We start from the raw sequence: 144,179 nt of genomic DNA on the forward strand, positions 1-144,179 counted from the left end.
AGTTTAGCTCCAACCTCAAATAAACACACCTGAACCAGCTAATCAGTGTCTTACAAGGCCCTAGTTATACATTGATTAGCTGGTTCAGGTGTGTTTAATTGGGGTTGGAGCTAAACTCTGCAGGACAGCGGCCCTCAAGGACCGAGTGTGGAGACCCCTGTACAGGCACATGGCTTCTCATATGACTGCTATGCTGATAACACACAGCTCTACCTCTCATTCCAACCAGATGATCCCACAGTAGCTGCACGAATCTCAAGCTGTCTAGCAGACATCTCTGCATGGATGAAAGAATATCACCTGCATCTCAACCTGGCAAAGACTGAGTTTCTCGTCATCCCTGCCAGTCCCACTATACAACGCGACGTCACCATCCGGCTAGGTACATCCTTGATTTCCCCATCAAAGTCAGTCAGAAATCTTGGAGTAATATTTGATGACCAGTTGTCCTTCAAAGAACACATTTCAAAGACAGTTCGGTCACGCAGGTTTGCGCTCCACAACATCAGGAAGATCAGACCATTGCTAACAGAGCACGCAACACAGCTTCTCGTCCAGGCCCTGGTTATTTCTAGGCTCAACTACTGCAATGCGCTTCTGGCTGGACACCCATCTTGTGCAATCCAAATGATCCAGAATGCAGCAGCACGTCTGGTCTTCAACAAGCCCAAAAAGACCCACATCACACCTCTCTTCATCTCTCTGCACTGGCTACCACTCGCTGCTCGCATCAAGTTCAAGGCGCTGACGCTTGCTTACAGAGCCACCACGAGCTCCGCTCCTGCATACTTTGACTCGCTTCTACTAGTCTACACCCCCACCAGAAGCCTTCGCTCAGCTATGGAATGACGGCTTGTGGTACCATCACAGAGAGGCATGAAATCCCTTTCCAGATAATTTTCATTCAACGTTCCCGGCTGGTGGAACGATCTTCCCACTAGCGACGAAGCAATGGGTTTTTGTAAGAAAATTATCGATTTTTAAAACTTTATAAAGTAAAATATCTAGTTTCCGGCAGACCTCCTTCCGTATTCAACGAAGAAAGCGCAATGCCTCTCACAGTTCAAAATGTTTACGCTACATCAGACATCATATGTCGCGTCAGTTATGCTTTCTTCGTAAGTTGAATATGGAGGTGGTCTGGCGGAAGCTAGATATTTTACTTTATGTGTTAAATATGGATAATTTTTCTTACAAAAACACATCGATTCACTTCAGAAGGCCTTTATTAACCCCACGGAGGCGTGTGGATTACTTTTATAATGGATGGATGCACTTTTTGGGCTTAAAATTTTGGGCTCCCATTCACTGCCATTATAAAGCTTGGAGGAGCCAGGACATTTTTTAATATAACTCCGATTGCATTCGTCTGAAAGTAGAATGTCATATACACCTAGGAAGGCTTGAGGGCAAGTAAATCATGGGATAATTTTCATTTTTGAGTGAACTATCCCTTTAAGAACGGAATTACTGTGAACATAAATATGGCAGAATGTTCATTTTTGGGTGAACTGACCTTCGTAAATGACTCTATTTACAGATATCACAGAACACAGCTGATCTTCCCTATTGATGTTCTGCCAGATCTGTACAGATGCCATGAACAGAACCTGCTTGTTTAGGACTTTGTGGTCAATTTTTCTCCTTAGTATGTGAAAGGTCTAAAATGTGCAGTTATTTTCAACCAGCACGTAAAGGTTAACGTGGCCTTAAGTTGCTGACAGTCCACACATAAATTCTGGAGTTATTTTATCCTCTCAGACCCACAGTCTTGTTTACTGAGAAAGATTTTAAATTGCTTTTGGAGGGCAGTGTATGCGTTTTCATAATAACAGCTCAGGCAATGTATTGTCGATTTAATAATTTATTTTGTACAACTCGAGGGTTCTATTGTACCGCAGTAGAATGAAGTTGCATAATTATGATGGTAAGCCTTTGTTATTGTGCAAACAACACACAGGTACGCCTGAGACAAATGGAGCCAAAAACTGTTGAACAATGAGCCAGATGGGAGAACTTGATGCTAAAGCTCATATTAGAGATATTTGTAGTGTAGATATTGGTATAGTGAAAAAAATTGTATGGTACAGAAGAAAGTATTTTTTATATTGAACTTGAGCTGGGGGGAAAAAAAACATTGTTCAGATTTTTACTTTTATAGTTTGACATGCAGAAATATATATATACCGGTCAAAAGTCTTTTATTTTATTTTTTGAACATGCTGAGAATTGTTTTCTAACAATATACACTACCTTTCAAAAGTTGGTAGTGGGGTCAGTAATTGTGTTTTTCTTTTTTTTTTCTTTTTTAGAAATTAATACTTTTATTCAGCAAGGATGTGTGAAATTGATAAAAAAAAGTGATGGCAAAGATTTATATTGTTAGAAAAGATTTCTATTTTGAATAAATGCTGTTCTTTTTAACTTTTTATTCATTAATGAATCCTGAAAAAAAGTTTCACTGGTTCCAACAAAATAAATGTATATAAGCAGCACAACTGTTTCCAACATTGATAATAAATCAACATATTTGTATGATTTCTGAAGGATCATGTGACACTGAAGACTGGAGTAATGGCTGATGAAAATTCAGCTTCGCATCACAGAAATATATTATATTTTAAAGTATATTAAAATAGAAAACCATTATTTAAAATTGTAAAAAAAAACTTAAAAATAGTAATGTTTCCAAACTTTTGACCGGTACTATATATATTAAGTATACTCACACATAATAGATATTTTAATGGTAAATCAGCCCACACTGTATGTGCCTCCATACACATAGAACAGGACATAAGCTAAATCAGTAATAGTAAAGCATAGACAAGGGGTAATGATTTCACTTGTGAAGTCCTGCACGTGTTTATTATGTGTGTGTATATATATATTTGATTAATAGTGGGCCTATACATAATGTAGTCGATCTTTACACTGTGCTAAGCAACGTGCCATTCTTTTATATGTAAAGATATTGCCTTATTGAGAAATATCAAGTATTATACAACTTTGCTGCTGCTGCCTTTGCTGTAAACCAGCATGTTCATGTTTTATTGGAAATGTCTTAAGCTCTCATGATATGTGGTGTACGATGTGCATTTTAGCTTATGTTGCTCCTCTCTCTTTCCTCCTCATGTAGCATTTTCTTATGAATTTCTGTCTTTTGCAAAATTCTTCAAATGCATAGGTCTGTCTGAACACGCAAGTCGACAAATGCACATGATATATAGACATTCTATAGTACATTTAATCTTCTGTACGTTTAGTCCTGTATGTGGCTATATATTTTTGGAGCAGTTTTGTGCCAATTTTTCATCAAATTATGTGTTTGCCTTATGAATGCACACCGCTGAGCATTATTAGAGACATTATAAAGAACTTGATTCAGGTTTGTTATTGAAACATTTGTACAGTTTGCTTTTGGAATTGGTTGAATTTGTCATACCTCAGATGAACGTAATTTGCAGCACTTGCTTTTGTTCTGTTTTCTTCAATTTAATAAAGACAGCTTCAAACTATTTGATTATCTGTAGCCGTATGCTGTCGGTTGTTTCGTGCTTTATTTAATGATATGGACTGTTCATTTGTACTGGCTGAATGTGTGTACTGTGCGTTTGAGTGTTACTGTGAAAATATGTTTCAGCTGTTCGTGCATCATTTCCCTCAAGGTAAGAACAGACTGGTAAAAATGAACTGAAATAGCCCTGAACATAAGATTGATTATGAACAACAAACGAAAAACCCTCCGGCATGTTAACATAATTCATTTTTCACCAAGCAATATAAGGAAAAAGTGTTAGACTTGCATTAGGCACCCGAGAGTCTACATTTATATAGCAATAAACCTTTAAAAATGAGTTCTAAACATATAGTCCATAATATTGTTACAGAAGAGGAAAAGATGGTCTGACTACCTTTGTAGTGAACAGCAGGACAAAAGGTGGGTAAAAATAGTATTAATAAATTTAAATCAGGAAATACTATATATATATATATATATATATGTCATTATGTATATATATATATATATATATATACATAATGACAACATGAAAGAAGTTTGTTTGAAATTTTTGCAAATGTATTAAAAATAAAAACCGAAAAAAATCACATGTACAAAAGTATTCACAGCCTTTGCTCAATACTTTGTTGAAGCACCTTTGGCACCAACTACAGCCTCAAGTCTTTTTGAGTATAATGCCACAAGCTTGGCACACTTATTTTTGGGCAGTTTCTTCCATTTTTCTTTGCAGGACCTCTCAAGCTCCATCAGGTTGGATGGGGACCGTCTGTGCACAGCCATTTTCAGATCTCTCCAGAGATGTTCAATCGGGTTCAAGTCTGGGCTCTGGCTGGGCCACTCAAGGACATTCACAGAGTTGTCCCGTAGCCACTCCTTTATTATCTTGGCTGTGGGCTTAGGGTCATTGTCCTGTTAGAAGATAAACCTTCGTCCCAGTCTTCTCATCAAGGATGTTTCTATACATTCCTGCATTCATCTTTTCCTCGATCCTGACTAGTCTCCCAGTTCCTGCCATTGAAAAACATCCCCACAGCATGATGCTGCCACCACCATGCTTCACTGTAGGGATGGTATTGGCCAGGTGATGAGCGGTACGTGGTTTCCTCCAGACATGACGCTTGCCATTCAGGCCAAAGAGTTCGATCTTTGTTTCATCAGACCAGCAAATTTTGTTTCTTGTGGTCTGAGAGTCCTTCAGGTGCCTTTTGGGAAACTCCAGGCGGGCTGTCATGTGCCATCTGGCCACTCTACCATACAGGCCTGATTGGTGGAGTGCTGCAGGGACGATTGTTCTTCTGGAAGGTTCTCCTCTCTCCTCAGAGTGACCATCGGGTTCTTGGTCACCTCCCTGACTAAGGCCCTTCTCCCCCGAACGCTCCGTTTGGCTGGGCAGCCGGCTCTAGGAAGAGTCCTGGTGGTTCAAAACTTCTTCCATTTACGGATGATGGATATATATATATATATATATATATATATATATATATATATATATATATATATATATATATATATATATATATATATATATATATATATATATATATATATATATATATATATATATTGCCAAATCATTGAATTCAGGTGTTCCAATCACTTCCATAGCCACAGTATTAAATCAAGTACCTAGGCATGCAGACTGCTTCTACAAACAATTGTTGAAGAATGGGTTGCTCTCAGGAGCTCAGTGAATTCAAGCGTGGTACCGTGATAGATTGCCACCTGTGCAATAAGTCCATTCGTGAAATTTCTTCAATACTAAATATTCTACGGTCAACTGTTAGTGGTATAATAACAAAGTGGAAGCAATTGGAAACAACATCAACTCAGGCACGAAGTGCTAGGCCACGTAAAATCACAATGCAAAGCGTCAGATGCAGTGGTGTAGAGCACACCGCCACTGGGCTCTAGAGCAGTGGAGACGTGTTCTCTGGAGTGACGAATCACACTTCTCTGTCTGGCAATCCGTTGGACGAGTCTGGGTTTGGGGATTGCCAGGAGAACGGTACTCGCCTGACTGCATTGTGCCAAGTGTAAAGTTTGGTGGAGAGGGGATTATGGTGTGGGGTTGTTTTTCAGGGGTTGGGCTTGGCCCCTTAGTTCCAGTGAAAGGAACTCTTAATGCTTCAGCATACCCAGACATTTTGGACAATTTCATGCTCCCAACTTTGTGGGAACAGTTTGGGGATGGCACCTTCCTGTTCCAACATGATTGCGCACCAGTGCACAAAGCAATGTCCATAAAGACATGGATGAGCGAGTTTGGTGTGGAGGAACTTGACTGGCCTGCACAGAGTCCAGACCTCAACCCGATATATTACGTCCTGAGACGAATTGTGTATATGTGTTGTTTTGCTGGTCCTGTCTTTCTCTCTTTTGTCCCGCCCTTTCATTCACAGGATTGGATCCTACCAAAGTGAACTCCAGATCTGATTGGTGCTAATGGGACCAAGAGGCAATAAAATGGTCTGCATGGCCTCAACCTGTGCTTTCCTGTTGTTCAATTGCACGTGCTGTTGTGTGTTTGCTACAGTGTGTTGCTACTACTAGCTAGCCTGTTGATCTGCCTGTTGTGTGCAGTGTTCATTTTGGTTTTGAGTTGATAACTGGCTGTAAATCTCATTTCCTTTTTGTATATTTTGCTGTTATAGCTGCAAAGGGTGGGCCAACTCCATATTAAACCCTTCGGATTAAGAATGGGATGTCATTAAAGTTCACGGGCATGTAAAGGCAGGCGTCCCAAAACTTTTGGCAATATAGTGTATATTGTGTAGTTATAGTATATCGAATGTTTGGGGTCCAATTCAGCTTTGCACTACAGGTATAAATGACATTTCCAATTATATTTAAATAAAAAACTGTTATTTTAAAATGTAATCGCTTTGGTGAGCATAAGAGACTTAGAGAAAATCTTACTGACCCCAAACTTTTGAACGGTACTGCATAAACAAAAAATAATGTAGACCAATTATTGCATTATCTGTTCCTACTTCTCAAAAGCATTTAAATTTCCAGGTATTTCTTTGTTAATAACGTCTTCAGAAAATATAAATATTACAGTATATGAAAAATACTTCATTATTACTGTGGTCTGGACATGATGTTTATGAAATGAATAAATGAATCATCTCACTTAGGCATAGGTAATATCCAGTTTATAACACAACAGGAAGCTTTTTTTCCCTTCTTATTTCATTGGGTTGTAATGGAAAACGGGAACAAACCGTAACCTACAGCACAAGGGGTCCATTAGTATGATGTTGGTGTGATGTGTATGACAGACTAGCTTAACTACATCATTGAGAGCCATGCTGTGGAGAAGGCCTGATGCATTATGAAGGCCAGGTCAACACACCGAAGCCTTAATGTACTGGGAAAGAGGGGAAGAGCAGGTGTCCAGCAAGTACAAGATAGAAGCTCTCCGGTCTCCGCTAAGTGGATACAGAAGCAGCAAGACCTCGGCTGATGGGGAAAGCAAATCAGGCAATTTGGCGAGCGGTGCGTACTTAGCAACACTGCGTGAGGCTGATTGAATCTGTGTAGCCCACTCTCACAGTCCGCCTCTCAGGACATTGTAAGTAATTGCCCATGAGTCTCTTCTCCCCAGCACTGGATCTTCAGGCCAATTAGGCCTATCAAAGCCACCCACCCTGACCATTTATTGCCTCTGCTTGCTTGTTGACCTTTTGCATTGCGTACTCTAGACGGGAGGTTTGAGATGTGCTCAAAGGAGTTGGCGTTTACATGGCATCTCGAGAGCTGTTGAAACAAGGAAATGTGATTCTTGATCTTATACAGGGTCAAATGATTGCCTGTCCAGTGTCCACACAACCCAGACCGCACTCGCTGATTTGAAAAAAATGAAATAGATAGATCGGGTTACTATCCTAAATGAATTGAGGCCATCTATTTAGTGCAAATGTTCACCATAGCAAATAAAACAAAGGTAAAGCTGTGGTTACAAGCCCTGCATCCAGGAAGACCCATGGATTTCTTTGCTAAGCAATGATGAAAACCTCACTGATGAATATTACAGTGCAACAGTAGGCATTATACTTTTGGATGTACCGCCTGCTTTATATTTATATGTGGGATCCTGAATAGAAACCCATAGTCTTGAGAAGCTTGTATGCTGTTTTATATGCTGCAATTAATATTGTAAGTAATGTTATTGTAGAAAATCTCTCCTTCACTTTCTCTTTACCTGTGTTTTCTGCCAGGAGACAGTAAAGTTCCATGCACATGGACAGAGACTTCGCTGTGTCTAGAAGGAAACACTGCAGACAGCTCGAGTCCAGGTCTGGGAAAAAAATGTTGGAGAGGCTCTCAAAGGGAGAGCAACGTGGACGAAAGATTAATCAAAGCGCGCGCGCCCTCTGTAGGTGCTTTTCAGAATGACACATTTTACACACGTGTGAACAGATTAACTTCTTCAAATTTCAACAGGTTCTGATGTTATGTTTTCATTCCATTTATTAGGGGCCAAGCACCGAAGGTGCGAAGGCACCTATTGAAACCGTTCCCGTTCTTATTATTATTAGGGGCCAAGCACCGAAGGTGCGAAGGCACCTATTGAAACCGTTCCCGTTCTTATTATTATTATTCATCTTCTTCTTCTTCTTCTTCTTCTTCTTCTTCTTCCGCCACGAAGTCTATGGCAGCCCATAGAACCGTATGGTAAAAAGTTGTGAAATTTGGCACACTAATAGAGGACAGTCTGAAATGTCACCGTAGCAAATTTGGAGTCTCAAACTCAATCCCTCTAGCGCCACCATCAGTCCAAAATTTGACTCATGTTTATGCTAATAACTTTTGAACCATAAGGGCTAGAAACAAAATTCTTTTTTCCTCTGATTCCTTGGCTCAAGACGATTCCATTGCACCCTATGACGTCATTTTCCGTCATAAAAATTTTCCCGCCATTTTTAATTTTCCGAAAAACCTACTTTTACGAACTCGTCCTAGACGGTTCATCCGATTTGCACGAAAATTGAACCAGATCATCTTCAGACCATGCTGACAAAAAATCTTGCAAATCAAGTTGATTCGTCAAATCATTTGCGATAAACGCGCAAACAAATTTTACGTAGCGGTTGCAAAAACACTCTTAAGGCAATATCTCCGCAACGCTTTATCGTATTCAAACCAAACTTGGTACATGTCATCACAAGCATGACTGGAGGCAACATACAGCGTTTCGGCGCAGCGCCACCTACTGGTCCGGAGATACGAAAAATTGCAATTTTTGCTTATAACTTCTGAACTGTTTGTCCAAAAATCATAAAAGTGGTCTCGTTACATTCAGGACGGCATGCCGAGTCGTCTGATATTCAATTTTACCATATCGGCCATTTTGGCTGTCGGCCATTTTGAATTTTGTCAAAAAATGCTATATTTTACAAATGCATTAGTATATTGTTACTAAACTCGGTATGTGACTTCCTTGCTATGCCCTGAAGGTACTCAAAAAGTTTTAGGGCAGTGCCACCTTGTGGTCAAAAGATATAACAAACTTGACAAAAATGCTAATAACTTTTGATTAAATTAGCCTAGTATATTGAAACTGGTCATAATAGAGTCATTGGCTCATGCCGATTCAATTGCAACCTATGATGTCATTTTCGGTCATGATAATTTCCCCGCCATTTTTAATCTTCCAAAAAACCTACTTTTACGAACTCGTCCTAGACGGTTTGTCCGATTTGCACGAAAATTGAACCAGATCATCTTCAGACCATGCTGACAAAAAATCTTGCAAATCAAGTTGATTTGTCAAATCGTTTTCGATAAACGCGCACACAAATTTTGCGTAGCGGTTGCAAAAACACTCATAAGCCTATATCTCCACAACGCTTTATCGTATTCAAACCAATCTTGGTATATGTCATCACAAGCATGACCTGAAGCAACATGCAGCGTTTCGGCGCAGCGCCACCTACTGGTCCGGAGATACAAAAAATGGCTATTTTTGCTTATAACTTATGACCTGTTTGTCCAAAATTCATGTCTTCCACACCATGCTTTGAAGGTACTCAAAAAGTTTTGGGGCAGTGCCACCTTGTGGTCAGAGGTTATAACAAAATTTACAAACATGCTAATAACTTTTGATTAAATTAGCCTAGTTTAATGAAACTGGTCATAATACAGTCATTGGCTCATGCCGAGAACATAGATACTAATTTTGCCATATTTGGTCAAACATCCTGTCCTCAATGTTCTTATTTGATCAAAACCTACTTTTTCAAACTCCTCCTAGACCGTTTGTCCAATTTCCACCAAAATCGAATCGTATCATCTTCAGACTGTGTCAACAAAAAGTTAGGAATTTTGCATCAATAGATGAAACCGTTTTTGTAAACCGCAGCGACGAAGTTGAGCCATGATGCCAAAATTACTCTTGAGGCTGTATCTCTGCAATGCTTTGACATATTGGCATCAAACTTTGCATGTGTCATTGTTCCCTTATTCTGACCACACCACATCAATTTCGTAACTGTGCCACCTATTGGTCAAAAGTGATAAACCATCAACTTATATTATCAGTGACTCTATATATGATATTTCAGCCATTTTGCCTAATCTTCTTAAACTGTATAATTGTTCATTGCTGCAGTTGGTCTGACACTGTCAGACTACAATGCATTTTTCAGCCTTTTGCCTAAAATAATCTTAAAACGTGATTAATTTCTCATTGCTGCAGTTGATCTGACACTGCCAGCCATTTTGGCAGGTCTTGTCTTCTTCTTTGCGCTTGGCCCCGGTATTGCTGCTTGCAGCTATATTTATTCATCTTCTTCTTCTTCTTCCGCCACGAAGTCTATGGCAGCCCATAGAACCGTATGGTAAAAAGTTGTGAAATTTGGCACACTAATAGAGGACAGTCTGAAATGTCCCTGTAGCAAATTTGGAGTCTCAAACTCAATCCCTCTAGCGCCACCATCAGTCCAAAATTTGACTCATGTTTATGCTAATAACTTTTGAACCATAAGGGCTAGAAACAAAATTCTTTTTTCCTCTGATTCCTTGGCTCAAGGCGATTCGATTGCACCCTATGACGTCATTTTCCGTCATAAAAATTTTCCCGCCATTTTTAATTTTCCGAAAAACCTACTTTTACGAACTCGTCCTAGACGGTTCATCCGATTTGCACGAAAATTGATCCAGATCATCTTCAGACCATGCTGACAAAAAATCTTGCAAATCAAGTTGATTCGTCAAATCATTTGCGATAAACGCGCAAACAAATTTTACGTAGCGGTTGCAAAAACACTCTTAAGGCAATATCTCCGCAACGCTTTATCGTATTTAAACCAAACTTGGTACATGTCATCACAAGCATGACTTGAGGCAACATACAGCGTTTCGGCGCAGCGCCACCTACTGGTCCGGAGATACGAAAAATTGCTATTTTTGCTTATAACTTCTGAACTGTTTGTCCAAAAATCATAAAAGTTGTCTCGTTACATTCAGGACGGCATGCCGAGTCGTCTGATATTCAATTTTACCATATCGGCCATTTTGGCTGTCGGCCATTTTGAATTTTGTCAAAAAATGCTATATTTTACAAATGCATTAGTATATTGTTACTAAACTCGGTATGTGACTTCCTTGCTATGCCCTGAAGGTACTCAAAAAGTTTTAGGGCAGTGCCACCTTGTGGTCAAAAGATATAACAAACTTGACAAAAATGCTAATAACTTTTGATTAAATTAGCCTAGTATATTGAAACTGGTCATAATAGAGTCATTGGCTCATGCCGATTCAATTGCAACCTATGATGTCATTTTCGGTCATGATAATTTCCCCGCCATTTTTAATTTTCCAAAAAACCTACTTTTACGAACTCGTCCTAGACGGTTTGTCCGATTTGCACGAAAATTGAACCAGATCATCTTCAGACCATGCTGACAAAAAATCTTGCAAATCAAGTTGATTTGTCAAATCGTTTTCGATAAACGCGCACACAAATTTTGCGTAGCGGTTGCAAAAACACTCATAAGCCTATATCTCCTCAACGCTTTATCGTATTCAAACCAATCTTGGTATATGTCATCACAAGCATGACCTGAAGCAACATGCAGCGTTTCGGCGCAGCGCCACCTACTGGTCCGGAGATACAAAAAATGGCTATTTTTGCTTATAACTTTTGAACTGTTTGTCCAAAAATCATGTCTTCCGCACCATGCTTTGAAGGTACTCAAAACGTTTTGGGGCAGTGCCACCTTGTGGTCAGAGGTTATAACAAAATTTACAAACATGCTAATAACTTTTGATTAAATTAGCCTAGTTTAATGAAACTGGTCATAATACAGTCATTGGCTCATGCCGAGAACAGAGATACAAATTTTTCCATATTTGGTCAAACATCCTGTCCTCAATGTTCTTATTTGATCAAAACCTACTTTTTCAAACTCATCCTAGACCGTTTGTCCAATTTCCACCAAAATCGAATTGTATCATCTTCAGACTGTGTCAAAAAAAAGTTAGGGATTTTGCATCAATAGATGAAACTGTTTTTGTAAACCGCAGCGACGAAGTTGAGCCATTATGCCAAAATTACTCTTGAGGCTGTATCTCTGCAATGCTTTGACATATTGGCATCAAACTTTGCATGTGTCATTGTTCCCTTATTCTGACCACACCACATCAATTTCGTGTCTGTGCCACCTATTGGTCAAAAGTGATAAACCATTAACTTACATTATCAGTGACTCAATATATGATATTTCAGCCATTTTGCCTAATCTTCTTAAACTGTATAATTGTTAATTGTTGCAGTTGGTCTGACACTCTCAGACTACAATGCGTTTTTCAGCCTTTTGCCTAAAATCATCTTAAAATGTGATTAATTGCTCATTGCTCCAGTTGATCTGACACTGCCAGCCATTTTGGCATGTCTTGTCTTCTTCTTTGCGCTTGGCCCCGGTATTGCTGCTTGCAGCTATATTTATTATTACATTCCAAATATTTTAGAAATAGTTTATTTAAATTAATTATTTATTTTAATAAAATAAATAAAATATGTATTTAAATGATAAAACACCAATAATTGTATACTATATATATATATATATATATATATATATATATATATATATATATATATATATAATTACATTTATAACAACATGTATTTATAGCTTATTAATCAAATTAAATTAATACATTAATTTATTAATGATTTAAATATTATATTTGTACTTAATATAGTACATATATATAGTATGTAATAGATTATAATATTATATTTAGAGATAGGATAGAGGCCTATATATGTGTGTGTGTGTGTGTGTGTGTGTGTGTGTGTGTGTGTGTGTGTGTGTGTGTGTGTGTGTGTGTGTGTGTGTGTGTGTGTGTGTGTGTGTGTGTGTGTGTGTGTGTGTGTGTGTGTGTGTGTCTATCTATCTATAAATGTACAAATAATTATATATAATAAATTCATTTATAATAATAGATGTATTTATACATCATTAATTACATTAAATTATTTATTTATCTAAATAAAACATTTGATAAAATATCAAATTCATTTTAAAACAATTAAATAACATATTGTTTAATATTGACTATAAAAATATTTAAATAATAACAATAATGATAATTATATTTATATATATATATATATATAACACAATTTGTATAAATTTATAATAATTGTAATAATACAAGTTTAATAATTAATTGTATAAAATAATTTATAATAACATGCATTTATAAGTAATCATACAATTAAAATTAATCAATTCAATTAAAATAAATTATAAAAATATAAATTAATTTATCAAGGTTATATGATTAAAAATTTAGAAGGCATAGTAAAAAAATCAAAGTACAGTGATCAAGTTATACACGAACAGAGAATTTTTTTTTTTTTACTTTATTTGAGTTTATCTGAGTAACATGTTTTTTTTTTCTCTTACATTTCACTTGCTTTTCACATTCATATGTCATTGGCACCATAGCGAACATTGTTTTCATACAATTTCTCGGGTCTTCCAGATGATACTGGATTTTCCAGAAAACCTTAATTTAGTATGTAAAATGTTTTAAACAGTCCTTCCCAAGATAACAATGACCTAACCCTCTTCCAGTTACTCCCTTGGATACAAACTCCTCTCTAATACATGTGTAGTAAAAGTTACGTTTAGTAAATTTCCCTATGATCCATTAACCTTTTTGTAATGCCGAGCATGAAATACATTTTACAATCCCTTACAACATTTGTGCAATAGTAACTAGAAAAAAATAGACATAGATCATAGAGTGGTCCATTACCCTTAAATGAAGTATCTCAACAGTGTTAGAAAATCTCATGATAGGAATCTCCCCACCTACTTTACTATCTCTATCTCCACACAGCAAAACTAAAACTTTTATTTTGAATACCAGATTAATGACTAAATAGATTTGAATATCCCAGACCTTCATATAGTAGCTTCGATTGGGAATAGCAAAGGTTACAGGATGTTACGTGATCTTTGCCCTCTGCTCTGTATGGCCTAACATCAGACAGGCACCACTAGAGCATAGTTTCCGCACCTGCCTTCATAAACGCCACATAAAGCATCTAGAGGTGAAAAGACACTAACATGATGAACCTGACACACACTCAGAAGAAAACAGACACTGGACCCATTCAAATCAAATCGTTTCGTTCCGTTATATTACAGATTTAACCAGAAAAATATCAAAAACTAGTGCGTCATTTAGATGTTCCTAAATTGTTAAGCTTTCTTAACAAGAACGCGAATCGTTCAGAATGGGATGCAAAGGTCCAGTGCTGCCACATGCTGAGGTGTAAATACTAGTTGGTAGATAAATCGAGAGCGCTGACCAGCAGTGCCGGGCTCACTGATGTTGTTTACGTGAAGCTATAAATAAGCAGACAATTTCGTAACAAAGGCAACGGCCCTGTTTACTTCTGTTGTCATACTCAACTAGCGTCCCCTGCTGGTCAGGCTCAGGTTGATTGCGACAGCTCTCATTCAGCTGGGGGGGCGGGACGTCACTGTCAGGTCTCCCTGATGTTGTTGTCCTCCGCCTTCAGGCCCTGTCAGTGTCAGGAGGCTGGAAGAGTCTCCTCACAGTGTCAGAGGCCTGCCACGCGCCCATTGCCCTCCCCGTGAAAGAGCTGTCGTCAGTGTCAGCATCAGCTGGCGACAGGAGAATCTGCCCCCTGCTGTCAGCTGTACTGGACTTTTCACCTAGTGTGCTTAGCTCAAGGCCGTTTCATGACTGGTTGCTCAACGGCTATCTGACCAAAGTCAATCTGGGTCAGGATCTGCTGACCCAAATCAACCTGTTGTTGGCCGTGGTGGTGGTGGTGATGATGGTGATGCCTATGCCTTTCCGCGCTGCCGTGATGATGACCGTGATGACCATGTTCATGATGACCGTGATGCTGTTCTTCCTCTGCTGGTTTATTCACATCTGTGGATTTCTTGCACTCTTCAAGTTGCAGTGAACTCTGTAACGACCAGAGGAAAATGGCAAATTGAAAATACTGTATTGAAGGGTCAGGTCTGATACTCTTGCCTCTTCTCTTACACACATATCCTTCTCAATAATGATTTTTATTACTTCCATTACATGAATAATCAATTTATGTTTCCCTTTCTATACTTTGATATATTTAGTTTAAAAATGATTTGAATTCTGCGTTTGCTGTAGTTTTAATCAACTATCCTCAGGGCCAATTCTGACCTCCGGCTGACCAAACGGACCCTGACAGGAAAAGGGAGTTCACGGGAGGTTCAAAGGTAGGTTCTCAACAGGTGTCTTCCTTCTGCTATTATCTGACCCTAGGGGTCCCCAAGGGGAGAAAGGGGGGTGAAGCAGAACCAAGTGACCCCCCAACCCCCCCCCCCCCCCGTTCAAAGAATGGCACCTCTTTTCCTATTATATTTCTTTAGAGAATAAAGTGAATGTCATGTGTATGTGTACTTGTATTGTGGTATCAATGTTTTGGTAGTGTGTGTTCTGTTGATAAAGTTCAGGCCCCACTGACACTGGATAAGCGGCGATGCCCTAGTGCTTGTGTGTGTGTGCTACATGTTCTGTGCAGGTCTGCTGGAGCTATCTGATTAGGGGTCTTGACACCCCAGACCCCCTAGCGTCGGTTTACGACGTCCGAGGCCAACACCTTATCCTAATCTGGGGGTTTTGCGACAAGCATCCTGGCTAAACGACGCCACTTTTGCACATCACATGTGTGACTAATGTTTAGACTTTTATGTTTCTGTAGCCAATCAGGATTAGTCCCTTTGTCAGTGTTGATGTAATCAATGCCCTTGTAACTAGTATAACTGGGGTGGAAATTTTGTGTAAGGTAGAGTCTGGCCTGCGACCTCCCTGTGAGACTCTGACGCTGGCTCTACCGATGAAACTGCAAACTATTCTTCAATAAAATGTTCTTCATTTGATTGAACATCCTGACTCCTGGTCTTCCTTCAACATATCTGGTCTCTGGGTCTTAAACTGTTATCCATAACGGTATGCACTATTAAAAATAAAGGTTTATTTTCAGAATTTCAGAAAAAGTTATTTTTTTGGGGTTCCCCAAAGATCCCTTTAGTGAACAGTTCTTAAAAGAACCATTTGTCTTAGTGTGAAGAACATTTTAATAATCTGAAGAGCCCTTTTCCACTTAAAGAACCTTTAATAGATATTAAAGGTTCTTCGTGGAGCAGATGCCAGTATCAATACCATTTCAATGCTTTTATGCTTCTATGAAATTGTATCACTTCCATGATATAGAGTGGTGCCGGTCTGACATCACTTTGTAGGCCAAAACGTGGAAGCGAGTTAGCATTTTAGTACTTCTGGTTCCATCGTCCCAAGGTCAATGGGCTTTTTGTATGGTATTTTGGTTAAATTACTGAGATAAGGTTTGTAGTGAACACAAACTCAAGACACTTTCACGTTTTATTCTACGACATAAAATACATCAGTATTATCTCACTCATGATTTTTTTTTAAGCTGTAACGTGTCTTGAAAATGTCGATTGCTAACAAGTGGCTAAATGGGACTACAGAGGGAACCTTAAATGTCATCATGCCGAAAAGGTAAGCTCAGTCTGCTTTTACTACCTTATTATGCTTATATAATTGTGCTCTTATAAAGTAGTCTAACTCAAACATTCTGGGAAAATGTTTTGAGAAAAAAACTGAGAGTTGTCGGAAGCTTTGTGATGGTGACGTTGCGTACCTTTAGCTTTTTACTTCAGGCAATTGCATTTAGGCATCAAAATTTATAAAAGTTGTGTTCATCTGTGAAAATGATCTTGATAGAAAAAAAGTGTAAAAAAAAACTGGTAATGTGTGTGGGGGGGTGTACTTTAATATGGGGGGAGGTCATCACATTTAAAGTTAAATCACTGCTGTTTTACCTCTATGTTGCACTCTCCACAAATACCATCACAATAGGTATTTCTTATAGCCTCCTCCACATGTGGGTGGCTCAGGATGGTGTAGGGAAGAGACAGATGGTAAGTCAGTCGACCACACCTGGTAGAAAAGGGTATTTAGTGGCATATTGATAAAGCAATATATGATGATCATGTTCATTGGGTGAATTAATCTGAATAAGTGGTGAGCTAAACCTGTCATAGACCAAAATGTCATCCTTCTCAGCATTCACTGTCAGCCAAACATCCGGCTGGCTGAGGTCTTGGGCGTAAAGGGTGATATTTAACAGCCTTTCGTTGAGCAAGTGGTGCAGTTGTTGGGAGCGATCTTCTCGGTTGTTGACCACCATGTAGGTTATATTTACGTAACCTTGGTTCTCCAACTTCAGGAGCAAGTCATTAAGCCTTGAAGAACATTCAACAAGTTGGATTAGATAAATACACCTTGTGTAAAGTGTAAAGTTCTCATCAAACTTTTGCCTTTTGAGTATAATCGCTGCAATAAAACGTCTGCACTCACTTTGAGGCTTGCTCCAAGCAGAACAGTCAGCTGGCCTGTAGGTACGCCACCACTGTCACGTGCCCAAGAGCGTTCTTCATGGGCTCATCCTCTCCAACCTTCCATACAGGAGGAAGTTTACAGCGGGCTCCATCCGTCTCGCTCTCTGCGCTGCAGCCCACCAGCAGGCAGAGAGCCAGGGTAAGGCTAAGCGCCTTCCACATGACTCCAAACAACAAGCCCACTAACCTACACACAAAAATCAACAGTTTATGCCTCACATTTATAAAAAAGAAAAAGAAAAATACGATTATTTTGGTGTTCCCTAGAGCAGACGTTTGAACTGTAAAATGCGGATATATTTGAAAATCCGGAATCTGAGGGTGCAAAAAAATCTAAATATTGAGAAAATTGCCTTTAAAGTAGTTCAAATGGAGTCTTTAGCAATGCATATTACTACTACAAATATTTTTTAATTTTTATATATATTTATGGTAGGAAATTTAAAAAATATCTTCATGAAACATGATCTTTGCTTAATATTCTAATGATTTTTGGCATAAAAGAAAAATCTATATCTTTGACACATACAATGTATTGTTGGCTATTGCTATATACTGTGCAACTTATGACTGGTTTTGTGGTCCAGGGTCACATATAATATACAATAACACATTAGTATATATTTGTATTAATGTATATTTTATTATTTATTTTATTTATTATATTAAAATGTTAAAGCTATATAAAATATAAAATAAATATACTGATAAATAATGTATAATATACTGAGAATTTTTCTTATAGTCTCTTTTGGTCCACACATATTAAAATTACTGCACACTCAGCAATTTCATATCCAATCATAATTATTCTTTTAATTAAGAATTCTCTCATATATTAGTCATATACTATTCATGTATATTACCCAAAAAATGTAATTCTGTCCTCATTTACTCACCCTCAAGTTGTTACAAACCTGTATGCATTTCTTTCTTCTGTTGAACACAGAAGAAGATATTTTGAAGAATGTTGATAACCAAACAGTTGATGGCCCCATTGACTTCCATAGTATTTTTTTTTTCTCCATACTATGGACCTCAGTGGGGCTCATCAATTGTTCGGTTACACATATTCTTCAAAATATCTTCTTTTGTGTTCAACAGAAGAAATAAATGTACAGGTTTGTAACAACTTGAGGGTGAGTAAATGAGGACAGAATTTACATTTTTGGGTGAACTATCCCTATGCCCCGAGTTTGGGGCAAGGTTCATAGTCCATCCAGATGCTATTGGAAGACATTGCAAATGTATAACATGTAGATGTCAGAGCCAAACTAACGTGCACAAACTGGTGCGCAAATAATGCATTAATAAATATATAACTAAAACCTCAAGCATCTAATTTTTAAGCATATTTGAATAGTTAAAAAATTGCATAAGTAATTCAAAGACATTGTTTTACAAAAGAACTAAAAAGAACAAAAAGATCTCCTAACTGAGGAGTGCACACTTACTGGTTTTACTTGAGTGTCTTCAGCAGCGATACTTTCTGAGCTGGTTCTAGACAAAAACAACCCTCTCCCACACGGCTCCTCCTATTTATACTCCTCTTGTTTTTCCTGACTAAAAGCGGGGCAAAGGTCACTCTTTCCCTGTTTCGAAAACTTTAATAGCTCACGTATTCATCCCACGGTTCACACGCATCAGCAGTATATCTGTAACCTCCATAATGTGTTTGAAGGAACAAGCCAGAACTTTGAGCTGGAAAAAAAACAGTCTAAGTGCGTTAGTTATTTTGTTAAGTCTTTTTTTTTTTTTTTTTTTTTTTTCTAACTTTTTCATGTCTCTGTTGTGAAAAGAAGAAGAAAAAACGCATGATAGCAAAGTTAACTTCTGTTTTTGCTAAAAATGTCCAGATAGGAAAGAGTTAAAGAACACTGCATTCCAGACTTCTGTTTTCCCCCAAGGCCTGAAGGAGGGGGGCTGGGTGCAACACTGAAAAGAAATGACAACCAATTAAGTATCAGAGGACTGTGGACGACATGGTTATTAAAGCATTCATTTGGAGAGAATCAATGTTCAATGTTCATATGCGTGGTTCTCTTAACATCCTGTCATTTTTGTTTGTGCAGCAGTGCACAGCTGGGTTAGTGTCAGCACTTTTCCTGCTGAGATAAAACTTTGAAACTTCCCATCTCTTTGCTGAGCTTTGATAAACATGCAGCAGAAATTCCGTAAGACAGGAGGAACAATGGTAAAACACATTTCCTTGGAAAAACTTACATTCAAATTCAAAATCTGTTTCAAACATTCAAAGAAAGTCTCAGGTTGACATTGTCTTTGTATCTGGATTGGTTTATAATCTATATCATTTCATTTAGTTAATCGTCATTATCAGATCTCATGATTTGAAGGACAGTTTGACCTCCTAGAGATGCACTTTAGATGCAGTTAACACAGATTTACTGATTACTGACTGTTAAAAGTTAACTTGAAGAAAGTATTATGTCATCATTTATTAAGATTAACTGATTCTCAGACAAAAATACAGTACGTTCTATTGTTAATAAAGAACAGTGGCGTAACTTTGTTAAAAAAGTGGATGGGAGAGGAGCGTGCGTGTGGGTTGAGGGGATGCTAATACAATGCTATATTAGATATGGATAATATAAAAATAACATTATGACATCCAGAAATCAATTTCAAAAGATTGAAGCGCTCGTCTGTGTGGCGACTGCGTGCAAACCAAAAGAGAACGTTACGCAACTGATTACTTTGGCAACGTTTCAAACACAACACTTCAGCGCCAGATCACCTCTTATTTAACACAATCGAACGTCAACTGGATATGTTTCATTTGCTTTAGGTATATCCGTGCAGCAAGATGTTTCAAAAAGGTGGTGGGGACAATATCGAACCTGCCAAAAAGTGGTGGGGACATGTCCCACTCACAAATTACACCTATGATAGGAATAAACCAAATCAATGGATAGTGCAACCACTTAACATTAAATGAATAGCCTCTTCAGAAATTGTCTGATCTATTTGATTTTTGGTATTTTTCTAAACTTATGGCAATCATTTTTAGGTTAGCCTAATGTTTAACTATGAAAACCGGCAATGGTTAATCATATTCAGACTGTGTGCTTGGTTCATATTTTAAAGTGGAAATGAAGCAGTCAGTCAAGTTAACACTATTAAATGGATTTCCACTGTAATCCAAAATTATACAACAAAAATACATATAACCATTTAAAAAACGATGTTGGTAACACTTAAGTATGATAAGTATAGTGTAATAAAGTACTTACAAATAATTAGCAAAATAGTTAATTCATAGTTTATAAATATAGTTAATACATTAATAGTCTATATACAAATAGCAAGTTCTTCATTCGTTTTGTTACTGTAATTAACACATTATTATTGTTTAATTAGCTCATATGTAAAGAGTTAGATAATGCTTTGTTAACAACTTATTAACAGTAAATAGATCTCACTTTAGATTAGGTCCCAGAAAATGGGAAAACTACATTAATTAAGTGCTTTAAACCAACCTTTATTAGACAGTAATTGCATTCATAGTGTTCCATAAAATGTTTTTCAAATACATTAAGCACGCACACGCACACACACACACACACACACACACACACACACACACACACACACACACACACACACACACACACACACACACACACCTTGGGTTTCCATGTTTTTAGGGACTTTCAGAAATAATGAGTAGCTTTCCCATAAACCTAATCCGTACCGATATATTTTAACAACATGATCTTATTAGTATTTGTATGTAATTTATGTATTTATTTATTTATTTATAAGTGGTTATGTTTAGTGGATAGGCCTAATGTATTTGTAAACATTTTAATGATCTTAATAATAATGCAATTAATGTCTAATAAAGGTTGGTTTAAAGCACTTAAATAATGTAATTTTCTCATTTTCCGTGACCTAATCTAAAGTGAGAAATATTTACTGTTAATGCATTGTTAACAAAGCATTATTTAACTCTTTACATATGAGTTAATTAAACAACACTTTGTTAATTACAGTAACAATGAATGAAGAAATCACTATTTGTATATAGACTATTAATGTATTAACTACAGTTTATAAACTATTAATTAACTATTTGTAAATGGTTTACACTTTATTTTAAGGTGTCTTTGTTATACTGTAATTATACATTTAAGTGCTGAGTAATATTAAATTGAGTAAGATTAATATACATGGGTTAGGATTAGTATTTGGTTTGGTTTGGTTTAGGGTTAGTTGCATGTAATTATGCATAATATATTGTTATTACTATAGTAACTGCATGTAACGTGTAACAATGACACTGTAAAATAAAGTGTAACCTGCAAATGATTTGTAAATGCTTTATTACACATTATAAAGTATTACCATAATGTTTTGTTAAAATGTTTGTAGCAAGGGCGCCAACATCTTGCAGTTCTACAATCTGTGACGTCGCAGGGTTGATTGGCTCTGTTGGATTGATGAAGATTATTATAGCTTCGATTCTGGTCTTTGATTTTTATGCTTAATTGCTGTAATTGGTTCTAATAATAGATATAATCAATAGAGGGCTCCAGTGCTATTTGTAAGGCTATTGCTGGCTGATTAAAAATAGGCTAACACATTTTTTTGGGTTTGTGGAAAAGTAAAAAAAAAAAAAAAAATGATGATGATGATGATGGCAAGGAAGAAGTTTGGAGATTATACGTATGGAGTTCCTGATTGGAAAACATGGAATCAAAGTAAGAAATTTTTATTTTGCGGTTTGCCTCATCATTGATCTCCGAATGTTGTGGAATGACAACATTTCTGAGTCAGTCATTTTGCCAACATATTGTATATCCAAGTATATAAATCTTGTGTCTGGATGTGTATCGGGAAGCAGATTTTAACTGAAGAGATACTGTAATAAACATAATAACACAGTAATACTGTGTGTATTTAACAAACCAAATGAATAAGATGATATTAAATCATGTGAATGAACTATGAAATACAAAACATATAATACAGCTTCAATTAAAGCAAACGCAATTGAGTGTTCCTGTTCGACCAGCAGGCGGATATCAAATGTATTTGGTATCAGAACATGAGGATGTGATTCCATCAAAGATCTGGTGAACTCTGTGGAAAAACACAACTCAGACTATGTAGAAAATGCTCACGCTCGCCTCCAGTAGTTTGTTGATAGAGTACCCTTATAAGCTGATAAAAAAACGAAACAAATTTCTATTGTAGCTCTCCTCTCTGAGAAATTTACATTGATCTATTGATGTTTTCAGGGTGTGGGAAAAAAATTGCGATCAGGTGTTTTCAAACTCATCTGAAATGAGCAGTGTTGGGGGTAACATATTAAGTAACATACATTATGTAATCAGATTACTTTGTGATGTAACAGCAAATTACATTCTGATAACACAAACACATTTAGTTACAACCAAAGTTATTGCAGATGAAGTATTTTCAAAAACAATAGTCACAGTAATAGTATGAATTGTAGATGAAATATAGCTAGTGATGCATTATGTCCAATTTAGGGGGATTTCCTCCCACTCTAAAATCAATACTTGGACAATTTTACAGTGACATGACTCCTTAGATGTTACTTGATGTTACAACTTTTTTTATTTACCCGCAAGAGTCTCCTAGGATAGTAGGAATGGATATTCAAGAGCAACTTGGCATTTCTGACCAGACGTTGGCTATCTTGGTTTGGAGAAAAACAATCCACATACAACCACTTGCCACTTGGTGGCAGTGTATGAGGCACTGGTGTCCACTTTAGTGGTTGATGTGCATATGCAAGAAATGGCTTTATGAATAGCTGCCACTGTAGTGACTGCTATGCGTGAAAGGGTTATTAGATATGAATTAAGATAATGTTGAGTTTAATTTGACAGTTTTTATACTGCTTCCAACAATCAAAGCTAGCTTCTTGCTAGACATTTTTCATTTAAAAAAGCATCAGTTTTAGTGTCATTCATTATAGCTGTTATTTCAGCCGTGCCTCAGGAGGGCAGTGGAGAGCTTTGTCTGTCAATCAATAATGCAGAGTGACATATGCATGGGAAAAGAATCTCTCACAAATCACATTACAATATATAGCAACAATTAATTTTCAAAAATAAACTGATCCGAATAAATATATTCTTTTGATTTTAAAAATTATGATTTATTTCTAGTAATTTGTGGATTTGTATTATTAGAATTATTTGTGATTTTGAACAGAAGCAACATTGCTATATTGGATGATAATCACACTCCAAAAAAGTACCTTGTGATAAAGTTTCACTACTAAATAAAAAGGGATATTTCTCCATTAGGCATAGGCCTATGTCTATACTTTCTAGTCATGGCATTAAATGTTGCAAGTATTGCAAAAAATGTATGTCTTTATCTGTATTTTTGTCCTGTTTTCCAAAACAAATATCTAAACATCTTTAAATCAAGATACATTTAATTGTAGATGCAAATGTAAACTAAAGTCTTTTAACTAAAGTTTATGCTTAAAACAAGAACAAATATCTGTCAATGAGTTATGAAATAACTAAATGAGTCCATTGGCAGATATCTGTTCTTGTTTTAATAAACTCACTGGATTTTGATCAGTTACACAGAAAACAAGATTTCATATTTTATGCCATTTTGTATCTGCAGTAAATATAATTTTACTGAATTTAGCGGCATCTAGTGGTGAGGTTGTGAATTGCAATCACCCAACGCTCACCCCTCTCTTTGAAGCACATAGAGAAGCTACGGTGGCCGACACAGGACAAAGATGTCGTCGTCGGAGAGAGCAGACAGTGACTAGCGCTCTGTAGAGAAGTTTGTCCATTTAGGGCTACTGTACAAAGTAACATGACGGCGCAAAATGGCAATTTCACTGTAAGGGGACAGATAGAAATGGCTCAGTTCAAGACCGCTTTAACTCTTATGTGTACGCTTTGTACTCTTAAAATGTACTTTACTGACTATTCTGAACAAGCCTGCAGCACTCCTGTAAATAACTGAAGCATACGCGCCTCGATCGCCCCCAGGTGGTTGGTCCCAGTTATAACCCCCGCCTCTCGTGGATTCTAATCATAGACTGCAAAAAAAATATGGCTGTGACATCACCCATCTGAAGAGCCGTTTTGAAGCGTAAAGTAGGGTCGAGCTGGCCGTTGCCATCTTGGCAGCGCGTCATCGCGCGTCACTCCCGGATAATAGAAAATGGGCAAAGAGGCGGGATGTGGGTAGAGCTGAGGTGATGCGATGACTAACAGACAGCAGATAAATGGCTATCCACCTGTCACTCAAAGTGGCCACGCCCTTAATTATGCGGAACTTTAAGGCATTATATAATGTAAACGAATGAGCTATAAAAAAATTCAGCCCCCTCACAGTTGTCATGAAGGGCAAAATTAGCCGTATAGACCAAAACCACAATTTGTACCAGGCAGTAAACGTATTTTTTATGTTGTAAAGTTGGGCATTTTAACATGGGGCTCAATGAGATTCTGCTCCCTTCTGGAGCCTGTCTCTAGTGGCCAGTCGATGAATTGCAGTTTAAGCCACTTCCGTATTGGCTTCAAGAGAAACTGCGGGAGGTTGCCGCTTGATTCTAATGGACACGAACAATCAAATTACACTTCATATAATTTTTCCCCAAAGTTGGTTTCTGTCATTTTAGGCAGTTTTTATCACAATGATATAATTTCAAGTGTTCGTTTTTTAAATAAGTTTAGTTTTCGGGAGGAGAGTGGAGCTTTAGCTTTAATTTCAACATTTCCATAACTGTTTATTTCACACCGACATAATTAATTGTTCTGCATCTGCGAGAATGTGGGTGTGCTTTTGATATCGCGCCTTTACTTTCTACTCTCTACTGCGCAGACTCTGTCCCAAATGCGCAAGAAGGACCTCCGGAAGCTTAAATTACTTCAGCATAAGAGAATGAAGTTAAGTCAACCATATTTTTTTACGGTCTACAATTCTGAACTAGAAGAACATTACTTTTACTTACTTAATTTAATTATATTATTAACCAAATTTCACATTCATAAGTGTAAATTTACCAATAAGACACCAAATGTTATAATTTTATTGACTGAAATATGTATATATATTGACAGTATCAGAGACTATTTGAATAAGAAAGCTTTAAGAACTTTGAAAGCTTGCAAATTGTATAATACATTTATTTGATGTTTATCCATGGATGTATGTATTTGAATGTAATTTCTGTTTTTGCTCTGAATTGTTCCCAAGCAACTTTTAAAATTGTCACCTCTTTTTTTCTTTTCTTTTTCTTTTTATACTGTTTCCTGATACATTGTTATTGTTCTTTGAATTAATAAAAAAGATAATAATGGCTCATTCTAAGGTAATAAAAACATAACGGTACATTATGTAAGGTCTTTAAACACCACTGAAAACATAGTTATGTAGGCCTATATTATATTTAATTTCTGATCCTCATAAATACTACACACTGACTGCACCTTTAAAAAGTCTTAAATTTACCTTCATAAAACCTGCAGAAACCCTGGTCTTGTGTTGTATGGTTGTAGCCAACAATTAACAATAAATAAATCAATCAATCAATAAAATATGAGGCTGAATAAGTATGTACAACCTTTGATCATCTTTCGAATAATGCTTTGCTGGTTTGTAAAATGTAAATATAGAGCACATTATAGCCTAAATAACTTGGTTGTTAGCATTTGTGTTTTGTTTTAATCCAAATCAAGTTGCCTGCCAAGATTATTTACTTATTTACCTTTTTCATACTTGAAGATGGCAGCGTTGCTTTGGTAACCACCACCTATCAGACTCGCGCGATAAAACTCATCCGCAAGGGCTTATGGGAACTCGAGGCCATAGTAAGAGCGACCGCCCTTTTTCGACGAGCGGAGGAAAAACCGCACATTGATCGCTTCAGGCCTCCAACGCGTATAAACAACCGCAATACACATCAGAGCGTCACCCGGGGTAAGTTATCCGGAGCGTTAGACGCCCTGCGTCACTCATTTTTTAGCCGAAATGGAATTTGTCTGATTAAAATAGCATTTTAATGCGCGATTTGATGACGTAACGACAATGGTCCAGAAAACAAATGGCGAATGCGTTAGCAGCCACAGGCCCAGCGTGAGAGTAACATGAAGCTGACTGCCACACAGGGCTTTTTACCGTTTGAATATTTCTGTGGGATCTTTATACGTTTGGGCCGTTGAAGTACGTTGCTTTTGCAGCAGTATAACCGCTGGGTCTAAAGCTACCAGTCTTGCGCAGAGAAGCTCCCTGTAGAAATGCGCGCTTATTCGGCATGCTGCTTAGATATGCCCGCTACTCTATGGATCTGTTGGCATAGGGGCCATTACAAAGTATGTGCCTAATTTATCTAAATGCATTATCTGTATTAAATGGAACGCATGTTAAAAATGGTAGACAAATAGCCTGGCTGTAAAAATGCTTTGACATTTAACAGTTTATTATTTTAGCTGTCTACCTACTTGGAAAAAGCAATTGTAGCTTACCAAGAGGTCCCATGGATCTTCATTTCTTTATTATTATTATTATATAAATACTATACATCAATATTTTTCTTATTCCGTTATGTTGTTTTCTTGTTCATAGTACTTGCATGCGCAGGGGAAGGGCTGAACCATGTCAGTTGATGGAGATGTTGACTATGGGCATGAGTTTCCAGCCCATTATAAAGTGATGCTTGACAAACTGAATGAGCAGCGTCAGCTGGATCAGTTCACAGACATCACTCTCATTGTGGATGGTAAGGTTTCCAGTCTCTGTACCTCTTAATCTAATGCCTTTCTGAATTATGCAAAATATACCGTTAAATTAAGAGTTGCACATATTCGGTGGTGCTGATGATTGTGGTTATTTAACAGGACATCAGTTTAGGGCCCACAAAGCTGTTTTGGCTGCATGCAGTCAGTTTTTCCACAAATTCTTCCAGGACTTCACTCAAGAGCCTCTAGTGGAGATTGAAGGTACCTAACAATACATACAATTGTATGTAACCAATATGGTTATATATTTTTGTTTAAAGCTGCTGTCCGTAACTTTTTTTGTGTTCAAGATTTACAAAAATTATATAATAAGAATGTATAACATGAATCCATTTTCCAATCCGTGTTTTGGCTTACGCTGAATCATTATGGTACACTTATAATAAGTGTTTATATTGGGACGATTTCAGACCGGTCTGGTAGGAACTGCTGCAGAGAAGCACAGTCCCTGCGTGACTCGCCATAGATATAAACCGAGAGAAGTAGCTCCGGCTGCAATGTTCTTCCGCAAGACGCATGCAGTTCTGTTTATTAACCGCTAGAGCGCAAAAAGTTACGGACTGCAGCTTTAATGAATAGTATATTATGACCTTGTCACCCCCCCCCCCCCCCTCTTTTTTTGTATGGTAGCAGTTATAATCAGCAAAGCTGTCTAAACTGGAAGCTCCTCTCTGCAACCCAGTTAGTATAGTTTTCTGCTTGATGGCAGATTTGTTTGTTTTTTTAAGTAAACCTGAGTCTGACTCCGGACTAGAGATGCACTGGTCGACAGGCCATAAAACTGTCAGAAGGGTTTGGTAATTTACACACAGAAGCACAAAATCAGTCCCTGTGATTTTTCATACCTGTTGCCGAATAGGCCATTCCAGGATGTCACATACGTTTTTAATTTTAGGAGAAGATCCACCAACATTTTCTTTTTGTCAATATCCTCTATCCTTAAAGCATGTTCTGTTATATTGTGCTGGGTTTAATACCTTGAGAACCCTTTTTAATTCAGTTAACACTTTAAAAATATATTTGGTTCAAAAAAATTATTCCAGAGTTTTAGCAAAAATAGAGTTTAACAAACAGCATAGTTTACCACAGATTTTCTTGCCATGAAAATAGCCACAGAAGCTGGGAAGTTGGCATGGTGTTAAAAAACAAACAAATGCATAGAAGCACATATTGACAGAGAAGAAGGGGTATAATAACATATCACACAATTATTGATATTTATTTATTTTGTTGACATTTTGTTAAATGCCTGAAACGAATAATGGAGAGTTGGCATATTTAAAAAAATTGTGTCTATTGATAAAAGCATATTTGTTTAACCAGAAACCAGAGGCTACTAATATCAGAATTGAATCCGCTCGGGTTGGACATCATGTTTTTGGACTAGTTGACACAACATGCACGTGTCTGCTGTTGCACGTTACGTAGCCCCAGCCTTGATAGTGAAATCTACTCCAGAATGTTATATGCCTAATAATAATGATTACTTCAATATTTCTGTTGCAATGAACAGGTGTTGGCAATATTGCCTTCCGCCACCTAATGGAGTTCACTTATACGGCTACATTAGCTGTGAATGGCGAGGAAGAAATTAGTGATGTCTGGAGAGCTGCAGAGTACCTTCAAATGCAGGAGGCAATCAAAGCCTTGAACAACAGGTTACTAACCTATTGTACTTCTCAAAATGTTTTTCTGCCTGATTTTATGTTGTAGTTGATTATCAAACTATTCTTTTTCTCCTCTCACCTAGACGGAATGGTACCACCCCATCAACCCCCTCCCAGGCCGTGGCTGGAAAGAGCAAGGCTAAGAAAAGGAAGATCTCAGAGACCTTCAGTGTGATCACTGAGACTCTTCCTTCAGTGGAGACTGAATCTGTTGAAATCGAGGTGGAGGTTGATGGGGAACAAATAGAGGTGGAGGAAAGCGGTCTGGTGGAGGTAGTGGATGCTGCCAGGAGTTCCACCGAACCGTCTTCGGATGACTCTGCTTTGGCTTTGCTGGCTGACATCACTAGCAAGTACCAACAGGGAGAGCAGACTCTCCATGTGTTGAAAAAGGACGATGAGACGGTAGTCGTGCAGGAAGAGGCTGTGATAGCCTCCAAGACCCTGGAGAATATTGAAGTGGTGGAGGTCCAGATCTCTCAGCTGGACAACCTTTTCCGTTGTGACAAGTGCGACCGCTGCTTCAAACTCTACTACCACCTCAAACAGCACATGAAGAGTCACACCGCTACCCCGGATAGGGGCTTTGTCTGCAGGCACTGCGGCAAAGTATATGCCCGGGAAGGAGCCCTTAAACAGCACCTGAATAATTGTCATTTTGATGCGGAGGAACAGTCCCGACGGCAGAAAAAGAAAGTGCATGTTTGCGAGTACTGTGAAAAGCAGTTTGATCATTTTGGACACTTCAAAGAGCATTTAAGGAAGCACACAGGTGTGTGGGTGAACTATTATGAGGTCAAATGTAAAGTGTATTTAAGTCTAATCGCTAATCAGCTTTTCACTTCTCCATATATTTGTAGGTGAGAAACCCTTTGAGTGTCCAGAATGCCATGAACGTTTCGCCAGGAACAGTACGCTGAAGTGCCACATGTCAGCTTGTCAAAATGGCTCTGGAGCCAAAAAAGGGCGAAAGAAGCTTTATGAATGCCAGGTTGGTTTTTACCAGTAACATTATCCAAATGTGCGTTTTAATATACCAAACTTTCTGGAAAAACTCACTTATGGGGCTAAAAATCTAAAATTTAATCTCCAGGTTTGCTGTGCTTGTTTGTAGAGCTTAAAAACTTTTTTATAATATTACACTGTAAAATATAAGAAAATATAATTTAGTTAATTACAATACTAATATTTATGGCTGTCTTAATATCTTCCGTTTTGAATGTCAAAGCATCAAGCTTTTTTTTTATAGAAAAACACGTTATTAAATCTTAGCTATTGTTGACAACTGATTTATAAGTGCTTATTACAAGTTTGGGAAGATGGTTGGTGCGTGTTTCTTTCCCAAATGCACATAATAAGTTACAAACTCCTAGAGCATGCAGAGATATGTTTGTGTAGAGCAACCCTCTACAATGCGAGTAAAACATTCGCATATGCGAGTAAATCGTCACTCTGGACAATTAAATAATATCTATCATTAGCCATTGGCTAATAAATTCTCAGATTTTACTCGCCAGTGTGTGTGGGATGCTAAGAATAAGTTTAGCATAAATATATTTTTACTGGCTGAACACTCTGAATGAGTGCTTGAGAGTTTCGCTCTCGTCAAGCGATCTAGTTTGAAGAACTCTGTCGCTTTGCTGAGCGCGTTTCTCACACACACACGCGTGCGTGCGATAGAAAGAGAGAGCGCGCGCGCAAGAGTCTTACATACCACGCAAAATCGACACGCTAGATGTTAACTACATTCTTTGTTGTATTTTCCTGTCAAAATAACGGAGTTAATTTTGAATTATTCAGCTTTTAAGAACAAGCAGAAGATATGCCGTTTTTTTCCGGTGGCGGGCGGAACTAATGCGCAAACGGCAATCTCATTGGCTGGCGCTCATCTTTTCCTTGCCCTGTTTTGATTTCAGCAAATCAGTTTGAGCGAATGCTATCAAAGTGATTAATATTCATGAACCCAGCAGCTCATGTATATTTTTTATTAGTAGTAGAATTAGTAGTATTATTATCTTTTAATAGTACAATTACTAGTATCTTTTTTTTTTTTTTACAGAAACAACAAAAATATCTTAAGCACCACCACCAGTCCAAAGTTAAATGACACATGCATTCATACATGTTACCAACAGTTTTAGATTCAAAGACTCATTTACACTAATGCCAGGTTCGCTGTTGAGATTTTAACGTTAGTGTTTGTAACGTTAGGTGTTCGTCGGATAACGTTAAGTATGAATGAGCATTTAACAGACTGGTTTGCAGAACAGCGCTGTCATCTGTTTACTTCCTTGCTACAACCTATTACAGGAAAACACATCGATGAAATATAAATCAGACTTGCAGGTTGTGGCCCGTAAACAGCTTCTGTTTGTAAATCCAGCTTTCAGGACAAGCCGTTGTGCATATCCTGTATTGAACTCGCGAAGTTTGTGGAAGTTGTCCTCCGTGAAATGTGCTGCAGGGAGCCCCGCACGCGCCTGTTCCCCGCTGTCTCATACACACGTGCAACATGTTGTATGTTAAACACTCTGCAACGCACCCCCGCCCCAAGGAAGGCTGAACAGAGCAAGTACCCCAGACCTGCAATCCGGATGAAAATAACAGCATTTCCTTGGCATCGCGGCAACAACACTCCAGCCTAACTATACCACAACAGCGCCGCGATACAAAATGGCCTCACCCCCCCTTATTTAATATTCTCGGAGGAGGGGTTTATGTAAATATTGAGCCTGTTGATGTCACCAACCCTGGAGGAATGCTTGTAGTCGCCTACTGGCCGTTTGCTGTAGTTCTTAGAAACTGATTTCTTTAAAAGCAAATATCTCCCTTTGCTTTTAACTTTGAGCGTTGTAACTTTGCAGATGTTGTTTATGCTCAAGCAGCAACATTACACGCTAGCTAAAGTTAGAATAGTGAAATTGTGGTTTACCACCCCTTTAAGCATGTACGTTCAGATATTTAAAAAGCTGTGCCATTTTACAAATATATTGATACATTTGGTGGAATTTATATATATATATATATATATATATATATATATATATATATATATATATATATATATATATATATATATATATATATATATATATATATATATATATATATATATATATTAGTATAATATAATATAATAAAGTATATCAGTTTGGCGAATTAAAAAAAAAATGTACTTGCCAATGGCGATTCTATTGCCAAGTAGGGATGGGCGATATGGACTAAAAAAATTATCCCGATATTTTCTAGTATTTATTGCGATAACGATATCAATGACGATAAATGTAGTATCATTCCCCATGTTTTTGGATACAAGTGAGAGCTGCATGCATTCTTGAGAGACTCAGAAAAACAAACAATGATCTAGTAAAACGTACCTGTCATCAAATAGGCTCCTATAATACATAATACATTATATATATATATATATATATATATATATATATATATATATATATATATATATATATATATATATATATATATATATATATATATATATATATATATATATATATATATATATATATATATATATATATATATATATATATATATATATATATATATATATATATATATATATATATATATATATATATATATATATATATATATAATATTTTTTTTTTTTTTTTTTTTAAATGTAAAATTCCACACCAGCCTTTTCAGAAATGGAAAAGTTGCAGATATAATTGTCTTCTGTAAAAGTGCAGGTAATGTTTAAATAGTGCAACTGTGCTGAAAAACATCACAATACAAACAATAATAATTAAAAATCAATGACAAGTTTTAAATGTAAACCGATTCTGTATACACTCATGGTGCAAACAGTGGTAAAAATAGCAGAAACAGCTAAAGTAATTATCCCAAAAATGTATTCAGATTACAAAAAAGTTGAAAATAATGATTTAATGATAGAACTTCAGTAATTTGAGTTAATAATACCACAAATTCTTCTACTAATAAAAATAAACTGGACTAAGGAATAATGAGCTTCTGGGTTCATGAATATTAATCATGTTGTCAGCGCTCATTCAAACTGATTTGCTGAAATCAAAACACAGTAATAGGTGCACGCCAGCCAATGAGATTCCCGTTTGTGTATTCGTTTCTTCCTGTTCATGAAAGGCTGAATAATTCCAAATAAACGCCATTATTTTACAGGAAAATACAACAAAGGATATTGTTTACATGTAGCACATCAATTCTGTGTGGTATAAGACTCTCTCGCTCTCTCTTTGAGTGTGTGTGAAACACTGAGCCTCACACTAGTGTTTACTGTGCGTCAAATACACTGCGTATTCATTGAGTTGAACTGAAATAGTATGCTTTACCGATCGATTGAGACAGCGCGAATCTCTTAAGCGCTCAGTCCATCTGTATGGTTCAGATCCTCAGGTAGTCCCTCGTTTAGCTATTAACTCTTCCGCAGCTTCCACCATAGTTGTTTTCGCTCTGCACGTGAGATGCGGATTCAGTGCCGTCCCATCACGCGCTGCGCGTAGGACACCGAGTGCTGCGGGGGGCACCACAAGAAAATTCTCTCTCCAATCCCCGTTCAGCTATACAAAGTGATGAACGCAGCCACCGCGGCCATCATAAAGTAATAACGCTTAAGGCATCAAGAGACGGCCAGCGGCGGCACTGTGCGGATGGGTCGCGCCATCAACTAGGCTTTATCGTTATTATCGCGGGAAGACAAATTCTTATCGTGGGGAGAATTTTTACCGGTATATCGCAAACGATAAGATATCGCCCATCCCTATTGCCAAGGTGTGCGTAGAGGGTTGTAGAGCAGCATTTATTGTGAACTGAGCCTCTATCAGACACTGAAAACACCAGATCATGAGCTATTAGCATGTAAGAACAGTTCAGCACTTCACACAGAAACATGCAACATATGCATTTTATATAATGGCACTAAGCTATGTCACGATTTTGGTTTTATTTTGATTTATCATGCAGCCCTAATCACTTGTATTTCTATTCACTTATCTTTCTTTTTCGCACCTCAGGTCTGTAGCAGTGTTTTCAATAGTTGGGAGCAGTTCAAGGACCATTTGGTGACCCACACGGGTGAGAAACCCAACCATTGCACCATCTGCGATCAGTGGTTCACACAACCCAGTGACCTCCATATTCATCTGCAAGAACACCACGGCTTACAGGAGAAGGTTATCGTCACAGAGGAAGTCATGATTTCAGACCCAACAACAGTCTTGACTATGGCAGAGGTTGAGGAGGGAGAGGAGAGGGTTATACTGGAGGACGGCATGCGGGTGGAGCATGTTACTGTGGAGCCGGTGGATGTTGTTGCTGTTGAGGAGACTCTTGTGGTGGAGGAAGAGACGCCTCAGACGGAAGGTGGGGTGGAAGAGACAGTGGTTTTACAAGTAGATGGTGAGAGATTGAAAGAACAAGCAATGGAAATCCAAATAGCACAGGTGACTGTTGCAGAACCAGCAGACTGTCACGTTAAACAAGAGGCCGAGGACCATTCAAAAGAAGAAAAAATTGCAAATGTATGAAAGACCTCTGCTGTGCATGGACACTTTAGGAATGAAATGGGGAGATTAACCAGGCCTTTTCTCCTTTCCCGCCCCTTAAAATGATACAGTAATGCTCATTCTGGTGTCATCCAATAAAGCTGGATCACCTGCTTAATTTCTTTCAGCTTTGCTTATCACTTATCACTCTGAAAGCAGTGTCTCTATAAATCTGATCACCGGTTCAGTCATGCTTTTAATGTATGTTGTGGATAAGAATAGTAAGAGATGTAATTGATTTCAAGAATAGTGCACGTCACCAAGACTGTTTCTGGGGTGGAAGAGGGTTTTTTTTGGTTGTATGTTTATAGTGTGTGTAAGAAACTTATTTTCATAAAATAAAAAAATGTGCGAAATGTGTCCCCAAATAATCCAGAGAAACATAAATTGACCGCCGGGAAAGCTCAAGATCTGTGGCTTTCAACCATGGGGTCATCGGCAAACTTCTAAGAGGGCTGCAGGAAGACTTTTTTAGTAAATATGTTTAATGCATTAATGTTATTATTTTTTAAGCCATGCTAATTTCAGAACCCAGCATGGAAGCAGTTTTTTTTAGGAATGCTACATAAAATATTTAATACACGCTGTCACAAGTATTGTTTTTTCTCACATAGTTGAAATGTGTTTATAGATAAATAAATAAATAAATATATAGCTGTCTTTATATTTTGCATGGGGATGGTTACATTTACCTGCAAGTAAATGCAACATTACCACTGGTTATAGGATCACCATCACTGATACTTCAACGTTGATAGGTTCCTGGATGGTGCCATGTTGTACTAAAAGGTAAGTGACACTTTTTTTAAGATAACCATAGCCTTTTAACCTATCAAATTTTACGTATTGTATACTTTTTTTAGCAAAAGCCATCCACATTTTTTTGCTCTAATCATTGTCTTAATAGCCTATTGGTTTAAGAAACCCCTTAATCCCGCCCCAAGATGTGATTGGTTAACAGAGCTGTCCGTCACTTGGCCTCCCTGTTGCTGTGATGGTGCTTGGAGTGAATCCTCGCGCTGTCGCGCATCACATTCAGGCCAATGACATGCACCGAGTTAAAACTGAATGACCTCGCAACGAATAATGAACGCTTAAGAAAGGTAAGGATATTTACCCTTATCTATTCTCACTATATGACAGATTAGTACAATCATAAAAGCATGATAAATTCATGGATGCTTTCAAATTGTTTACAAGGCTTCTAGATATCATGTTGTTATCAATCGAAAAATCTTGATGTGCCTGGTGTTACTCTCCAGCTGCAGTTATGGAAGCGTGTATACTACAATTAATCTTTGGCTAGCATCATCTCATAATTTTTTTAAATTATTAATCATATTTTATGATAGAGTTCAAAGTCACCAAAATCTGACATTAATATCCGTGGTATCACCGTGTCTTGAAAAACGTATCAAAATATTCACCCTTTCAGGGTAATTTTGTTGCCACTAATATTATTATATATTTAATTAATTAATGTCATTATTATTAGTAGTAGCTAATAGTAGTGTTAAAAAAGTGTCATTATATTTTACATTTTACCAACCCATATGCCTGAACATTTACAAAGCTTGGCAAACTGGTTTAAAATCCTCTAATCAAATGCCATTTGTGATTTAACATGATTTTAGTCTTGCTTTTGGGAATTTGTGGGGGTATACAAAGGGTCTCAGGTGTAAATTATAAAGCCGCATTAGTGTTTGAACAGTACAGGTGTGTGAATCTCCAGGCCTGAATGAACAAAGCTGATCCCATATAGCTATTGAATAGAAGTATTAATTGACTGAGAATATTGTAATTTATGATATCGAATGCTTTCTAGTTTCTCACGGATTGATGTCAACTTTTGTTCAGGCGCCTTTGATGACTCCTTAGTTGGATGACATGAAACATGGTTTTAGGTCTGAGATTAAAGCTGCTTTGATGGGTTGGGAATACATTAGCAGAGCACAATGCAACGGAAACAGCCTTGTGGTTTCATCGCATAATCTGCATGTTTTTCCCTCAAAGGTCCAAACATCAATTGAACTCCTTAATTATGTTCCTTATTTAAGGACTCATTAAAATGGACATATTCAGACATGTATCAAAATCTGAATACATGTTCTGAAGCATGTGTTGCTTGTGGTTTTATGCATTTTAATGCAGAAAGAGACGTAACCAGTTAATTTCATCATGTATAGTAGTGCTAAAGTATGTTGTTTATGACATATAACAATTGATGCATGTCATCCACATATTTTTTTTATTTTATATATATATATATATATATATATCTCTATCACTCTAAAAAAAAAAAGGTTCTATATGGCACCAAAAATGGTTCTTGGCTCGTAATCATAGGGGAACCTTTTTTAGTGCTATATAGCACCAATTTTGGTGCTTCAGTGGTTCTTCAGCGGTTCTTCAGTGGTTCTTCAGCGGTTCTTCACCGGTTCTTTGACTAAGGTGCTATATAGCACCGCTGAAGAACCACTGAAGCACCAAAATTGGTTCTATATAGCGCTAAAAAAGGTTCCCCTATGATTACGAGCCTTTTTTTTTAGAGTGTATATATATATATATATATATATATATTACACATATATACATTTATTTGCTGCTGTGATGTCTAAGTAAAGGCCTGTTCACAAAAATATATAGCCCTAAAAATTACTTTTAAATATAAAAGAATAGTCAACCCGACAAAACTAACCCTTTTTACATTTCCGGGTTTCTCAGAAGCGGAAGTGTTAACACTTCACAGTAGCATTAACTAGTTTTTTTTGTCATTTGATGCAAAGGTAATATAATACTAAGTATAGTGTTATAAATGTACATTAAAATATATATATATATATATATATATATATAAATAATGAAAATTTGCAGGATTCACGTAATCACAGTCTGTGAAAAAGGTCCACTATAACGTTAACAGCACCGATAAACGATATTGTTGGAATCTCTTTCAGGAAGATTTTTTTTTCAGCTGATGAACGATAAAAACATTGACAGCCAATCAGAATCCATCCTGCTTTAACGAGCTTGAGCATTTAAAGCGGCAGACGACAAACCTGCAGTGCACGTTTGGAATAAACAGAACGATATCGTCCCCTGATGTGGAAGCTTATATATAGCTATCGTTATAGTTATTGTTCTTAGTGTGAACAGGCCTTAAATGCCCTCTTATGTCAAATGACATTCAAGTGTTTGGCTTTGGCTTTGATGTCAGGTCCAATATAGGTTTTAAGTGTTTCATTCCTCAATAAATGATCTGCCATTCGGTAGTTGTAGCTACGTGATGGAAATTCCAGATTGGCACCTCTGGCCCCCTATTGTCCCTGATCTTTTCACTACTGAGCTCTTTTTTTCCCCTCTCTGGCCATGTGTCTCAATCAAAACACACACAGGGGGGCTTTGTGTAGCAGTGTGTACACGAAAGCTGCTAATGAAATCGCATACTGAGTAGGCATTTGATTTAGAACGTACTTCTCGACAGTTTAAAAGGATGAATGTACTGCGTTTGCTATATTTTAATGCGAATCACGGTGTCAGTTGCATCGCTTCACTGCCATTCCCAAAACCTGCCCCATAGCCTGTGGGATAGTAACGTATCAAAACGATGTGCACTTCAGAATCGACTTTTTGAATCAACAAACAGACAAATTTGCCTACTGTTTTATGAATCCTGTGAATTTGGTATATTCAGATGCAGTGAGGAAAGTCATAGAGTGAATCGCAGTTGAGTAAGCATGTTACTCTCTGTAGAATAAGTGCCTGCATTTGAGCCAAAGATTTTACTAGAGCCCTGTACATGTAACAAGTCTCAGGGGCTAATGATATCCCATGTGGGGAGTGTTTATCTTGTGTATAGATCAGGGCCGGATCAGTAGAAATGGCCCCTGTGGACAATGCTTCACGCTTAGTCAGTGCAAATGGAGTCACACAGTTGATGTAAGTACCACATTCTAAATCCTGCCTGTGAGACTCATGCTAATGGTGCCGTCTAATAGAGAGGAGCTACATGATGAGGTTTTTGACTAATTGATATTGAATTTAGGTTATAATTATAGTGACTATAGATTATTGCACATCCATGCACTTGAAAGGGTCGTTTTAGGATTCCTGCTTGCTTTACACTTTAAAAGAGAATTCTGTCAGCAGTTGAATCTTTGCAGCTCCTTCAGCAACCAGCAGCAGCAGCAGCACACACACACATGTACAGCAAGGTGTTTGAAGCCTGAGGATTTGAGTATTCATGAGAAACATCACTTTGATGTTGTGTGCTTCTTGGTAAATAGAAGCACACTATTTGCCAAGTGTTTGTAGAAGGGCAATCAGAATTATATAAAATGTAAGGAAGTTCAAATATCTACATCAGATAGAGATGTAGACTTACAGCCCTCTGTTTGCCTGTGCTACCATCCCACTGTTTATATAATCATCAGTTTGCCAATCACTATTGAGGTACACTACTGTTAAAAAATGTGGGGTTATATATGCTGTTGTGAGAAAATGGGATGCTGCTGCTGGTTGCTGAAGGGGCTGCAAAGATTCAACTGCTGACAGAATTCAGAATTCTCTTTTAAAGTGTAAAGCAGGAATCCTAAAAGGATTCATGGATGTGCATGTCTGCATTATGATGACAGACATCACAGCCGCAACTTGCTGTCACTTTAAGACCTGCCACACATGACACGGATCTGACACGCAACCCATTTTCTCACAACTTCATTTAAGACTTTATTTAACTCATTTAAGACAGTGCTTAAAAGGGTAACCAACAAAATGTAAATTTGTGCACTGTTGTATGTTTTCGTCGGTTCAAGCACTGCCTAATGGCTTTCTGTACGTGTTTCATGTGTCACAGACAGCATGTGCCAGTACCGTACTGAGCTCTTTTGTTTTATCATGCTTGAATGGTTTGAAAGCATTTGCATGAATAAGAGCTTGATCATATAATGTAATACTAGCCACAGGATGATGAAAAAAACAGATGGTGCGTTAATTGCGTTAACACATTAAACTGATTACATGCGTGCCGTGAACGAGTTAATTTTGACAGCCCTAGTTTCAAATAAGTGCTGTGAACTTTCGATTCATCAAAGATTCCTGAAAAAATAACCAGTTTAAGCTGTTTTGAGTGCATGAATCTGTTTTGAGTGCATGAATAAAGGGGGGTTAAATCTACTTCTCAGAAAGACCTGCTGGTTAGACTGTTTGGGTTCTTATTCAATTGTCAAATCACTAATCATTAATGGCAGTAACGCAAACAAGTTAGAGAGATGTACATTACACACAGATGTAAAAATGCATGACACTAACGCCTGATCAGCTTCAAAGTACTTTCTACAGATCTGGTTGGTTTAGCTATAACTCTAAAATGCTGATGCTCAGGGAGTTAGAACAAAAGAATAGTTTGGGTCTATTGCGTCAAAGAACCCTGTTGAAAACCAAGCTCAGCAGCTTGTATCAGCATCGCTGCTCATCTCCACCTGCAAAAAACACATTGGCACACCTTAAGGTGTCTGTGCAGGTGCAATGCTCAATAGTCCTGTGAGGAGATACTGCCTCAATTCAAACGCACCTGGTGTTCTTTGATCAAAGAGCATGTGCAAAAAAATTTCCATGAAAGTATTATGTTATGAACTACATTTGATATAGAACTACACTTTCAGAAAATGGATACATATGCTCCCTCCATCATTTATCAAGTGAAAATAATATGTCCAATCGCATATCAACATTCTGAATTATTCAATTCTTAAATTACAATTCAAATATGGTGCCCATCCTCTATTTTCTATTTTAAAATGTTTCAAAATATTATTTATTCCTGTGATGAGTAATTTTTGGCATCATTACTTTAGGGCTGTGCGATATTGAAGAAAAATGTGATATGCAGTACCTTGTTAAATAATGCGATATTCGATATGCGATACGATATTGCTTAAAGTATGTAAAATCTATTTAAATTATATTTTTTAAAAAATATTTAAAAACTCAGAATAATACAATTTGTGTGTCTGGGAAAAGCATTTAATTGATCTTTGTTATTAAAAATAAGAACTAAAAACAGTAGTCTTCACATGAATTAAATATACACTGATAAATAATAAAGCTACAAAGGTTATTCAGCCAAGAGTGATTTTTCTCCTTTTCTTTTGTTGTTTGACAGACAGTGGCAGGTTTACTGTATTAGCAGGCTGTCACTTTAAGACCTAATGCACAGATCCTATTGACACACATTCGGTTTCTTTCCGCAACTGATATCGTTCACTTAAAGCATAACCGACTGTGTTTATATGAATACTCATCAAGACAGCCATTTTGACATAAGTGTGTGTGTATTTGACAGTTTGAGTATGTAAGAAGGCACGAAACCGAACTGAAGGGATCACACGCTTTCAGAGAGGCGGCTTGTGCGCATGTTTCAGTGTGTGTCAGACAGCAGACAGCGTGAGACTGCAAGGAGGTGTTTTTCGCAAGTTATTGCGTTTAATAACTCTTAAGTAACAGCCGTGTGCCCAGTCTATTCTCTGCTATATGCCGTCGACCTAAAACGTACAATTTTCACAATTTTGAAGTAGCCTATTAAAATCATTCAGATATGCATATCTCTATGTACATTTGCGATATTTCGAAATATTGTGCAGCCCTACTTCAGTGTCACATGAGTCTTCTTCTTTTTTTTTTTGCTTAGCAATGTGACATTTATTATTTTTATTTTTTAACCTATAACAGGTTGTATATACATACAGAGATTGTACAAAATACACATATTGACTAGCATTAAAACAAATCACAATAGACCAACAACAAACGGGGAAAAAAAATAATCTGAACTCATTCTACTATGCTGATTTGCTGCTCAACAAACATTTATTATTATTATCATCGATTTTGAACAGTTGTGCCCTGCTTAATATTTTTGTGGAAACTGTGATACATTTTTTCAGGATCCTTTAAGTGGAAAGTTCAAAAGGAAAGCATTTATCTGAAATATACATTTGATCAATTTAATGCTGAATCTTTACTTTATTTAAAAAAATAAATAATAGTGGTATTTAATTTTCGGTGTAACTTTGGTGAAATTATTTTGCTGCTAAGTGTAATCTGATTTGAAATTCTGTTTATTGCCTCATACATCATATTATCTGTGGCGTAACAGGTGTGTAGGGCTTGTGTTATGTGTGCTGTTAGTGCTTATTGGCTCTAGGGCACTCTGTGTACTTCTGTTTTGCTCTTTAGGGACTTTGTTAAAGGAACTACATCAGCAAACTCACACTAATTGCATCCTGAAACTCACAAAACACACACACTGATCTCAGTCATATTTAATGTATTTAAAATGAAATGTATAGATATGCGTTTCTTTTTTTATTTTTGTCATGTTCTTTAAATTATAAATAATTGAATTATAAAAAATTTGAATTATTTAGTAAATAATATAAAAGCTTCAAACAAATCCACAAAGGTTTAGACAACTAAATGTAAAAAAAAAAAAAAACGGAAAAAAAGAACAAATAAGCTAAGGGTTTAGTTTAAGGAAAGGTGATTTAAGGACAGGTTAAGGCAGTGTCATGGTCTTAATGTATTCTTTGTCTCTCTCTCTCTCTTCCCAGGTAAACAGGAATACTTTAGTTTAGTCCCTACAGTTTAAATAGGAGATTTAAGTACCACTAAAAAGGCACGGATTAGGATCTCTGAACACACTAATCCCAGAAAGAAGACTGTAGAGTGAGTCATAAGCACAGAAAAAACACACCGAGGTGAACAAATGAGAGGGAGTGTCTGTTTTCCATGTGGTGCCCCCATTTCTGAACGACCAACCAGCCAAAGATGTTAAATGAGAGGAAGCGCCATACAAGAAACCAGGACCACTGAGAGCAGCGTGGAGCCTTGTTATAGCAGCCAGGCAACAATCACAGCCCTCATCGTTCTCAACGCTGATCCCCAGTCTATTTTTATCCTTGAGACAAGGCACCAATTAAATCGGCCATATCTGATGAGGTTCGGGGAGACACAGGACTGAGGAGAAGGAACAGCATTGTGCACCTGGCCGCTTGGGTGACGCAGGCGACCCTAAACATCTACTCCTTTATATTTGGATATGTGTATAACCTTGAGCTGAGATGCGGCGATAATGAGCTGATTTTGGAAATTGACACACACGTTCAGGACAACATGTGAAGGTGAGAGAGGACTATTCATTAATGTGTAATGATGAAATGGATGATGAAATCATGATATAAAATCGGTAAATTAATTTGTATTTAAAAAAATATATATTTCATATACATGTATTATTAGTGTGTGAACATTTTAAATATGTATTCATTATTTATTATTTATATATTTTTTATATATTTATTATTGTTATACATAATATTTTATGTATAACAATAATATAATAAAACATTATAATATATATATTATTATTATTATTATTTTTTTATTATTATTTTATTTTTTATAAAAAATATTATGTATAACGATAATAAATATATATAAATATATAGTAGTGGCTAAAATATATATTAGTGGCCAAAAGTGATGTCTGGCCTAGGAAAATTGGCATATTCACCCTTTATTTAAATTATTAAATGGTAAATTAATTATTATGTTTTGTCAGCATATTGCATAGTTGTGCTTGGAGTAAATTGACTTCTTTGTGATAGCGCAATGAAATATGCCTAATTGTGCCGACATAATTTGTGGCAAGGCTGTCATAGAAATAAATTATGAACATGCCAAAACAAGAGAGAACCAGCGAAATATGATTAACTGCTTATGTTGTAGTCTGTGTATGTTTTTTCATTTTTTCATTTGAGCTTATTGTTTTTCTGTGCATTTTTTGCATAGTAAAATGAAACGTTTTGCTGTAGTTTACCCCTTTTTTGCCATAATTTTGTCAGATAAATACCTTAACCAAGTTTAGTGTTTTGTTCTTCTCTTGTTTTTAAATATAATAATAAAAAAGTCCTCATATTTTGATGGTTTAATTTAACTTGTAGGGTTATAAAAACAAATCCAAATATCAATCCAAAATATATGTATATAATATGTATATACTATAATTCAGTGGTGTCCAATCCTGCTTTTGGAGGGCCACTATCCTGCAAAGTTTAGCTTTAACCCCAGTTAGTCAGACTAGAAACTTCCAGTCAGGTTGTTTAAGGCAAGTTGGAACTAAACTCTGCGGGGACAGTGGCCCTCCAGGACCACCTATGCTACAATAGTTTGGACACCCCTATGGTACAATAATATTTAAAATATTTAAATAATAATTAGAATACATTATATTATGTTATTCGCTCTTTGATAATCTCCTTGAGTTTATAGATAGAGTTTAAGGGGTTAATAAGCAAATTAACTTCCTCGTTATGTATCATTTCATACCTTCAGGAGGTGCTTTAGTTCCAGGTCTCCTGCCATGAGCTAAGCCCCCCAGTGGCCTGTGGCAGGATGACTGCCGTCTATCCATCTGGGGGGGGCTCCGTCGGGGTCTCAGCTGTGGGTCCCCAGCGTTATGCACGATGGAGCCGACAAGACAGCTCCGACATCTGCACGGACGACGAGGGGACCCAGCCGCGCCGCCTCACCCCGCTGGAGAAGCTCAATCTGGATATGTGCCAAGATGAGAAGATGGTGCGAGAGCTCACCGTGGGCCGTCGCATCGGCTTCTACAAGATACGCGGCGAGATCGGCTGCGGAAACTTTTCTCATGTCAAGCTGGGCATCCACGCTCTTACAAAAGGTAAGCAAAAAACTAAAGTTTGTGCAGTGGTACATATGCTTTGACTTTCTTGAGAAATTTTCCCACAAGATACAGTAGGTGGTTGTTCATCTTAGAGCAGCCCACTGACACTACAGTTTCATGTAAAGTACCTGGAAATGCACACTTAGAGCCCTGTTTCGTAATTGCGTTGACTTCTATAAAAGTCTTCCCAGTAAATTATAGAAGGTTGAAACTTCAGATGTTTATTTAAGAACATCTGTATAACATTATATCAAGTTTCATAAGGTATATTTAGACACCAAGTCTTTTTGAATACTAAAATGTTCTGTTTTTAAGTACTAAATATATTTACATTTACATTTATGCATTTGGCAGACGCTTTTATCCAAAGCGACTTACATTGCATTCAAGATACACATTTTACATTTTGTCAGTTCTTGCTTTCCCTGGGAATCGAACCCATGACCTTGGCGTTGCTAGCGCCATGCTCTACTTTTTGAGCTACAGGAAAGCCGATTATATTATATTTTATATAATTAATATTATTCATTTACTTTTTGAGTAACATCACTAAACATGTTAAGAATTGTGCTAAAAATATATATTTTACAAGTCAAATATTTACTACCGTTCAAAGGTTTAGGGTCGTTAAAATGTTTAATCAAGGCTGCATTTATTTGATCAAAAATACAGTAAAAACTGTAATATTGGAAACTATTACAATTTAAAATATCTTTTCTATTTTAATAATTTTTAAAAATTAATTTCTGTGATGACAGCTGAATTTTTATCAGACATTACTCAAGTTCAAATGAATAGCATTTTTGTGAAATAGTAATTTTTTGTAACAATGTAAAAGTTTTTAATTTCACTTTTCATCAATTGAATTCATCCTTGCTAAATAATTCTAAATACAAAATGTTATAAGAATTTTTTTTTAATGAAGGATCTTACTGAGTGACCCCAAACGCTTGATCAGCAGCGTAGCATATACAGAGTATTCTTAGGCTATGATAAATTAGATATAACGTTTTTTTTATATATATATAAAATATATATATATATATATATATATATATATATATATATATATATATATATATATATATATATATATATATATATATATATATATATATATATATATATATATATATATATATATATATATATATATATATATATATATATATATATATATATATATATATATATATATATATTGAAATAAAATAAAATAATTTTTAAATATTTGTATATATTATAATTTATAATCATTATTATTTATTTCCTTTTTTGAATGTTGCAACATCACTAAACATGTTGAAAATCGTGAAAAAGTATACATTATATGCAACTCAAATATTTAGAAGATTGCTACATTTGATCCAAAACAGGAAGTCAAGTTTATCTATATAGTGCTTTATACAATACAGATTTGTTTCAAAGCAGCTTTACAGTGATAAGAGTCATGCCATTATTCAGCTGAAGTCAATTCAATGTTAATTCAGTTCCATTGTAAAGATCATCAATTATTCAATTATTAATTTCATCTATAAAGCAGTTCTGCAGAAAAACAGTTATCATCCAATAGTGTCAGTGCAGTCAAATCAGTAATATTGTTGTATGTGTCCCCAACTAAGGTAGTAATAGTTTATATAATATATGAATACAATATATACATTGAAATAAAAATGTCCTGCCAAACCTCTTGCTGTGATACAGTGCTGTTATATGTAGTTTTAACCCATATTTAGTGACAAATATGTATTATTTATTTATTATTTAAGTGTTTTTGCTCTGACACGAGTAAGTGTGCTTTATAGTCAGTGTTATAGTATGGGTGAAAATGTGTCTTGACAGTCAGGTTTACATTGATAATGTGGGAAGCATGTCCTCGGTCAAAGTCAAGCTGAGACAAGTTGTCTGGTCCAGACACAGATGGATCGATTTGTGGTCTCACATTTCTGTCGAGACCTTTAGAATTGCTGAAGGCCTCATTAAGATTGGTGTGTGTAAGGGATAGGAGGTTGTGGTGTGCTGTTACAAGGCGATGTGAATTACATGCAGTGTATTTGTAGTGTCGCAGCAGATCTTGAGGAAAGGGTGTAGAATGACATTTCATATCGCATGGCACACCATATCTGATATCAAAACTGCTCAAAGGTCTTTCCTTTATGGCTGTAGACGTTTACTGCTGTTTTGACTAAACGGTTCATATATACAAATTGAATTCGAATTCATTAAGTACCAACGACAAAAGAATATGAATATGTTTGGAATGAGAACTTTATGTTGTCATCCACAGACAAAGTAGCCATCAAGATTTTGGACAAGACCAAGCTCGATCAAAAAACCCAAAGGCTGCTCTCCCGGGAGATATCAAGCATGGAAAAGCTGCACCATCCAAACATCATCCGTCTGTACGAGGTGGTGGAGACGCTGACACGCCTGCACCTGGTCATGGAGTACGCAAGCGGAGGAGAGCTCTACACGAAGATCAGCACCGAGGGAAAGCTCTCCGACATCGACAGCAAGATTGTCTTCTCTCAAGTTCTCTCAGCCGTGAAGCATATGGTGAGATGTACAGGAAGCAAAGGAATAGAATTCAAATTTCATGGGAATTGTGGGCTGAATGTTCAAATGATGACGCTCTTTTGCAAGCTTTGTTTTTATTGCAAAAAGTTTTTAACTAGTTAACTTTTTCAGTTTTGCTGCCAGATTTGAGGGTCCATGGTGCCCCTTTTTTGTCAGAACCTATTAATTTATTCAAAAATACAATAAAATAAAAATGCAATTAATACAGAAACCTGAATACACCTCTTCTATGATAAACATGTTTCCTGAATTTAAATTAATTTTGATATATTCATCTTCTTAATATTGATATGTTCATCTTTGAGCAGCCCACTGACACTCTCTTATATGTCAGATCCTGGGATATTATAACACCTCACTGATACCCTGCACTCTGCCTGGAAATGCATATTTAGAGCTCTGTTTTATAGTTGCCATTGACCTCAGTAAATCTTCCCAGTAAATTTACATTATATAGTATTACATTATTACATTATATAAGATCTTGAATTAAATATAACTCTTTAAATTAAAATGTAAAATTTTTAAGTCTAAAATATTTTTAATATAATTAATAATTAGGGCTGCACGATTAATCGAAATCGAACCGCAATTGCGATTTAGGTTATGTGCTATTATGAAAGCGCAAAGGCTGTGATTTTAATGAAATAAATAAATGCTCAGTGTGTCAGTGAAGAGCGGCTCTGTGATCAGTAGTAAACGCTGCTTCGTCTGAAAGCAATGCGAGTTTGAGTCGCTTATAACGTGCGTTTGAAAAGCAACACGCATCAAACATCTTCACAAACTAGCAGTGTGAAGCGTTCATAAACCTGTTGTCCAACAAAATACGTTTAATAACACGTTTTAACTCCCTTCATATAGTCAGTCAAGCTGATGTGGCTTCTTATCACATGTCAATCAGCACTGCATACTTTATTATTATGAAAATACCAGAAAAACTCAAATACACCATATCTTGTCGCAGAAGAATTATCTTCATGTTTATTATTAATCAGTCAAAGCGTTTCTATCTTCGTTTTATTCAGCCTACAGCGCGAGCTTCACATTAGGGATTTCCATAGACAGTAAAAGAGGGGTTCTCTTTCATCATCTCGTGTTCGAGATCCACCTATGGGAAGGGCATCCGTACCTGACCTCTGCAGAAGCATCCAATTGCACCAAGTCTGACAAGACAGGCAGGAGCGCACAGCCAATGCCCGGTAAGGCCCCGCCCCTTACCTGCGGGCATATATAGCCTGCACGTGCTACTGTACTCCAGTTGACATTCGCTTCTCGCGATCTCTGCACTGATACAGCTCGGTCGAATTTGCACTGCTCACTTATTGTCTGCAGGAGGAAATATCTTCGGATCAGCCTCCGCCGGGCGTGACAGTTCCTATTCTGCCAGTTTCTCTGTGTCTGCTCTCGGAGCCGCCCACGCTCTTCCTCGTCATTCCTGTTCCACGGCTGCCGCCACAGATTTGTTCTGAGTTCTTCGCCGGTATGTCGCTCTCTATTCCTGCTTCTTTCCGGCGCTAGTTTATCACGGGCCTGTCCGGCCGCGTGTGGTGCTCTTGCCACTATGATATTCACCCTTTCTGCGCGGTCTGCTTGGGCCTCAAGCACGCGGAAGAGGCCATAGAGAATCCGGAGAACTGCAGTCACTGCCTGGTGCTGCCTAGTTACTCCTGCGACGCCACCATAAGGTGCTGCTACCCAGTGGGACATAGTGACGACAGCCCGCCACCGGGGACCTCCCGGGGCGTGACTGCTCTTGTCTGGGCTGACCAGCCCAATCCTGAGTTCCCCGAAGAGGACATCTTTGCGGGAAACCCCCCGCTCGCCGACGATCCGGCAGGGTCCGGTGATGACGACGTGCGGGACTTCTCATTCACGCGAATTGCGCTGCAGAATGCCTATTCGTGTCTTTGCATTGACTTAACATGAAATGTAACTTAACATGTAAATCACTCGCGCGAAACGTTTCATTCGCGTCCGGTGTGAACGCACAATCAGAGGACGAGGAGGCCATCCCGCCCTCTGGCATTCCCCAGGCTAGCGCCCCCGCAGCCTTGCCTCAATCCATCTTCCTGGATGTGTGAGCGAGCGGCCGCTTGTCTCAACATCGGCTCCACAGAGCGCCACCGACCAGGAGAGGGATATTTACGACGGTAAAATGCTGGGAGCTCCCCTCGGCCTGAGGTAACAACTTTCACGTTCTCCTAGCGTGCGCTAAGCACACACGGCATTAATGGAGCGACCCGCTCGACCTTAAACACGGTCTCGCGGGTCTGGAGGTTAAAATATGGCGGCTCTCGGCATTGGTTAACCGCCTGCTATCGAGCGATCGCCAGGCACCTCAACCCAGTCCAGGGAGGGCTGCTCGCCCTGATGAACCGTTTTCTGCTTCGGTGCACCAGGCCAATCCTCGGCCTTGGCTGTTAGGGCCCTAAATGTCTCCTCCTCTCCGCTTACCAGGCGGAAATTTTGGACGACCTGGGCCAACAGCTATGGATCTTCCTCTCCTGCATAATGGAAGGAGATCATCACGGTTTACAACCTCGTTTCTCCATAACGCTCGTCAGGCTTTTCAAACCTTTGGGCGCTCCATGGCGCTTTGCTTTGTAGGATGTGACCAGGAGGAGGAGGAGGAGGACGAGGCCTTCAAGTTGTGCCTTCTTAGGAAGGCGGCCCCTAGCCAGGCGCGTTTGCCTAATTCCCCGGCCCCGGGACGTAACTTTCATCAAAACCGTTCTCGAGCGACAAGCTCTTTGAACTCTCTTTCTGCAGTAACCCTGTCTAAAAGACGGAGGGTTTCTTCTGGAGGGTGCCCCCCTCCCGTGGCTGCCCAGCCTATGTGTTTAGTGGATGGGGTGTGTCTCGAGCGACAAGCTCTTTGAACTCTCTTTCTGCAGTAACCCTGTCCAAAAGACAGAGGGTTTCTTCTGGAGGGTGCCCCCCTCCCGTGGCTGCCCAGCCTATGTGTTTAGTGGATGGGGTGTGTCTCCCCCCCCATTCAGGGGGTCTGTTGTGAGGGAAAGTGCAAAAGCAGTGTCACCACACCGCACATACTGTGTCCCCTCACTCAGCTAATAAAGGCTTCGGCCCCAGTTTTCCCAAACCCCAGTGTTTTCCCTAAAACAAAACACACAAAAACACGTTAAATCAGACGAATCCTATTAATTTGTTACAGAGAGATACCCTCTCTCTGCAGGGAAAGCACTTTTCTCTGCAAAGAGTCGACAGCTCTCTGAACCCACGCATGCCGTCCATAGTTTCTCCACTAGAGGGCGTCATTGCATCACAAATAAGCCAGCTGGGCAAACACGAAGCCAGCACGGCGCGAGTGGGCACGCTCGTGAGCCGTGTGTCTGCTTCGCGAGCTGCAGAACCACCCGTATGGGTATTGTGTACAATATCGCAGGGTTATCGTCTGCAGTTTGCAATGAAACCCCCACTTTTCAGCAGCGTTCGTTTTTCTCACACAGAGGAAAACACGGCGCGCGTTCTGAAAGAGGAAATCTCCTCTCTGCTGAGCAAAGGTGCGATTCAGGTGGTACCCCCCAATCTGATAAACCAGGGTTTTCATTCTCGTTATTTCCTGGTTCCAAAGAAGGACGGTTCCCCCCGTCCTATTCTGAACATCAGGGTGTTGAACAAACATTTGAGGAAATACAATATCAGAATGTTAACTCATGGTTCGCTCGCCCTCGCCATAAAACGGAACGACTGGTTAACATCGGTCGATCTGAAAGATGCTTTTTTCCACATAAGCATTTATCCACCTCACAGGAAGTGTCTTTGTTTCGCCTATCAAGGCATTTGTTACGAATTCACGATCCTGCTTTTGATGAGTCTAAGCCCTCGCAGCTCCTGTCTGTGTGCGGAAGCGGGCTTGACTCCCCTGAGAATGTCTGGTCTACGGATCCTGACATACATAGACGATTGGCTCATCATAGCCGATTCGAGGGGAAATGTGTTGCAGGACACCTGCCGCGTGCTTGCGCACATTACATCTCTGGGCTTCAGGGTGAATGTGAACAAAAGCAATTTTACACCCAGCCAGAATGTGATATTCCTGGGCATGGAGCTTAACTCAGTCTCCATGCGAGCGCGTCTCTCACAGGAGCGCGTTCTCTCTCTGATGAACTGTCTGTCGCAGTTCAGAGAAGGGGCGAGGGTGCAATATCGCACATGTCTCAGGCTACAGGGTCTTATGGCTCTATCTATCCAGGTTTTGCCACTAGGACTCCTGAGAATGAGGGCGTTCATGAAGTGGGTTTTGTCACTACATTTCAGCCCTTTACACGATCTTTGCCGTTCTGTGACAGTGACGCGCACCCGCGCTGCAGCTCTGCGCCACTGGAAGAGCGTGGACTTTTACGCACAGGGCGCCCCTCTCGGGACGGTTATGTTGCGGAAAATTGTGACGACGGATGCGTCCTTAACAGGCTGGGGTGCCACCCAAGAGGGCAGAACTGTGAACGGTTTGTGGCCGAGCAAACTACGTTCAGAGCACATAAATTATTTAGAGCTTCTGACTATTTGGAAGGCTCTGAATAATTTTCTGCCCCGTCTGCAGGGACATCATGTGCTCGTACGCTGAGACAATACCACGGCAGTGGCTTATATCAATCGTCAAGGCGGCGTGTGCTCGTCGAAACTCCATGCTCTAGCTTACAAGCTTTTGGTATGGAGCTGTCGATTTTTCCTGTCGTTACCCGCGACTCATGTTCTGGGCATTCTGAACAGAGGCGCGGATCTTCTATCGAGGGGGAACCCGCTCTTCGGAGATTGGCGCCTCCATCCTCAGATAGCAGACATGATTTGGATGAGATTCGGACAGGCGTCCGTAGATCTATTCGCCTCGCGCGAAAACAGCCGTTGTCCTATGTTCTTCTCGCTAAAGGACTTGGACGCGCCCCTCGGGGTAGATGCACTGGCCCACCCGTGGCCCAAAGTGCTGCTGTATGCCGTTCCTCCCCTGTGCTTGATAATTCCAACACTGGCCAGGGTGAAAGAGGGGCACCTGTCTCTCATCCTGATTAGCTCCCAGGTGGCCCAAAGCGCCCTGGCTGGCGGAGATAATTCCTCTGTTACATGCCTAGCGGTGGCGCCTCCCCCTCCGCACAGACCTATTGTCTCAAGCGAACGGGGAGATTTATCACCCACACACGGACAGGGTAGCTCTCTGGGCTTGGCCCGTGAGAGCGCGAACCTGAGCGCGTTAGGGCTTCCCCCGCGCGTGGTGGCTACTATACAGAATGCCCGGGCCATTTCTACACGGTCCTTATATGGCTGTATGTGGCAAGTGTTCGATGAGTGGTGTGATGGGCGGGGTCTCACGTCATATCAGTGCTCAGTTTCTGATATTTTGTGTTTCCTCCAAGACCTCATGGATAAAGGAAGGTCCTTTTCCACTATTAAGGTCTATCTGGCAGCTATTTCTGCTTGTCATGTGGGTTTTGAGGGCTCAACGGTTGGGCAGCATCTTCTAATCCGCAGATTTATGAAGGGTGCCCGTCTTTCCTTGCCAGTCATTAGGGGAACGATCCCTGAATGGGACCTCTCCATGGTGCTGGAAGCCCTGTCTCAATTCCCTTTTGAGCCTCTGGGGAATATTTCCCTAAAGTTGCTGTCCTTCAAGACAGCCTTGCTCTTGGCTTTGGCGTCAGCCAAACGTGTCAGTGAGTTACATGCACTCTCGGTTCACCCCTCGTGCATTAAATTCTCTCTGAGCGGAAATAAGGTTTTCCTTAAGCCTAATCCAGCCTTCATGCCGAAATGTTTTCCTGCGTTCACATCGGAGGTGTTGGAGCTTTCCGCTTTTCACCCTCCGCCCTTTTTCCTCCGCGGAGGATCAAAGGCTGAATGCCCTGTGTCTGGTCCGTGCGTTACAGACGTATTTGGCTAGGACCAGTGCTTTCCGGAAGAGTGACCAACTCTTTGTTTCATGGGCTCCTACCCACAAAGGGGATCCCCTGTCTAAACAATGCCTTTCACATTGGTTTGTGGACGCTATAGTTTTGGCTTACGAATTGAAGGGTGTGCAACCCCCCCAGGGGGCATCAGAGCTCATTCCACGAGGGGCTTAGCTGCCTCTTGGGCTCTGTTCAGGGGAGTACCACTGCAGGATATCTGCTCTGCTGCCAGTTGGGCTTCTCCCCATACGTTTGTGCGTTACTATAGGCTGGATGTCACCAGAACCTCGGTAGCACATTCGGTCTTGGGGGTGGGGTCTTCCTGACCCTGCCTTCTCTTGTGTGTGCCACACACGTTTCATGTCCTGCTTGCACACCGCAGTTACGTGTGTGCGTCCGTTTGGCGGGTTCATGATTATGAGACGTGTCAAGCACCGCCCCCTTGGGGGTGACCGTCTTTTTCTGGCTAACAGGACCTCACTGTGAGTATATTGGGCAATCGGGGAGCTGTCCATGTCTCTCCCATAGGTGGATCTCGAACACGAGATGATGAAAGAGAACAATAGGTTACTGTCGTAACCCCGGTTCTCTGAAACATCGAGTGGAGAGATCCACCAGCCTTGCCCCGCTTGCCGCACGAGAAGCGAATATTCTTACTGGAGTACAGTAGCGCGTGCAGGCTATATATGCCCGCAGGTAAGGGGCGGGGCCTTACCGGGCATTGGCTGCGCGCTCCTGCCTGTCTTGTCAGACTTGGTGCAATTGGATGCTTCTGCAGAGGTCAGGTACGGATGCCCTTCCCATAGGTGGATCTCTCCACTCGATGTTTCAGAGAACCGGGGTTACGACAGTAACCTATTGATTTCCCATAGAGAAGGGATTTCCTGAAAACAAACTCTTCTGAGGCAAATGTGGAGTTTCTGCTCGAGGGCGCCCTCTGGCTTCCAGTATGAACTATACATTTATTTAGAAGTATTTCTTCTTATTATTGTCTACATATAGACATATCTGAATAGTTTGACAATCCATACGTTTTTCTTCAATGTACAGGAGTTTTTATCCCCACAGTGGATGCACAAGAGGCTCATATTTCATTTTAAAGACATAGACTTTAAGAAATTGATATCACAGATAAAAAGCACAGATTTGCATATCTTTTTTTTTTACAATAAATCCTTAGACCTTTCTAATGATTTTTAGTCATAGGCATATTAAAGGAACACTCCACTTTTTTTGAAAATAGGCTTTTTACAAGTCCCCTAGAGTTAAATAGTTGAGTTTTACCGTTTTTGAATCCATTCAGCCGATCTTTGTATCTGGCGGTTGGACTTTTAGCATAGCTTAGCATACATCATTGATTCTGATCAGTCCATTAACTTCTCATTCAAAAAATGACCAAAGACACTTTCAATATTTTTCCTATTTAAAACTTGACTCTTCTACAGTTACATCGTGTGCAAAGACAAACTGAAAATGAAAAGTTGCGATTTTCTACACCTATATGGCTAGGAACTACTTTCTCATTCCTGCGTAATAGTCGCGGATCTTCGCGGCAGTACCATGGCTGCAGCAGCGCAGTGATATTACAGCGCCTGAAAGTAGCCCCCAGCTAGGTAACTTTCAATGTGACCAGCACTAATTCCAACCTTCTACCCGTGAAAGTGGACTGGAACGGCAGTCAAACCCGTGACTTCCCACCCGTGAACTCGTACTAGATCGATGTACTCCCAGTTACGAGTTTTGACGTCACATAGCCCGCGAAGCAACAATGGCAGCCCCCTACGGATGCAGTGTTTATGAAACAAATATACAAATAACGTAAAATAAAAGGTATAACAGCTTTTCTTGCCGTCTGCGCTGTTTTTCTCCTCCGTTTCCCTCAAACAAGGAGTAAGCACCTTTGGCGATAGAAATGATTGTAAATGAGCATACACCCGGTACGGTCCGAAATGCGTTGTTTACATCTAACTACCACACAATTCCTTGCGCTCAGGCAGTTTGGCGTGACTTTGCCTGGAACGCTACAAAGTCGTGAGTCGTGGTCTGAAGTTGTAATTTACGGGCTCAAAAACCTGCCTGGAACGCAGCATAAGTTTGTGTAGTTGCGGAGAAAGTTTCAGGCTTGCAGCCGACAAATTGTGTTGTGGATTTACCTGTGTGATTAGCCATGGTTCTGTGTTATAAAGGGCTGTGACAGTAAGTCGAAGGTGTATATACTACCACCATGTTTCACAGAATACCAACGAATCATTGTGCCGCTGCAGCCATGGTACGGCCGCGAAGATCCACGACTATTACGCAGGAATGAGAAAGTAGTTCCTAGCCTAGTTGAGTCAAATAGTTACTAATATATACTATATAAAGTTTTAATAGGCTGTTTTGAATATTAAAATGTTGTATTTTTTATATTTTATAATAACATTATAATTAATATTTATTATTTATTTACTTTTTTGTAAGTACATGTTGAAAATTGTGAATATATATATATATATATATACATACAACCCCAAATCAGAAAAAGTTGGGACAGTATGGAAGACGCAAATAAAAAAAAAAGTGATTTCTAAATTTACTTTGAGTTGTATTTCATTGCAGACAATATGAACACACAATATTTCATGTTTTGTCTGGTCAACTTCATGTCATTTTTAAATATGCATCCTTTCCTGTCATTCAGACCTGCAACACATTTCAAAAAAAGTTGGGACAGTAAAGCATTTACCACTTTGTAATGTTGCCATTCCTTTTCACAACACTTAAAAGACGTTTAGGGACTGAAGACACCAAGTGATGAAGTGTTTCAGGTGTAATTTTGTCCCATTCTTCCTGCAAACAAGTCTTAAAGTGGGCAACAGTACGGGGTCTTCGTTGTCGCATTTTGCGCTTCATCACACAGAGACAGGAGACAGGTCGGGACTGCAGGCAGGCCAGTCAAGTACCCGTACCCTCTTCCTCCGCAGCCAGGACTTTGTAATGTGTGCAGAATGTGGTTTTGCATTGTCTTGTTGAAATATGCATGGACGTCCCTGGAAAAGATGTCTTCTTGAAGTCAGCATATCATGCTCCAAAATCTCTGTGTACTTTTCAGCATTAATGGTGCCTTCACAGAAGTGCAAGTTACCTTTGCCAAGGGCACTGACACAACCCCATACCATGACAGACCTTTTGGACTTTTGGACAGGAACTTGTTGCTGGTAACAGTCTGGGTGATCCTTTTCTTCTTTGGTCCGGAGCGCACAGCGTCCATTCCTCCCAAAAAAACCTGAAATACTGATTCATCTGACCACAGTACACGTTTCCACTGTGTGATGGTCCATCCCAGATGCCTCCGGGCCCAGAGAAGTCGACGGCGCTTCTGGACACTGTTAACATAGGGCTTCCTTTTGGCACAGTACAGTTTTAACTGGCATTTGTGGATGTAACTACGTATTGTGGTACTTGGCAAAGGTTTGCCAAAGTAGTCCTGAGCCCATGTGGTGATATCGCTTCTAGATGAATGACGATTCTTGATGCAGTGCCGCCTGAGGGATCGGAGATCACGGTTGTTCAGCTTAGGCTTGCGCCCTTGTCCTTTACACACTGAAATTCCTCCAGATTCCTTGAATCTTTTAATTATGTTATGCACTGTTGAATGTGAAATATCCAAATCTCTTCCTATCTTTCTTTGAGGAACATTGTTTTTAAACATTTCAATAATTTTCTCACGTATTTGTTGGCAAACTGGCGATCCTCGGCCCATCTTTGCTCCTAAAGGATTAGACCTTTCTTGGATGCTGCTTTTGTACCAAATCATAATTACAATCACCTGTTGACATCACCTGTTTCAAATCACATCATTATTTAACCATTTTACCTCATTACTAGCCCTAAATTGCTCCTGTCCCAACTTTTTTTGAAATGTGTTGCACATTTGAATGACAGGAAAGGATGCATATTTACAAATGACATGAAGTTGACCAGACAAAACATGAAATATTTTGTGTTCATATTGTCTGCAATGAAATACAAGTCAAAGTAAATTTAGAAATCACTTCTTTCTTTCTTTTTATTTGCGTTTTCCATACTGTCCCAACTTTTTCTGATTTGGGGTTGTATATGATCCAAATATTTGGTCCAAAAATATTAGTAATGGTGTACATCATATATAAATGAAATATTCTAACATAAATTGTATTCTATAATAAACATATTTTTCATTTCTAAATTTAAATTCATTTTTAGATTTATATATCAAATATAAAGTCATAAAATAAAAAAAATCCTGATATTTTTATTCTTTAAAATAATGAAATTCTTGAAAAGAAAACTAAAAGAATTTATTAAAAATAATAATAATTTAAAATGTAAAAAGAAAATATTTAAAAATTAAATAGTGATATTCTCTTTTATTCTTATTTCACACACAACTATATTTAAGTGTGTATATATATGTGTGTGTGTGTGTGTGTGTGTGTATATATGTGTGTATGTATGTATGTATGTATGTATATATGTGTATGTATGTATGTATATTTATATGTGTATATATATGTGTATGTATGTATGTATGTATGTATGTGTATATATATGTGTATGTATGTATGTATGTATGTATGTATGTGTATGTGTATAATCTCCAGTTATATTAATGAATCAACATTGTTATTCAAAATATCTTATATTTAGTAGTTAATAGTATTTTCTCTTTGTCAATTTGCAGCATGACAATAACATCATTCACAGAGACCTGAAAGCAGAGAATGTTTTCTACACCTGTAGCACCTGTGTTAAAGTGGGAGACTTTGGCTTCAGCACCGTAAGCCGTCGCGACGAGACCCTCAACACCTTCTGCGGTTCTCCCCCTTATGCCGCCCCTGAGCTCTTCAGAGACGAACACTACATAGGTGTTTGCGTGGATATCTGGGCACTGGGGGTCATGCTCTTCTTCATGGTGACCGGCACCATGCCCTTCCGTGCCGAAACGGTGGCCAAGCTGAAGCGCTGCATCCTGGATGGGGCGTACACAGTGCCTACCTGGGTGCCGGAACCTTGTCAGAAACTGACCCGGGGCATCCTGCAATCTCAGCCGTCTGACCGCTACAGTGTAGAACAGATGATGGGCTGCGAGTGGCTGCTGCCGGTGGAGTTTCCCAAGGCCATGGAGCCCTTTAAACTGGACCCTCTCCATCTTGCTGAGTCTAAGCCAGGGGACCTTGAAGAGCATGAGATAGAGGTGAGAAACGCCCTGGAGGCTTTTGGCATCACCACAGACCACATTCGTAACAACCAGGGCAAAGACTGCAGGAGTTCCATCACTGGAGTCTATCGAATCCTCTTACACCGCTCACATAAACGACAAGCAGTGGAGAGCATGCCACTAGTTACACATGTAGTAAACGGAACTGATGCTAAAAAGGACCGTCTGAAGACGTACAGGAGCCTGAGGCATACGTCTAAACTCTGCATCATTCTCTGATGCTCAAAAAGCTTATATAGAAATGAGGGACAGCTATAGTTCAGCTAGTTATATTTGATATACCTCTTTTGTTATCTTTTTACATTGAAAATGAGATCAATGAATGTCTCTAATAAAGTAGTCTCAGGGTGTTTTCAGGTGAGTGAAGCAAGACTTTTGTCTTAATGTCATGGATGTCATGTCATAAATGTAATAAAGTGCTTTAGACTGCATTGTTTCGAACATTCTCTTTGCAATATAATAAAGCAAATATATTTCAGAGGCTCAATATTTTACCACAAATGTTGGGATATATTTTATTGTGTAAATTAATGTGTACCAATGAATCGATAATATTTTAATATTTTTTCTGATGCCTTAAAAGAGACCCCCCCCCCCCCCCCCCCCAAAAAATGAACATATAAAATAAGAGTCCCCTGAATAATGAATATCATATATGATTTAAAATACAGAAATTATAGTGAAAACAAAATATTTGTTGTGTGTGCGTCTTTGTGTGTACGTTTTTCTATCCCGTTGGGGACTTCAACCTGAATGCACACTGACTCATGGGGAGTCGTGTAACCGTGAAGGCCTAAATTGAGGTCCCCATGAGGAAACAAGTTTATAAATCATACAGAATTAGCTTTTTTGAAAATGTAAAACTGCAGAAAGTTGTCTGTGATGGGTAGGTTTAGGGGTATAAAAATCATTACATCTATGGAGAGTCCTCACAAAGATAGTAAACCGTGTGTGCGCGCACGTGCCCTACACATACCCATCACAGAAAACTCGTTTGTGTGTGTATACCTTCGTACCTGTACAACGATCTTTGTGAGGACCTGTTTGAGTTTTGGACCATCGAAGTGAGGACAAAGAGAGTAAAGTGAGGATATTTTGGCCGGTCCTCACTTTCTGAGACTCCTTTATAGGCCTGTTTGAGGCTCAAGGCTTATAGGTTATAATAAGGTTATAATTAGGTTAAGGGTAGGTTTAGGGTAAGGATTCGGGCTAGCCACTTAGCTGTGATAGGTAGGGTTAGGGTAAGGAGCTAGAGATTGCACTGGTGTCAATGTCAATGAATGTCAGTCGAACCAACTCTAAACTGGGACTAGTTCTGGCTCTGGACTAGCTCTAGCACTGCCTTGGTGGAAAAGGGGTATGAATGTCCTTACAAAGATAGATGTGTGTGTTAATTGTTTTTGTGTGTATGGTCCAGGTCAGGGGTGTCCAACCCTGCTCCTGAAGAGCTACCGTCCTGCAGATTTCAGTTCCAACCCTGCTCCAACACACCAGTCTGTAATTATCTAGCACCCTGCACACCATGATTAGCTAGTTCAGGTGTTTTTGATTCAGGTTGGAGCTAAAATCTGCAGGGTGGTAGCTCTCCAGGACCAGGGTTGGACAGTAATACCCGGAATTTATGACGTTGTGGGGACTAATGTGGGGAATTTTGGTCCCCATGGCATGAGGAAACATTCCTTTAAGGGTTAGGTTTAGGGCAGTGTTTCCCAACTGGGGTGCCGTGTAAAAGTCCTTCAAATATATATTTTTAAAAAAATTCAAATTTTTCAAATAATTATCTCTTTGTAAACTTTGTTCAATACATGCGAGTGCTGCCGTATGTTCGAATATGACCAGTAATTTTCGCCGTCATCACCCGGGTTTAGTGCCAGAAGACGTGAATGAGAAGACTCGCGCGCTGTGAGAAAATTTGTCTCTGTGCACTCATCCGAGAGCGCGCACGCGTCTCACAGCGCGCAAATATTGAGTTCTCTTTCAAGTCTTGTTCTTGAACGGACAAACTCACACAAAAAGTATGTCAACATGTCCATCTTGATGAGTATTCTAGCAGACATAGTCTGTATATGCCTTAAGTAAACTTTATACAGTCGAGAAAGACGACGCATATCCATGCTTTAGGTCTTAAAGGGGCAGTAGCCTTTACTGCTGTCTGTTAAATGTCAAACAACAAAAGACAAGGACATCACTCACTGCTCTTGATTGAATAGCTTTTGTAAGTGTAATAGGATTAATCTTTAATTTATACACTCAAATATGCAATGCTATTTTACATTCGATCAATTTCTGTATCTGAAAACTAATGTTAGACAAACCTGAAAAACCTGAAAGCATAGTTTATTTTATTAGTATCTTTACTCAATAGTATTTATTTGTGCTGCTGCTTGTATTTAAATTATATGTTCTTATTCGTTTTTTTTATTTTTTATTTGACGTTAGTCCCTTTTTTCCCTGAACATAGCAAATACTGAACCGTACCGAAACCGTGAACCTAAAACCGTGATACAAACCGAACCATGAGCAAACTGTACCGTTACACCCCTAGCGTAAAGGGTGCCATGACCGAAAAAAGGTTGGGAAACACTGGTTTAGGGGATAGAATGCACATTTTGTACATTATGTCAAATATGCAATATACACATGATATGCATCAGTATAGTAGGCTAGAATGTAGGCCTACACTAGAGGTGTGTTTGCACGTATGTTTCTATTTGGGTGTGTATATATATATATATTATATATATAAAATTACATACATACATACACAAAACGTTTTTGAGATTTCTCGATTTAGACTTACAATAACATGTAAAGTTTTACAAAAATACAGACTCATAAGTGGCTTATTCGAGTCATGATATATTACACTACAACTCCCAGGAAGTCTTACGCAGAAGACGTGCATGCGCTGATGTGTGCTTACGTGATGACGCAATTTTTGCCTCGTTGGAGGGTGATTTCATCAGGAACAGCCTTTCAAGACAAAGAGAGAAGGCACTTCCTATTTGTTGTATATGTCAACGTATCTTGTTTCGGTACAAGATCAACAGAGGTAAGAATTTATTTTACAGCCTTTTTAGATGGATATGTCCGCAAAATTCACCTTTCCTCACAATTCAGTTTGTAAAGCTGTCAAATGTCAGACCTGCCAGATGCTTTACTCCAGATGCTTTATTTACGTGATATAATGTATTCCATGAATCATAAATGATTCCATGTATCATTTATCACAGCATTTTATTGTTCTATTTTATCTAGTATTATTCCCAGATAGCAAAAAATATCGGCACGGCTTCTTTTTGCCGCCGGCCCTAAGCTGTCGGCTATAGGTGCGTCCCGCTGGCGGTGTTGAAACGTTTGCCGCCGAATACGTCACTCCCATTTCTTGCGAGATGCCGCGGCCGACTAGCCGGCGGGCCGCCGGCTTCATTTTCTCTGGCGGTTGCCTCCGCCTAATGGACCGCGGCCGGCTGGCGGCAAGCCGCTGTGAAATACAAGGATTTCTACTCTCAAATTCGACCAGCCACGTTGGCTATGTTTGGCTTGTTGGGAAATAGAGTGGAACTGACAGCATTTTAACTAGTTCTCACATTTGAAGCGATTATAAAATCATAATAGCCTATATGTGAATTATATCAAATATTAGTTTTTTTTGCTCCAATTAAAGCCATTAGGGTTTATAACAGATTCTTGACTCTTGATTCCATGATAAGGTTAGGTTTAGGAAATTACATTTAAATTTTCACTTGATTATTTGCATGTCGAGTGTGTTTAAACAGTGTTGGTCAATTTGACCCATAATGGATGTAATACTTTTTTTTTTTTTTTAGCATAATAGGAGGGTTAAGAAAGTTTGAAAGTTCATTTTAGGATAACACTTATTTTTGTATTGCCCTTTTTTCTATTTCTTTTTGGACTGACTTTAAAATAGACATGACAAAAAATTAGAACTAACTTCATGACATTTTACTTTGTTTTCAAAACCCATATTTTTCTGAAAAACAAAAATATATTATTAATTATTTAGGAAAAATTCTACATTCATAAGACAAGAATAACTCAAAAGAAGCCCTCTAATATTACCTCTTATAAAGCTGATTTTTACAATATTTGAAACCCTCTCAAACATGAGGTCGCAAAACAAAAAGCTTACAAAAACAGAAACCTGAAAGCTTTTCAATTTCATGTGACTGCCTTAATATTATAAAGTATTTTCTATCTCAGAATTCTTATTTTTATTATTTATTTTATATACAGTGTTACATTTGTTGTTATTCTTTGTTCTACATATTCGGAACTGTACCACAATGCTTTATTGTTTTTATTTTTCTCTCATTGTACTTTTTGTATTGTACTTGTCTATACATGTACTAATTTAAATAAAAATAAAAAAAATAAAAAAACAGAGAAGTACCTCCACCGGCCGAGAGGGGCAGTATACCTAAAAAAGGCGGAAGACAAACCGGTAAAACATACAGATTTACCAACAGCGGCCGCTCATCACATGGTTTTAGTATTTGAAGAGAGGAGATCAGAAAATATCCTCGACTACGAGCGTTTAAGTAAGTACATGTTTCCTTTTTGTGTCACACAATATTATGTTCATTTTTGATGTATATACCGGTAGGTTGTTTTAATTAGTTTGTTCAGACACGCACGCTGATATAGTGCACAATACACAGTGTTAGCTAACACGTGCTGTTTCGCCTTTTTTTACACACTGAGTTCAAGCATGTTCTACATGTTAAAATGTATCTAGCTACTGTAGGTAAGTTAGCCAAAGCTTTACATCTAGAAAGACTTAAGTTTAACTTTTGGTGTTTTCTAACAAAACAGAATGATGTATATAGGTTATTTAAATTATTTTGTTAGTCCGAACAAGCATGCTGCTAGGTCAGTTTTAGCAAGTGTTAGCTAACATGTGCTTTGTTGCTACTGTTCTTCTAGCATTTAAGGTCATTTATGAGTTATTTCTCTGAACTGCTGTACTTATTATGTTTGAGGACAATGCAGTTTACTTGAATCACTACACTGAATGAATACATTTTACTGTTCCACATTTGGCTGACCAGTTTTTCCCCCCACAGCATAGCTACTGTATATTCTGTATTTAACGTTAACAATGCGGTTTTGTTCACATTTTCTTGCAGATACCTTGACCAGAGCACAATCGGTTATCTTCATCCAAGAGACCTACTATTGGACAATCGTTTCGGCTTTCAAGGTAAATAAATTGTTAGTCACAATGTCTAGTTACTGGGCTATAAGGAGAAGAATATTGAAAGGAGTTGAGATGGACAAACAGGAAATTGCAGATGTTGGAAACTTGAACAGTATGGAAAATTGTGCCTGTAGTTGTTGTTTTATATATATATATATATATATATATATATATATATATATATATATATATATATATATATATATATATATATATATATATATATAAATAATTAAAATAAAATATTTTTTATGTAGATTTCCAGAATGAGAACCAAGCCCTGAGGGAAAGCAATGCACGAGCAGGTGAGAACATGCACTCTTTCTTAAATTTTACTTTTTTGACTGTGATGTAGCTCCAAAATTACCAAATGCCTTTCATTTTGTAGCTTCGGATGACAGCGGCTCACTTCATGAGCAGGTGAAGCAAGTTGGGACAATGTTGACGACGTTTGCTCGTACTGGGCAATCAGGTACAACTTGCAAACAACACCTGTGGTTGTTGGTTTAATTCCCACTGGGGCCACCTGTACATGTAGTAGACCTAGTTGTAAATGTCATAGTTTAGTAGTTGAGGGACCAGGACTGACTGCTTTATTCTTTTATTCTGTGAACCCCTGTAGGTGCAGATCAGACCCTAATGCTGCGACGTCTTGGAGAGTTTGGCGATGTTGTGCGTAGCATGGACAACAAAATGGACACTATGCTGCAACATTTCAGTGCCAATGTGTCTTTTGGAGAGTTATCCCTGCCAGGGGGTCTGTTACTCCCCCTAGACAACCCATTTGGCGTTGCTTGACTACTTGCTTGGCTAGTTTGAGGCAGGATAAAGAGCTCCAGTAAGTGTGCTGATTTTGTTTATAATGCTGTAGGGTAATCTAAAAAGTAAAATTTAAGATTGTACACTGCATATTCTACAGTCTGAATCACAGCCTGTCACATTTTTATATTTATGTATGAGAAGCTTCAGAGAGATGTAATTTGTAACACTTTTTTGTATTTTCAGCTTCGGTTTTTGGCAATCAAATGTGGGAGGGACCTAAAGACAACCGTGTGGCGAATGCTTTAGAGTATCTTCTCTAATCACCTTTCCATTAATACAACCTGGACGGGTGTAGGGGATAAAGCATGTTTTAGAGACATGTTCCTGAAGACCATTGTTCAAAGTAATATATATATAAATATATAAATTTGTTATATATTTAAGTAGATGTGTGTGGCTTTATGACATTCACATGGAATGACAGATCTGTATTTTCTACAGGAGCCATCCGGAAGAACCCGGCAACCCAGGATGCCACTGATGAGGCGGTCCAGGTTAGCGCTATGCGTTACCTGAAAGGAGCATCTGATCGTGAAGGTGGAAAAAGACGCCGCACAGCTGAGAGGGACCCACAGCCGACCTCTTACACCTAGGCTGACTACTGACACCTGGAACCCTTTCTTTATCCTGCAGTCAGTAACATCAAGACCCCTAAAGAAGCCAGAAGTTTCAGTCTACACTCACCCAATCCACACTGTTCACTGTGGAAATTACTTTTTTTTTTATTCCCTGTGACCCTGCCTTGAAGGCAGCTCCTTGGATAGATATGGGATGGCGAGGTTGTTTGTCCTTTATATAGGCGCACAAGAAATCACTGAAGATAAGCCAATTTGCGCTGCCTCATTCTGGAGGTCGGGGAAAACCGGAGAACCCATAGTCAGGCTTGTTATAATGTTCTGTTCTACTACTGTTCTATTCTTCTCCAGAGCTTTACTCTAAATTATTACCATTTATGCTATTGTTAGAAATGGCTTGTTAAATGTGATGTTATACCTCGATTTATTTGGTATCCTGCACATTCTTTGGTACCAAATATCCTCATTATTTGATATAATATTTAATGGTAATTCTTTTCATCCCAGAGCTGACCTATTTGTTATTAACAAATATTGTGTTATAATTTGCTTGTAAGGCTGTTTTTTTTTTTTTTTTTTTAAACCAAAATTTAATTGGAAACATGCAGGTTCTTTAGTAAAAATGTTTTTTGTTATTTATAGGCCTATTTAAGCTTATTTATTGTCTGTTATATTTAATTTATATTATCTTGTATCATTGACAGTTAATGTACTTTGAAATGTGGAATAAAAATGCCAAATGGGAATTTATCTGGTTTGTTCAATTATTATCCATCATAAACTGCATGTTACAAATATATGAATAATAAATAAATATATATATTATTTATTACACAATAAGCGGAGGCAGATCGTTCGAAAAAAGCGTTTGCCTCCGCCGGGCCGCCTTCTGGTATAAAGGCGGCGGAACGGCGGTTTGCCTGCGGGCCGGCGGCGGTAGGAAGGCGGTAGGAAGCCGGCTGCCGCTTTTAAAAAGCGGCTGCCGCCGGCGGTGCGCCGTCAAACGTGTTTGCGATTACGCAATTCTGACGCTTCTACAGCCGCCGGATCACCGCCGGTGGTCCGCCGACTCATTGCTATCTGGGTTAGTGTTAGTATTGTTAGTATCAATACATTTGTCAATTCTGCGTAACATATTGCCACTTTGTTGAACATACAGGAAATCGGTTCATATAACCAAATCAGATTCAAATCATAAATGTATCGTCGTGGCACTAGTAACAGTTGTTATCTGTACCGAGAGCTGTCATCGTGTTACAGTAGTATTTCCGGCAGGTTTTAACTGGAATAAAATTATTTCTCACACACAACCTTTGTATGTTTACGATTGTGACTTATAACACGCACTGGACTAGCAATGGTGTAAAGTTGTTAGTTGTCATATGTGTGGCTTTGTTTAAGACGGAATTACAGTCACATGATGGGTGGGCGGGGTCTGAACTTGATCGAGCTGTCAGTGCGCAGTGTCACTGCGGATCTACCCTGTTTTATATGGTCTCATTTGTATTTATCTAATTCTCTTTTAGATGTCATTAAGCGAGGATATGGAGAATACAGACCTGCTTGGTCTAATCTTCCCATATGGAGACCCAGGATCCGGTGATCTGTTCTTCACAGAGGGGAATAACTTGCTAGATGATTTGCTTTCTGGGCAAGATGTACGTAACCTTCATGTGCAGTGAGCTAAATAAAAACTATTTCTATTTTCATGTTTTTCTCGTGTAGATGCTATCATCTATTCATCATTATCATCTATCTAGTCAATTATATGAAACTGATAAAAAAGACAATTCCATGTATATTTTTTATTTTAAATACATGCTGTCCTTTTTAACTTTATTCATTAATGAATCCTAAAAAAAAGTATCACAGGTTCCAAAAAAATTATATTCAGCAGCACAACTGTTTCCAATATTGAGAATAAATCAACATATTAGAATTATTTCTGAAGGATAATGTGACACTCAAGACTGTAGTAATGGCTGATGAAAATTCAGCTTTGCATCATAGAAATAAATTCTATTATAACCATTATTTTAAATTGTAATAATATTTCACAATATTACTGTTTGTTTCTGTATTTTTGTACACAAACACACACACGTGTATACACAAACACATATATTATATAAATACAAACTTTTATGTTAGATGCGATTAATCGATTTGACAGAACTTTATATATATATATATATTTGAAATATTATTATATAAATTATATTTGTATTGTTACTATAATACTTATTGTAGTTGGTAATGTTTATTAATGCTTTATTACAATTTATTAATAATATTTTATTGCTGCAGATGCTGGATGGAATGGATACAGAGGACTTTCTCAGCAGTCTTCTGGGTGAGGAAGAGTATGGTCTGCCTGTCAGCTGCTTGTCTCAGTCCCCTCATGGCAGTGACAGCGGCATCTCTGAGGATACCACCCCCCAAAGTCCACATGACGGCAGTGAGACAGACACCGTCCCCAGCCCAGGCCTGGAACCCCTGCTTTATTCCGAGTGTGTGACGGAGAGCTACGAGGCCCAGGTGGTGCAGACAGACCACTGTTACACCCTCCCACAGGACACGGACGCCCTGCTGAGTGTCCGCTCGGAGAATCCTGAGTCCGATGTCTTCATAGATGTTGGTAAGGTAATGCTGTGGTGGGCTGTGGTGTGAACGGGTGCATGAAACATTCTCGTTCTGTTTATGTGTTCAAAATGGCTCCCAACTTAAGTTTATTTTCGTCCTGTCAGATGATTTTGATGTCAGCATGGAAGATGACTTCTCCCCTGAGCCGCCCTGCTCACTTACGATTGAAGACTCCACACAGAATAGCAAACCAGAAAACCAGGTACATTTCAAATGATCAGACATAAGGCTGTGTTCACACTGTCAGCAAAAAGTTATTTTTTTATCCGATTGGAATCTGATCAAAATTTTTGACTGTCCACACTGTGTATCACAACTGTTCGGATCTGAATCATGTGTTGCGTGGATTTCTTCTGTTTTCTGGAATATCTGCTTTGGTTTCTGTGGTAATGACGATGCGTTAGTAGGCATATATCGCTGGTATGAACGGCTTTATTCCATGCTGTCGTCTCCACCGGTATCAAAATTCAACATGCCTACATTATACTGTCATTTTCTACTTGAGTGGCAAAAACATAACCTTGTTTCTGCAGCGACTTTCAGCATGTTTCCTGTAACAACGTCTGACATGTTTACGTGGCGTGAGAAAGTGACATAAACCATGCCAAATCCTATTAGAGCGATGGATTTCAAACCACTTATGAATGTAGCTCAAAACGGATTTGTAATATTTACTGTTCACACTTGCTAAATATGATTAGATTTGGATTGACCGTCTGAACGAGGCTATAATGTGCATATTCTGTCTCCAGTTCCAATTCAAGGAGATTGTTTTGACCGATGAGGAGAGGAGACTTCTGGCGAAAGAAGGTGCAAGCCTTCCAACTCAAATGCCTCTTACAAAGGTAAGAGAAATGGTTTCTGATTTATGATGGTTTCATATTGAGGTTTATATGAAATGCAAAGTTTCAAATGCTGTGTTTCTTTAGGCAGAGGAACGGACCCTGAAGAGGGTGAGGAGAAAGATCCGGAACAAGCAGTCTGCTCAGGAGAGTCGCAAGAAGAAGAAAGTTTATGTTGACGGCCTAGAAAACAGGTTAGTGTGGAGACAGACACCATGAAAATGATAATGTCTCTCAAAATACAGGCAGCATTTAACATTTAACTATAAAGGTATTGCACAATATAATGTATATTGAATGTTTATAATTGTTGTAGCTCAGTTATTCATGATCTATAATTAAATCCATTAATACGGTTTCAGGAAATGTTATATATATTGTGCATTTAAAACATTTGATTGTTACATCATTACTTATGCTATTTATTTGATCAAAAATACAGAAAAAAAATGAAATATTGTATTTCTCAAATATTTGAATACATTTCTTTGTTTTGTTTATTTAATAATTGAAATGAATATGTTGTATGTCCACAGGGTGGCGATCTGCACTGCTCACAACCAGGAATTACAAAAGAAAGTTGAGATGCTGCAGAAACAAAACATGTAAGTGTTCATCATGTGTCAGCACAACATTATTTTCTATTTAATTCATCTTTGCGAAGGTTGTAATAATACCTAAATGCTATCAACTATAATTTTTGTTTTTGTATCGTTAGGTCCCTTATTGAACAGCTAAGAAAACTGCAAGCTATGGTGAAAATGTCCACAATGAAAACCACCACGACTAGCACTTGTATCATGGTGAGTATTCACCACTGTGACATTTTAATCTCTCAGCATTGGTCTTGAATGAAATATGATGTACGTGTGTGAACTTTCACCAGCATGTAATCTGAACGTTCTGTCTTGCATGAATACAATGGCAGTGTGGTGCGTTTCTTGACCTTCTTTGTTGTTACTTTTCTAGGTGTTCCTGCTTTCTTTTTGTCTGATCATTTTCCCCTCAGTCAATCCTTTTGGCAGCAGCAATCAGAAAGATCTCTATACGTCATCTACAGGTGAGCACAACGTTTGTCATTGTTCCTATAGGGTTGTGAGGAATGTTGTCCTGCGTGTTGTTCTATGATGTTTTGTTCTACTTATACAATAAGCATATACTTATACAATAGCATTTCAGTGATCAGTGGTGTACCAGTGAAATTTCACAATTCTCAATACCTATTTCAACACCACAGCAATAACATATTTATTTAAAGTCTGCATGAAACAGAAGGTACGATTCGATTTTTCTTCCCTATTGTGCCGTATATCCGAGTGAAACAGCTTTTCGAATGAGAAAAAATGTAGGGCGGGACTTGAATTTGTCCATCAGCAATTGATTGGATGGTTGTGGTTTGCTATTGCTGTGATCTCATGTGAGTGACAGGTTGTCCCGCCCTCACGCCAGGAAACACGTCATCAGAGAAGAGATTAATCTTTGTTTAAATATAATATCAACAAAATAATAAATCGTTATTTTGATGAAAGATTATGAGGGCACATTAATAAAAAAATAATAATGATGGGCACAAAAAAAATTTTTATAAGAAATACTGCAATATTCTATAAAAATAAGAATGATCAATTTTGATTTATGGGTGACTAAAAATATACAAATACATTTTTTTTTCAATAATTAATATAAATATTAACAAATTGCATTAAAATTAATAGCATATACCCATAAAAATAAGCATTGATTTAAGTTTTTAAAAATCAATATTCTAGTAATTCTGAATAATACATGAAAATAAAGATGCAAACTAATTAAACAGCTTTATGTTTCTTAGATATCACTGTAAAAATAAATTAAAAAAAATAAAATAAAAGCAAAATAAAGTTCTAAAATAAAATGTACATTTACATTTATTATATTGTAAAAAGTGCAGAAAGGGATTGGTGTCACAATATTTGGACCCAATTTATATTAGGTGGCCTTAATTTACAATTTGATACAATACACTTATTGTGTACATGCATTGTGTACATGCACGTTTTTACATTGTACTTACATTTAAAAAAATACCTGCATGTAATTACATCTATAATTCATTTCACTTCCCTTATACCTAACCCTACCCTTAAACCTACCCATACCACCACACCTGTCCCTAACTTTACCCGTATCCCACCTCAATATCAGCAAAAGTGTTTCGCAATACAATATGAACACAATAAGTACATATTAGTTAAGACCACCTAAAATAAAGTGGGACCCAATATTTTTTATTTTAGCCTCAATTTTATAACCAAGTAATTTAATAATGTGGTTTTCCACTGCTTTCTAGGGATGTCCAGAGCCCTGCGGTCTTACCCAGCTATCTTGAAAGAGGACATTATATCCACCTCTGCTAAAGAGGTGCCGGATCAGGATGTCCTCCTAGTGGCCACCATAGAGAATAACCAGGTGCTGCTGTCCGGCGGTCAGAACCACACACCTGACTACCAGCGGGTCGAGCAGTCTGACTCCGAGTCTGGTGTCAACAGCAACTCCTCCGCTGACTTCCCCGCTGCTGCCCAGTCCGATCTCAAAGCGGACGGAGCTCTCTCAGAGTCTCACAGGAACTCTGCAGCGCCTCCGGTGATCTACGACGGGCAGAGCAAAACCAAGGAGAGCTGGATGGAGCAGAAACCCACGTCGGTTATAATACAACAGCACCGATCTGATGAAATGTAGGAAAGCATCTAAAACGAACCTTGCTTTGTTTTAGATAAAAGATTCAGTATAGCCATTTCTCTTCATAGTAGCATCACATTCCGACCAATTTTCCTTTATTTTTATCTTTTACATGGATCTACTGTCATGCTATAAAAGCACTTTTTATGATAGCCAGTCATTATTGTTTATTTTCATCTGCACAGATAATTTTTCAATGGAAACATGAAGGAGTTATATTGTATTGAACTCTGCATTGCGTCCCCATTGAGTTAGTACATTTAGAAAATGTGTTCATTTGTCTGTATTACTTGAGAGACATTTTATGACGTTTGGGCATTTAGTAAAATATTATTTTCCCTTTTTTAGTTAGGGAGACACTTGCTTAAAGAGATTCCACTACTGAAAAATGATCAGTGACATGGGAGTGTATTTAGATAAGGGAAAAGCAAATTTTTTTTGTAAAGTTTGTTTTCTGCTTGTGCAATTTTTTGTGGGTTAGAACCCCTTCCGTTGAACCGCTGTAAATTTAGCTTTAAATGTACCTTTTAGAGGGGGTTTAGTGTTGCACATTTCCACACAATAATAATATGGTGTTTATGTCTATATATGTACTGTATATACATACAAAACAAATGTCATGATCTGCTGTGTCAGAAGCATTTTTATGTCATTTTTTATGTTGATATTTTGTTTTGTTTCTTAAAAGACATTTTAGTCTTTTTTTATTGATTTCTTTCAACCTTTGGTCATATGATGCACTGATGTGTCTAGAAACTTGGAATGTTCATGGACTGTTTATTTCTGTCTTGATCATGTAATTATTCATTAAAAATTATCCGTTTACTATAAAGACATGCCTTTTTGTCATTCATCACAATGAAAACTGATACAAAGAACTAAGACAACTAATGAACAATAAAGAATTGTGTATAATTTAGATATGATGCTTATGATCAGGGCCGGATTAGCCATTCTAGGCACGTACCTGGAATTTAGACTAATATTTTTAAGTCATTATTTTACTCTAATAGTAAAACACTGCACATTACTACCAACTTTTAAATATCAGAAACCTCGTATCTCCATACTTTGTCTTTTTTCCTCATACATCATTAATATTGTTCACCCTTCTGTGGGTTTTGCTAATATTTAACCAATGAAACGTTTTTAAAAGAGCTTGTGACTTAACCTCCTATCTCTATTGGATCCTCAAACTGCCAGTCAAACCTAATAACTCCACCTAACTCCACCCTGCCTCTATTGTGAATGAAAGTGCTTCACTCAGGTGTGTCAAGGGTAAATAAAGTACTGGTTCTTTAAATAAGTACAGCGTTTTCTTTACTCAATAAACAATATATATATTAATAGTTTATGCAGGCCTATTTGAGGCACGGAGAAGAGTGTGGTCTGGCATGTGCAAAATTATTATTATTAATTTATTTTTAATTTTTAAATTTTAAGCAATATTGATGTGCACTTGGTAGGACAATCTGACGGGTAGGATGAAATGTCAGGACACCAGCCCTGCATATGATGCTACTAATTTCAAAACACTACTGGGATTCTTAGAAAGTGATCTATAAACGTTGAAACTAGGTCAATATTTTGTACATGTCCAAGCATGTTATTGCAACCAAACATGTCCTCTTTTGGCTGCTAGAAGAAAATGCAAATCAACACAAATTAACCTATAGAAACCATAATTATCATGTCTGAGACTTTAATGCAAATGTGCTGAGATGCAAATCTAGTGTAGGCTACAGTGGGCTTAGGCCTATATACATTTTTGACACACAAAAAGTCATAGCCTCAAAAGAAGCTCATATATTGACAAATTATCATTGAGTACACATTTAAAATGTGAAAACGCTCAGATATTCATGAGCAAGAGTAAATTCGAAGAATTTAAAATTCTTTGGAAAGATGATAAATCGGTGATGTAACTTCCTTGTTGTACCTGCAGATGGCGCCAGAACATCTCGCGTCGTTAGAACATCTGCTATCATTAGTTCTGCACCGGTGGATTTGAGGAGGAGTAGCCTACCAATAAATCTATTGATATTATTCCACGGTCGATCATCAGGTGTACAGTTTTACTGTGGTATCCTGTGTATCATTTCAGATGCATGAATTCGTGGAGTGTTTAACACGAGCAAATACTCATTCCTGCTATTTGAGCTGAGGAGCAAATGTGTCTCTTGCATCTAGGCCACACTGCGCTATATGCACAACCGCTAGATGCCGCCTTACATTCAGTTTACAATGTCTGCAAGAAATACCACTCATACGCCCCAAATCTCAATGGTTTAATGAAAGATATATTAGTAAATACAGCGTTTGGTGTATTATTAGAAAGATGCAAGCAGACACATCAAGGCATGCTCTTCCCTGCTGCAGTTTAAGAGTGGTCTGTACAATCCTGACAATCACAAGTGCCTAAAACCTCTCTAAAACCAGACTGAGACCATAAGACCAGCAAACCAAATGCTTGTTATCAGGGTACTGCATGCAGAATTAAAGAGCTTCCAATAGTCTACACCGGTTTGAAAAGGTTTTGATGTTGTAGTCTGATGTGCAGGATTCAATGTTGTTTGCTGAATGACTGATTAATTGATTAATCTAACAATGTTTACCGTTTTAGAAGTTGTATTAAGAGCTAAACAGGTTAAGGGTGAGGTTATCTGCTATTTGTATTTATTTATGCATGTATGCATTGAACTATAGCTCACGTCCATCAAGTAGGAACAAAAGTTTTGGCTCTTGATCTCATTGGGACACACTTCTGCAGAGTGTAACAAAGCCAGGGGCAGGTGGGACATGGGGCTATTATTCCTGCTTTAAAGCCGGCTAAGCAGTCATTGGCACACGACAAAGACACGTAAATTAGGATGACTCCTTTACAAATGCAAAAGAGTGGCGTGTGCCTCACTCACCAGTCTTTGTGTTTGTGTGTGTGTGTGTGTGTGTGTGTGTGTGTGTGTGTGTGTGTGTGTGTGTGTGTGTGTGTGAGAGAGAGAGAGAGAGAGAGAGAGAGAGAGAGAGAGAGAGAGAGAGAGAGAGAGAGAGAGAGAGAGAGAGAGAGAGAGAGCGTGCGCGCGCGGGGTCATGTTTTGCTTACATGTGGGGGGCAAAATGTACCCATAAGGACAGTAACCCTGCTGAATACATGGAACAAACTAGTTTTTAGCTGGTTTAATCTGGAGTAGCTACTATAACAACAAGGATCAAACACTTGAATTTACATTGCCAGCCATCAAGTAAATAAATATGCTAAATAAAGTCTTCATGAAAATATAAATGTTTGCCTTGAGGCTTATGATTATGGATTATTAAAATATGATTACAAAAAAATAGAAATCAACGTAAAAAACACATGTGCGTGAAGGAGTTCCGTCACAATATGCAGCATATATTCTTATATTCTTCTGAGATGGGCGATTAATCAATAAAATGAAATCAACAACATCAACACAGTTTGTACCTAAGCAGTAAGAAAAAGCACGAGCCGTGCTCTCTTTGTGTTGTTGATGGAGTGATATTTGAACACCCACGTGGGCTGTTTACAGTCAAGTCACTTGCATCAGAGTCATTTACATACCCCCGTGCCGCCAGCCATTCAGAACCGAGTATGAGCGGAATGTCCGCCCACTGCCGAGAAACTCCGCTGATCCCGTATAAAACACAGTCAGCGCTTGATACGGCAACACACGAACTCACAGCTCACAGCAGAGAAAACGCACGCGAAACGCGACTTAACCTGGATTTAAACAATGACTTTTGAAGAATTTAGTGGACAAGATAACGCAGCTACTACTGGCGACAGGTGAGTGTCTTGTTCAGTTGATGTTGTTATCGTTATTTGTGTTTTTATCTATCAAATGGCACGTAAAGTATATGGACTAACAAGCCGGTTGTGTTCTCCAGAATGCAGAGTGCAGGAACAGCACTAGAGGAGCTCCTGGTCTCTGCTAAAAAGCAGGACTGTCTCACCGTTGGGGTATACGAGTCTGCGCAAGTCATGAATGTGTAAGTATCTGATTCCTATTACAGTCTTAGTAAGGCTGTTTTTAGTATTCATTAGGTGCACTACCATATAGAATACCATATCTTTTTTCAATTGCTTAGTCCTTTAATGAATAACAAGTTGCATCCTTGTGCACATATGCAAGCAGAACATGTTGAACCGCTCCCTAATCAATATTTCTCCTTTGTGCAACCTTAGTGACCCAGACAGTGTGGCTTTCTGCGTCCTGGCTACGGATGAGGAGTACGAATGTGACATCGCCTTGCAGATCCACTTCACTCTCATTCAAGCCTTCTGCTTTGACAATGACATCAACATTGTTCGTGTGAATGACATCGAACGTCTTGCAGACATCGTGGGCAGCGATCAGGATGAGGAACCAAAGGACGCACACTGCATACTTGTAACGGTGAGCAGATCTCCTCCTTTCCATTGCACCCACACCTACAATTTGTCAACACCCACATTTGCACTACATCTGCATGTGATATTAATATCGCTTCTTTTTGTTTCCTTCCAAAGAGCCCCAATGCTGACTCTTGGAAAGATTCTTCCCTTGAGAAATTGGGTTTGTTCTGTGAGGAGAGCCGCAATGTCTACGAATGGGTGCCTACTATTACTCTGCCGGAACGCTGATGGGAGATGCCTTTGGCATGTTCACGTGAACGAAACAAGTCGAATACATCCATCCTGAAGGGTACACCGGTGCAAAGCTAAAACGCTTTGAGATATTGTCTGGATTACCCACACAACGGGAAGATAAGTGGACTGACCCCGCGTACAGTTGGCCGTCCTGGAAAAGCTGAGGTTCAGATTTTTTTTCGGGACGAGCATGGAAAAGTCAAGGCTCCTGTGCCAAAAATCTATTGTGGTGGCATCATGGAGACAATAGAAGAGAAAAGGACAGGTGGACTGAGAGCACGTTTATGAGATTGGCGGAGGTGAAGAGTCATGGAATTGGTGTGATGTGGATTTTAAAGAGGAACCAAGTTTAAGTGATATTTTGAAGAACGGGCACTTGGGACGTTATCTGAAAAATATTACATGGACACTAATGTAACTTGTCTATTGTGATATCCTGGGGGGAAAATGGATTTTCCTATGGTATTATGAAGTTGTGCTTTATTTTGTAAAATACTCACAATGCAATGTCAAATTGTGGCGAAGAAGCCACCCTTTTTCTGCAATAAATGTTCAAATAAATACCTTAAAAATGCAATTATGGTATGTTTTTTTTTTCTCCCCCCCAAAGCTGTCGACTTGCAGAAATGTGCTTTATTTTCACCCAGTTACATCAGAGGAGGGATTTCAGGGCAGTTCAGGCTACATGAGGGAAAGAGAGGTTGCGATTGCACTAGAGAAACTGGCATCTCTCCAAGCACTGCCTGACCTTTCACCACCCATGCACCAGCTGCTTTCTTTAAACCGCTTGCTCAACTGAAGGGCCCCCTTTCAAATGGGGGTCTGACTTCTGTCATGTGTAGGTTTTGCACCATCCATTTGGAGCAGAGGAGGGGTAGAGACAAATCCGTTAGATGACTAATTGAGCTGAACTCGCCAAACAACAGTAGACGTTCAGCTGTTTTTACAGTAAAGGTTCTACATTAAGACAGTGTCAGTATTTCAAATGGAAACAAAGGATTTTAACATATTCTAATGTGCTATTTTTTTTTGTTGTTGCATTAAATAAAAATAATTATTTAAATTATTTAAAAAATATTTTGCATAAATTATAGTACATTAGTACCAAAAAAGTGAATGGAAATCTTATTTCTTTGCTGACTCCCTTTACTAGCTCAATTTCAACCGAAATGATTTTGTGCGTATGGTTTGTGGTTTACGAGAGAAAAGGTGCCAAACTACCAGTAAGACAGATACTCATTTGCGGTTTGTTTGATCTCTAGATACGCTGTCCAGTCAGCTCCGCAGCTCGCAGATTCAGAAGTTACATCACTGGAAATTTTCTGAAAAGAGCTGCATGTGTTTAACAGCAAACACTTGCACCAGGTGTTGTGCACTAATGGCAAATGCCCAAAGCAAAGTGTATCAAAACTTAAAAGAGCATTTCAGGTAGTGGCTGAAAAGTCTTTGTGCACTTGAAAGTCAACCGACAAGGAAGCTAAGCACATGCATGCACAAAGCAACACACACCTGCTTTTGAAAACAAAGAAGACAGCCGCTTCGCAAAAAAAAGAATCTTACACTCCCTCAGATAGTAATTGATCTTGGCAGTTAACTTACATTAATTCAGCTAATGCACTGAAGACAAGAAACTGGGTCAATTACAATGGAGGTACCATGGAGATCCCCTTAAGGTCATTCTAGTAACAAACACCCACAGACATTTCCTTTGAAAGGAGTGCCTGAAACAACTTTAAACATCTCAGTTGTGACAAATGACAATATTAAATATCATTTGACATTCATTTGCTGTGTGTATAAATACATGAACCAGAGAGTAATTAAAAACCAATTAGACAGGCAGACAGACAGCTCACTCCACAAGCAGAACACAAGGACTAGACAAACAGACACAATGGCTTGCTGTCTTTTCATCACAGCTGTCTAAGTCTTTGCAGAAACAGACAACCATTAAAAAAAAAAAAAGAGTCTGTCTGTTTCAAAGTGAACTCCTTTTTGTCTATCTGTTTCAAGTGTCGAATCTACACCACCACATTTACAGATTTCACACTTTTTAAAAAATTAAATGTTGTAATATGTCTACCCTCAACTGTCTGGTCATTTTTTCCCCACAGTCAGTGAGATTGCATTTGCTGAATGACTTAAGCAACTCACACATCTGTCACCTGCTCAACACTCTGCATGTGACTAGCGACGGGCTCTCACATGCTCTCAATACGAAACACAATCATATTTCCGCCCAAAGCATTGTGTTTTTTCTCAGAGACCAAGGGGCCTTCTGTGAAAACCACTCATTGAAGTTCCACAGTACTTTTCAGGAAACGTGAGTAAAAAGGTCACCAAACTTCCCTGTGCGTTTCAAAGTTTCAGCAATACACAGGCTTATAAACTGCACTGACTTGTTACTCCCCTCCGATTAAAACATTTTGTTTTTTTTCATTTGTGTTCACAGGTGCACTAGGCTTCAAAACACCAAGAAAAAAACACTTTACCCTGAAAACCCACTTTGCAGCTGGCTTGATGTCTGCAATGCACACATGCGCCCCTCCTTAGTAAGCCCTGCAGCTAGTGACTCAACCCAGACAGTAGTACTGGCATCTGTTAGCACTAACGCTCGCTCTGATCACAAGCCATAGACATAGTGTTCTCTGCGTCTAATGAATCAGGAACAATGAGATGTGCAGACTGTATAGATGCTCTTCGGTGTTATATTTTCACACATATGGTCATGATGGTAGACTAGACTAAAGGTGCAGTCACATTAGCGAAATTTTGTAGGCAAAAAAGGCCAGTTGTCTGTTGTCAGTACTGTAGATGTATGAAGCACAGCTCATAGAGAAGTCACTTTCAAACCGAGCAGGTTTATGTTGGTCAACGGGGTGAAGTTGTGTGACCTACTGAATCCGTTCAGTATTATTTTAGTATCATTGAGATGCATATAGTTTTTAGTTAATATTTGGAATTCTTTTTGAATTCTTTGAAGTTTTCTCTTTAATTTTAGTTAATGTTTTTTGCTGTAATGACATTTTTGAATTCGTTTTCTTTTCAATATCTCTATATTTTCTATATATTTGTTTTGTTTTATTACAATTTAAACTTATGAAAATGAGAAATGTTGCCTTGACAGCTAGCTGAAATAAAATAAGTGCATTTTTCTTTCAAATAACCAAAGTATTTTCATGCTTTTAGTTTTAATTAGCTATAATAACCCTGAACCTATTGCAAAATGTGCACAGGGAATTCTTTCAGCCTTACGCAAAATTCCAGCTCGTGTGGATTCCTTTTGAAATGACTGGATTTTTGCCAGTGAATATTCGCTGAGCAACCATAAATAGGATGGCACCTTAATGCCACGAATTCAATGCTTGTGCACAAGCTATTCAGAACTAATCAGTTGAGAAATAGCTTTTTCAGTCAGTAAAAGAAGATCGAAGCATGCTACACAACTCCTTGTCCAAGCTCTCCAGACTGGACTATTGTAATGCTCTCTCAGAACTTCCAGACTGTCAAACCTCTGCAACTGATCCAGAACGCATCTTTTGGTCTTAAATGAGTCGAAGAGAGTGCACGTCACACCTCTCTTCATCAATTTGCACTGGCTACCAATAGCTGCTCGCATCAAATTCAAGGCACTGATGTCTGTCTAGAGAACAACCACTGGCTCTGCACCCCTATACTTAAACTCACTACTTTAGACCTATGTGCCCGTTCTGCAAGTGAATGGCGCCTTGTGGTGCCATCCCAAAGAGGCACAAAATCACTGACCTTTACATTGACTGTTCCCTGCTGGTGGAATGACCTGCCTAACTCAACCCAAGCTACTGAGGAACAGCTAAAGACTCATGTTTTTCATCAACACATGACCCATTAATAATAACAGTTTCTATTCTACTCTATCTATCTATTTATTTATGTATTTTTTACATAAAAACTAGTTGGGACTAGTCAAAACACTTGCATATTGTTGCCCTATTGTTGGTTTGATTGCTCCTATTGCTCCCCTCATTTATGTCACTTTTGGAAGTGTCTGCTAAATGATTAAATGTAAAAAAAAAAAAAAAAAAAAAAAGTTCCGATATAGAGCATATTAGAGCTCAACTTGGCTGTGCAAATCAGTCTTTCCCTTTTTAAAGTTCACACAAAATTCAAATGAAAAATTCATTGTAAAAACAGATGAAACATTGAAACTTCAAAATATCTTATTTTGTCTTCTGCAGAAGAACAAATGTTTTTTGGTCAACTATTTCTTTTAAAGTTTGTAATACTGCATAATGAAGCCTGAAGCAAATCATGCATGCTTAAAGTATTGTGGAACAGATAAACAAACTCAGTGTACTTTTTGAATAAGCAGTACCTTTTTCCATTCCAAAGAAGTCTGTGATCTCCTGGATTACAATTGGCTACTCTTTATGTAACCCGCTCTGATCTGAGAATACATGAACTAACAGGCCCAGAATAGCATTGTAGCACCTGAGTACAGACACTACATTCAGGCCAGAACTGTGTGGTATGAGTGCGGTGCAGTGCCATGATATTCATGGGTCACATGCTGCACAGAATGTTCTGCATTCCTTCGCATTGATCTACTATTAAGGCAATACTGCAGGGTGGAAGACAACGTCAGCATTCCCGAAATTTTTAGGTTATCTTTTGAAGTCATGTGTCTGTGTAATGCCGTCATTGTGTGAAAAGCATGGCGACAAATTTGGCAGCGCTGCAAATGCTCAAATACGATGCCTAAATATGTTGGTATAAGCATGTATGTGCGTTATTTCAGAATGCATGAAATGACAGTATCAAATGCAGAACTGTACAGACACGATTTGTCCATACAGACGTGAAGTGCAGTAGGTATGTTGTGATATCGGCACTATGTGCCCCTCCACATGCCTGAGATATCTGAAAGTCTGCGCCAGATGCCACTGCAGGTACAGCAGATTGCCAAATGTGAGCTACATAAGGAGTTTAAATAAAATAACTCTCACAAAACTTTCATAAAGACATGCAAGAAATGTCTTCAGGATAATTCAGATGCCAAGAAAGAGAAGTATGTGGTGACATTCTTGAGGTATGTTATTAGAGTGTCTAAAGCATTCTGACTGGTATCTGGTTTTTGTATGCAATAAAGGTGTGTCCACATTTGCGACAATTGGGTGAAATGCCACGGTCAAATAAAGATCAATTGTCCATTGAAAATAGTGTAGCGATGGATGCGCCAAATTCACGAGACCAACTTGAACACGAGCAAATATGCATAAGGAACTTTTTCGCCCTCTTGCAAAACTCCAGAATGTGCGGATTCCTATTTAAAGCTGCCATTTTCTTCCCTATAGTGGCGTGTACATGTATATGAGTTAAACGGATGAAAAATAATGCAGGGTTTTGAGACACGTTAGGGCTATGGTTAGTTGACATGGCATCATAAAAATGAAGAGAGTGAGACGTAACCCAGCAATCAATTTTGTGTTTAAAAGACGTTCAATAGCCGTCAAACACAGCCTTGACAATCTAGGCTAAAACAAGGCAAAATTTGGGCTAACCATAGCCCAAGACTAGTCATCTACAACATGAACATGTCAAAATGAAACCAAATACCTTGTAATCACCTTGTAAACACCTTGTTGACTTTGCTTACATGATGGAATATTATACATCCCGCAAGTTATTTTGGCAAAAATGACATCCAAATTCAAGGTTATTTTGGCTAGAAGTGGGTTGCTCATAGCGAGACTATATCAGGTCTATAGTTAACCTAGACAGTGAAATGCTTGCTGTGTAGTTTAGCGTCTTACATGAAATACAAAAAAATTTGTTATATTTGAAATAGCTCTGTCAAATCGATTAATCGCGATTAATCGCATAAAAAAGTTTGTCTTTACATAATATATGTGTGTGTACTGTGCATAATTAATATGTATATTTGAATACACACAAATACATGTATATATTAAAGAAATATTTGCATGTATATACTGTATATATATATATCATTTATATTATGTATAAATATAAATATTTTATTTATAAATATTACTTTTTCTTAAATATATACATGCATGTGTGTGTATTTATATATACATATTAATTATTCATGGTTTATACCATGTATTATGATACAAACTTTTATTTTGGATGTGATTAATCGCGATTAATCGTTTTGACAGCACTAACTTGAAAGTGTCTTTTATGGCTGCGCTGCTTTTTCAGCGTAGTCACTTTTATCCACCGTGTCAAGTCTAAAGAAGATCAAGTTTTAAAAACATAATCTTAACACCCCGCGAGAGAAAGTGTCAGGATAAATTTAGGCCAGGAGTTTTAAGCAGCTGTTCTACCCAAAGCAGTCCGACTTACTCAGCTCATAGCTGCAATACAATGAAAAAAATTTAAAGATATAGAAGAAGCCCTCTGGAGAACATCCGTTCAAAAAGGAACGTACAAGTTGGGGCTCATAAGCTCCAGCAAAAACTGTCAACGTAATAGGGGTTGCAACAGAATTCATTGATTGTTTCACTGCACAAAATAAGACAAATGTCGGCACTCAGGAACAAGCCCAGTTTGTCTGTTTACAATATTACAGTATCACTAACTGATTTCTTGCCTGCTTGATTCAGCGAAACAGATTAAAGGGCCTCTCCAATTCACTAGGGATAGTTCCCTAATCCAAAAGGATAAGATAGAACTGTCTCAGTACAAGAAGCCCTAGACTTTAACAGGATTACACAAGTGTATCAAAGGAGTCTAGAAGCCTCACTGACTCCAGAGATCTTTATGATGGTCTTAGCTCCATAAAAGCACATGCTTGTCATCAAAGACATATGCTACATAACAAAGAGACAATAGAAAGACAAACACAGGGAAACCTTTTAACAGCTAAGCAATTACAGTGTGATCAACCAAATGACATGATCGATAGATCAAAACGAAAAGACGATTTACAGGTGAGTTACATTCTCTTGATTTTATTCTGTGCCTTTGTACACAGGCAGGTGGAAAGAGTACAAAGCAAACAAATGAACTAAAAATAGGCTGCAGGGAAAATAAAAAGGGAAAATTACATTTTGAAGCTGCTCAGTGAGGGATGGAAAAAGTTTTGTTTTCCTGACAGATGGATCTGAAAGGTCAGGGTCACCAACTGATGCCCTTGACATGTCCAAACAAGCAATAGTAAACAGCGAGACACTCAAAGCATGTTCTCTCTCTCTCTCTAGAATGCCTTTCCAGCAACATCAGCCTGATATTGACATTGATCCAGTGTGGAGAGGTTCCCCACCCTTTAGTTAGTAGCTTATATTATATTGGGTCATATTTAATACTGCATAACATTATAGAGATATTATATGCTGCACAACAGGTAATGCAAACTTACTATATGCTGCTCACATATTATTAGCACTATTAATATTTGAATGTAACTTTTTGATAAGCAATTCCCAGTTTGTCCAAAAACATAAAATATATTTAAAAAAAATTATAAAGAAATATAATGCCTTTAAATAATACAATTTTAAAAAGTAATATCCTGTACAGGTTTAAAGAAAACACCAAACATATGCACAGAACTTTTACCACTGATTAGCAATTTATTAAGATTTTAATGTAACTTTTTTTTTAAAATTAGCATTCACTAGTCATTTTAATTAGTTGTACTGGTCCAAAAAGCATTACAGGAAAATTGAAACAATAATAATGCATTTAAAGAATCATATATATTTATATATATGTATATATATTGTACCATCAAGTGCACAGGATGAAATTTGATGGAATATTCATGATTTACACAACTTTAATATGCACTTGCAGCTAGATACTTTTTCCAGTATGGTTGAATCATAATTTATCTGATGCAACACCCTGCCTTTAGTAGTACATATTATATTTCACCCGATCTCATCATTCCTGCTTCCTCAAAGAACGCTGTAACCCTAGCAACAAGGATTCTCCCTATTACATTCCTCTTCCCTTCACACAAGAATCTCGTTCCACCAAATAGCAAAACACAGCCCACTGTTGTTGTGCGGAGCCATGCTATTGCAGGAAAACAAAACTAAGCTTGCCTTGTTTTGATGATGTTGCTTAATCTGTGTGGATGTGAGAGAGTAGAGGGAGGGGCTGCCAGCGGAGTGCTCGTGGAGTTTTGACCAATCAGAAGCCTGGATCCATTGCCTTGCTGGTGTAGGGGTTGTTGCTGGTGGTAACAGAGCTCTGATTGGCTGTTGGAGGATTGCTCAACTGTGTCAAAGAGAAGGAGTTTTGAACAGAGTTATTATTGTTTTGATCAAAGAGGTGTTTTGATTAAGCTTGTTTTGGCTCAAAATGGGCGAGCAGAGTTTACAACCCCTGTGATGTCATTTGTGTTTATCATCTACCTTTTGCATCCCAGTGATCAGGGCTGCATCCCACATGAATCGCCTTTGATATCCAGGATAAACAGGGTCGTGTGCCACAGGTCAAATCTTCAAAGGTGTCTCTAGAATTCTCATTTTGAAAATATTTAACTTAGATTAATGCGTAACTGATTGTATCTTTAGGGCACAAACGTTCATATGACAACAGTCCTGTCAGGGTCAACAGGGTTTCCTCCGGCTGCCAAAGTTCAAGGGCGTTCAATACATACATAGACTTAGTCTTGTTTTCTCTGAGACGGTGCACACCGAAGATGCTTGGATGGGATGTCTTTGTCCTGAGATACGCTGTTGCTTTGGAGACAGGCTAAGCTGTTAGCCAATCAGAGGCTGACTGTAGGACTGTTGCAACTTTTATTATACCCCTCCAAGAACAGATCCTGCAGTACTGTAGTAAACATATTTATCAGTGTTCTAAAAAAAAATCACAAATGCAGAGATAAGTAGAGGAAATGATACTGTGAACTGTGCAGTTTATTAGTCAATATGTCAATAACGTATTGTCAATATAGGAAGGGAGAGTAATCTTTATTTATTTATAAACAGTTTAACTTATTAGCATAATATTACTATTTTCTTATTGTAATATGTATAAAACATTATAATACATTTATTCTACTTATTCTATATATAGAATACATACATATATATAATATATTGTATATAATATATTATATAATTATATTACATACATAATATAATTTATTGATATATAATATATATAGTTAGTAAATAGTATCTATATATATATATATATATATATATATATATATATATATATATATATATATACTATTTACTTTATAGTAAATAGGTTTATAACTGGGTTTTTTAATTTTTTGGGGGGGAGCATCTGCTATATTAGTTTCAGCTTTGAAGCATGTTTACAAACTGGCATTATGAAAGCCTTACAGGAAAAGTGCCATGTGACTCACAGTCTAGAGTTCACAAGTGGGAAATCATTTTATAACTTTCCTTACACTTACACTTAGATAATATACTCGACACTGAGTAAACTACAGGCTGTCATAATAACGCCAACAACAACAACAACACCAACAAAGAAACTGCAAAGAACATTTTATATTCCTTCAGTATCTTTCAAGATTACACAACAGTGTTGTAAACACCCTACTGCTGCTCTGCAGTGCATGATGTTGTGCAGGCGCAGGTGCTGCCATGTGTGTGCGAACGGGGACGTATGGCCACACATGCTGCTTGTGTAAACAACGACGAAATGGCTAAAAGCACCAGGCTTTCAGACGCACAGGATGCAGCTGGTAAAACTTGTGCAACACCGTGCAACTTAATGCAACAGAAAGAGACAAAAGAGAGTAAATACAGACAGACAGACAGAAGTTTTACAGGAAGTAGAAAGGTGAACCGGCTGCACTGTGGTAATAAGATAGCCATCCTGGTTGCCGGGTAGAGCTGAAAGTGTTTCATCAGCACACAGCTTGTGGGAGGATATGCTCTTGAAGCAGAGATGGGTGGGTCAGGCATCCCCTGCATGGTCCTTCCTCCAAACCTAATGGAAGGAGCACAAAGGCTTTGCCTGTGCCTGAGGGTCTGCAGTGGGCTGTAATGTCTTCCAAATTAAAGAGCCTCTAGTGCCTCTGTGATGGAGGGGTGGGCTGAGAGGAATCCTCGGACTGTATTAGAGGACGGCTAATGTTTGTGGACGTGTCTGTAGACCACAGTCTCTCATTTTGTGCAGAGGCTCTATCAGCTGGAAATGAACAAAAACAAGAGTCTGTTTTGTTATCTCTTCATTATTCACACTATTTGGAACCTTTTTAACTGCCTTCCCACAACACAATCTTGTATGATGACATTTTGCATAACTATGGTAGGGCCAGTGATATGCACAAATTAGTTTTGTTTATTTTATTCTGATAATGTTTATCTAAAAAATGATACAAGATAATATATGTGTCATTTTATATGCAGTCATATCTTCTGTTCTGCACAACTCTATTCATCTCAGGCTTAAAGGACCCTCCTCCCTTTGCACTCGTTCACCTTCATCCCTACCCTCCCTCCCTCCCTTCATGACATTTGGGGGTCCCTGGGAGAAGCAGATGGGAATGCGGTTCCACTAACGTTAGTCTGGAGCCCGAGGGAGAGAATCCCCATTCAGAGCCACACAGACAGTCTCCACTGAACAAGGGCTCTCAAAAAAAACAAAAAAAATTCTACCAGCTTTTTGTTCTCCAGGAGGCACATCCAAAGCAGAATTCTATATCTCTTCCCACTTTCATTTCACCTGTTTTCACCCTAAATACACGCACACGCACACACACACACACACACACACGAAAGCTGTGCGGAATTTGATGTGTTTTGGCTGTTAGGTGCATGAATGACATCAAGACATGCACAAGACGTGTATTATACCTCAAAACATGATATACACTGCATAAAAAATACTTTTAATGAGTATTTCATTGAATTGTTTTCTAGTAAAACCTAAAAACCGATGAATGCACTTGAGAGCAGTGTTAAGACATTTATTAAGATACAGAGACTTTTCATACATTGTATGATTTTTTTGCTATTTTAAGTCTTTCTGACAATGCGGTAATACAAAATACAATCATATGAAGATTGTCAGACGACAAGGAACTGTTAATGTCTTTACTAATATCTTTACCTACTAATGTTGAATCTTTTTTTTTCTTTAGACATCTAAATTAAGACAAACTGTACACTTCTGTTGTTTTAATATAAAGCTAATTATAATTGCTATAGACTAACCCAACCCCAATTTTTCTTTACAAATAAGGAAATCCCTCAGTGCCCAATTTTAAGCCAATTTTGTCCCAAAACTATAGTTTAGTACAGACACTTCAGTGTCAATGCTTGTTTCACCTTGCGGATAAAGTCCATCCAGTCAGACATTTCTAAAGGCCTTTATCTCCATTGACAGTCAAGACATGTCCAGTCAGGGTTTTTGTTTTGTTTTGATTGCTGTAATAATATCCAGTTGGACGCTTTACCTCCTGGAAATGTGCAGAAGTTCAAAAGATAAAACATTTAAAATCAATAATGAAAACACTTGCACAAAGTTGTCATGCAACAGAGAATGTACAAAAGCCACATTGCCCATCTTTGTAGTGATTGCTATAGCAAGTTGATCTTGTGCAGGAGGGACAATCTGGTGTCATACAATATCATCATTACATGGATAAAGTACACCAATTGCCCAACCACACGGCCCACCATGCTCTTTAATCCAGCGGTAGTATAACAATATGTGTGGTTGGGTCTATTAGTGACCTGCTTGATGGGTGCATTTGAAGGTGTCATGTATCGCTGTATTGTGTGTTGCAAACTGTTGCTGAAAAAGTGGACATTAAAGTGAATTTGGGTCCAGTGAGGAGCCTCTTGAACCTCCAGCTCTATTGTGCCAAATGAGTGTCAGATTGATGAAACTGACAGCTGTGCTCGTTCTCTCTCTCTCTCTCTGATTACCTCCTCCTCTCTCCTTTTCCTCGACAGCTGCCCTTGCCTCAGGCCTCTGTGGCTTTGGCTCGGAAAGATTACAGAGATGTTAGCACGTGTGCAGTGACTCCAGGGACAATGCATAGACCCCCCCCCCCCTCCATCTCTTTCTCTCCCTGCCTTGTTACCCACACTCCAAAAATATTTAGGCCTACATTTAAGATTTATCTATTTTAATTACATATAAAACATCCATTATTTTGTAATGTGATGCATATACTGTCAGTCATACATAAATTAAATGGCTCAGTCTGTCACAGGTTTATGTATTTATCATCAACAAATCCAATCTCATACACTGGTTGCACTTTATTTTACGGTGTCATTGTTACAGTGTAATTATACATTTAAGTACTGAGTAATATTGATTAACAACATGTACTTACTAGGGCTACTGGGGGGGGGGGGGGGATGTTAAAACTACATTATTTAAATTTTAAATGCAATTCAGATACACAAGTCTTAAAGTTAGCCCTTTTTTGAGCGCACCAGAGCAACAAAGACGGGTGGCCAGGCTTATCCAGAGCAATGCTCCGGTCAGAGACACATAACGGGAAGGACAAAAGGAGCAAAAGCAGCATCAGTCAGGGACGTTTAGAGAGAGACGGGCTGATGTGTCGGGATCAAGCCTCTCTGTGCGTGTGCTGAAAGCTCTGGTGTGTGGCACAGTGGCAGCTGCTGCTCCTGCACAAGAAATCTGACTCTGCTTTCTTTCATGAACACATGGCTGGCTGGAGGAACAGGAGTGGATACAGTGGTTTGGGAGGGGGAGAGAAGTGTGCGTGGGTCTGCACCGGAAAAAAAGGGCACGCTTTGGCCCGAATAGCTGCTTTGCAAATGAATAGAATGAGCTGGAGCACAGAATGAGACACTTTCACCCCTCAAAGAGAGAGAGAAAAAAAACAATCATGTGACCCATCTCCATTGCCACTACACAAAAGAGGCCCAGTTGAGGGGTCTGCATTTGACATATTGATGTGACTTATACGGTTGTGCTGATTTACCATAACGGGGCAAATACAAATAATTCCTAATTCACATATAATGCACAGTTAACTGGTCATTATATGTAGCCAACAGGTAATATATAATGATACAAATTATATATATTTAAATATTATAATTTTGGATAATCTATGATCCTATCATTATCATGTATTGCAAAAACAGTATGTGTGTGTGTATATATATATATATATATATATATATATATATATATATATATATATATATATATATATATATATATATATATATATATATATATATATATATATATATATATATATATATATATATATATATATATATATATATATATATATATATATATACACACACACTATATTGCCAAAAGTATTGGGACACCCCTCCAAATCATTGAATTCAAGTGTTCCAATCACTTCCATTGCCAGAGGTGTATAAAAGCATGCAGACTGCTTCTACAAGCATTTGTGAAAGAATGGGTCGCTCTCAGGAGCTCAGTGAATTCAAGCGTGGTACCGTTATGAGTTGCCACCTGTGCAATAAGTTTATTCGTGAAATTTCCTCACTACTAAATATTCCACAGCAGTTAGGAACAACAGAGACTCAGCCACGAAAGGGTAGGCCACGTAAAATCAGAGCGGGGTCAGCACATGCTGAGGCACACAGTGCGCAGAAGTCGCCAACTTTCTGCAGAGTCAAAAGCTACAGACCTCCAAACTTCGTGTGGCCTTCAGATTAGCTCAAGAAGAGTGCGTAGAGAGCATCACCAAGTGCAATGCAAAGCCTCGGATGCAGTGGTGTAAAGCACGCCGTCACTGGACTCAAGAGCAGTGGAGATGGATTCTCTGGAGTGACGAATCACGCTTCTCTGTCTGGCAATCCGATGGACGAGTCTGGGTTTGGCGGTTGCCAGGAGAACAGTACTTGCCTGACTGCATTGTGCCAAGAGTAAAGTTTGGTGGAGGGGGGATTAGGTTGTGGGGTTGTTTTTCAGGGGTTGGGCTTGCCCCTTAGTTCCAGTGAAAGGAACTCTTAATGCTTCGGCATACCAAGACATTTTAGACAATTTCACGCTCCCAACTTTGTAGGAACAGTTTGGGAATGGCCCCTTCCTGTTCCAAAATAACTGCACACCAGTGCGCAAAGCAAGGTCCATAAAGATATGGATGAGCGAGTTTGGTGTGGAGGAACTTGTCTGGCCTGCACAGAGTCCTGACCTCAACCCGATAGAACACCTTTGGGATGAATTAGAGTGAAGACTGTCAGCCAGGCCTTCTCGTCCAACATCAGTGCCTGACCTCATTAATGCGCTTCTAGAAGAATGGTCAAAAATTCCCATAAACACACTCCTAAACCTTGTGGAAAGCCTTCCCAGAAGAGTTGAAGCTGTTGTAGCTGCAAAGGGTGTGCCAACTACATATTAAACTCTACAGATTAAGAATGAGATGTCATTAAAGTTTATGTGCATGTAAAGGCAGGCATCCCAAAACTTTTGGCAATTTCACAACATTTATTTCCATCGAGCTCTTGTATTGACGATGCAAGAGTCAAGCACTCTGTAAAGTCTACTCCAGCACATCCCAAAGACTTTCAATGAGTTTAAGGTCTAGATTTGAAATTGGAGCCTGATGAATCTTGACTGTCATTGGCCATCATGTATGTGTCTTCCCCTACATGGTTGTTTAAGAAATGGAAAGCTACACACTCCCATCAATTAGGGTTAGAAGAACTGTTACATGTAAGAAGAACCAAACATGTAACATGCTGCAATAATCACTGCAATAATGATCCAATCATAGACTTTTTAACCTTTTTTTCTGGCCAAGCAGTGTATGTAGTATTAGTATTGCCAGAGAGTCATGAAATAAGTGCCATTATCAAAGGGTAATTTACTCCTGCTAAATGATATAAATGTAAACTTAGTGGCATTATGTATGAAGCTCTGCATAGTTTGTTGGGGTTAGTAAACTGTACAGTCAAATGACAATCTACTTCTTGGCTTAATTTGATCGGACTATTAAAAATAAATTTGCAATAACTGCCACATGCAGCGCTTGACTCATTCACTCGGCCGCTTTCTGCTTTGTGTAGTAATTAGAGGAGTTTACATTGTCAGACTGTGCAGTGATTAAATTACAATCACACCCTCTGTGGGGGCGTGTGCTGGGGCAGATGGTTTTGCATGACCCAGAATGATGGGGCTGTTGTGTGAGCTTTTGGGTCAGCCGTCATCTCAACAAAAGATTCATTTGGATGAAAATGAACACTCATCAGTCTTGCAAAATGTTGCCTATTATGCGCTCTTTTGTTACAAAGTGTGTCTATTTTCACTTGCTGCCTTATTGTAACACCGTTATGAGTGAAGGCCAAGTATGGCCAAGTGTGATTAAACAACTATTAAGAATTAAGAAACAAATCTATGCATTGGGTCATTTTGATTGTGCTGGTGCTGTGCAGTTTTGTTAGTTATTTTTAACTGTTTCTTGTGCCAATAACTTAAATAAAATGTATCTTAATTTTTAGACCTTGTCTTTGCTCTGAATGGGACCATGTCCTTTTGCTCTGAGGGCATAGTGTTGGTGTCCAGTCATGATGAGATCACTGCCTAACCCACAGTGACACAATCTGTCAGTCTGCCACATTTACAATGAATGACTCACTGCCATAGTTAAACGCTCCAGTAATTCAAATGACGGTTGATTGTAGACTCCTGAAAAGCTTTCTTACAAAATTCAGTCAGGACAAGAGGGGGGATGAGAGGTTGATTTGAATGTTTTAATGTCATTTATATTGTTCATTTTTAATGACATTAAGGTTTTAATGTCTTCAGCATTACAGTGCAATTTCAAGGCTGTGATTTACAAAACAAATGATGATGCTTCTTTATTATATTGCTCTCTGGCATAGGCCTACTTGATTTTGATCAGTCAATAATGCAGCATTTTGTGGCCCAATAGTCATAAATTAATACAAATATATTATATGACCACTTATAATTTACATTTTTAAATAATTGTAATAATGAATAATAATTGGTTTTATTATTTACCCTTTATTTACCGCCCCAAAAAAGCATGCCTTAAACCAGACGCTAATTTGTGCTGCTCTTGGTAGATTGTGCTGGTCATTATGGAAATGATCCGGCTGCATTTGTGTTTAAAAGATTAATATTTTACTATATTGGATTGCGCTCTCACGTTAATTTGCCCTGTTTAGTAAATCTGGCCCCTAAAAGTGAAATAAGCTTCAGAAAAAATGCACATTCACACCTATACAGAGGGCACAGCTCAAACAAACCTTTCAGCTGTGCTGCCATTATAAAGTGCTGAAGAATAGGATGCAGGAGAAAGTGCAAGCACTCTAAACAGCGTTTTTTCACCCTTGAAGGGCACTTTGGGAAGGGGACATAATGGGAGCATGAAAATGTCCAAAATGTCTTGGTATGCTGAAGCATTAAGAGTTCCTTTCACTGGAATTAAGGGGCCAACCCCAACCCCTGAAAAACAACCCCCACACCATAACCCCCCCTCCACCAAACTTTACACTTGGCACAATGCAGTCAGGCAAGTACTGTTCTCCTGGCAACCGTCAAACCCAGACTCGTCCATTGGATTACAATACAGAGAAGTGTGATTCGTCACTCCAGAGAACACGTTTCCACAGTTCTAGAGTCCAGTGACGGCGTGTTTTACACCACTGCATCCGAGGCTTTGCATTGCACATGGTGATGTAAGGTTTAGATGCAGCTGCTCGGCCATGGAAACCCATTCCATGAAGCTCTCTACGCGCTGTTCTTGAGCTAATCTGAAGGCCATATGAAGTTTGGAGGTCTGTAGCTATTGACTCTGCAGAAAGTTGGCGACTTCTGCTCACTGTGCGCCTAAGCATGCGCTGACCCCGCTCTGTGATTTTACGTGGCCTACAACTTTGTGGCTGAGTTGATGTTGTACCCAATTGCTTCCACTTTGTTATAATACCACTAACAGTTGACCATAAAATATTTAGTAGTGAGGAAATTTCACAAATGGACTTATTGCACAGGTGGCAACCTATCACAGTACCACGCTTGAATTCACTGAGCTCCTGAGAGCGACTCATTCTTTCACAAATGTTTGTAGAAACAGTTTGCATGCTTTTATACACCTGTGGCCATGGAAGTGACTGGAACACCTGAATTCAATTATTTGGGGTGTCCCAATACTTTTGGCAATATTGTGTATTTTGTTGTGAATTTAAAAGTTATGCGTTACATTACTAGTTATCTGATTATGTAACTCGCGTTACTCGTACTGTGTTACTACCCCTTACACCGGTCATAACTAATAATTGTATAATTGTGGCAAGACAATTTATTTTCTCCAATCAAATCAACATTTCTTGTCCATTAATTTATTTATTTGGCATATAATTAGCTGTTTATTATCACAAAATAATTACTGGGTGACTGTCCACTATTCAATACATCCTACATACTTTTTATATTTAGCTCAGTAAGAGTACAAAACCCTATGAACCCTATGACTCAAACCTGGAAAGCGAATAGGTCCAGTCTCCATGTTGACATAAGCTCATTTCAATTAATAAGGGGAACTCTCTCAAGTTCCTCAAGAAGGATATCAAAGCACGAATTAGAGAAGCTAAGCTTATAGGAAATATTCAAGTGTTTGATGTTACAGTTAATCCAGAGTTTGATGCTCCCTCAAGTAACATAAGTGGTAATTTCCTTCCTTGCTGTTCAGAGAAAACCTGTTTACTTTTACGGCCAGCACCTGCATGGGGCTGTACAGAGCTCAAGCAGCCTGCGGTTACTCACTGCGTGAGGGACTTCACTGCCAAGTTTCGACAGAAACAGTCATGTATTCGTTACACCTGTGGAAACACCTCTGAACTGTCATAAAACGCTGAGATCTTCAGAAAAAATCTGCTGGCTGCAGCAATGATAAACAGGGGTTGTTTGGTGAATACTAGGAATTTTCTGCTATCAGATAAGCAGGTCTAGTTTCTGCTCATCAGTGACTGGCTGAGTGTAAATGATTACATCATCTTTTGTGCCTCTCTTTATACTACAGCTGGAATGTGTCTAAAGGTCCTCAGGTGACCCTAAGATAATCATGATGGCATGGAATACAGATAGTAATACTAAGGGACCACTCACTTACTGCTATGCTCCTTAATCAGGATTGTTCATTTAATCAAATTGTAATTTAGTCAGAAAAAATTATTTGCATATATTCATTAAGCTGACGCTTCTCTCAAAACAGTGACCTACACATGAAATGAATGCAAGAATAAAGGATTTTTGGTTATATTCAAATATTTTATATTTTTCTTAAAATATAAAATAGTAATACTAATAATTAATATTATTTTATTGGAATAATATAGTAAAATGATAACAGTAAAAATGTATTATTATTATATTTGTATTATTAATATTATTATGCATTGACATAAATTATAAAATAATAACAATGTGTGATTATATTTTAGTGGAACAAATGTATGTAATAGTAAATAATAATAATAACAATAATAGTTAATGAAGATTATTCATATTATTATGAATATTATTGCAATAACTTTATGTTGGAGACAAGGTCACTCACCTGAAAGACTTACTCCGGCTTACTTTCATTACTTTCATTACTTTCATTACTTACTTACTTACTTTACTTACTTACTTACTTACTGACTTTTCATGCTGGTGTATCAGCATAGCTGTGCTTTTTACCAAGAAAAAAAGGTCAACCTGTAGACTCTTGCTGAAACTGGATGAGCAAGAAGGCCTTGCTGGTTAAACTAGTTAAAAAGCCTGGTTAGATCACCAGCATCCAAGCACAAGTGTTATTATACTGGTGTTGTGTTATGCTGGTCTGTTCAATCAAGCATGCATGTGCACATGCAACAGCACCGCTCGTTCTACATCAGGACAGTTTGTCCTCTAGCAGCTGTCAGAGATGGAGATAAGTACAGCTGGACTGTGACCTGCCACAAAAAAACACAAAGGTGTTTCATTGCCCTCTATGTGCAGCAACCTGCTGTTTACCTGTGACATATGCTGCAGATTTTTATCAGTGCTCCAAGACAGAGGCATTAAGTTGGAGACAAAGGGCACACTTCTGACATCCCAAACAAAGACAATTTGTTGAACTGAGTGACTGTTGATTGTCTGCTCTGTTTTCACTCATAACAGCAAACAGCGCTCTGTGATTGATTGGGATCAGAACGAGTATCTACCTGCCTGTAGTATCTGATGAAGTCTGGAAGGCTACCGCTTTCATATAGCCCAGCGAACACAAAGGTGCTGTGTGTGCATACACTGGAAAACATGCAGTGACTGCGTTAACAATGTTGTGTCCCACCCAATTTGTGTTTGATGCCGATCAGAAATATCTACTTTTCTCATACAGTTATCAGTTATCTCTTCTGTCAGCATGAACCCTCGGATTGTGTCATTCCTGAATATTTAGCTCTAAAAGCGCAGGTCGACCGTCTTTCCACATCTACCAGCTCGCAAGTGCACGTGAAAGACAGTGAGACCCCGGTGTATAATTATGTTTTTAAAAAAATATGTTATTATTATAATAATTATTTTATTTATTTATTTAAAAATACATAAAATATAAATACAAAAATGTGACATGGAGATAATAGAAAAAAAATTAAATATACATCCTAAATATTTATTTCTTTTATATTATGTTTATATTTTATATTATTCAGATATTCCTGAATCTTCTGACAGTGTGATCACCATTATTATCAGATAATATACACTCACCTAAAGGATTATTAGGAACACCATACTAATACTGTGTTTGACCCCCTTTCGCCTTCAGAACTCCCTTAATTCTACGTGGCATTGATTCAACAAGGTGCTGAAAGCATTCTTTAGAAATGTTGGCCCATATTGATAGGATAGCATCTTGCAGTTGATGGAGATTTGTGGGATGCACATCCAGGGCACGAAGCTCCCTTTCCACCACATCCCAAAGATGCTCTATTGAGTTGAGATCTGGTGACTGTGGGGGCCATTTTAGTACAGTGAACTCATTGTCATGTTCAAGAAACCAATTTGAAATTATTCGAGCTTTGTGACATGGTGCAATATCCTGCTGGAAGTAGCCATCAGAGGATGGGTACATGGTGGTCATAAAGGGATGGACATGTTCAGAAACAATGCTCAGGTAGGCCGTGGCATTTAAACGATGCCCAATTGGCACTAAGGGGCCTAAAGTGTGCCAAGAAAACATCCCCCACACAATTACACCACCACCACCAGCCTGCACAGTGGTAACAAGGCATGATGGATCCATGTTCTCATTCTGTTTACGCCAAATTCTACCTCTAGACTCTACCATCTGAATGTCTCAACAGAAATCGAGACTCATCAGACCAGGCAACATTTTTCCAGTCTTCAACTGTCCAATTTTGTTGAGCTTGTGCAAATTGTAGCCTATTTTTCCTATTTGTAGTGGAGATGAGTGGTACCCGGTGGGGTCTTCTGCTGTTGTAGCCCATCCGCCTCAAGGTTGTCCGTGTTGTGGCTTCACAAATGCTTTGCTGCATACCTCGGTTGTAACGAGTGGTTATTTCAGTCAAAATTGCTCTTCTATCAGCTTGAATCAGTCGGCCCATTCTCCTCTGACCTCTAGCATCAACAAGGCATTTTCGCCCACAGGACTGCCTCATACTGGATGTTTTTCCCTTTTCACACCATTCTTTGTAAACCCTAGAAATGGTTGTGCGTGAAAATCCCAGTAACTGAGCCGATTGTGAAATACTCAGACCGGCCCGTCTGGCACCAACAACCATGCCACGCTCAAAATTGCTTAAATCACCTTTCAAACATTTAGTTTGGAGTTCAGGAGATTGTCTTGACCAGGACAACACCCCTAAATGCATTGAAGCAACTGCCATGTGATTGGTTGATTAGATAATTGCATTAATGAGAAATTGAACAGGTGTTCCTAATAATCCTTTAGGTGAGTGTATATTATACTGTATAGACACCATTTGTATATGAATATTTATTTATATAATATTTATTTATTTATTTGTATTTTTATATTTTACTTCTCAATAAAACCATACAAAAATTTTAAGTAAAAAATGGTAGAAAATTTGGATTTTTTTATTAATCAACTTTGATAATCCAAACATTAAAGGGTTCAATGGCCAGTGAGCCCATGTAACTTGTTCTGTAATCCTTGTTCCTTGGCAGCAACCTGTGATTAATGTTTCAAACAATATCTACTTTTCTCATACAGTTATCAGTTATCTCTCCTGTCAGCATGAACCCTCGGATTGTGTCATTCCTGAATATTTAGCTCTAAAAGTGCAGGTCGACCTTCTTTCCACATCTACCAGCTCGCAAGTGCACGTGAAAGACAGTGAGCTGTCTTCTCTCAGTGGGCTGGTGACACACGCACCTCTCATTTCAGTGTTTGGACTGCTCGGCATGGCACGAGGTGAATTCAGAGAGAGGTGCGAGGCACAGCGAGGCAGGGACCGAGAAAATTTGCCCCTGTGTGTGAACAGTGAGCTGCAGGTGAGGGTTAATGAGTGATCTGCGCTTGACGGGAAGTGCTGCCTGTTTCTGCTGCTCTCGGGTATCACAGCGGTGCTAGGAAAGTCCAGCGCTCTTTAAGGGAGCTTACTCACCATGCTGTCATGGCATTACACAAAGAGAGAGTGAGCGAGATAAAGAGAGGGAAAGAAAAGAGAAAGAAAGGAAGATGGTGGGTAGAAACATAAAAAGAGCAGAAACTAAGCATGAATGAGGCTACTATTAGTCTGTCTTTCTAGTGTTTGTCCACAGCGTTGAATGTCTATACATCAGTCCTTTATTTTCAGACATAACTGTTGTAAGACATCGCTCTTTGAAGTCTGTGGAGAAGAAAAGACAACTTAAGATCCACCGACATCTCTTTGATCACACTTTTGAAGAACTTTTCTTTGTGATGAGATGATTGAGGTGCTTGAATCACAGATCCAATGTAATTATTGTCAATGGTAAAGCTTTGTTTAAAAGCTCTTGTAGCTGTAAGAGGGACGTTTCAATCTCTAGCATGCACGAGTGTCAGTTTCAAACGCAACAAGCCTCTTTTTGAAATCAATGGCTGTAGAATATGACTCAGTAGGCAGACTATTAAGACAGTCTTGACTCATATGAAGATCCCAAACATTTATACACAAAAGATTATGTAACATTATATATTTTGTGTGTTCTGAATAAAAAGTATATAAAACTTTGGTTACCGTTAATTGGTTTGCAGTTATAGTACAAAATATTTAGTATTATCTGTTATAATTGATTAAATATTTGAGTATAAATAGAATATCTATTCATTTACTATTACAATTTACATTATTTTTACAGGCAATGAGTATACTTTTAATGTTAAATGTTGTTAAAATTATGCTCTTTTTATAAGTAAAAGGTATAAAGTTCAAACCTTTTGGTATTAACCTCATTTCTATATTATATGCTTCATTATTTAATCATATGTACAGTTAGGAACTGTAAAACAGCAACAACATGCCATTGCATAGAGCCTTAAAATAAAACTGTATTTACAAGACCATTCAAAAGTTTTGACACCTAAAATGAATAATATTAACATAATTCTTCTTCTTTTCCTTTCGGCTGTTCCCTTCGGGGGTCGCCACAGCGAATCATCTGCCTCCATCTAGCCCTATCCCCTGCATCCTCTTCTCTCAGACCGACTACCTTCATGTCCTCCTTCACTACATCCATAAACCTCCTCTTTGGTCTTCCTCTCGACCTCCTGCCTGGCAGCTCTAACCTCAGTATCCTTTTATGGATATAAATAATATTAACATAATTAAAAATATGAAATAATGTAGGCTACAGGAATTGAGTAGTAACCAAAAACGTTAACAAAAAGGCAAAACTAACGTATATTTTAGCTTCTTTCATCCTCCTGTTCTCAAGTCATCCTTTTGTTTTTGTCAAAAGAATCCATCCATTTGTAAGCATAACTACACTGCCTGGCCAAAAAAAAGTCGCTGTTTAGATTTACACTCACCTAAAGGATTATTAGGAACACCTGTTCAATTTCTCATTAATGCAATTATCTAATCAACCAATCACATGGCAGTTGCTTCAATGCATTTAGGGGTGTGGTCCTAGTCAAGACAATCTCCTGAACTCCAAACTGAATGTCAGAATGGGAAAGAAAGGTGATTTAAGCAATTTTGAGCGTGGCATGGTTGTTGGTGCCAGACGGGCCGGTCTGAGTATTTCACAATCTGCTCAGTCACTGGGATTTTCACGCACAACCATTTCTAGGGTTTACAAAGAATAGTGTGAAAAGGGAAAAACATCCAGTATGCGGCAGTCCTGTGGGCGAAAATGCCTTGTTGATGCTAGAGGTCAGAGGAGAATTGGCCGACTGATTCAAGCTGATAGAAGAGCAACTTTGACTGAAATAACCACTCGTTACAACCGAGGTATGCAGCAAAGCATTTGTGAAGCCACAACACGCACAACCTTGAGGCGGATGGGCTACAACAGCAGAAGACCCCACCGGGTACCACTCATCTCCACTACAAATAGGAAAAAGAGGCTACAATTTGCACAAGCTCACCAAAATTGGATAGCTGAAGACTGGAAAAATGTTGCCTGGTCTGATGAGTCTCGATTTCTGTTGAGACATTCAGATGGCAGAGTCAGAATTTGGCATAAACAGAATGAGAACATGGATCCATCATGCCTTGTTACCACTGTGCAGGCTGGTGGTGGTGGTGTAATTGTGTGGGGGATGTTTTCTTGGCACACTTTAGGCCCCTTAGTGCCAATTGGGCATCGTTTAAATGCCACGGCCTACCTGAGCATTGTTTCTGACCATGTCCATCCCTTTATGACCACCTTATCCTCTGATGGCTACTTCCAGCAGGATAATGCACCATGTCACAAAGCTCGAATCATTTCAAATTGGTTTCTTGAACATGACAATGAGTTCACTGTACTAAAAAGGTAGTTCTGAAGGCGAAACGGGGTCAAACACAGTATTACTATAGTGTTCCTAATAATCCTTTAGGTGAGTGTAAATTGGCAAATGTTAAAGAGTCTATGATTGGATGATTGTTGCAGTGATTATTGTGTTTCTAGCATGTTATATGTTTGGCAACAGTTCTTCCGACCCTAATTGATGGAGTGTGTAGTTTTTCATTTCTCAAACAACTACGTAGGAAGACACATTATGGCCATATTCCAGACAATGTCAAGATTCATCAGGCTCAAACTGTGAAAGAATGGTTGGGAGGGAATATGAAAGATAATTTTTTTACACATGAATTGGAACCTCTGAGTTCAGACCTCAAATTCATTGAAAGTCTTTGGGATGTGCTGGAGGAGACTTTACAGAGTGCTGGACTCTTGCATTCTCAATTGTGATGTCCAGAGCCGTAAGGTTCTTTGGTTGGGCCAAGCTGTGCTCTTGTTGTTTCTTTCCCTGTCTCCCTCCCTGCAGAACCAGTATCACCACCCGATGTTACTAATTGGAGCTTTGCTGTGAATGAATGATGGCAGAAGAGAGCATAATTAAACTGCAGCTACCTACAGAGCTGTGTTGGTGGTGGCTCGATGGTGTGCAATGGCTGAGGTCTCGTCTTCAGCTCGACTGACTGTTGTAATAGTCAAGCTCTTAGTTAGATTTGTTGTACCTTTGTCTCAATTGTGTTGAGACTACTTGAGTAGAACTTCTGCCCTTTGTCTCATTGTTTACATCTATGATTGAGACTTCAAAGAGAGAAGTGACCTTTAATTTGAGTTGTCTAAGGTAAATACTGATCTAGCTTTATTATTTAATGTCTCTATTTTTCTTTGGGGTTAGTAGGAAGGTGGGTGCCATTTGTTTTGTATTAGCTCTTTTCTCCTGGTTATGTTAGATAGGGAGCAAGCTTAGCCTGTGGTATTTTGCTTTCTTTCTTTTGTAGCACAGTTTGTAGCACAGATTACGTAGGAGTTAGCTTTATGCTTGTTGTTTTGGCCTTGCCCCCTTTTGAAGCTGATGCCCCTTTCATTATTCTTTTTGTTTGTTGAATTATGTTAATAAATTTCTCTTCTGTTGCAATTGACTGGTTGTTGGGGTTATTGTAGCTATTCTGGGCTTGAAGACAGGGTTTCCTCTGCTGTTGTACATTAATTTATCACCAACCATATATGTTTCTGTTGCGTTCCTCCCCTAGATCAATTGGGTCTGTAACACAATACATGATCTTGACCAAAAATGAATGCACCTCTTGATGAAAATAAATGCTGTGATGTTATTTCCATCAATAGGTTCATACATTTTTGGTCCAGATCTTGTTTCGGCAATGCAAGAGTCCAGCACTGTGTAAAGTCTCCTCCAGCACATCCCAAAGACTTCCTTCACAGTTTGAGCCTGATGAATCTTGACATTGTCATCCTGGAATATGGCCATGATGTGTCTTCCTACGTGGTTGTTTAAGAAATGAAAAGCATCAATTAGAGTTAAGAACTGTTGCCAAACACATAACATGCTAGAAACACAAAAATCACAGCAGTCATTGGCTCTTAAGAATTTGCCAATTTAAATCCAAACAGCGACTTTCTTTTGGCCGGGCAGTGTAGTTCAATCAGCTAAATACAGCTAATTTCAATAATTTAAGCATTAGCCTTCAGATTAAAAGATTTAATTTCATGAAAAATCAATTCAGTCACATGTGTCCAAACGTTTTACTGGTAGATTGATTTTTATGATTAAAAATCTGTCCTCTCTCTGCAGACATGCCCTGGCATGTTATCTGACCACTGACCCACTGTAAGCGCCTCTGTCCATCCTCAGCCAGCTTGATGTGATTAGACATATGTTAACCATCCCAGAGGACTGTTAGTGTGGCTGATGACCGTTTCTTACAGTCTGCCCTTGCCTGTATCTTTTGCTTTAAGAGCCCTGGCAGCTGCCTTGTGTGCATGAAATTTGAAATGGACAGGTAGCGCCACATGTTTGGGTCTGGAGTCAGCTCTCCTGTTACCAGCTGCACGCGACAGCTGCTGTAAAAGTGCTCCAGTTTCATGTGGGTTTATCGCAGTTTATGATGAACGTGCTGGACTCCACACTTGGCCCCTGTTCTGGGTATTTACGAAAGACAATTAAAATGCCAACCACCAAGGCCGCAGGACAGAACAGCGACTGTTGAGCAGGAACGTTCTTTGGTTTATGTCAAAGTTAAGAAACGTAACAGTAAACAAAACACAAAGACTCTTTTACTCTTTGAAAAGAGGCAGACTTGTTGCAAGTAAAGATAGATATCTTATCAAATGCTTAAATATCTTATCAGATGCTGTAGAGATGTTTCGGAGGAATTTATATACAGTGGTTTATTCATGCACACTAAACAATACAACCGGTAGAGTCAGAGGACCAGACAGAGATAATGAATAAAGCACAGTTGTTACATACTGTACAGCCAAACAATGGACTCCATGCATAAACCAAGATCTAGCCGATATGGTATATTGCTTTTATCTACAATACTTTAACGTACAATGCCTTTTCTAAATGCATATTAATGAGACTATACACTACTGTTCATACATTTAGGTATGGTAAGACTTTTTAATGTTTTTGAAAGAAGATCACAATAGTAGGCTACTGTTTTTGAAAAATAGTAATATTGTAAGATATTAGGTGATCTGTATTCCTGGATCAACATCTTACTTGATCCTGGAACAACAGTCCAATCAACCAATCAGATTTGATGGACAAGTTTACAGTTTATGTCAAGTTTAGGCTTATAACTATGTTTAGGTGTTTCTAAATCAGTGTTATTCACCTATCATTTCTTTCTGATTTTAGGGATAAGTTATGGATAGTGTTAGGTTTAGGGGTTAGGGATACACTTTCAGACAGGAATGTTGTTCCAGGACCAACAATTATGTTCTACATGTCAAACTGGGCAAAATCACGGTGACCAAACTATTATTACAATATTATTAATTATTCATTAACAATTATTTATTCCTGTGATGACAAAGATGGATTTTTTTGTATTTTTAGACCATTACTCCAGTCTTCAGTGTCACATTATCTTACAGAAATCATTCTAATATGCTGATTTGGTGCTCAGGAAACATTTCTTCTTACACTCTAAAAAATACTGGGTTAAAAACAACCCAAGTTGGGTTGAAAATGGACTAACCCAGAAATTGGGTTGTTTTAACCCAGTTAATGGGTAATTCTAACCCAGCGGTTGGGTTAAATGTTTGGGTTAAAATCACTGGGTTAAAACAACCCAATTGCTGGGTTAGTCCATTTTCAACCCAACTTGGGTTGTTTTTAACCCAGCATTTTTTAGAGTGTAATATCAATGTTAAAAACAGTTGTGCTGCTTAATATGTTTGTTAAGACCATGATAAATTTTTTTCCCCAAGGAAAACTTGGGTGAACAAAACAATCAAAAAAACAGCATATAAATCTATTGGAACAATATAAATGTCCTTACTGTCACTTTTGATCTATAATGTGTCCTTGCTGTGTAAAAGTTGAGGTTTTGACCAAACCTTTGACTAGTGTAGGAATGAAAGAAATGAAAAACAATGAATACAGGTTAAGTGAGACATTTGTCATTGTCTTTTAAAAAAAGAAGAAAACAATATCCCAAATATGTTAGCCCCTCAATATCATTTTGTATAGCAAAGTATCTCCACTACACTATATGAACAACAATGGAAGTAATAAAACAAAGTGACTTCACCAAGTGTCCTAGTTGTATTCACCCATAATGGTGCACAAACATCTTTTTGGCTTTGAAAGTCAGTTTACTTTCCACCCCATCCACCCCTTTTATGTCATGACCTCTGTGCTCTCCCCACCTGACGTCCGTCTGAACTCATGTTGTATAAGCAGAGTTACAAAAGTGGTGCAGGCAGCAGTTCCTGAACGTGTCCTTTGCCGCTGAGCCGGTGAGCCGGAAATATGATCCAGCACATGTTGTTTACAGTTGAGAACGTTAAAAGGAGATTGATAAAGGAAGACACGATTAATGATGCCTAATAATGATTCCTCTATAACCAGCGAAGTCTTTAATGCATGAGAATGAGTAAAGACTTCTGTAGAGTACGACAATGATTTAACTAAGCTCCTGTTACTAGTTTTAGATGTATTACTTATATCATTTTTACATCATATGGGCTTGCAGAAGTATCCATGGTTTCCACCCAATACTTGTTCTTCCTATATTTGACAGCTGAGTGCCTTAGTCATGAATAACAAGACGTATTAATCAATTATCAACTAGAGTAAACAATCCCACACAAATATAACAGTCTGCATTACCTCACACCATCAATTATGATTTTACATGTTCCCTGTGTAGACCAAACTCCTCTGTTTATGATTTTTGATATTTTGAAGGGCCATGGTTGAATCATGCATCAAGCTATCTGCTCATAAAGCACATTCTCATTCTAAGTTTTAGCAAGATAAAGCCTAGATCAAGATTTCAATAAATATATTACCTTGGTTATGGGAGCTCATTATTCTTTGGAACCTGTTGATGGGAAAAAGACAAATGACAGCAAGTAGGGAACAACACCGTCTTTATTTTTAGGAAGGAAAATGGGTTTTCATAATTCTATGTAAATGTCCAATTTACTTCTCAATTATGATTTAATGTTCTACCCGCGAGCACTTTGAACAGAAAAAAAAGACATCACACAGAGGCTTCATCATTATGGTAGATATTGCATCTACTTTTAGATTCTCACTCACATGGAGTTCAAAAAGATTCAGCTCAACAATAGAGAACATGTTCAAAGATTTTACAAAATGTTACTCTATAATAACAAAGGAAGATGCATTCACATTGCCTGTTTCCAATTTAGCATGTTAAATAAGGGGAATTTAAACAGAGTGAACTTTATAAATAATACACTATATTGCCACAATTGTTGGGACTCCTGCCTTTACATGCACATTAACTTTAATAACATCCCATTCTTATTCCGTTGGGTTTTGATTTGTCCCACCCATTGCAGCTATAACAGCTTCAACTCTTCTGGGAAGGCTTTCCACAAGGTTTGGGAGTGTGTTTATGGGGAACAAAATTTGACCATTCTTCTAGAAGCGCATTTGTGATGTCAGGCACTGATGTTGGACGAGAAGGCCTGGCTCGGAGTCTCCACTCTAATTCATTCCAAAGTTGTTCTATCGGGTTGAGGACAGGACTCTGTGCAGGCCAGTCAAGTTCCTCCACACCAAAAAGTTGGGACCATGAACTTGTCCAAAATGTATGCTGAAGCATTAAGAGTTCTTTCACTGGCCAAACCCACACTCGTCCATCGGATTGCCAGACAGAGAAGCGTGATTCGTCACTCCAGAGAACACGTCTCCACTGCTCTTGAGTCCTGTGGTGGCGTGGTTTACACCACTGCATCCGATGCTTTGCATTGCACTTGATGATATAAGGCTTGGATCCAGCTATTGACTCTCTAATGAACCTTTCACGGTACCACACTTGAATTCACTGAGCTCCTGAGAGCGACCCATTCTTTCACAAATGTTTGTAGAAGCAGTCTGCATGCCTAGTGCTTGATTTTATACACCTGTAGCCATGGAAGTGATTGGAACACCTTAATTCAATGATTTGGAGAGGTGTCCCAATACTTTTGGCAATATAGGCCCTGTCCCAAATGGCACCCTAAACCCTCACGATCTTCCTCTGAGTCCGCACTTTAACGACGTACTGCCGCTTTGACTGCCGGGAAGAAGTCCGCTGCGTAACCCGCACCAGTGCGGGCTCGGCAGAAGTGTGCATCAAGGGCGCATATCGACCTTAAAGGGGGCGCTCGCGAGCACCCTTCTGAGACCTAAAATGACAAATGGGACACCCTGAAGTCTCGTGGACTTAACGGACACGCAGCGGCTATTGTAAGTCCACAAGACCGAAAGTGCACATGAAGTGTGCCATTCGGGACAGGGCCTTAGTTTATCTGACATTCAGTCTTTGAATTAAAACATTTCTTTATCAGTATTTATATCTTTTAATTCAGTAAAATATATCTACATATGAAGACTTCATTCCGTCTGACGTTTTTCTATAAAATAAGCATTTTTGCCAGGCTTTTATGTATAGGTTTCTACCTAAGTACCGGTAATTCTGAATGGGCTGAGGCTGGGATTTAGTGTGTTTGAAGTGAAAGTATTTTATGAAAGTTTACTATATGCGGAGAGCATTCACTCAGTATCGTTATCTAATTTTTGACCGAAGTGGCTTTTAGAGGCTTTTGCATCTGAACTCTTCATACATCTATAAAATATATCTAAACAAATAGAGGCTCTAAAGTGACGTTAACTATAGTGTTAAACAGTATGCATGCACAGTATCACTTTTTTTCAATGAAATGTCACTTTAGAGGTTTAGAGGCTTTCCAGTGCACATGTGGAAATTTTGTCATCCACATGCGCAGGTTTCTTCTCGTGCACATATAAATTTCATCATGCATGGGTGGAAATGTTCTCGAGAACATGCAAAAACTCAGAGTTTCTTCTGCAAATATAACTTTGGGGAGTCCGTATTATGATTCTAGAATAATAATTTAAGTTAAAGAAACAATGTTGCATAAGACATGTTTTAAGATATCTTGAATTGAATTTAATTTCCCTACCCCATTGGCCTTTTCCCTTCTTTTAAGCATACATTTAACAAAATGTAGTTATTATATTTTGTCAATGAGGTAAGAAAAATAAACTTAATTCAAAATACCTCAAAATAAGTCTTAACGCATTACAAACAGTATCTTACACCATCTTGTTATACAAATGTTCAGATATTTTTACTGGAAAACAAGACAATAATCTGCAAGAAAATGATTTTCTGCAATGTGTACAGATGAGCTAGAGTATGAAAGCATAATCAAACATTCATTTGTCAGAGAGAACAGAATCTGCTACAGGGCAGTGAAACAAATATTCCTCTGTTTCAGCCTCATGCTTCATTCATTGAGAAGCCCAAATAGCGTCTTCACTGTTTGTGCTGCAGGCTCTCTTGACGTAAAAAAGTCAGTATTTATGAAGCAGAGTGGGCAATGAGTGGACCTTTTCATCTCCACTGGGAATTCTTCTGTAGACGCATTCAGGGGGTGCAATTTTGTTATGTGTGTAGATGAGAGGCATTTCGGATAACCTCGTTCTCATGTACGCAAAAGAGCCAACAGTGACGGAGATGTGCCCACACACAGATACACACTCATGTAGAGAAGGGAACCCTTTAGCTATGTGACTACCTTGCTTGGATAATTCATGCTATTGACCTTTGTTAGCAATAACACAATGACTTGTTTTTTTGCGTTCTATTTTCCTGATAGTGACTAATACCACTATTACTTATCACCTCGAAGGGAAACATACACTCACGTTTGTTTTCCTACCATTGTGGAGACTTTCCATTAACTCTTATTGTTTTATGAGGACATTATTTAGTATGTTTATTGAGCCATTTTACATTTGTTCCCTTGCCTAGAAATCTAGACGCACCCTAGTGGCAGCAAATCTAATTTGTAGCCAGGGTAGTCTAGCAACTCTCCGTTGGCTTGTGAGCTGGAAAAACCAAACTCAGCAGGCCAATCACATCGTATATAGAGTCGGTGGGCGGGCTTCACATAATGACGGGAGAGTTTCCGCGGTTCCGCGTGCTACTTGTAAACAAAGAAGCTGGCGAACAGCTTTCGAACCGGCTTTGGCCGCGACTCTGGAAGACTTCTTGTTAAGCTTTTCTTTGAGAAAAGAACAAAGAACGGCCCTGAAGTCATTCTTAAGAAAGGAAGATGTGTTCTGAGTTTTGCCGACCGGATACGGCGAAAGTTTAATCTATCAACTAGCTCCGATTCACCTTCTCCGTTGCTCTGGTTGGTTGCAGCGCTATCCTATTGCGTGCAGAGGGAATTTGAAAGACAACCGTTTATCCCGCCCCTCGGATTGAGCCCTGCCAATGGTGAGTTCCCAGACCCAACATCTTAATGTGGGTCATGTCTTGTCAGGCTATTTGTTCCCCACAATGTAAGAAAATCTGACCAATAAGATTAGTTAAGTAATTAACTGGTGGGTCGTGACATTGAATGCTAAACAGCTAAATGAAAGTACAACATGTTCCTGGATCAACATCTCACTTGATCCTGGAACAACATTCCAATAAACCAATCAGATTTGAGGGACAAGTTTACAGTTTATGTCAAGTTTAGGCTTATAACATTTCCCTCTGATTTTAGGGATAAGTTATGGATAGGGTAGGGATACATTTTCAGACAGGAATGTTGTTCGAGGACCAACAATTATGCTGATCCAGGAACATGTCAAACTTGGCAAAATCACGGTGACCAAACTATTATAGGATTTTTAGGACCGTTACTCCAGTCTTCAGTGTCACATGATCTTTCAGAAATCATTCTTATATGCTGATTTGGTGCTCAGGAAACATTTCTTCTTAATATCAATGTTAAAAACAGTTGTGCTGCTTAATATCAAACACAATGACACAATGACATACACTCACGTTTGTTTTCCTACCTTTGTGGAGACTTTCCATTAACTCTTATTGTTTTATGAGGACATTATTTAGTATGTTTATTAAGCCATTTTACATTTGTTCCCCACAGGAAAATCTGACCAATAAGATTGGATCAGTACTTAACTGGTGGGTCGTGACATTGAACGCTAAACAGCTAAATGAAAAACATAAAATTAAACTATTTAATCAATATCGTTTGGACTGAAATTGCAGAAGAAACTTCTTAGAGAAAACTTTACTGTGTGTACTATGTTACCAATTCACCTGGCATGTGATGATGTGGCTTAGCTAGATGTGGCTAATACTAATGCAATATTTGGCCCAATAAGTTGAACTTCTGCTTTCAGAATCGTCAACGTAATAATTTTGCAAATACAAATAATAGTTTTTTTTACAGTCAAATTTTTATGATTTTTTGCTTACTTTTCTATAATAAACAAATCTTAGTACAGTGTTTGGGTCACACTCACTTTATATGTAAAATCTGAAACCTCAAGCTAAACCAGCCGAGAACCACTGGATTAAAGAATTGTACACCTGTTCACATTGTTTATGAAATGCACAGAGATGCAAGTGCACAACATATATAGTGCATTTATATGATCAACACGTTCTCATGAAATGCGTATATATAGCACAAATTATATTTAACGTGTGATTATATGGCAAAATTAGTTTTTACATGCATATGATATGCATTGTCACTCCCTTGTGTATAGGTTTAGTGGTGTGAGGTACGTGCATATAACATGCTTGGGTAGGTTTAGTGGTGTGGGTTACGTGCATATAACACGTTAAAAAGTGCGTATCATATGTATGCAAAAACTGTGTAATCATCTGCTCGTAAAAACTCATTTTGCCGTATAAATCGCAGGATAAATACAATTTGTGCTATAGGTACACATTTTCATGAGATCAGGCAGTTTAATCTCACAATCAGATGCTGTGATGGCCCTCTACACTCATACACAAAACAAGTGTGAGTGATCTCAGGATGTTTTTCCTGAGCCTCCATCAGTGTCCTCAAGGATTCCATGAGGATTATTTGCATAAAGCATCCCCATTATGTTGTTGCCAAGGAGAATCTGTCATAATCCTGAGCTATCCTCCTATAGTGACAGCCATCCATAAAGCTGCCGATCACAAGCTGCCACAAATTAAATAACATAAGTAGGACTTGCCTGTTTTGATTCTCTCTCGCTCATCCTCTCTCTTTCTGGCCGGGTTGCCCCCTGCCCCATCCAGGTAGATGATAGTAGTATCCAGCTGTGGAGATTAACACAGGCCACTGCATCAACAGCTACTAATCTTTCATCTGGATTATGAGTTACAATCTAGAAAGGTTAACAAACACAAAACACAAAGAAAAGACAAAAGCTTTCTGCCCTTCCCCCTATCCAACCCAGTACAATCAGGAGACAATTGAAATCCCCTGAAATGAATCAAATCACTTTGTCATGCCACAGAGTAGTAAATAATATACAAATGTTCTTACAATAAAAGTAGTATTCTCACCAGAAGTATACGCAAACTAACATTGTAATAATGATATTACTGATAATGGTATTACTGACATTTCTACCCACCTTTTTTTCTTTTGTTATAGGGAGCAATCTCCTACAAAAGTGATTTAAAAAATTTTCTACATAAAAGATTCACAAAAATCTGTGTTGGCAAGTGACAAACCATTAGAAAAAGGATTTTGTGTTTGGCTTTATCCTGTGTTTGGAACCCCTCTGGTTACTTTAATTGTCATAACTGGACTGTTGATTTAGCAACTGATTGTGTGTTGCCGACATTGCATCTGTTGGTGAATAAAAACATGAATTATTGATTTATAACTTCATAATTAAATGGATGATGTGTATTCAATGTGAAAGATCTAGACCCTCGGGGAATTACCATTTGGTCTCCTGTGACGTTTGATTGCTCTCATTAGATGCAGACCAGGCTTGTTGTAATTAAGACTGAAGGAGCACAAAGTGAACACAGTGATTTTATGAAACTTAAATGATCTAGCATAACATTTGAGGCAAAGCAGTATGAGAGTGTCCACAATTTTTTTTTATTATTATTATTATTTATAGCAGCGTACTGATTTTTTACTGTTTTAGAAAGAAATATCTTATGCTCACTAAGGCTGCATTTATTTGATTAAAACAAAGGCGTAGTTTGATGACGCCATGTTTGAGCGCAGAATCGTGGGACATGTGGTCTTCACCTCACAGCCAGTGTAAAACAGTCAGGATAGGACTCGGGCAGAAATCATGTTCATGGATGCGATTATTAACATTACTGTAGTCTGAAACAGAGAAGGACCGAGTGTTGTGGAGCTGAGCAAGGCCGCAGGAGCGATTGAAGAGCGGGACTGTTATTATGGCATAGTCGCCGGCGGGACTTTTATTATGACACGGTTGTCGGCGCCACTTCCTCTTTTCCAGTCATGAGTATGAGGTAACGCAATTCTGTTTATCGTATTAGATATATCTGAGTGTGTTGAAAAGGAATTTATGACGTTCGCTCGGCGGCTGCTATGACACTTGTTCACACTGCTGTGAGAATAAAGTGTTTCACTGAATAAAACCGGAAACCGAGGTTGACGCAGATATGACGCAATCGACAGGTGACTCCCTCACACGCATAGCTCACACGTCTCGGTTCCTTGGTTAAAATAGCAATTTCTCACGATTTACAAATAGTTGGAAACATTTGAGATATTCTAAGTACTCAACTGAACAAAATATATAACACTGGCCTAGTGGTTTCTGGATATTTTACTGCAAAAATCCTACATAGTTCACCTTTAACTATCTTCAAGTCATTGATTAGCAAATTTTGTCATGATAATCTATAAATCACTCGTGTGGGAACTGTTATAAGATGACAGAGCCAGAGAATATATGCATGAAGATAGAACAGGTATAGTTTGGTTTAATTACGGTTATAATTTATGTTGTCATCTTGCTTTTATGACATGCTATTGAATTTGTGTTACGTACAGATGTGACAGCTTGAGCAGACTCCTAAATGTGCTCTACTACAACAACTCTTCCTCTTCTCAACATGGCCTCACCTTTGTTTCTTGTTCCCTATCAGCTGCTTGTTTTAGTCCTTAAAAGAAATCTCCTTTTGCTTTGAACTTTGAGCATCATAACTTTGCAAATGTTTTTAATGCTCAAACAGCAACACTACACACTAACTAAAGTTAAAAAAGTCAAATCATAATCAACCACCCCTATAAATCTTTGTAGAAGAGGTGGGTGATATGACCAAAATCCTATATCACAATATGAGGAATTTTATTTCACGATGAACATATATATCACGATATATACAAACAATAGGAAAAATTCAATATAACAAAAAATATGAATCAAATTAAGTTTTTCAGTACAATAGGTTTATTTAACATGTAGTCAAAAATAGAACAGAAATGGAATAATCAAAAGTAAAAATAAAATACTGCATAGTCTTCACTGTATGAATTAAATATAAATGTATTTCTATTTAAGCTAAAAAACCAACCCTTTCTCACTTCCAAGGCGTCAAAATCCGAAGCATGGTCAAGTGCCTTCCGCGGAAGACGCTAAAGTCACCCCTAGGCGTCACTATATCGACGCGCAGGTGCTCCATTCATTTCAGTTGTTTACCCAATGCGTCAGATCAAGACGCATTTTATTCTTTGCATTTTTAAAAGCAGACATGATTTTATTAATATTTTATTCATATTTAAAGGTTACTTTTATATTTTGGAGCAGCTAACCCAACTCCTACCCTAAACCTACCCACTCATAAACAATATAAAACACATAACAGGCAAATACAAGTACAGTCACATCTATTTATTGCAAAAACTGACCAAAAACAGTATACAAGTACTATTTCATGTTGCATTCCAAGTCTTCTGAAGTCACACGATGTCTTTATGTAAAGAACAGAGTTGATCTTAATGTCTTAATCGCTGAGATGATCCCGCCGCTCCGTTAACGCATTCATTCATATCTCATTCAAATAATACACACGACTCTTTAGCACGACGCAATCGGTCACAAGACACACGAGAGCCAATGACATTTTACAATCAAAGCTGACGTAATGACGCAGTTGGTCACGAGACATACGAGAGCCAATACAATTTCACCATGAAAACTGACCTAACGGGCGGCAATATTTGAAATTTAATGTGTTCATGATCTTCGGCGGATGGAGACGCTGATCGCTTTTGGGGATTTCCTTCACACAAATCAATCGCTTGACCTCAGAATATTTGTACTTTTTGAATAAATTGTGCATGCAGTCATACCTGCCGGTTATATCTGTGTTTTATATACCACACAAATGGGTAGGTTTAGGGATGGAATGGGGTTGGGTTACATGTTAAAACATTTTAACATATTCATAAAATTATGCTGGCTGATTAAATTGAGAATCACAGTCCAACATGTCATAATGGCATAATCATAACCCAATATATGATCATCATAACGATAACGTTCCCATGCCCAACCCGTCTGTGTCTGACGCCAAAGGTTTCTCATTGAAATGAATGGAGCACTCAGTGCGTCGATATAGTGACGCCTAGGGGTACCTTTAGCGTCTTTATTGTGACGCGGAAAGCACTTGACCATGCTTCGGAATTTGACGCCTTGGGAGTGAGAACGGGTTGAAAAAACACACAGACAGGTCAAATCAGGTTTATAAGGCTGCTGTCACTTTAAGAGTGAATGCACGGATCCAATACACTGATACACATCCAGTTTACACTCATCTGTTTATTTTCACTTGAGACATAACCGACTGTGATAATAAATACTCCACACGATGGGCATTTCGACATAATTGTGTGTGTATTCGGTGTGCATTAAGATGAGAAAGAGAAAAGCTGAGAGATCTTTCTGTCCGAGCACTTCAGCAGTGTGCCAGTCAGCGCAAGCATTTAGTGAATTCTTTTTCATGACTTATTGCGCTAATAACTATTTTTAACATCAATCACATCCCTCTCTATTGTCTCATTCATGTGTTTCATTACTCTAAAGTGTCAATAGTGCTCGGATTTGTTTGTTCAGCACATCCTACACATGCTCGATTAGAGGCCAAGTCAACACCTCAAACTTGTTGTTGTGCTCCTCAAACCATTCCTGAACCATTTTTGCTTCGTGGCAGGGCGCATTATCCTGCTGAAAGAGGCTACAGCCACCAGGGAATACCGTTTCCATGAAAGGGTGTACATGGTCTCCAACAATACTTAGGTAGGTGCATCTGTCAAAGTAACATCCACGTGGATGGCAGGACCCAAGGTTTTCCAGCAGAACATTGCCCAAAGCATCACACTGCCTTCGCCGGCTTGCCTTCTTCCCATAGTGCATCCTGGTGCCTCACTTGCCTACTGTTGGCACTTTTAGCGGTGTACAGGGGTCAGCATGGGCACCCTGACTGGTCTGCGGCTATGCAGCCCCATACGCAACAAACTGCGATGCACTGTGTATTCTGACACCTTTCTATCAGAACCAGGATTAAGTTCTTGAGCAATTTGAGCTACAGTAGCTCGTCTGTTTGATCAGACCACACGGGCCAGCCTTCGCTACCCACGTGCATCAATGAGCCTTGGCCACCCATGACCCTGTCGCCGGTTCACCACTGTTCCTTCCTTGGGCCACTTTTGATAGATACTGATCATTGCAGACTGAGAACACCCCACAAGAGCTGCAGTTTTAGAGATGCTCTGACCCAGTCGTTTAGCCATCACAATTCGGCCCTTGTCAAACTCACTCAAATCCTTACACTTACCCATTTTTCCTGCTTTTAACACATCAGCTTTGAGGACAAAATGCTCACTTGCAATCTAATATATCCCACCCACTAACAGGTGCCGTGATGAAGAGTTCATCAGTGTTCAGTAATCAGTGTTATTCACTTCACCTGTCATAATGTTATGCCTGATCCGTGTATATATATTTACATACTGCGATATACACACTGTAGCAAAATCTATAACGATAGACATTTTTTACAATATATACAGTCATACCATCCAGCCCTAGTTTGTAGTATATATACTACAAGGATTGTAGTATAAATGTATATATAGTTCCATCAGCTTGCCCTGGGCTATTGTGCCATCCTTATTGTTGAGCCCTGGACTAGTTCAAATCAATGTCACACACACTAAAAGCCTCAATCCTCAGGACTGAAAGTTCAAGATTAAGAACAATGGAGCTCTGTTCATGTCGTGGCACAGGCTGCTCAGAATATGTTTTCCACCCTGTGGACAAAACAAGAGAGTTGTAAATCCCCTGATGTAAACAAATGACGATGCCTGGATGTAAACACTTGAATTTACATGATGGTTGTGCTGATTAATATTACAAATTACACCATGCAATGAAAAGAAATTAATACTAATGCGTAGAAGTGAGGAAGGCAAAAACAGCTGTGGTGATTTTTTTTTGTCTTTGATCCGGTTTTGAAAGTCAGATTCAATAACTCATATGGCCAACATTAATAGCTTTGGTAGCAGAGAGACGGGTAAAGCCCACAGGGTATTCCCCTGGCCCGGTCAGCTCCAGCGTCAGTGCTGCTCAGTTAGGAGGCATGAGAGGAATGCTTTCCGATCCCTGACTTGGGGGCTGGGCGCCCACTTAAATTCCAGCACGGAGCTGTCAGAATGCTGAACATCACTGATGGAACAAATAAAGCATGCTGCTTATTAATGCTGTCTGATGTGTCATATAAATGTCATCCCTCTGAACTACTTCTGGAATACCATACCTGGCTTTTATGAGCTAGTTTTACAATTGACCGTTAGGATGGACTAGAAACTGTTAACACTGGGGTTTTATGCCCCTCTCATCACTTATTCCATGTATAAACAAGGGCGTTGGTCCAACACAAAGCCTGCATCTTTCCAGGGGATTTGAATATCAGGTGGACTCGAACACAACACAAGTTAACAAATGAAACAGAGGTTTTAAAATTGTAGTTAATCCTTTTCCATGAAAACAACTGTGAAGGGATTAACAGTTTACACCAAATCAAAAACAGATAAAGCTATTTGCTAATCTTGACAACGAATAGTATGATTCCTCCAAAAACAATCTGTGCCTCTATCAAAAGTCTTTCCCAAGCTTTTTACTGCACACTCTGAGAAGAAAAGGTTCTATATTGAACCTTAAAGGGTTCTGTCAGGCACTTCATATATAGAACCTTTCAGGGGATCCCATCATGGGAACATTTTATGGATTTAGTTCTATAAAGAGTGCAAAACAAATGCATAAAACTCTGCAAAAGGGACACATGTCAAATTTACTGTATTTAAGTGTCCAAAGCTGAATACCGTTTTACTACTCTCCTGTTTGCACAAATGTATAGTCTCTTTGTAAAGAGCTATGAAAGCAGTGCCCTCTTTAAACACTCAATGGGAATCGTGATTACAGAACACACATGTGCACATACACTGGGGTAAATAGAGGGAGCAGCTGTGCTTTCACCTGTTCTATAGGCCTAGACAAGGTGATCTCTAATGTTTTAAACAGAAGGCTACTCTGGTGGTCTCCAGTGTGACACAGTGACCTACATTCAGACTGCATCCAAATATTAAGAGCAGAAAAGCAAAAGCAAAATTTTGCCATATTTGGTGAGGTGATCAATAACAAAAACTGAATGCTAAAATGGCTATATAAATAGTGGAGAGCAGAGAAAGTGAGTGAAATAATTAACTGGTATACAAGATATGCATACTGTCAAGAAAAAAGAAAAAAAAACATCTAAAACCAGCACTTGTTGAATTTTCAAAAATTACTGATGATTATCATATTCATATAGGCCTACCAAATGGCAATACACTGTCTGTGGTACATGTCCAAAAAAAGCATGTGCCATGATAACGTCTCGGTTACGTTTGGTAACCCTCGTTCCCTGAAGGAGGGAACGGAGACGTACGTCGGACGTACCGACGAATTGGGATCACTTCTGGGAGCCCCTATCAGCTTCGAGCTATCTAGAACCGGCCAATGAACAATTGGCGTGCGAGATTTGCATCTCGCGCCCCGCCCGTGCCGCGGGTATAAACAGGAAGCGAGAGTGAATGCACGCTGTTTTTCACTGAGGAGCCACACGTAATGGCTCAACCTGCAGTGATGGTACAGCAACTGTGGCGACGGGACGTACGTCTCCGTTCCCTCCTTCAGGGAACGAGGGTTACCATACGTAACCGAGACGTTCCCATTCAGTATTTTGGGATCCCGAATTGGGATCCCCTATGGAAAACGCCATAGTTACTACCACTTCCAGCGCCCAGCGATGAGCCCCTCAGACCCCGATCTGATGCGGGCGGGAAAGTTCACGCAGGGAGAGTCCAAGCTGCTGTTCTGCAAGACCCATTCAGCTGACTGTATTGGATAACGCTGGGAAAGCGTGCCTGTGAAGGCTGCTGCGGAAGCCACATCATGCCCAGAGGGAGTTAACATGTGGAGAATACACGTATGGGCTGGCCGTGGGCAGCACAACATACGGAAGTCCCAGGGGTGGCCCCGGCCAATTAGAGGAGGGGGACAACACGCACCTGGGACGGCAGAGGAGACTCTGCCGAGGGAAAGACACGGGCTCGCCGTAGGGAGCCGTACCGTGGAAGAATACACATATGGGACCGCCGTGGGGGTCACTACATATGGAACCCAGCCTAACACAAGTTCCACCAATGCATACTAGTGTTAGACCTGGTGTCGAACGCTCCGCCACGTCCGACTGCCGTGGGTTGCGGAGGACTCAACAGGGTTCGCCGATCCGGGGAACTCGACTGGAGCAGAATAAGCGCACGCATCCGTCTACCATAGGGGAGGGAATGGCGCAGCAAGCCGACACTAGAATGGGGACTTCGGTGTTACTGACTATGGGAAGTGAGCACACAGGAAGAAACCGGCTCTACACGGAGGCTATAGAATCTAGCGAACGTGTTAGGTGTCGCCCAGCCCGCAGCTCTACAAATATCTGTCAGCGAGGCGCCACGAGCCAGCGCCCAGGAAGAGGCAACACCCCTAGTGGAGTGGGCTCTTAACCCGAGCGGGCAGGGCACGTCTTGGGACTGATAAGCCAAGACGATGGCATCCACTATCCAGTGGGCCATCCTCTGCTTGGAGACAGCCTTTCCCTTCTGCTGTCCTCCGTAACAGACGAAGAGCTGCTCTGAGGTCCTGAAGCTTTGCGTTCTGTCCACGTAAGTCCGGAGAGCACGGACAGGACAGAGAAAAGCTAGGGCTGGGTCTGCCTCCTCCGAAGGCAGCGCTTGCAGGCTTACCACTTGGTCCCGGAAGGGAGTAGTGGGAACCTTGGGCACATATCCAGGCCGGGGTCTCATGATCACATGAGAGTTACCGGGCCCGAATTCCAGGCACGATTCGTCGACCGAAAATGCCTGCAGGTCCCCTACCCTCTTGATGGAGGCCAACGCAGTCAGGAGTATTGTCTTTAACGACAGAACTTTCAACTCAGCTGACTGCAGAGGCTCAAAAGGTTCTCTCTATAGTGCAGTTAGCACCAGAGTTAAGTCCCAAGAGGGTATGGAGGGAGGACGAGGTGGATTTAATCTCCTCGCTCCCCTAAGGAACCTGACGATCAGATCGTGCTTACCTAGAGATTTTCCTACGAGCTCATGATTAGCGGCGATAGCGGCGACATAGACCTTGAGGGTGGAGGGAGACAGCCTTCGCTCCAACCCATCCTGTAGAAAGGTAAGCACAGATGCGATCGAACATCTTCGGGGGTCTTCTTGGCGAGAAGAGCACCAATCGACGAACAGGTTCCACTTCAACGCATAGAGGCGCCTAGTAGAGGGGGCTCTAGCGGAAGTGATGGTTTCAACTACCGCTTGCGGTAGGTCACCTAGAACCTCCGCGTCCCGTCCAGGGACCAGACATGGAGTTTCCAGAGGTCTGGACGCGTGTGCCATAGGGTGCCCCGTCTCTGAGTCAGAAGGTCCTGCCTCAGAGGAATGGGCCAGGGAGGTGCTGTCGCAAGGAGCACTAGTTCCGGGAACCAAGTCCGGTTGGGCCAATACGGAGCGACCAACAGGACCTGCTCCTCGTCCTCCCTGACTTTGCACAGTGTCTGCGCAAGAAGGCTCACTGGGGGAAACGCATACTTGCGTTCTTCCCGGGGCCAGCTGTGGGCCAGGGCATCCGACCCGAGGGTCCCCTCGGTCAAGGAATAAAACCACTGACAGTGGGTCGTCTCTGGGGAGGCAAACAGGTCTACCTGTGCGGCCCCGAAACGACTCCAGATTAGCTGGACCGCCTGGGGATGGAGTCGCCATTCTCCCGGAAGTACCTGCTGACGTGACAGCTTGTCGGCCGCACGATTGAGCAGGCCCGGAATGTGAACAGCACGAAGCGACCTCAGATGCTTCTGACTCCATAAGAGGAGATGGCGGGTGAGTTGCGACATGCGACGGGAGCGTAGACCACCCTGTTTGTTGATGTACGCTACGGCCGCAGTGTTGTCCGTCCGGACCAGAACGTGCTTGCCTCTGAGAGGCACTTTGAAGCGGCTGAGTGCAAGACGAACTGCTAACAACTCGAGGCAATTGATATGCCAGTGCAGTTGAGGCCCCGTCCACAGACCCGAAGCTGCAAGCCCGTTGTACGTGGCACCCCAACCCGTGGATGAGACATCCGTGGAGACAACGGAGTGCCTGGACACTTGTTCTAGGGGAACTCCCGCCCGGAGAAACAAAGGGTCCGACCACGGGCCGAAGGTTTGGCGGCACCTCGGAGTCACTTGGACACGGAGGTATCCGCTGTGCCACGCCCATCTCGGGACTCGATCATGTAGCCAGCGTTGAAGCGGTCTCATATGAAGCAATCCGAGCGGCGTTACTGCGGCTGCGGATGCCATATGCCCCAGGAGCCTCTGAAAATGTTTCAGTGTGAAACACTCAGCGGAGTGGTGCTGCAGCCATCTCCCTCAGAGCAGTTTCCTCCATCTCTGGGTGGCCCTTCTCAGGGGCGCTTGCGACGACGCTTGCCACCTGGCTTGGCAGCGGCCTGAGCGGGCTGGACGTCCTTCCCACGGCCGGCCCCACGCCGACGGCTGGTGGAAGGCTGCTGCGACGCCTTGGCGGGGGCGGAGGCGGCGGCGGGTGGACGTCCTCGGCGACGAGTAGTCGGAGGCGCTGCCGCCGGCGGCGGGGTGGAGGCAGCAGTGGGCCGCCGGGGCAGGATGTGTTTGATCGCCTCCGTCTGCTTCTGGGCGGCCGAGAACTGCTGGGCAAAGCTCTCGACCGCGTCGCCGAATAACCCAGCTGACGAGATGGGGGAGTCCAGGAACCGATATTTATCGGTCTCCCTCATGTCAGCCAGGTTCAACCAGAGATGACGTTCCTGGACCACAAGCGTGGACATCGCCTGACCGATGGCACGGGCGGTGACTTTCGTCGCCCGGAGGGCGAGGTCCGTCGCCGTCCGGAGCTCCCGGAGGAGCTCTGGGTCAGGCCTACCCTCGTGCATGTCAAGGAGTGCCTGGGCCTGGTGGACCTGCAGCAACGCCATGCCATGCAAGGCGGACGCAGCCTGTCCGCAAGCCTTGTAAGCCTTCCCGGTCAGACCGGAAGAGAACTTACAGGCCCGGGACAGGAGACGTGGGTCACCGCGCCAGTTAGAGGCGGTCGCCGGACACAGTTGCATCGCGACGGTGCGCTCCACTGGCGGGATCCCCACGTAACCCTTGGCTGGCCCACCGTCGAGGGTAGTGAGGGGGGAGGAGTCACTCGGCCGGTTTCTGGCAGAAAAAGGTGCCGTCCACGACCTCGTGAGCTCCTCATGCACCTCCGGGAAGAAAGGTGTCGGGGCGGGACGCTGAGAACCAGCGCGACCCACCCCGAGGAACCAATCGTCCAACCTAGAGGGTTCGGGACACGGTGGAGGGTTCCACTCGAGCCCAACCCTTTCGGCGGCCCGGGCAAGCATAGTAGCCATCTCAGGGTCCGGGGGAGCCGTTGCCACTGTCCCAGAGGGAGGCAGTACAACTGACCCTTCATCCCCCGAGGACTGAAACTCTCCCTCCGATGCAGCGATCGACATCTGTTCGTCCGCTGGAGCTCCAAAAGTAACCACTGGTCTCCCGTGGGAGGGTCCAGCGGGTTCTCTCGGAGGCTCAACCGGCTGCGGAGCTGAGGGATTAGGGGCCTGCGGAGGATCGCTCGGCGGGTTTGCCCTAAACGTAATCCTCAGATCACCCTGGCCATCCAAAGAAGCAGGTCCACCCGGGTTAGGGGTAGACCTAGTTCGTGGGATGGGTAAGGGGACTCCCCCAGCCCGGAGGTAGGAGAGTCTCGATCTAAGCTCCGAGATAGTCATGTTCCCGCAGTGGGAACATGAACTATCCACAAACGCCGCCTCAGCGTGCTGTGTGCCCAAACACGTGAGACAGCGATTGTGACCGTCAGCAGGGGACAGGGAACGACCGCATCCAGAAACGCACGGGTGGTAAGACATCTTGAAAAAGACGGCACGTCACCCGTGAAGCTCTTTTTGTGAGGAAAACGCTCTGTGCTGAAGCACTCAGGGGAACCGCGACAGCGCACGGGATTGTAGTGCAGCCCGTGCCTGTACTCAAACAGGAAAACGCCCTACCCAGACCAACGGGGTTGCTGTGATAACAGCAGTTTTCTCTGTCTTCTCAGAGGCAGCTCGATGAGTCAGCGCGGTCCCGCTGAAAGGTGCCGTTCCTCCAACACGCGTCCTCCTCTGGTTCTCTCCGGTCTGTAGTTCTCTTGCTTGATAGCAGCGAAAATACTCGTCTGTAAAGATGAGTGAGTCCTTCATATGCCTGTGTGGCTCCGAAGTGAATGATAGCGTGCATTCGCTCTCGCTTCCTGTTTATACCCGCGGCACGGGGCAGGGCGCGAGATGCAAATCTCGCACGCCAATTGTTCATTGGCCGTTTCTAGATAGCTCGAAGCTGATAGGGGCTCCCAGAAGTGATCCCAATTCGTCGGTACGTCCGACGTACGTCGAACGTGACTGACTGAATGGGAACTCACAGTACTGTGGTTTGAGGCCCTTTGATTATTTTTGTTTGAAAAAATAATGCCTTTACCTGAGTCGTTCGCAAGCTTTAGATTATGGAAGCTATTTTCCATCATGGAATAAAAAACAAAAAAGTAAAATGCCACTTTTTATCTTACAATTCAGGCTTTTTTCCCTCGTAATTCTGACCTTTTTTCTCACAATTGTGAGGTTATATCTCACAATTGCGTGATATAAAGTCACAATTGCGTGATATAAAGCCGCAATTGCAAGTTATAAGGGCAGAATTGTAAGATATAAAGTTGCAACTTTTTAACACCCAATTGGAACCATATATCTCACAATTCTGAGAAAATAAGTCAGAATTGCGAGATATGCACTCGCAATTGTGAGGGGAAAAAATGACAGAGATGACTCGCTTTCTTGACAAACTTTTTTGCTCGCCAGCCACTGTGGCTAGTGGTTTTCAAAAGTTACTAGCCATTTAGCATTTTCACTGGCCACAATTTTGACTTTGATACTGTGGGGAAAAAACTGCGATAAATATGTTTTTAAAGGGGTGATTAATCAACTTTCCTTTGAGCCTTTGGTATATAAAAGTTCATTGTGATATAAGAATATCCTGTAAGTTTCCGAGCTGAAAACGTCCTTGTTAGTCAAAGAAAAGCTTTTATAGACACCAGGCCCAGAAAACGAGAGCTCTCAGATTATGTCGACCACTGACGTAGTAGGACGCAGAAGCACCGCCTCAAGCCCGCCCACCGACTCGTGGAGCTAAACGGGTCGAGCAATAAACATGACGGTTCCAGCTTACGTGCGTAAGACATTGCGTTTGTTCGCTTCATTTCACTGTGGAATCGATTGTAAACAAGATAGAGTTGTGTTTGTTTGATAAAGATATTTTTCGAGCCCTGTGAACGTTTCTCCAGACGCTTTCAAAACAATTCCTCACTGACAGGGGAGCGGAAACTCATTAAATATGCAAATCTTATGCAATCCTAGACGTGGGCGTTTACTTCCAAGTCTTCAGTGCGGCACGCCCATCAAAACCGACCGTTTTTCAGAGATCCTCAAAACCAAGGAAGAAAATAGCCTATTACTAGGGTTGGGAACCGAGAACCGGTTCTTATGCAGAACCGAAACTGATTTTTGAAAAATACCAGAACCGCGCGAAATTCCTAAGTTTCGGTTCCGAAAACGGTTCTGGTGCAATGTGTGTGCGCGAAGCGCTGGAAGCGTATCCTTTCATAGCGAGTGACAGACAGTGTTGCCAAGTCCGTGGTTTTCCCGCTTTCCACTGTTGCCGCGGGCTGTGTTTCATGTCCGCGAGTTGAAGCGATTGTGCAATTGTGTGGTTTTTTTTGTAAAAACCTGGCAACCCTGGCTCACCTCATCATGAATATTAATTACGTTGCCTGCCGCTTCCAGGAGTGTAACGCAGTTCAGCACTGAAAGCCCTCGCGCTACACATTTACGGTTTTGCGTCAGATATTTTCTCGTTAACCACCAGCATGGCGAAGAGAAAGTCACAAGTATGGATTCATTTCCAAAGAATGAATGATAATGAAGCAAAATGTAACACATGTGAAAAGTTAATAACATGCAAAGGAGGCTGCACTAGCAATTTGACAAAACATTTTCTACAGCACAGAGTGCCTCAGGGCTTACCAGATTTATAGTGAAAGGCCTATATATATATATATATATATTTGTCAACCGTTGAGTCACCATGGTTTAGGTAAGCGTTTAGGCACAATTACCTTTGTAATGCTGAATTGCAATGTATTATTTACAAGTTCACTGAATAACTGAATTACTATTAAATTAATATACAACTAATTAATAAATATAACTAATAAATATAATTTATAACTTGGTTTTATTCAGAGACAGAGAGATAAAATGTAATAAGACAATTTCAGAGGTGTTCATATGAAAAAAATGTGTTGCAAGAATGGCTTAATTAATACTGTAATATATGTAGGCCTACAGTACAGGACTTTTTTGACATTGCCAACATGTAAATGAATTTTAGAGCAAGTATAAACACAAAATGGATTGTTTGAGTTGCGTATTGTGCCTTTTTCCTTTACCACTATTTGTTTAATAATTTTAATGGAACCGGAATCGGAACCGGAATCGTTAGGCGGAACCGGAACCGGAACCGGAACCGGAAAATTTCTCACGATTCCCAACCCTACCTATTACTAATTCATTATGATGTTCCTGAATGTAAAAACCAGTTGACCTCAGACAACAGTATAACATTTTTTAAAAAGACGGTTCATGACACCTTTAATATAATCCCATAATATGGCAGCAGGTATATTAGGATGCTGTCACTTTAGAACCTGATACACGGATCCGTTATATTGTTACGTTTTCTTTCTCAACTGTTTACGTCCACCTAAAACATAACTGACTGTGTTTACGTGAGTACTCGCCAAGACCGATATTATTTTGTGTGTATTTTATCTGTTTAAGCGCAATAAGCAGCTGAAAAGAACTCAATTTAGAACTGAGAGGTGGCTTTATGTGCGTGCACTTTGGTTGTGAGTCAAATTATGCACAATACACACATTCAAGCGCTGTAACACAAACAATATTCAGCTGGAGCAAATGAAACAAGTGAGTGAGGGGAGTCGCTTTGTGTGTCAACTTACTGTCGGAAGAGATAAGAGAGCGAGAAAGCTGGTATCGTGCATCCATTCTGCGGAAAATGATTATTGGAAACGTTTCCGATATTTCAGTATTGATCGAAAATTGCACTGAGTTTATTATTTCAGATGCCTTTTTAAAAGACTACAATTGAAAATGTTATATATTATATAAAATTCACCCGGTTACACGCCACTGCTGAAATCCACTCGTGTTTAGCGGGTGTTAATGTCAATCCCTGGTTATAAGTATTTTTAAAATAAATAAAACCCAATCTGAGTTATGCATTCTTATTTGATAAAGCCATTGTTGTGTTATCATTTTCAATGTATGGATTGTTATAGCAGTTGTGCAGATTGTTAAAGAGCTTTGTTCATTCTTTACGCTGTACACTCTCTTTCTTTTTTCTCTCATTCTGGTGCCACAGCTGTCTGGCTACCCTCACCGCCTCACACCCTGCTATTTCCAGGCAGGGTCTCTTCTGTATGGTGTATCTCCGTTGTCTGCGGTGTGTTTGCTGTGTAAGCAGTGTGCAGAGGCCTGAGGCCATTCAGCAGCATATGGGAGACAGAATGGGAGGAGATGTGAAAGGGCAGATGTGAGGGGGGAGAGAGTTTAATGCGTTTAACTGGAAGGACTGAACACAGACAGCGTGTATCACCTGGTCTGTTTGAAGTGGTTGACGCATAGACCAAAGAACACTATTTCTTTAAAGTTTCGACAAGCCACAGAAGGCAGGGAGGACACCGCCAAATAAACTTGATGCACCGATAAGGGAGGGCAGCGACATATATGACTTCCTTCTTTATGTGCTAGTCTGTCTTAGTTTTTATTCACAGCCTACTACAGACTTTTTTATGCTAAAAAAAATGGAAAGTTTCTCTTTCCTTGCTGGCCTTTTTTTAGACTAGCACAATAGAGATGTACGACACCACTCCTGCAGCATCTTTACATAGTTAACTAATGAGCCATAACATTCATTTAGAGTACATTAGAGCTGCAAATACAGGAAGCCTTGGTAAACAAGTCCCACCTAGATAAAGGGTTGTGCAAATGTGTTAATGGCTCTAAATTGGCTTGTAACAAGAACTCCACCTTTTGCAAATATTGGTTCATCTGTAACTCAAGTTGGTAGGATATAAATAAAATGGGTGGTTCATATGCAGATTCAACTTAATCATTTGTTCTAAATTAAGCAATTAAAGTGGAACAAACAAGCAATGCATGCCAGAACTGAAAACAGATCAAGAATCTAATTTCCAATGAAGTGACTTTTTCATCTCAGTTCAGAACTTCAGACCAGTTGTTCTGCAGGCTATTTGCATGCAAATATCAATAATAATGTGATGTCAAGTTTTGCAGGCTATATGCATGCACATGTCAATAATAATGTGATGTCAATTAGAGAGGGGTTTGATGCCAAAAAAAATGCAGAGAATAAAGAAGGAAAAGAAATCTGTGATCTACTTTTGTGCTTGCTGAGGATTTCAGCACAGAGCGTCTACGCTGCTCTCTGCACACTCACAGAGACGAAGGGGAATTTGTCACGTAAGCTGAATTATCCAAAGCAGGCCAAATGTAGGTGACTGAGTATTTGTGCCGAGAGGATATTTCAGCCAGCTCTGCTTTATTTTTAGACGAAGCCACCTGAGCAACAATCACATGTCGTTGACACAGTCGCACATATTGTTCAGAAACACCAGCGTTTGGTAGCAAATCCAAGTGACGTCGATGTTGCCATAAAAGGGAAGTTTCCAGATTTAGAGTTCAATCTGCTCAACAACGTTAGGTGTGAATTGAATTTGAATGCGTGATGAATAATGCGGAAAATGTTATTTTGTGGAACACATTGCTCTTGCACTGCATTAAGCAATATTTTCTTCTTTCTTGTTTAATGTAATCAGTGAGGTCTTACAAATGTATATATACATTATATACTTGTAAATTGAGAGAATGCACCAGCCATAAATATTTCATGCCATGACTAGATTAGATTATTAGATTTAGATTATTTTCTTATTTTTAGGGGTGCAAATATAATAAATTATTTGATTTGAATTGCTTGTGTCACTTACATTTGCGAGGGCTATTACTAGGGTCAGATTATAAATTCAAAGTCACCTGCTAACTAACAAAAAAACCAAAGTCAAGGCTAGTCAGTCCACTGGGTGGTCATCTTGGTAACACACTTGAGAAACTATTTCCAGTCGTAAAGCTCAAGAATATCTCCTGTGAACCTTGAATGGGGATCAATCAAAATCTTGTTCGTCAAGATTGTCGACACAAAGCATTTCAAGTCAGAATAAAATTTGACACAAATTGTATTGTACTTCTTGTGTTATTTTAGTATTATGTATATACTATAATAGTATCTTTTATTTTATGTTTTCATCTTTTATTTGAGTAATATTTCAGTAATTTTGTTATGTGCTTTTGTCATTTAAAAAAAATGTATTCCTCAACATAAACTTATTTATTTCAGTTAAAAAAATAACTGAATCTAAAATGTATTTTAATTTATTTTTATATTATTTATATTTCAATGTATAATAGTATTTTGTTTAGTTTTAGTTTATACCAATATAACCAGTATTTAAAATTATTTTTCAAACATGTAATTGGGTGGACTTTCTAACATCTATATTGTGTGTTTCACTTCCTCAAGCAAACTATATTTACTGCATATATATTTAGCATTATGAAACAGTATACGAATAAATATAAATGAGCGGCCCATCTTCTCCCCTCATAAAGTCTCTGCAAGTAACACACCACTTGTTTACATGTCAAAGCCCATAAAAGCTCACATTTGACACTTAGTGAGTGTTAATTTTGGATTCTGGTAGTTAGACCTTGAGTAATCAGTTTTATTCTGTCAGTGTAGCTTAAAGGATACAACATTTGCAAATTGTGCAGTGTTATATATGCATGATGGAAATGGGTGAAAGTTTATTGTAAGTGGATTAGGAAAGTCCATGGATACGTTTCAACATATGCTCTCTCTCTCTCTCTCTCTCTCTCTCTCTCTCTCTCTCTCTCTCTCTCTCTCTGAACACACCGATGAGATTAAACTGTGCTTTAGTTACTGCAAGGAGCTGAACATGGACTTGCACATCATGTTCCCTTTTTAAAACTTGTTCAGAAGAGCTTGTGTTGCAACCTACTTTTAGATAATCATTCACACATTGATTTTTTCTGCTCTTTTTGTCAATTAGATTTAAAAGTCAGAAACCACAAAGGCCATTTCATAAACAGTTAAACTGTCCTTCCTTTAGTCTTGCAGCACAGCAATCACAACAGATAAGTATAAAGATGAATTAATATCAGGTCAAATTTCTTTTGGAATACTCCCACGCAATGAAGTCTTCCCTTTGCAAACACGTGCAGACAGCGAGCATGAAAAGCCAATCCATGTCACTAGGCCACAGTTAAGATCTTGCAAAGAAGACAGATTTGTACATTAGTTCATTTCCTTTGTATCCTTACATTGCAACGCTGCATAGCTTACATGCCCTCTGCAACATTGATTCATTGGATATAATTGGATATTTAACTGTGCATGCTCATTTCCACCGTTTTAGACTTAGATGATCTACACCACCACCAAAAGTTGAAAAATGAATACATTCAATGTGCAGGGATACATTAAATTGGTCAAAAGTGATTGTAAAGACATTTATAATGTTACAAAAGATTTATATTTCAAATAAATGCATTTCTATTGAACTTTCTATTAATTAAAGAATCCTGAAAAAAAAGTTGTGAATTTGTCATGTCGCGCCGCATCCAGTTTAGACAGCATCACTGATTATAATGGGTTAAATTCGCATTGTGTCGCTCGCTTCTGGTGTAAAAGTTTCGTATTATTTAACAAAAAAAATCACAATTGTACATTATAATGTTATGATTCCTAAATTAAACTTGTAAGCACTTAAAACGATTGTTTTGTCATTTTTAGGTTTATATATATATATTTATTTAGACAAAATAGTTTAGAATTAATATCAGAGATTCAGTTATAGGCCGTAATTGTCTTATTGGTATCTTATAGGCAATGCGATATCCGTTACTCAAACATAAATTCTATGATTTATTTCTGCTAAATCCAAGCACTGTCTCTAAACTGTTCCAGCTACAGTAACTCAGGCTCAAAACAGCAAAAAAAAAAACATCTTGAAGTAACCTTAGGCACCTGGATTTCACAATTTAGGTTAGGGATTGTGTTGTTGATACTGAGTCTGCACACAGCCAACTGGGCTGCATGAAAAACTGATGTGCCCACATTCATCAGTGGATGCTCCCATTTTCTGTTGTGTCCCTTGAGAGGACAAAAGAACAGATAGAAAAGATAGAATAGGTTGTGTAAGTGGGTCAATACATAGCCGTTGTGATGTATAACCTGGTACCAATGACCTCTTTCAGCATTATGCTGTGTAAGAAGTGTCCCACTTCTAGGGACACTAGAGTGTGCTTGTCACATGTTGGGAAGACTATGAAGACCGGAGACTAGATAAAGAAAGAATGAATGGTGGAAGGTGAACAAAGAGAAGAAATCTGAAATGTCTTTTATGTTCACATCCACATCTTTGAATTCACATTTACAAAATCTTTGATGCAACACCGTTAAATGTGCAGACAGATTTTTTGACTATTTTTAGTATAAAAAGCACACGTTACATCTTTAGTAACTGTTTTTTAATGACTCACAGTTTGCAGTTTTGGGCCTTAAAACCACTTCAATTTGTATTTTTTGGTGACCTATTGCAGATCTTTGCACATATGCTGGGAAAAACCAAATGGCCAAATATTAAAGAATTAGTTCACCAAAAATAAATGTCATCAATTACTCACCCTCATGTTGTTCCAAACCCAAACGACTTTCGTTCATCTTTGGAAGACAAATTAAGGCAGTTGCAATGACATCTGAGAGATTTCTGTCCCTACATTGAAAGTCTGTTTACTCAAAAAGAACTAAAGAGGATGTAAAATAAATACATATGAATCGAGCGGTTTAATCCAAGTCTTCTGAAGAGGCGTGATTGCTTTATATGATGAATAGATTTAATTTAGGCTTTTATTCACATATAAACATCAATCAGCGAACATACTTAGAGCTCGCAATCGCAAATATGGTACATGGAAGCTCAGCCGTACTTGAATGACACGCAATTACAAACCTCAATAGTTCTTGCGAAAGCTCAAACATGCCACATACGAGAATGAACCACACTGGTTCTCGCTCATCAAGCAAACATGTTTGAGCTTCCATTTACCACATTTCGCTCTAAGTATGTTCGCTAATCAATGTAATGCATGCAAGTGCAATGCACATTGCATTGTGGAATACACTATTACAGTCTACATTAGTCTCAGCCTCAGACGTCACGCCTACGGATCGTTGGCTGAACGTCTGATGCATATGGCACACTTTTCTGGGAAAACTTCAGCAGTTTCGAAGTCGTCATCTGATGAATTCTAGGATGTAGAGACGTGTGTGTTGCGTTCAGTAACGGTCCACCTGGAAACAAATGACGTGACTCCCTCCAACACCATTGTGTTTGTACAGTGGGGAGAACAAGTATTTGATACACTGCCGATTTTGCAGGTTTTCCTACTTATAAAGCATGTAGAGGTCTGTAATTTTTGCAAGATCTCACCTCGTGGGGCATCAATGATCATGAGGAAGGTAAGGCATCAGCCCAGAACTACACGGCAGGACCTGGTCAATGACCTGAAGAGAGCTGGGACCACAGTCTCAAAGAAAACCATTAGTAACACACTACGCCATCATGGATTAAAATCCTGCAGCGCACGCAAGGTCCCCTTGCTCAAGCCAGCGCATGTCCAGGCCCGTCTGAAGTTTGCCAATGACCATCTGGAGGATCCAGAAGAGGAATGGAAGAAGGTCATGTGGTCTGATGAGACAAAAATAGAGCTTTTTGGTCTAAACTCCACTCGCCGTGTTTGGAGGAAGAAGAAGGATGAGTTCAACCCCAAGAACACCATCCAATGGAGGTGGAAACATCATTCTTTGGGGATGCTTTTCTGCAAAGGGGACAGGACGACTGCACCGTATTGAGGGGAGGATGGATGGGGCCATGTATCGCGAGATCTTGGCCAACAACCTCCTTCCCTCAGTAAGAGCATTGAAGATGGGTCGGTGTATGGGTCTTCCAGCATGACAACGACCCAAAACACACAGCCAGGGCAATTAAGGAGTGGCTCCGTAAGAATCATCTCAAGGTCCTGGAGTGGCCTAGCCAGTCTCCAGACCTGAACCCAATAGAAAATCTTTGGAGGGAGCTGAAAGTCTTTATTGCCCAGCGACAGCCCCGATACCTGAAGGATCTGGAGAAGGTCTGTATGGAAGAGTGGGCCAAAATCCCTGCTGCAGTGTGTGCAAACCTGGTCAAGAAATGAAAGCTTTAGCATAAGTTCTGCCGGGAAGACTTAATTGTCACGTCACTTCAACTTTTTATCTATCCAATCACATTCTAATACTTGGGTATAAAAGATCGGTAACTACTCATGTCTGAGTTTGCAGATGCTGACGCTCCAATTCACCGCCATCCTCCCCACCACCTCCAAGTCAAATCCTTCCCTACATCCACCCCACCACCACCACCAGGATGGTTCCTTCCATACCTCACGGGGGGGTCGGCTGCGCCTCTGCCTTCGTCTTCAGGCAGGATATGCAGAGTCCGGACCCTCAGATTGCGAGCTACGGACGGGGCCTATGCCAAAGTACTTTATTGCTTGCTGGGTTGTTAATAAATGGATAATTGTCACAGTATTTATTCTCCCGAGTCTTTCTGGTAGAACTACAGGAAACGTATGATCTCTGTAATTGCAAACAAAGGTTTCTGTACAAAATATTAAGTTCTGCTTTTCTGATGTATCAAATACTTATGTCATGCAATAAAATGCTAATTAATTACTTAAAAATCATACAATGTGATTTTCTGGATTTTTGTTTTAGATACCGTCACTCACAGTTGAAGAGTACCTATGATAAAAATGACAGACCTCTACATGCTTTGTAAGTGGGCAAACCTATATCAAATACTTGTTCTCCCCACTGTAACTGTGACAATGAACGTTTATCAGGATCAACTAAACGGCGGGCTTTCAAAAAGTTCACGGCTCCATTGTTGCAGTAAACTTGCAACGTTCTTGAATGAATAATAAACTGTCATTGCAGGGACATCGACTTAACATTTTCATGCCCCTAAGCATGACGCGGAACAAATCAAAACAAAATTGTGATTGGTTGCATGACATGTCAGTCAAACCTCCTCTTGGGTGATCCTTGGCCAATGAAAGCTGCGAAAAAGTCCAGACCTTCTGCTGTCAGTCTGCAGGTCTAGCTACGCGAGACTAGGTCTACATTAATCCGGATACATTTGAAAACAGAGTTTTCATTAAAAAAATGTTCACAGCGTTTTGAAGCGTTTCACAAAAGTTGCTCATTCACACGGAAATGTTTGAAAATGCCTAAAATTACCTTACTGTGCATGCGTAAAACACAGTAAAAGCCCACAAGATGATACAGTGAGAGATGAGATAGTAAAATTCTCATGGTTTTCTTCTGGCAATATCATTGCGTCCAGATTGCACTCAAAATATATGGTCTAAAATGCAATTGTCAGCATGCTTTGCCACAGGACAGCAATTGCGAGTACATTTTCGGACATCTTTGTTCGAACAAAGGTTCTACAAGGAATCTTGGTTCTACAAAGGAACATTTCTCTTTAGCAACACTATGAAAGCAGTCACAGCAATGTACTAATGTCGAACGTGACTGACTGACAGGGAACCATATAGTTTTCAAACGAAAGCACATTAGTGTGGACAAGGCCTCAGTAAGGTCTGTCATATGCTGCACATTTTGGAAAATGTAGTAGGTCATCCAGTTAGCAACAGTTGGATATTTTCCTTACTGAAAAAACTGAGAAATTGTAGACAAAGGTCTCTATTGCTGTCTATATGAAACAGTTGAAATCTCATTTATGACTTTCTTTTCTACAGAGATTACCTCAAGAAGATGATTCTAGATAACACGTTAGCTGAAAAATGTCACTAAAAACGAAAACGAATGACAAATAAGTGAGATGACCTAGATAAATCTTTTTTTGTACACAGTTACAATGATGAAAATAGTCAATACTTTATTTTTAATACAAATAATTTAATGATGACATTAGCAAGTGGCTGATTTTATCTACCAGGAACTAGATTTTTTTTCAATGCAGCTATGACATTAATCTGCCCCTTTTCACAAACTGAACAGAGCAAAAGAAAAGAGCTGAAATATTGGCCCCTGAGGAAAAGCATGGCCTATTTTAGCATGCCAGTTTGTATAGAAATACTTTACATTGAAATGTTCCTCTGGTTACATGCATAAACTAACTTTTCCATGACCTTACTCAAAGAAGATGCCAAAGCAAGAATTCTTGTTTTTTTTCCTTCAAAGTGTGCTCTTGCAGTTGCTAGGCATCTATTGAAATGAGCTGGCTGGGATCTGAGAGAACAGGTGTAGGATTCATCTCTGCCATGAGTCGCTGCCTTATAGAAGCAACTGCCTGGACCACAGAAACACACTCCTACTGCCCGTCAAGAAGATGCAATCAAACGTCTACTATTTCAAAGGATTAAAGTGCTCAAAAGGCACACTTACTCACACAAAGGGGACTACAGGGAATTTTGGGGCATTATTTTAAAGATGACTCTTTAATGAGCACAGCTGTCTCTGTCTACTCCTGATAAACCAGTGGAAGACATTTGTGAGGGGCATTATGTCCTCGTCACAGCTGTGCAGCTGCAACATGGAGCCCGGTAGGCATTCCAGGAATGGTTGGAATATTTAGTGGTTTTATTCTGGAGCCTTGAGTCAATCTCAATGGCTTCGTCACTGGCTCAAAGACTTAGAAACAAAACATTTGTTATAATTCATCACTGTGTGAGCTGCAGAACACAACGTCATGTAAGCTTGTACTGCAGCTATTTATCTGCCATGTGATGAACCCTTTCAAACACCTTTGAATTTTAGCTGTTATGTTCCATTTTAAAGCCCATTGTACAGTGTAATTATTTGGGCTACGCCAATTGCAGTGAGTTTAACGTGCGCTTGATGAAACCAAGATACAATCACAGATCTGTTAGTCCTTTGACTTAAGAACTTTTATATTTTGCCAGGTAAAACCCTTTTTTATTTGAAATCATGAATTGTTCATACACAAGTATAATTATAAGAAATATACATTTTTGGAGAGTCGCACCACATGACAAAGTACAACCTGAACTAACCTTGCTTTTCATAAAAAAGTGTAAATAAAAAAATGTAAATGTATATATATATATATATTTAGTGGGTTTGAAGTGAAAGTATTTTATGAACATATAATATATGCGGAGTGCATTCACTCAGTATGGTTATCTCATTTTTGACCGAAGTGGCTTTTAGAGGCTTTTGCATCTGAACTCTTCATTTATATATATATATTTAAGTAAGCCTAAATTAATAATGTCACTGAAATTTTCACAGACTTTTAAATTGCATATTTTCAGAAAAGCATATTAAATGCAGTAACCGTCCACTTTAAACATAATCACTTCGTATCACTGGGATGCCCCATTTCTAAAAATAAACTGAATAAAAGTAAACTGTATTTTGGTCCCATCACGTGGCAGTAGCGTTCTAGAATGGACCAGTGAAGGCCGATGAGGATTATGGGAGTTTCCTACCACTCTGATCACTACCTTTTCACATGCAGATTTAGTGTAATGAGATAAAGGCCTATTTTTAGTACCCTTATATCTGTTTAAAGGACAGACTGAACTATTTTTAGTAAATCTTTGGCTTGTGATTTCTAATTTTAGCTCGTTCAGTTTCCAAATGCAGGAACATTCCAGCCTGAAATATTTGTTCATGTCCCAAGTGTACACACCATAGTGTTTATTTTAGCATCAAAGCGAGAAACAACCATATGGTCAGTGATCATAATCTGCCCTGAGGGAAACCGTCTTTTAGAAGCAGCTTGTGTGTTTTTCTGCACATTTCCTGTGTAGAAGGACATATTTTGTATCATCTTCATGTTTTATTTGTTTGGTGCAATCAATAAGTCCTTCTGAATTGCAAAATAAACCTGTGATCATGCATATCACAGCAACTAAAGATTTGGTATTTCCAAAAGACTCCCTATTCTCTGTGAGTTTTGCAGCACTAGCTGCATTTTGCAGATCTGAGAGGAAGCTCTGCATGATCTATAGAACACGGTTCAGCTCTGCTGCTGGAGTTGGTGGTGTGGTTTGTATGAGTTTGAAGGGGAAGCACACCATACTAATTGCAGTCACAGCTTCAGCTGTGTCATATCGCATTCTTGATGCTGACATACACAAATGTCAGCTGAACTACTTTCAATATATGAGCAATATCCACAAACCTCACAAACCCTGATTTATATCAAGAAGGAGCTCTCTGTGTGAATAACTACTCAGTGCTCAGCAATAAAGTACCAAACGGTGCAGATAAGTGATAAAAGAATTAAATAACTGCCTTTTTGACTAGCTGTGCAGGTCGTGCATGGTTTGAGGTCAGGTTGAGGACAGGAAAGCGTAACAGCTAAGGATCTGGGTTGCTAATACAAACGTTGCAGGTTAAATCCCACATAGCACTTTACCTTAAATTACTTCAGGAGGCTGTCCATTATATCAGTGTCAATCACTTGGGATAAAAGCACATGCTTAATGCATACTTCTAAATGCTGAACGTTTTCTTAACCGGTAATAGCCTATAATTCATAAGTCTCAAAATAAATATTAATGAATGCAAGGACTAGATAAATAATTGTCACTATTAGCAATGGTGACACTTCATTCCCTAATGAAAGGGGGTTGGGGGTGAAATTGGGAGAGGATTGAGTGGCCTTGTTGTCAAACTACAAGGACCTTATGGCTCAGACAGGCTCCTACTTAGTAAAAAGGAAGGTCTTTGCTCTTATTAACAAAGATTTAATTTCATTAAGAGCAGCAGATGCCTAGATAGCAGTGTGATCAACAAACTCCTTTGAAAAGTTCTGCTGTGACCAGCAGATGTCTGTGCCCGCAGCATTGCAAATAGGTCATATGTCCCGAATCCTTTGGGTCATTAAAGTGCACTTTCTTTTCTCCTTTTTTTGCATGCACATACTTCTCACTTTTATTTGTTTACAATATTCTGTTCAACAGCAAATTATGTGTAGTGTATATTCTGTGTTTTTAACACTTCTTGAAAGAAAGAAAAAAAAAAGAATAAAATAAAGCATAAGTTCAGATACTGTGTCCTTCCGGATTTTAGTAAAGTTGGGTACGGCTCATCACAGAAATGTTAGTAAACACAAACTAGTCTTGTATACGGTGACATTTGGCTGCATGCATGGAAAACATCATGTTTTGTCATCATGTACATCATGTAATACACTGTGAAAAAACAAACACAACACAATGAAGTTCAAAATTCAAAATACAGGTAAAACACCTATAAAAAAAATAAATATGGAAAATTCTGTCAAATGAATACAGTACACTGTGCCCTGTTTTTAGAGATCATTTTAGATTGTAGCGCATGATAACCATTTAAATATCAACATACAGGACAAACATTAGAGAGTTTGCTGAACTTTAAATATTAATCAGCACAAAAATATGGACAAAAATATTAAGCAGCACAACTGTTTTCAACATTGATAATAAGAAATGTTTCTTGAGCACCAGATCAGCATATGATTTTTGAAGGATCATATGACACTGAAGACTGGTGTAATGGCTGCTGAAAATGCAATAAAAGGAATAAATTGCACATTACATACACAAACTATATATTTAAATAGAAAACAGTTCTGTTAAACTGTAATACTATTTCACAAAATTATTGGTTTGCTGAATTGTCATGTAAAATTACCTTTTTCAAGTTCCAAGTTCAGTTCCCTTCCTTACAAGACACAAAGTTTTTGTCCTCAGTGAACATTAGCATCATGGGTAAGATATTGGGTTATTGTGTACACATTGGAGTGAATTTTAAGACTGCGTCATTTACTTGCAGACATTTGTGATGCATATGGATTTCTGTTCTCAGAATGAGCATATATCTTTTACATTAAGAGTTAGGTCATCGCATTTCTTTTACAAGGTAGTAAAGGTACTATATGTAAGGATTTTTTTTATTGCCAGTGTTTGAACAGCTTGTAGCAAAACAATGACACCTTCCCGACAATTAGATGCAAAGATTTAGCCTAATAGCATTTGTTATTACTTTTGGTGATAATAAAAAGAAAATGCTTGCTTCAAGAAAAGTAAATGTTGTAATGTTACTTATGCGTTATAGTTGTACAACTGTATAGGTACAAAGGAAATTAGTAGAGCTGAATTAGTATTTGACATTTTATGTATTTAAATGTAATGCAACATTTGCAACATGTTTCCATGGATGCTTCTTTATACCGTGAAGGTCATGAAGTCAGTAAATGGCAGGTACACATTTGTTTTCTATACTTAGACCACAAGTCTGTGTGGTGTAACCAAAACCTTTACACATCAGTGAATCATCAGTCATGACAGTATGTACGATTTTAATGGTTAATGTTTGCCACCCGCACCACCGCCCACGGTCATGTACAGTATGAGATTGAGAAGTATACAGTATTGCAGACACTAGTAAAACATCACTGAGCTGTTGGAAATTGGAGGGATGTTTACGTGTATCATTGCAAAGTGCATTACAATGCACCTATTTCTGTCAAATGCACAAGCTGCTGTATTAAAAATGCTTAACATTCTTCAGATACTAATGTGCATCAATGATAGTGCATAATACCCTCTGACGTTTGCAAAAGCAAGAGCAGATCAGTTGGAGGCACATGGGAGAGATGTACTTTCGGGACTTCATAGTGACTCATCAGAGTAAGATGTCTTAGCAGTAACAGAAGCGCAAGGCCAGAAGCTCTGATCATATTACCTTGTTCAAAGAGTAATGGCAGTACAGCTACTGTAAAGACACAGAGTGCTGTATCATTGCTGGACTGATCAATAGATGAGTACAGAGATTCAGTTTGTCAAATTCAAAGTTTTGTAATTAAATTTTGCAGAAACACCGCTCTTCGGCCCATTCTCTCTTTGAAGAACTTAATACATATGATGACATGTTATGTGTTAGTGTGGAATTACCTGTTGAAAAAGTACAAACATTTAAAGGGGTCCTATTATGCTTTTTCACTTTTTCAACTTTAGTTAGTGTTTGGACTACAACATGTTTTTTTTTTCAGAGCTTTATGAAGTCACAATGTTACTCATTTAAGTTATCTCCACCCAGAGAATACGTAAAAAAAGGTGCAAGGCCTGGTTGAGCTGGATTAGAGAAGACAGTGTTGTCGCTATATCAAAGAGACGCTGTTTTTTCCATCTCATTTCCAAAACTCATTTGTTTGACCTTCCTAAGGCTGATGAACTTGAACATTATATCCAAAACGTTTATCTCACAGCTTCCAGAACCATAATGCAGGCTACGCACAAAAGCTTCTCCTGAAATTGGAGCCGTTCCCACTTTGTCGGGACAATCCGTTGTTTGTGGTAGGTATGTCTTATTATTTGTACTGTAGTTGCGTTTTCTATTAACAGTTCCAATTATGTTGTTGCTACGATGTAAACAAAGGGCAAAGCTTTTCCTCTGCTCGCCTGCTAGCCAACATTAGTGTTGATCTTGTGTTTACTTTTGTAAGACTGTTGACACCGCGGGCGGCCCTTAGGAAAATTCAATTATTGTTTGTATTACCATAGTTTTCCGACAAGTATCATGATTAAATGGTGTATAACTTTGTATCTAAAATGTATAAGAATTACAACAACAACAAAAAACATACCACTCTGAAACTTCCTGGGAAATCCGTGCTTGCAAAGTCTGTGCATGAAATCTGTTCTTGAAACTCGCGGTTATGGAAAGGGGCGCGACATTTCCCAAACACTCGCTTTTCCGCTAAGCGGTGCAATTCACAACCAAGCGGCAACCTCCCGCAGTTTCTCTTGAAGCCATTACGGAAGTGACTTAAAATGCAATTCATCGACTGGCCACTAGGGACAGGCTTCAGAAGGGAGCAGAATCTCATTGAGCTCCACGTTAAAATGCCCAACTTTACAGCAGAATAAAACATGTTTACAGCCTGGTACAAATAGTGGTTTTGGTCTATACGGCTAATTCTGCCCTTCATAACTGTGAGGGGGGTGAATTTTTTTATAACTCATTCGTTTACATTATATAAAGCCTTAAAGTTCTGCATAATTAAGGGCGTGGCCTCTTTGAGTGACAGGTGGATAGCTATTTATCTGCTGTCTGTTAGTCATCGCGTCACCTCAGCGCCGCCCACGTCCCGCCTCTTTGCCTATTTTCTATTATCCAGGAGTGACGTGCGATGACGCGCTGCCAAGATGGCAACGGCCAGCTCGACCCTACTTTACGCTTCAAAACTGCTCTTCAGAATCCTATGGGTGAACAGGAACTGGAACTGTTCATCGCGTTTGGGCCAGACTGGGGAGAGAGTTGCTGTAATAATGTAAAATATGTGAAAAAGAACGTGTTTTTTGAAAAAATTAAGCATGAAAGCATATTCTAGTACACCCCAAAAACAAAATCAAAGAACCATATTTTTTATACAACCCCAAATCAGAAAAAGTTGGGACAGTATGGAAAACGCAAATAGGATGCATATTTACAAATGACATGAAGTTGACCAGACAAAACATGAACAATTTTGTGTTCATATTGTCTGCAATGAAATACAAGTCAAAGTAAATTTAGAAATCACTTCTTTTTATTTATTTGCGTTTTCCATACTGTCCCAACTTTTTCTGATTTGGGGTTGTAAGTAAAGAACATTTGAATAATCTTTAATAATTTAAAGAACCTTTTTTTCCACTAACCTTTTGTGCAATGGAAAGATTCCATGATGTTAAATGTTCTTGGAACCATCGATCGAATAAAGAACCTTCCTTTTGCAATAGTAGGCAGTCTTTCACTGTTATCCAGGACGCATCAGTATGGATTAGTGTTTACACTAATAATTTTAATACGTTTTGGACACAAATATGATTTGAAGGGATCTGATCACAAAACACTTGTGTATGCCTATAGTGCTGCTGTCCACTAGGGGCATTAGACACAGTAATTGTTCCACAGAGAACATGTGAAATAAGAAGTTACTTGTTGCACATATAACTAATGTGCTTTCAAGTGACCTGTGCTAGTGAGTAACACAATGGACTTCTTCAAGAGCAGCTAATAGGCCCCTCATGACATGACACATGTTGACCTGCCCTGAGAGATGACAGATCAGTGGTCAAAGTCAGTGGAGGGTTAATGAGTAGGTTGAGGTTAAGTTTAGGGTTGATTTTAGGATTAGGTCAATCTGGCCCTTGAACACCTCATGCCATAAAGAGCTAATGCATCTATTTGCCCCTAGCCCAAGGGTTGTTTGACCTGACCTTGTAGATGCTAAAAAAGCCTGAAGATACATTTAGAGGGGAAAAAAGCAATTTTTTTGTAATGGACACATAATGTTTTAGAAATACATTTCAATTCCATTGAAAAGAAGAACATGACCGAATGACTCTAAACCTGTATGTTAATGAGAGGTGTGAGTGTGTGTATTGAGGAAGGGGTCTTTTCTGTGTCAGGGTTCCCCTTATCATAATGGTTTCCTGTGTGTGCCGAAATCAAGCAGCTTTCTATACCACATAGTATTTTCCAGGAAAATACAAACCTGTTAAATTCTCGTTTCTCACTGTGATCAGAAATGGCCCTGAGCTGAGAAATGAATCCACTACGGCCTGGGAAACCATACAGCGATCAATATCTATTAGGGAATGGAAAAGCACAGACATTATCATCCCATTTGCCTGTAACTGCAAACGGCTGTAGGACATGTTTTGGAATCACAATACAAGAGCGAGATTATTGCAGTCATTATCACTTGTTAGATATTTTCTAATTTGCTGAATGCACATAAATGCATTCACATGATCCGGTCTAATGATCTTATAACAGACATGAATACAGGAACAGTCATTAAAAAAAATATCATGAAAGGGGCTTAAAATGTAGCTAAATCTATTTATATCACTGTTCAATTTTATATTCCAAGCTGAATGGGAAGAAGAAGAAAAAGCAGACACTTTTTTCACAAAATCAAAGAAAATGTCTGTAAGTAGACAATAATTATGACCATTAAAAAAAATATATGTTTTACTCTCAATGTGTTTATGTGCTTCTCAGAAAAAAAAGCAATTTCTTTTTATTTTTACATATTGAAATATTAATATGGGAATCTGCACAACAGGAAGGACACTATGGCTTTTACATTCATTCTATGTGTTTTGCAGGTGGGTCACGGTTGTTTAGATGTACAGAACTGTTATGGTCAAAAGGACATTATACTTCCCTTATGTCATTGCCACCATTATCTGTGTGAATATAATGGATAATATAAGGGTTACTGATGCTAATATAATGATGTTTACTACTGACCATGGGGTTTCTTTATGGACAATACAATACACTGGCACAGATGAACTCATTCTCAAATGACCACGTGCATTAAATAACCATGTTTTTTGGAGAGCAAAGTCACACTGCACTCTTTTGTCCCTTTCATGGTGACTCATCAGAGAGTCAGCAGACTATTCGGATGTTTTAAAAGACAAATAACGTTGCATGCACTTGTCATATGCATCACATTGTTTTTGAATGCATTACCATGGTTGTAGTGATAAAGTCTAATGCAGCTGTAGCAACAACACTGTCCTCTTCTAAACAAAATTCGGTAAACATAGGACAAGCGTGGTTGTTGACTCTGAGTCATCCTTGCTCCTACACAGGATGGAGGGTGGGGAAAGTACCCATCTTAGGGGATTCAAATGTCTATAACCTGTTGACCAAGCAGGGATCCAGCTGACATCTTTTGATTTACCCATGCAGAACTATAAAGCAGGGGACTTCAAACTTTTTGAGGCCAAGGAACCTTGGTGGATTTAAACACATAATAAAGCCCCCAGTCATATACTAAGTAAAATTTAGTGTGGCAATTTAAGCCTATAATGTGTATAGATTCATATTAATGTAATGTTTAGAAAATGTTTGTACCATTGCAACAGTGTGTGGATTCCACGTGTATCAGATGTGGGCCGGATCTGGGCCGACACTATGTTGCTGTCTGGGAAGCTATTAAAATCATCATTATTTAACTTAATGCAACAAGACCAAATAGAAAATATAGTGCCACCTGAATCTTCAGAATAAACCGACCTTGACTGACCGAAACGTTGCTAATAAAATATCATAACATTCATTTGAGTGTGAACGATTTATAAAAAAATTTTAGACTTAACGCAATAAAAAAAAATAGATGAAATTAATGTTTATTTTTGTTTAATACATATTTTAATTTAGTCACAAACAGGACTTTCAGAACCCCTGTTGAAGGAAAATGGCACAAAGTATTAAATGTCATTGCATGAGAGACTCCCGTGCTAAAGGAAACATTTGCATGTATTATTAGAAGCATATTTAAACTATTCTACTGGTATATTTGTGTATTACTGGCCCATATCAGCCCAACCTCCCACAAGCTGTCCCAGAGGAGCTGCTTTACAGCAACACTGCCCAGCATATTCAACAATTTATGTGAGCTCTGCTACAGAGAAAAGGAAATGATCGACTTAGACATTAAGAGGAAGCGTGTGAATTAATGGATAGGATATTGGCTTCATGAAATGACACTATGATATGCACAAAATGTGCCATTTAATGGTAGTTGTGCAGCAAAAAGCTTATTGCACTTTCCAGAATGCAACTGATTTATATTGATTTCAAATGGTTCTCAAAAACATTTCAGTTTTTGTCATTTTGAATCGGAAAAGGGTCTATATCATTTACGTGATTAAATGTAATTCATTTTGTCAGACATATAGGCATGTGATTGTGTGTGAAAATAAAAATAGCATTTGCAAATAGTTCAAATGCATTAGTTTGCAAAGAAATCCAGTTCTTTTAGTATTTTTCTTTCTTTTTCTTCAGTGTCCTGCATGGTAGGGATTGGTCCTTGGTATTTTTGATTTCCTATCACATATTTTAGTAATCATTGTTTAAATTATGTATCAATCGAAAGCTTAAACACTCAAAATTCATTCTGTGAAAAAAAAAAAAACCTTTAGTTTTAATATTCTTAATGTTCTCCCAGTGTAAGATTTAACACTGTATCTGTATGAAGGCCAAAAATTGTCCCCTCACTAAAATAACTTAAGGAATAACAAAGCATATTTCTATGATATAGGCCTAATCTTGCATTGCATTTGCAAGTAAATGATGTTATACGGCAGTGAAAAAAAAAAAAAAAGAACTTTATAGACGAGTACTGTAGCACTGACATGATTCTTTTGTCACCAAAGTTGTGGGATGACTTGTGCTTTAGCCATGCTTACAGCACCTGGCGATCATGTGGGCCGGGATGTGTTTGGGCATGTGGTGCTTACAAAGACAACAGCAGCTCATCTCCCCCTTACAGCAGATGAATCATTCATGACTCATTCTGACTCATATCGAGAATGTCTGTCTACCACCCTCTACTGGGGGTAATGAGAACCAGCATATGGGCTGAGAACAAATGAAGCTCGAACATTTGAACATGATTTTCTCTCTTATCATCAACGTATGATGCTGTTCTCTCTCTCAGCCACATTGTTTTGAATGTGGTGCCATCTAGTGGAAAAACTGTCCTGTGGTGCAACTCTGCAAACTAGGCCATGATTTGAATTATCCATGAATATGGTTTTCATGTGAGCAGATTTTCAAGGGCATTAAGAGTTTCAGATGTGCTGAATAATTTCACTGGCAAGCAGTTACTGTACAAGATGAAGCATTCCCGTTTATGTGGAGTCCTTCCTGAAGGCTGGCGTATCATTTCACCATTCACATGCTTTCCCAGCATCCCCCTTTTTATCACCCTGCCCACAGTCTGAAGTGCCTGGATGTTCACTCAGCTTCCTGTTTCCCGGCAACAAGCATCTCAGTTCTAAGTCTCCACCTTTCTGCCTCCAGGAATGCTTCTTATTTTTCTCTCCAACACAGAACATATTACATAATGAAATATGCTGATTTACTAGATTATAGTAAACGCCTCAAGTGCCTTATGCATTGCTGCTTGCGTTACTACCAGGACTTTTATTGGATCATGTAAATAGAATGAGACATTTAACAGTTCAGTCCAAAACATAATTGAATAATAATAGAATTGAAATAAACCCTTAATGAAACCCTATTCTACTATTTAAAAAATGCATGAAGTGTATAACATGCACAACGTGTAGCCTATTTATGGGGCATTGGAAAAAAAACTTTTAATGCACAGGCTATTTTTACAAAGTGTAGAAAGGTTTTGCTTCAACATCAAAAACGTTTTGCTTGCTTTCACGTGAATACAATGAAAAAGTACAAATGCGTTCAGTAGCCTATGTCGTAATGAATATAAAACTCTATGGGGCAGCACCGAGACTTTGGTTATTTTAGCAAGACAGATCCACGAGATCACGTCGGAAGTGTAGCCTAAAAAGGATGACAATCTGTGTTTTTAGAAAAGCTCTTTTGATAGTCTCTCTTATCGAGTGCTAAATTAATTCAGCTGCATTTGTCCGTTTAAATAGGCCTATATGCCTTCGTTTTTATAATCAATTTACTTAATTTTCTCTTGAAATAAATATTTTAAAATTTAGCCTACATAAATAGTGTTCCGTAGGCCTATTGATGTAGTAGGCCTACGTTTGCTAAACGTTACAGAAATGTACAGAAAAGTAATTTTCAGTTTAATGTAGCATAATGTTTCTGCCACTTTTGGTAGTTACTTTTTGCCCTTACAAGGGCAGAACCCCGTTGTTTTTCTACCATCACTTTGCTGGTAGTTACACTAAAATGAGTCAATAAATAAATAAAAAATCATGCACGCCTTATTCTCATGTGCTAAATATTAACCAGCAGATGTCGCTGCAGTATTGTTGGGATATTCTTGTACGCCAAGGATACATTTATCCCATTACACTTTTCCAGCTGTTAGATATAGGTCTGCATGTTTAGCGTACCACCTGTTTCACTTAAACGCCTTTAAAAGGCAGTTTTATCATGCTTATTGACTACCTTTGCATAATTTTCATGCTTGGTAAAGGTTGCAGTCAGCCATAGAAAACAAAATCATCAATGAAATAGGCCTATAACAGGACTCTCTCTATATTTATGTTTTCTACAAGCATGCCCTTGAATTGTCCAAACTACAAAATGCCTGTTTTATTATCCTTTTTTTCCAGTCATAACTCTCAGGAAAGTTTGTAAAACATTTTATTAATGACGAACAGAACAGCGGTCTTTTGAATTGGCTTTGGCCGCGACTCTGGAAGACTTGGAGTTAAGCTTTTCTTTGAGAAAAGAACAAAGAACGGCACTGAAGTCATTCTTAAGAAAAGAAGATATGTTCAAAGTTTTGCCTACCGGATACAGCGAAACTCTATCAACTAACTCGGCTTCACCTTCTTCTTCGCTCTGGTTGGTTGTGGTGCTCATGGCGCTATCCAATT

The 144,179-nt window shown here is 39.1% G+C and overlaps 6 protein-coding genes across 9 annotated transcripts; 5 read left to right on the forward strand and 1 right to left on the reverse strand.

The window, feature by feature from the left end:
- Positions 1-13,361: 13,361 nt before the first annotated feature.
- Positions 13,362-19,215, reverse strand: selenop (selenoprotein P). Its single transcript, XM_079827326.1, has 5 exons — positions 18,945-19,215; positions 17,450-17,677; positions 17,125-17,334; positions 16,912-17,029; positions 13,362-14,990 (listed from the first exon to the last, which is right to left on the reverse strand). The coding sequence occupies exons 2-5, from the start codon at positions 17,650-17,652 to the stop codon at positions 14,673-14,675; spliced, it is 849 nt and encodes a 282-aa protein (XP_079683452.1). The 5' UTR covers positions 17,653-17,677; positions 18,945-19,215; the 3' UTR covers positions 13,362-14,672.
- Positions 19,216-26,316: 7,101 nt separating this feature from the next.
- Positions 26,317-35,139, forward strand: znf131 (zinc finger protein 131). Of its 3 annotated transcripts, none has more exons than XM_079826774.1 (7): positions 26,317-26,442; positions 27,088-27,241; positions 27,360-27,461; positions 28,774-28,918; positions 29,011-29,699; positions 29,788-29,918; positions 33,946-35,139. In XM_079826774.1, the coding sequence occupies exons 2-7, from the start codon at positions 27,118-27,120 to the stop codon at positions 34,456-34,458; spliced, it is 1,704 nt and encodes a 567-aa protein (XP_079682900.1). In that variant the 5' UTR covers positions 26,317-26,442; positions 27,088-27,117; the 3' UTR covers positions 34,459-35,139. The 3 variants fall into 3 exon arrangements, with proteins under 3 accessions (XP_079682900.1, XP_079682901.1, XP_079682902.1); XM_079826775.1 differs by lacking the exon at positions 26,317-26,442 and adding an exon at positions 26,536-26,834 and having other exon boundaries at positions 33,946-35,109; XM_079826776.1 differs by lacking the exons at positions 26,317-26,442; positions 27,088-27,241; positions 27,360-27,461 and adding an exon at positions 27,889-27,941 and having other exon boundaries at positions 33,946-35,109.
- On the forward strand, positions 35,037-58,622 carry nim1ka (NIM1 serine/threonine protein kinase a). The gene is made up of 6 exons (XM_079826777.1): positions 35,037-35,265; positions 35,384-35,579; positions 42,087-42,656; positions 43,870-44,221; positions 46,512-46,780; positions 57,404-58,622. Exons 4-6 carry the CDS (start codon positions 43,930-43,932, stop codon positions 58,157-58,159), a joined length of 1,317 nt encoding a protein of 438 aa, XP_079682903.1. The 5' UTR covers positions 35,037-35,265; positions 35,384-35,579; positions 42,087-42,656; positions 43,870-43,929; the 3' UTR covers positions 58,160-58,622.
- A 2,190-nt stretch (positions 58,623-60,812) lies between these two features.
- creb3l3l (cAMP responsive element binding protein 3-like 3 like) lies at positions 60,813-71,593 on the forward strand. 2 transcript variants are annotated; one of them, XM_079827819.1, is made up of 10 exons: positions 60,813-60,992; positions 66,085-66,216; positions 66,866-67,196; positions 67,306-67,403; positions 67,954-68,046; positions 68,131-68,237; positions 68,580-68,648; positions 68,762-68,846; positions 69,013-69,103; positions 70,373-71,593. In XM_079827819.1, the coding sequence occupies exons 1-10, from the start codon at positions 60,852-60,854 to the stop codon at positions 70,759-70,761; spliced, it is 1,536 nt and encodes a 511-aa protein (XP_079683945.1). In that variant the 5' UTR covers positions 60,813-60,851; the 3' UTR covers positions 70,762-71,593. The 2 variants fall into 2 exon arrangements, with proteins under 2 accessions (XP_079683945.1, XP_079683946.1); XM_079827820.1 differs by having other exon boundaries at positions 60,881-60,992; positions 66,085-66,236.
- Positions 61,077-65,302, forward strand: LOC307132819 (uncharacterized protein; the record flags this gene model as incomplete). Its single annotated transcript, XM_079827396.1, has 7 exons — positions 61,077-61,129; positions 63,028-63,164; positions 63,419-63,466; positions 63,550-63,633; positions 63,784-63,999; positions 64,167-64,326; positions 64,425-65,302. 5 exons carry the CDS (start codon positions 61,077-61,079, stop codon positions 63,957-63,959), a joined length of 498 nt encoding a protein of 165 aa, XP_079683522.1. The 3' UTR covers positions 63,960-63,999; positions 64,167-64,326; positions 64,425-65,302.
- A 2,833-nt stretch (positions 71,594-74,426) lies between the features above and the next one.
- gadd45ga (growth arrest and DNA-damage-inducible, gamma a) lies at positions 74,427-75,984 on the forward strand. The gene is made up of 4 exons (XM_079827390.1): positions 74,427-74,566; positions 74,668-74,769; positions 74,966-75,176; positions 75,290-75,984. The coding sequence occupies exons 1-4, from the start codon at positions 74,514-74,516 to the stop codon at positions 75,401-75,403; spliced, it is 480 nt and encodes a 159-aa protein (XP_079683516.1). The 5' UTR covers positions 74,427-74,513; the 3' UTR covers positions 75,404-75,984.
- Positions 75,985-144,179: the final 68,195 nt, after the last annotated feature.

The sequence above is a fragment of the Gobio gobio genome, assembly GCF_949357685.1.
Source record: "Gobio gobio genome assembly, chromosome: 10".
NCBI lineage: Eukaryota > Metazoa > Chordata > Actinopteri > Cypriniformes > Gobionidae > Gobio > Gobio gobio.

Coding starts and splice junctions, on each gene's coding strand:
- creb3l3l (XM_079827819.1), top strand. CDS start 60,852: ATGTGTGCTTACGTGATGACGCAATTTTTGCCTCGTTGGAGGGTGATT. Junction 67,197..67,305: donor CGATGTCTTCATAGATGTTG/GTAAGGTAATGC, acceptor TCGTCCTGTCAG/ATGATTTTGATGTCAGCATG. Junction 68,238..68,579: donor GTTGACGGCCTAGAAAACAG/GTTAGTGTGGAG, acceptor GTATGTCCACAG/GGTGGCGATCTGCACTGCTC.
- gadd45ga (XM_079827390.1), top strand. CDS start 74,514: ATGACTTTTGAAGAATTTAGTGGACAAGATAACGCAGCTACTACTGGC. Junction 74,567..74,667: donor GCAGCTACTACTGGCGACAG/GTGAGTGTCTTG, acceptor TGTGTTCTCCAG/AATGCAGAGTGCAGGAACAG. Junction 74,770..74,965: donor TCTGCGCAAGTCATGAATGT/GTAAGTATCTGA, acceptor GTGCAACCTTAG/TGACCCAGACAGTGTGGCTT.
- nim1ka (XM_079826777.1), top strand. CDS start 43,930: ATGACTGCCGTCTATCCATCTGGGGGGGGCTCCGTCGGGGTCTCAGCT. Junction 44,222..46,511: donor CATCCACGCTCTTACAAAAG/GTAAGCAAAAAA, acceptor TGTCATCCACAG/ACAAAGTAGCCATCAAGATT. Junction 46,781..57,403: donor TCTCAGCCGTGAAGCATATG/GTGAGATGTACA, acceptor GTCAATTTGCAG/CATGACAATAACATCATTCA.
- znf131 (XM_079826774.1), top strand. CDS start 27,118: ATGTCAGTTGATGGAGATGTTGACTATGGGCATGAGTTTCCAGCCCAT. Junction 27,462..28,773: donor GCCTCTAGTGGAGATTGAAG/GTACCTAACAAT, acceptor TGCAATGAACAG/GTGTTGGCAATATTGCCTTC. Junction 29,919..33,945: donor AGAAGCTTTATGAATGCCAG/GTTGGTTTTTAC, acceptor TTCGCACCTCAG/GTCTGTAGCAGTGTTTTCAA.